This window comes from Mesocricetus auratus, unplaced genomic scaffold (assembly GCF_017639785.1).
Source record: "Mesocricetus auratus isolate SY011 unplaced genomic scaffold, BCM_Maur_2.0 Super-Scaffold_100006, whole genome shotgun sequence".
NCBI lineage: Eukaryota > Metazoa > Chordata > Mammalia > Rodentia > Cricetidae > Mesocricetus > Mesocricetus auratus.
This window is the reverse complement of record NW_024429190.1, coordinates 52,233,965-52,378,143: the sequence shown is the minus strand read 5'-3', so window position 1 is coordinate 52,378,143 and position 144,179 is coordinate 52,233,965. Positions and strand designations below refer to the sequence as shown.

General features: G+C 44.5%; 1 protein-coding gene, 1 long non-coding RNA gene and 1 other non-coding gene across 4 annotated transcripts; 1 reads left to right on the top strand and 2 right to left on the bottom strand.

Moving 5' to 3' along the window:
- Positions 1 to 35,123: 35,123 nt before the first annotated feature.
- Positions 35,124 to 36,768, bottom strand: LOC106022005. Its single transcript, XR_001197107.3, has 3 exons — positions 36,413 to 36,768; positions 36,125 to 36,187; positions 35,124 to 35,735 (listed from the first exon to the last, which is right to left on the bottom strand). It is a non-coding gene; the product is annotated as an uncharacterized LOC106022005 (long non-coding RNA).
- LOC121141033 lies at positions 35,892 to 36,011 on the bottom strand. Its single transcript, XR_005877982.1, has one exon. It is a non-coding gene; the product is annotated as a small nucleolar RNA SNORA26 (small nucleolar RNA).
- A 16,056-nt stretch (positions 36,769 to 52,824) lies between the features above and the next one.
- Positions 52,825 to 121,451, top strand: Usp46 (ubiquitin specific peptidase 46). 2 transcript variants are annotated; one of them, XM_005080785.4, is made up of 9 exons: positions 52,825 to 52,995; positions 80,904 to 80,984; positions 86,225 to 86,438; positions 89,071 to 89,300; positions 101,524 to 101,600; positions 111,832 to 111,915; positions 114,167 to 114,364; positions 117,305 to 117,383; positions 118,109 to 121,451. In XM_005080785.4, the coding sequence occupies exons 1-9, from the start codon at positions 52,960 to 52,962 to the stop codon at positions 118,208 to 118,210; spliced, it is 1,101 nt and encodes a 366-aa protein (XP_005080842.1). In that variant the 5' UTR covers positions 52,825 to 52,959; the 3' UTR covers positions 118,211 to 121,451. The 2 variants fall into 2 exon arrangements, with proteins under 2 accessions (XP_005080842.1, XP_040603138.1); XM_040747204.1 differs by lacking the exon at positions 52,825 to 52,995 and adding an exon at positions 55,372 to 55,476.
- The last annotated feature ends 22,728 nt before the right edge of the window (positions 121,452 to 144,179 follow it).

The following is a 144,179-nucleotide window of genomic DNA, read 5'->3' as shown; positions in this document are numbered from 1 at the left end:
AGATTGTCTCAAGATTAATAGTATATCCACCGTCCACTTACTGTGTAACTGTGCTTCACCTTAATAAGAATAATGAGAATATTATTATCCTTTTGCTTTTATGAAGATCCTTGAGCGGATGAAGTGTGCTTGAAGGCACACAGTCAATCAATGCCAAAGTCGGATTCAAAGTTGAGCCCATGCACTCCCAAACCCCAGGCTTAACTGTGCTCCCACTCCAGCCCAAGGCAAGTGCTTTTCTTGGCAGCAGGATGCATGCATTTACAGTCTTTTACCAGATGATATGAATGATTATGATCCAGAGCTAGCTTCCGTCCAGGAGTCCCACCGGCATTTCAAAGTCACAACTAAGCGTTAACTAATTGTGTTCTCCTTAACAAATCTCCCAGCTAATCACTAAATGATGGTGCATGCTGCATGTGTGAATTGCCTTTACCCCTCGGCTGGGAACAGGAGTTGCAGGAATACATCAAAGTTTGGAGGGTGACAAAGAAGCACCTCTGATCTTCACTTCAAAGCCACCCAAACAAAAACACCTTCCCAGTCATAGTTTGGAATTAATGTCAATCAGACTTTTTCCTCAACCTGTCTAAACAGGTGTGTGCTTTGTGATGTTGAAAACCTGTGGAGAAACCACAAGCCTTCTCTAAAGTGGCATAAAAACATTTGCAGCACAGACACCTGCCATTTCTGTCCTGGTGCGGTACAAGAAATTTTAGCTGATGAATATCCTCCTGCTTTCTGCTTCCCCCAACCAGGTTTCTTCCGACTGCGACTCCTCCACTGCAATCTAGTTAAGGGCATAAGGAAATGCCTTAAAATGGTTTGCCAAGCTGGTGTGGTATGCACACCTCTAATTCCAGCACTCAGGAGGCAGTGGCAGGGGTATCTCTGTGAGTTCAAGGCCAGCCTGGTCTACATAAAGAATTCCAGCCCAGTCAAGGCTACACAGTGAGATCCTACCTCAAAAAAATATTAAAAGTTAAAAAATTATTATTTGTATTTAAATTTGAATTTAATAATTTAGAGTTAACAAATATTAATTTCGTTTCAAACAGTAAAAATACTACACTTTTCTATTCACCCTGACTCTTAAAATGCTACCATCCGGAAAGCAGAAGAAACCTGAAACAAGAGACCCATGAGTCTGAGGGTAGACTGGCCCACAGAGGAGGGAATCTGTCTTTAAAAAGTATGGGAGGCCTTTCTTAGAAGAGAAAGTGGGAGGTACCCTTCAGGAGACCACTTCCTGAACATAACACCAGTATCACAGACAGTGAGATCGACAATTAATAAATGGGACCTCCTGAAACTGAAAAGCTTCTGTAAGGCAAAGGACACAGTCAACAAGACAAAAGGCAGTCCACAGGTTGGGAAAAGATATTCACTAACCCCACATCTGACACATTTTGGCTGATCTCCAAAATTTACAAAGAACTCAAGAAGCAAGTCTCCAAAACACCAAAGGATCCAATTAAAAAGTGGGCTACAGAACTAAATAGAGAATTCTCAATAGAGGAGTCTAAAATGGCTGAGAGGCACTTAAGAAAGTGTTCAATATCCCTAGTAATCAGGGAAATGCAAATCAAAGCAACTCTGAGATATCATCTTACTCCTGTCAGAATAGCTAAAACCAAAAACACCAATGACAGTTTATGCTGGAGAGGATGTGGAGAAAGGGGAACACTCCTCCACTGCTGGTGGGAGTGCCAATTCGTACAGCCTCTTTGGAAATCAGTATGGAGATTCCTCAGGAAAATGGGAATCAGCCTACCACAAGACCCAGCAATTCCACTCTTAGGCATATACCCAAAAGATGCATATTCATACAATTCTGTTCTACTATATTCATAGCAGCATCATTTGTAATAGCCGGGACCTGGAAGCAACCTAGATGCCTCAACTGAAGAGTAGATAGAGAAAATGTGGTACAATTACACAATGAAGTACTATTTAGTAGAAAAAAACCAATGGAATCTTGAAATTTGCAAGCAAATGGATGGCACTAGAAGAAACCATCCTGAGTGAGGTAACCCAGTCACAAAAAGACAAACATTGTATGTACTCACTCATATATGGATTTTAGACATTGATCAGGGGAGTGCCAGCCTACAATCCCACTGCAAGAGAATCTGGGAAACAGAACCTTCAACCAATGACTGATGGAAGCAGAGGCAAACACCCACAGCTAAATACTGATTTGAACTCAAGGAACCCAGTGACAGAGAGGGAGGACTGATGAGCATAGGGGTCAAGACCGGGCTTTTTTAACCCACAGAAACAGCTGAACTGAATGAGGGTCAGCTTGAACCCCAGACTGATGGCTGGGAATCCAGCATGGAACTGATCCAGACCCCCTGAATGTGGGTGTCAGTGAGGAGGCCTAGGCAATCTATCGGGCCTTGGGTAGTAGATCAGTAAGTATTTATCCCTGGCATACAAATGGACTTTGGGTGCCCATCCCACAATGAGGGACGCTCTCTCAGCCTGGACTCTTGGGGGAGGGCCTAGGCCCTGCCCTGGATGAAATGACAGAGTATGGACAGCCCCCATGGAGGGCCTCACCCTCCCTGGGGAAAGGAGTGGGGGTAGGGGGAGGGGGAATGGGGACATTGGTGGGAGGGTCTGAGAGGAGGGGAGGAAGAGGGAGCTGGGATTGACATGTGAAGCAAACTTGTTTCAAGCCAGCCTGGTCTACAAAGAGAATTCTAGGTCAGCCAGGACTACACAGAGAAACCCTATCTCAAAGCAAAGGAAAACAAAAAACTCCTCCTCTTTCTCCTCCTCCTCCTCCTCCTCCTCCTCCTCCTCCTCCTCCTCCTCCTCCTCCTTCTCCTCCTCCTCCTCCTCCTCCTCCTACTAATAATAATAACAACATCATCATCATCATGGGAGAATGTAAGCTAGAGCAAAAGACAGATATTTGTTTTTCTAATGTCATCTGAATTCTAGCATACAAAAAAAGGGTGATTTCCCTTCTGTGTTAGTAAATAAGTATGTTGATATGAGGAACTATGTGATTGGAGATTACCCTCATTCTTTTTAAAAGTTTATTTTGATGTATGTGCATGTTTTGCCTGCATGTGTGTGCTGTATATGCACTATGTGCATTTTTAGTGCTCTTGAAGGTCAGTGGAGGTCATGAGATACCCTGGAACTGGAATTATGCATAATTGTGAGCCACCGAGTGGGTGCTGGGAAATAAAGCCAGGTCTTTTGTAGGAGTAATGAGTGCAGTTAGCCATTGAGCCATCTCTACAGCCCCCATCTTCATTCCTTATAAACCTCATCCCAGAGTCCAAATAATGAATGCTAACCACATGGTGGCCAGGGCATCAAGCTGGGGCACGTGAAGGCACTTTTTGATTCAGAGAACAGTTCACACTCGATTACAGGTAAGCAGTTTCAGAAACAGGAAAGAGGCTGTCTCCTGTTCTGTTCCTTCTTCAGACTCCTGAGTGAAGCGTTCCTTTCCTTAGGAAAGAATCTGGAAGAGTGCAGAGGCAGACTTGTTACCTACCAGAAACCCCTCTTGAAATCCACAGATTTGCAGAAAGTGGCACTACCCACTTACCACCTCAAATTCTTTTTTGTTGTTGTTTTTGTTTTGTTTTCTGACACAGGGTTTCTCTGTGTAACACCTTTGGCTGCTCTGGAACCTGCTTCGTAGACCAGGCTGGCCTCAAACTCACAGAAATCCACCTGCCTCTGCCTCCTGAGTGCTGGGATTAAAGGAGTGTGCCACCACTGCCTGGCTACCATCTCAAATTGTTAAAATTTCATCTTTAGACTTGCTTATTTTACTTGATGTGTGTGAGTGTTTTGCCTGCTTGTACGCACGTGTATCATGTACGTGGCTAGATCCCCTGGAACCACAGCTATGGATAGTTTTGATCCACCATGTAGGTACTGGGAACAGAACCCAGATCCTCGGCAAGAGCAACAAGTGCTCTTAACCACTGCCCCATCTCTTCAGTCCTGCAACTCAATATTTTAAAGTACTTGATGTCACCCATTTTGATCCTGACATAAACTTACTATTTGTGTCACACAGGTGACATAAAGGTGGAGCTCTCCTCGACAAGGTGGCCTGTCAATCACTTAGAATGGCTTTGGCTTGAGCTCTGTCATACTCCTGTGGAACATAGACTCCCAGTTGATGATACTCTTTGGGTAGTCTGGTTAGGGGCAAAACTCTCATGAACGGATTAAAGTCTTTATTGAGAGACTGAGTTAGAGACAGCTGTGATGGGGCACACCTTTAATCCCAGCACCCTGAAGGCACAGGCAAATGGATTTCTGGGAGTTTGAGGCCAGCTTGGTCTATGTAGCAAGTTCCAAGCCAGGAAGGGCTACAGGGAATAAAGGAAGAGGTACTCTGGAGGCTGGAGAGAAGGCTCAGGGGTTGAGGATGTCCTGCTCATGTCAGGCAGTTCACTGTGAACCGCAGCTCCAGGGAGGCATCTGATTCCCTCTTCTTACCTCTGGGGGAACAGACGTGTGACATGCATTCCCACAGACACACATACACATAAGTAAAAGCAATAAAAACTTTAATGAGAGAGGCACAGGGAGGCAGAGGCAGGTGGATCTCTGTGCATTTGAGGCCGGCCTGATCTACATAGCCAGTTACAGACTAGAGCTATGTAGAGAGACCCTGTCTCTCTCTCTCTCTCTCTCTCTCTCTCTCTCTCTCTCTCTCTCTCTCTCTCTCTCTCTCTCTCTCTCTCTCACACACACACACACACACACACACACACACACAGCAATAACAAAATAGCAAACTGCCCAGGGGTTGAGAGGCACTCCACGAAAGAATGAGGCATATCTGAGAATGGGTAGGATCTTCTCAAGGAAGGTGGCCATTTTGTTGTTATTTTGCTGAAGTGGTCTCACTCTGTAGTCTAAGATAGACTGGAAATCACTCTAGAGCTCAGACTAGCTCAGAACTCTTGGTGATCCTCCTGCCACAGCCTCCAGGAACTGAGATTGTAGTCACCATTACCCACTTCAGGATTAAGATTAAGGAAGAGCTCTCAGAGGGATCAAGCCAGCCTAAAGCACATTGCCAGTGACTTCTCAGATAGTTTACTTTGTGATACAGGGTCTCTCTATTAGTGCTGGCTGGCCTGGAACTCACTAAGTAGACCAAGGTGACCTTGAACTCACAGAGATCTGCCTGCCCCTGCCTCCCAAGAGCTGGGACTAACTTCCAAACTTCCCGACTATATTCCCACAGATACAGAAATTCACCTTGACATTGTTTTCTTCAAACAAGGCAGTCTCATTTGACTTAAGACTTAATAATGTATTTCAGATGCTCTCACTCGTCTAACCAAAAATAGAATTTGTTCCCCAAACAAGCTGACCCCAAGTTAGAAGGCATCCTTTTACTTCCCTCTTAGTCTCATTACTTGAAAGATATATTTATCTTCTTCTTATTCAAATTTGGAAAGTGGAATTTTAAAGAGCAGCTGGTCTAGATTTTAAAGATTAAGCTTTGTATTAACTTGTCCTACCCCCCCCATGAGATGATTTTCATTTCTCGTGAAATTACAGCAATAAAGATGCATTTGCAGTTACAAAACAGGTCAAGGTCATTCGTGGTGCTCATTTATCCTGCTTCTCCAGGAAAAAGGCTAAAAGCATTGCCTATGCTTTGCAGATGGAAAAGCACTATCAGGTTCCATCTTGCTCTGGGTCTAACAGCAAAATCTGTGGTTGAGCCAGAAATAGAACCCCGGGGGATTTGTGTTCCTTGTTTGATGTAGAACAGCTCTCAACTCAAGCAGCCTCATTAAATCATGCTGTAGAGGAGTCAGAACTCTCCTGTCACTCAGTTTTCTTTAATAGAATTAAGTAGTTTGGCCAGGTGTGATGATGCATGATCCCAGCACTTGTTGGAAGAAGGAAGATTGGGAGTTCAAGGCCATCCTTAGCTGCATAGTGAGCTCCAGGTCTAGCTGGATATGAGACCCCCAATCTCAAAACAATAACAGAAAAATTGGCTTATTTCAAATCAAATAGCTATATTATGCTAATTAGTCTAACTGACCAGGCAATAGTACTTATAATATCATTGACACAAAGCATAATGGATAATCTGTAATAATTTTAAGGAAAGTCTTCAAAAGCATAAACAAGATTTAAATACAATATAGCTGAACACTGTAAGAGAGGACGTTGTGTGATGTAAGTCCGTCTGGTCAACAGGCAACCTCTAACATGACTGCCCTCTTAGAATTCTGAATTTTAGGGGATTCTAATTTCTGTTTACATTCACCTTTAGGAAAAGCACCTTCAATGATGCGGTGACTTGAATGAGATGCTCTAACCATAAGTGTTAGGCATTTAAATATTTGGCTCCCAGTTGATGGCTGTTTGGGGGGGGACGGGAGGGGTTGTGTGCTTAGGAGGAGTGTCCTTGCTAAAGGAAGTGTGTCACTGAGGAACAGGCTTTGAAGTTTCAAAAGACTCATGCTTGTAGTTCAAGATATGAGCTCTCAGCTTCTATCCCAGCCACCATGCCTGCTACTTCCACTTTTCATCATGGACTCTACCTTCTGGATCTATGAGCCCCAGAAAAACTCCATCTTCTATAAGTTGCCTTGGTCATTGCAACAAGTCTTTCTCTGTCCTGCCAGCCAGCTCCCAAATAACAGCACAGAGACTTCTTATTAACTATGAATGGTCAGCCTTAGCTCAGGCTTGTTTCTAACTAGCTACGTAACTTAAATTGACCCATTTCTATTAATCTACGTGCTGCCATGTAGTTTGTGGCCTTTGCCTCTCCTCCTACACGTCCTGCTTCCTCTGTGTCCAGCTGGTGACTCCTCCTTTCTTCTTCCCAGAGCTCTCTCTATCCAGAAGTCCAACCCATACCTCCTACCTAGCTATTGTCCACTTAACTTTTTATTAAATCAATCATGGTGATATATGTTTATACAGTGTAATCAAATTGTCTTGCAACAAGTCATGGTGTTTGATCACACCCCCAGAAAAGTAATGGTATATACCAATGCAGAAGGTATAAGAATGGAAATTTCCATGTTGTCTGTCTTACAACTTCTTGTCCATCTCCTTGCTGCTGCAGAACTCCCAACTTCATGTTTGTGGACATGAGTGTGCAAGTGTGTAAGCTGGAGCTTGAGTGGTCAGCTGCTTCATTGATTGTGTGTGTTTAGAATCCCTAATGTGTTCATGTCACCTACTAAACCAAATAGTCAACCAGCTTTCCCAAAATATTAGCAATAGATGGGTCCTCGGGTTAAAATGCATCCAATCATCCTCCTGGGAAGAGGAATTGGTGGAATAAACGGGATCAATGCTGGATTTTTGCTTTTGTTTTGACTTTTGTTTTAAGACAAGGTCTCTTGTAACACAGGCAGGCCTCAGACTCACTCTGTGGTAGGAGATGGCTGAATTCCAGCCCCTGCTTCCATCTATCAGGTGTTACCATTACAGCATGTGCATTACACCTGACTTATTTTTGTTGTTGATCGAGACAAATTTTCATCAAGGAGCCCAGAGTGGCCTAGGACCTCCATTCTCCTAATTCAGTCTTTTAAGTGTTAGGATGACTGACATTTGACACCAGGCCCAGCTCAGTAATCTGCAGAGAACAGCTAAAGAGAGTGTAATAACTACGGACTAAAGGTCAGCTCCTGCTATCTAGCATACGCTGATTATGTAAATACTGATGTCTTGTTGATCTGCATCTATGCCACATGCTCTCCCTGAGCATCACTTAAGGGCATTTTGTTGTTTTGTTTGAAGCAGAGTCTCTGTATACAGCCTGGCTGGCCTGAACTTGCATTAGTCCTACTGCCTCAGCCTCTCAAGGGATGGGATTACATGTAGGGGGTTCTGCTATGCCCGGCTTTGTTTCTGAAGATTTTTTAAATATGCTTAACCCCATCGAGTGTGGTCTAACAGCCCCAGCATCTCCAGCAGCACCCACCCCTGCCCCCGCTGATGTCCTCACGACATCACACCTGTTGGCTGTTTGTGCACAAGTTCCAGCAGCTATCCCACATTCCCATGAACGCACAGAGTTCCTTCCTGGACCATGCTCTGTGTTGGTCTTCCCTCTACAGGAAATGAGACACACACAGACAGACACACACACACACACACACACACACACACACACACACACACACACACACCGGCCAGGTGCCTCTCCTTTGCATCATAGACTCATCTTCAGTTTTTTACTTCACCAGCCCTTCCTCAGCCTCATGGGTGGCATTGACTCTCGCCATGACACCTCTTAAAATATACGTATCGCATGTGTATGAGTGTCTTGCCTGCATGCACATCTGTGTACTACGTGAGTGCCTAGTGCCTGAGGAAGCCAGTAGAGAGCACCAGTTCCCCAGACTAGAGTTACTGATGGTTGTGAGCTGCCATGTGGGTGCCGGGAAATGATCCGTGTTCTCTGATAGGGCAATCCAGTGCTCCTAACCACTGAGTCATCTCTCCATTCCCCCATAATACCTCTTACGTGATAGTTTTACATGCTCAGAATGGTTCTTATACTTATGTCTGTCCACTAAGCAGTTCCACAGTCCAGGGTCAATGTGCTGGACTTCAGTTTCACTGTTTACTCTCAGGTTGACTGGCCTTGAGTGTTTCCACAAGCTCTCTGATTGCATAATGGATGGACATCCCAACATAATGCTGTCTCTTCTACAGAAAGTGCATTTCCCTCCTTTATTTCATAATCGCGTGCTTCTCATCTCTGGCCCTACATCATCATCATCATCATTATTGACTGATATGTGTGCATGTTCACATGTGTGTGGGCTCACATATACACGTGTGTACAGAAGCCAAAGGTTGATACTGGGTATCTTCTTTGATAATACTCTTACACATTGTGATAGGAGACTGCTCAGTTATTAAAGCTGGGTTTACAAACAAAAAGACAGGTGGCAGCATCTCTCATATGAACTCAAGGCCCACTGATTCAGATAGTCCAGCCAGCCAGGTTGCCCTAGATCCTGTCTCTGCCTCCCTCCCAAGCACCAGGATTATGGGTGGGTTGCCATGCCTGCCTGGTGTTTATGAGAATGCTGGAATCAATTTACTCACCAAACTATGCTTCCTTTTTCTTCTCCTCCGTCCCTCCGTCCCTCCCTCCATTCCTCCCTATCCTGAGGCTAAGTAGTCAAAGACAACCTTGAATCCAGGATCTCCCTACCTCTGCCCACTGAAAGCTGGCTTTACAGGCCTGCACCACTACTACTAGTTTATGTGATGTTGGGGATGGAGACCAGAGCTTTGTGGTTTGAAAAACAGTCACTTTGGAAGCCAGGAGGCCGGGACTCAAAGCCTCCCCCTGCGCACAGAGGTACAGACAGAACAATCGAGAAGACCCACCAAGAGCGCCAGACATATCAGCACCAAGGCCAGGTGGGAGCCGGACAAATCCGGTTTGCTGGCCTGCAACCAGAGAAGGGTATTCTACAGAATCCCAGACTTCCCCTCTAGATCCAGGACCGGAAGGGGTGGGGCGGGCTGAACATCTCCGGCAACCAATGGTCAGGCCGGGTACTGGCTATAACATGCGCAGTCTTCGCTGGGATTGGCTGGCTGCTCGCTGAGCTCTACTTTCGATTGGCTACCTGGTTATGGCCCCGCCCACCAAACGCTGCCAGGTTTGGGGTGTTTTCGTTTGGGATGACAGGCTTGGCGGTGAGTGCCCCACACGTAAGACACCAGGGCAGCTTCCCCATGTGCTCTCGATCTTTGCTCGTCCTGAGCTCCCGGCGACCAGAACGGAGGGGTAGCATCCCCTGGCCCCCTGACGACAGCGCTTCCTCAGGGCGGATCAACCAGGGTATCCCCAAAGCCACAGCAGGCTCCAAACAGCAAGTGAATTCCTGACCTGGAGCGAATGGAATGGCTCAGGCCATGAGTACGTGGACACTGGGATATCTTGAGTGTTCCCGAACACTTCCGCTGCAGCTGCCAGAGCTGACATTCGCTTTAAAAGAAACACAAGTAAAACACCTCCAGCAGAGAGGTGGTGGCACACACCTTTTTTTTTCCATCCCCCCTTTTTATTTTATATGCATTGGTGTTTTGCTTTCATGTATGTCTGTGTGAGGGTGTTAGATCTTGGAGTTACAGACATCGGTGAGCTGCCACGTAGGTGCTGGGAACAGTGCTCTCAACCACTGAGCCATCTCTCCAGCCCCCATCTTCCCCTTCTTCTTCTTCTTCTTTTTTTTTTTTGTAAAGATTTATTTATTTGTGCATACGTTGTTCTGCCTGCAAGTATTATGCCTGCAGGCTAGAGGAGGGCACCAGATCTCATTACAGATGGTTGTGAGCCACCATGTGGATGCTGGGAATTGAACTCAGGACCTCTGGAAAACCAGTCAGTGCTCTTAACCGCTGAACCATCTCTCCAGCCAGCACTTGGGAGGCAGAGGCTGGTGGATCTCTGTGAGTTTGAGGCCAGCCTTGTCAGGACTTGTTTCAGGACAGTCAGGTTCTACACAGGGAAACCCTGTCGTGAAAATCCAAAAACAGAAAAAACACCCCAAATCGTCCTTTCCAGTGCCTTTTCAGGCTGACACAGAAACCAATAAGACCATTGCAAAAGTCTTCGAAAGAAGTCACAGCTGAACCAGAAGAAATTTCATTCTTGTGAAGTTATTTTTGAAGTCATAGCACAAGAAATGAATTCACACTTACCCTGCCCAACCACCAGAATCACATAGAAAATACCTTTTTACACTCTGGACAGAGGCTAAGGCACTGACTGACTGAGACAGTGGGTATGCATAGCTCTTCCCTACCTAGGGTGTAAAATAGCTCAGGGTATTCTTGCCCTCAGAATGCCTTTCTCCAAGAACAAAAGATTGTACAAATTTATAGCCAATGGCTTCCCCATCTTAACCCTTCCAGTAACAGCTATGGAAGCCTCCTAATCCTTTTGCTTTACCTGTCCAGTGCTGAGATTATGGGCATACACTGCCACACCCAGCAGAGCACAGCCTTTTAAAGTAGGCTTTGAAAGCCAAGAGTGGTGGTACATACTTGTAATCCCAGCACTGGGGAAACTCAGACAGGAGATTGCTGAAAACTTGAGACTGACCTTAGTTTCATAGTGAGTTCAAGACTACCTTGGGCTACATATGGTAATGTGAGCAAACAGTGCCATATGATAGCTTGTTATATGCAGGGATTGTGCCTAGAATGTGGCTCAGTGGCAGAGCACTCACTTAACCTGTATAAACTATCCCTAAGTTTGGCCCCCAGCCCTGGAAAAACAAAGTCATAAAGAGCTGTTGTACAGCCGGGCAGTGGTGACACATACCTTTAATCCCAGCACTCGGGAGACAGAAGCAGGCAGATCTCTGTGAGTTCAAGGCCAGCCTGGTCTACAGAGCGAGTTCCAGGACAGCCTCCAAAACAATATGGAGAAACCCTTTCTTGAGAGAGAGAGAGAGAGAGAGAGAGAGAGAGAGAGAGAGAGAGACAGAGTTATTATACTTGGAACATATCACCAATGTGTAGTATGTGTAGTCTTCACTGACCATCCCTGCCATCTGTTTCATCCAAATGCTCAAGTATCCATCACTGTTTGGAAAAACATACATTGTCACCTACAAGGTAGGACTCTTACAAGGTACTGCTAATCGCCTACACTCCCATCAAAATGAAATCCCTGAACTCAGGGCAGACAAGCTAGATCTGGTCATCGTATGATAATCAGAAGGTACTCCCTGTGGTTTACCTCAACTAAAACATTCTAGAACCTTCCCACAGACCCCAGTAGTAAAGTACATCATGAAATAATCTTTATCTTGGACCAAGAACTTCATCTCCATATATTTGAAGCAACTTCCTTCCCTGAGCTTGACATTTTTGATACCTTTTTCTATAGCTATGTCTTAGTTAGGGTTTCTATTGCTGTGAAGAGACACCATACCAAGGCAATTACAATAAAGAAAAACATTTCATTGGGGCAGGCTTACAGTTCAGAGATTTAGTTCATTCATTATCTTCATGGTGAGTGCCATGTAGGTAGACATGGTGCGGGAGCTGAGAGCTATGCACCTTGATCCTCAAGTGCAGGAAGTGAACTGAGTGCCACGCTGTGTGTAGTTTGAGCATAGGGAACCTCAAGGCTTACCCTGTAGTGATATATTACTTATGGTTTTTTAAAACTTGCCTGAGGATTCAGAAAAGCAAAGTCAGCTTCAAGCTAGAGATCAGGCAGTAGTGATAGACACATTTAATCCCAGCAGCCGGAAGCTAGGAGGTGGTGGCACACACCTTTAATCCTAGGACTCAGGATTAAGAGGTAGATGGATCTCTGTGAATCCAAGGCCACTCAGATCTACACAAGATTGAATCAGTCTAAAAGAAAATTACACTTTTAATCCCAGCACTCGAAGGGCATAAAAGACAGGAGCAGATTCAGTAAAGGCATTCATTCTCTAGCTATGCTGAGGAGAGGTTGCAGTCTTGAGGCTTGGTGAGAGCTCCTGGAGACAGGATCAGCCCATTCAGCCTAAAATAGAGGTAAGAAACTAGTGGACAGCTGCTTTGTTTTTCTGATCTTCAGCTTTAAGTTTGGACCCCAATATCAGTGTCTGAATAATTCTTTTTCATGTTACACCACCCCCACAGTCACATATTTCCTCCAACTCCTACTCCAACAAAGCCACACCTCCTAATAGTGTCACCCCAAGCTGTCACTCTGAAATGTAAGGCTTGTTGTACTGTTAGGTTTTTTTGTCAACTTGAGAAAAATGCCTCCATCAGATTGCCTGTGGACAAGTCTGTGAGGCATTTTCTTGAGTAATGATTGATGTAGGAGGGCCCATTCCACTGTGGGTGGTGCTATCCCTAGGCAAGTGGCCCCAGGTTGTCTTAGTTACTTTTCTATTGCTGTCAAGAGACACTATAACCAAAGCAACTTCTCAAGAGTTTATTACAGTTGCTTACAGTTTCAGAGCGTTAGCTCACAATTATCATGCCAGGGAGCATGGCAGTAGGCAGGCAGACATGATGCTGAGGCAGTAGCTAAGAACTTTCATCCTGATCTTCAAGTTAGAGGGAGGGGAGAGGGAGGGAGGGAACACTAACTTAAAGGCCCCTCCCAGTGACACACCTCCTCCAACAAGCCACACCTCCTAATCCTTCTCAAACTGTTGCATCAACTTTGGATCAGGCATTCAAACATTTGAGCATCTAGAGGCTATTCTTAGTCAAACCACTATTGTTGTGCTTATAAAATCATAATTATAGAAAAAAATAATAATGATGATAAAAAGCAAACCGATTGAGTCATGGGAAACAATCAGTAATCAGTATTCTTTTTTTTTTTTTTTTTTGGTTTTTTGAGACAGGGTTTCTCTGTATTGTTTTGAAGGCTGTCGGTCCAGCCTGGCCTCGAACTCACAGAGATCCGCCTGCCTCTGCCTCCCGAGTGCTGGGATTAAAGGCGTGCGCCACCACCACTGCCCGGCCAGTAATCAGTATTCTACCATTGTCTCTGTTTTTGTTCTTGCCTCTCCAGATCCATGCCTTTGATGAGTTCACACTTCCCTCTGTGGTGGACTATCATAAGGATACGTAAGCCAAATCAACCTTTTTCTCCCCAAGTTGCTTTTGGCCATGGTCTTTATCACAGTAGCAGCAAACCAGGACAGCCATCTTTACCATGTATTTTGCCTATTTTTGGTCTTAGAGCCCAACAAAGGCACATGGAAAATAGAGATGTGTAAGGCCCAACATACCTAGTAATAAAGGTCACAGAGGCATCAGATTCTAACCTGTGAGTCACAGGTACCACTCTGTCTGAAAATGGCCTTTGTAATTTAAGTATAAAAAGTTATATAAAGATCTCAAGTGATCAAGATAATGTGGACTTGGCTATCTGTCACCTTCCTAGCAGCTGTCCCTGTAAGGGAAATGCCTATCTGGCACACTGCACTTCTAAGTAAGGAACATGGCACACCATGCTCCTGAGTTTTCCCAGAAGTGAGAACACTGAATTCTGAAGAAGTGAATAGCCAGTAGCGGCTGTGCGTGAGTCTGCACCCCCCCCATGTCTCCTTGTATGTACTTCTTCTGCATAGAGACGCTGGTGGTGTGGGTGTTCACTGTCCAATCCAAGGTAACGAGCCACTGAATCACAGATAATAGGCTTTCTCTATATAAATAGCTGTTGATGCATAATAAATACTCCAGAGTGGTTCATCCATGCCTTTTACTAACTCACAAGCAGTCTTGTCAGGGGGCGCCCTGGTTGTGGGAGCCCATAAGTGACTCAGTTTCAATCTGGAGTCTATTCTGACTTATAAGTCACTAGAGTTCAGGCTTACTTGTTTCTGTCTCCTTGAGAGCCGTGAGAAAGTTCTGATGAAGCCCACAGGAAAGAGCACACATTACCTAACTAACCAGCTTCTGATGCCAGCCAAAAGGCACACACATAGAGATAGGAAATGAAGCTGCTTGCTGCTAGCAGGACCCACATGATAGATAGGGAGCCTGGATTCAAGGACAATGCAGGGAGCTGGCTAACTGACTGTGCTGCTCTTTGTTCTGCTTTGTCTCTAGTCTGTATGTAAGCAGGTCTAAATTAAACTCGGGGCTATCTGGTGTGCTGAAATGCATGGCCTAGGCAGTCCTCCCAAATCTATCCTGTGTTTCTGTCTCCGTTTCTTTTATCTGCCTTTTCTCAATCATCACAGCCCTACTCAGGTAACCCAGCTGACTGGTTGGAGCAGGCTCTGACACCTGGTAATGATGGAAAAGGCATATCCCACCTTAGCTGGGAAGCAGATTGCTTCATGAACAGCTTGGGGCCTGCTGTGGCATTGGGGACCATTTAGATGCAACCAATGACTCACAGACAGTCTGCCCACATACCACAAACTCATTGAGCAATGTGGACCCTTTTTCCAAGTTTGATAACTTACCATCTAGAAAAAGCAGATCTGAATATTTCCCTGGGGCAACACTCCCTGCTATTATGCAGTACCATTTCTGTACTCCCAGACTGCGTCCTACACACGGAGCAGACCGCTGTTGGCAAGCAGCAATGCCTCTATGTAAATAAGAAGTAACGTCTCATCTACAGTGTAGACATGAACAGGTCAATGCCCAACATCAAATAAAGGCCGTGCTGTTGTTTAATTGGACTGACCTGCTTCCAGGAGTGAGAGCCCGCTTTAGTGGAACATGGGGCTGTACAGGTTTTCTTTGATCTTGTGAGCTTTTTTCCAACCTTGTTCTAATCTGTGTTCTTGCCTTCTGTGGAGCTCTAACTCCTGACCTCTCACCTAAGTCTTGCCTGCAGTAATCCAGCCAGCTGTTTGCCAGCAAAACTTCATGTCAGTTTTCCAGTGGACCCCGGAAGGGCCTGACAGCCATCAGGATGGCCTAAAAACTACTGAGTTGGAACATCTGAGCACCTGCAGGGAAAAGCCTCATGCAAACTGCCCTTTGATGAGTAGAGCAGACCTTTCTGCAGATTCAGCTGTCACAACCCCTGCAAGGGAATGTCCTGAAAGCAAGGAGATTGAGCACTAGGGACCCCCAAGGAACTGAGTGGCATAGACAGTCCTTATTGGTCCTTTACTCTGAAGCCTTACAACACACACACACACACACACACACACACACACACACACACACACACACACACACACCACTCTTAGCTTGACCCGGCTTTTAAAAGTGTCTTGTAGAATGTGCTCTTGCAATCCAATGGAACATAAAAGAACAAGACCTGTATCTGAAGGATATAGCATGCCATGTGAAGCACAGTCAGTCTCTTACATTGAAGAGAATTAAACAAAGATGCAACTTTTAGTGCTGGTGCTAATGATATATATTTAAGCAGTGTCACAATGTCAAAGTCTAAACTCACAGAAGAGCCCTGAAATGGGAATGCTATCATTGGAATGTTAAAAATGTCCATTGTGAGGGAAATGGGAAATGCTCATCAAGTATCCCAAGCGGACTTTTTAGACAGAGGAAGCCTCAGGGTGCTGGGTCTATTGTTTCTCCATTTGTATGGCTTTGCCAGCTGTGGAAAATAGTTCCAGAATCACTAAAGATGGCGTAAAACTCACTTTTAAATTTTAAAACTTTACTTTTGAAACATTTTAACCTATAAAAGAGAGATCCTATTTTTATATGTATTAAAGTGCTCCATGGGCATGCAGTGTCCACAGAAGTCAGAAGAAGGCACTGGATTCCTGGAACGGGAGTGACAGACAGATCCTCCTGAACCACCGCTGAGCTGCCTCTCCAGTCCCAGCACTCAGCTTTCATGGTGGGCAGGGGCTCTCTTAACACCTCTGCTTCAGAAGAAATACAAGGTGAGCTGGTGACAAGTGTGCTAGCCAGTGCACAGTCACAGGGACTTCAGCTTCTGCTTCCATCCACATAGGGAAGCTACATTAATCAGAATGGACTCGTGGAAGGGTACATGCATGTGTGTGTGTGTGTGTATGTGTGTGTGTGTGTGTGTGTGTGTGTGTGTCTTCCAGGTTTAAAGTTTATCCCTTGGTACTTCTGGCATCATGGCTTTGACCTTCTTGGGCTTGTTTTTGGGAGTTCAGCACACGTTTTCTAGTACTCCCAGGCTAATCTTGTATTCCTCCTGCCCATCACCTCACCCCCAAGGAAAGCATGGTCCTTACTCTTAAAAAATGGTTTTAAAAACCAAGATCTGGTCATGGGATGCACTCAGCATTTGCACTAGCTGCACATCTGTGCATCCATGCATTGCCTTCCTCAGGCACAGAGCTGGGCCTCAGATGTACATATATTAATCCTTGTATACACAAATACTGCATGATTTAAGTTAGGACATTCATATTGGTTTCCCCAATGCTCAAGTCAGCACAGTAACCTGCTTTCTCGTCCCTTCACTGTTTGTAGCTTCATTTCTGTGACTGTCAGCCTGGTTCCTATCACTTGAAATTTATTAACTTCCATTCAGCTGTGCTTAGAATTCTATGAGGCACAGATTGCTAAGCCTTGTCCCTATGAGAAATGAATCCCCATCTCTAATACAGAATTTACCTTTCTCATCAGCTTAGCAGTATCTAGTCTAAGCACTGTTCTCAAAAGTTAAGGCTGAGGGAACACTGTTATGGATTCTAGGCCCATCAGGTCTACAGAGTGAGACTGGGTCTCAAAAGGCAAAAACAAAAGTTAGATCAGGGGCTGAAACTCTTTTGTGGCAGTGCGAGCCTGTAATCTTCGCTGCTTGAGAGGCCACGGCAGGAGAATGCCGAGTTCAAAGCCTGCCTGTAAAGAGTCAGCTCCAGGGCAGCCTGTGCAATTTGGTGAGACTTTTGTCTGGAGGAGAGCTTGCATGTTTGGATCTATGCCTAACACCACAAAAGAATAAGAGTCAAGTCTGCTCTCAGATTTATAGACGTGCACACAATAGTCGCTTCTTTTAAAGATGATTCATTACTATTGGAATTCAGATGATCTAGGTACAAAGCAGAAGCAAAGAAACAAAAAAAAACTATTCGCTTTGAGATAGTTTCCTCCTTTCTTTTCTTTCTTATTTATTTATTTATTTATTTATTTTGTTTTTTGTTTTTTTTCGAGACAGGGTTTCTCTGTGGCTTTGGAGGCTGTCCTGGAACTCACTTGGTAGTCCAGGCTGGTCTCGAACTTACAGAGATCTGCCTGCCTCTGCCTCCCGAGTGCTGGGATTAAAGACGTGCGCCACCAATGCCCGGCTATTTATTTATTTATTTATTTATTTATTTATTTATTTATTTATTTTTACGTGCATGAGTGTTTGGCCTGCATGTGTATCTGTGTGCAATGTGTGTGCTCAGTGCCCAGGATGGCCAGAAGAGGGTGCCAAATCCATTGAGACTGAGGTTACAGCCAGTGGCTGCTATGCGAGAACTGGGTATTAAACCTGAGCCCTCTGGAAGAGCAGCTACTACTTTTGTTTTTGTTTTTGTTTTTTTCCTTTTTAATCACTGAGCCATTTCTCCAGCCCCTCTCTTTGCTCAGCTTTAATGCTACATAGATGGACTGCCAGAGAATAGGTAATTTTGACTTTTCTGGTTACTTTCTTTCAACTTCGTAAAATAATACTTGAATGTAGCAATCTTAACCAAGTGTCAGAGAGAGCAGTTTCATTGTTTCCTGGTAACAACTCTAACTCCTGATTTACTGTCAACTCCTTGAGATCTGGAAAGTAAAAGGTGAAGGAAGTCAGCGCCTGACAAAAACAATAGTGGTTTACATTGTTACAACTGAAGAATTGCAAACTGAAGTAATTGTCTCAGGAAACTGGAGGTGACATTTTATATCTTCCCAAACAAATGCTGTGGGATGTGGGATAAACTGATCCACTTTTTTGAGATCTTTGTAAGGACCTGGATTCTGTATCAATTCACTGATTATGTGTATCCATGTATGACAAAATGGCTTGAGACCATGGGACGTTGGTGCCATGTCCAGTGTCAGTTTCCTGATTTTGAAGTCACATTTTGGTATAGGCAATCTGGATGAGGGTTTCATGGAACCTCTATACTGCTTTTGCAAGTTTCCATGAAACTATAGTACACAATAAAAAGTTTTTAAAGTGACATTTAAAGTTTCCAATTAAAATTAAATGTGTCTTTTTCTGTATTATGGTCATATTAAATCCTCAAGCAAGATCACATTAGATATTCCATGTGAGATAGGACATTTAAAACCCTCTCTCTTTGGCTGGGAGTTTTATTGAAAGGGCATTTGTTTTTCTTTTTGGTTTTTTGAGACAGGGTTTCTCTATAGCTTTGGAACTCGTCCTGGAACTTGCTCTGTTGACCAGACTGCCTCTGCCTCCTGAGTGCTGGGATTAAAGGCATTCACCATCACCACCCATTCTTGAAATACATCTTAACGAAACATTCTGCTCTCTCATGCCTTCCTGATGATAGAGAAGTCTCTTCCCGTTTGTCTTCCCAGTGAAGAGTCTCTACAAGGATATCCAAAGAATCTGGACTTATTCTTATAGAAATATACATTGCTAATTATTTCTATATCCCCCCTCCACTGTATTTACCTGACTAAGGGCAGCTCTGATTGGCTTTCAGCAGCTAGCTACACCTGACCTGCACCTGAGCATGGCATGGAATTTCATGCCTAAATGTGGAATCAGACTCATTTTCAAGTTCAGGACCATAAATCCAAGATAGATTTCTCCTGTCTGCCCCACAATTCCAGTTTGTGCTCTGCAAAGTCATGGTCATAGTCATGCATGGTGGCACATATCTATAAACTCAGCACACACAAGGTGGCAGCCAAAGGATCAGGGGTACGAAAGGATCAGGGGTATGAGGTCATCCTTGGTTATAAAGCAAATTTGAGGCCAGCATGGGCTCCATGAGACCTGGCCTCAAAATCTCAAAAGAAGCAAGCATACAAAACCCCCAAGTCACTGTCATGCCTCGTGGTTTTTCTTGGAATATTCTTAGCCCCCTCCTCTACGTTCTCATCGGATGAACTGCAATAGTTTATCTGTTTCTCTCCAACCTACCCAGGTCAGTATCCACACAGTCACCCTCTTTCCATGAAGCATCCTTGCATATATCAGTATCCTCACCTCCTATTCACCCTCAGCATCTTCATCTAAGTGTCTGTTAATGGAATTGCTCATCAAAACTTCCATGACTGCCATCTTGCCAATCAATAAACTTACTGAGATTTTTTTCCAGATTTGTTTTTATTTATGTGTATGTATCTGTGTGCTGCATATTTGTGGGTTCCCACAGAGGCCAGGAGAGTGTTTCAGATCTCCTGGGCTGGAGTTAAAGGTAGTTGTTAGCCACCTGACATGGGAGCTGGGACGTGAACTCAGGTTCCCTGCAAGAGAAGCGAGTGTTCTTAAACACCGAGCCATTCAGAACCCTACAAAGTTCTTAGATGAACCCGCAGCTCCATTCTGCACAGTTGACCACTCTTCCAGTTGCCAGGCCGATTCACGCTGACGGTCTGCTATGTGTCCATTTGACTAGGTTTGGGGCTACCCAGGAAATGGCTCAAGCATTGTGGTTGTTCCTATAAGGACAGTTTTCAACTGAGATTAACATTTAAATCTATAGACACAGTTAAAGCAGGTTTCCTTCTGGTATGGGTAGACCTCAGCCAATCTGCTGAAGGTCGGAATAGAAGAAAGACATTCACGGAGTCCTTAGGGTATGCTACACATATTCTAAGTCCTAGACATACACAGCAACCAAAACACCGTCTTTTATTCTGTCAAGAAGGATGATTCTCAAACAAATAGCATCTTGTAATACATTAGAGTGAAAATCAGCAGTTCGTGTGATTGGGGCTGCTAACAAGCTTCCTTGCAAACAGCAGGACAGAAAATTCAGTGACAGCTCTGTTACTACACTTTCTTGCTGCCTGCTGGAGTTTTCACCTAGTTCTTGGGATTCAGGTAACTTGTTAAAGATGACTATGATAGTAATAGACCCTTGTCTCCCTGGGTTCTGAAAATGTGTACTGAATATCAAGTGTCGGTGGCTGCCATACAGAAGAATACTGAGTATCTCTTTCTTATTTAAATGAGAATCTTGAATATGGCTCCTACAAGAAAGAACCATTTAAGCTGGGAGTTAGTGGTGGCACACGCCTTTAATCCCAGCACTCGGGAGGCAGAGGCAGGCAGATCTTTGTGAGTTTGAGGCCAGCCTGGTCTACAGAGCGAGTTCCAGGACAGCCTCCAAAACAACACAGAGAAACCCTGTCTGGAAAAGAAAGAAAGAAAGAACCATTTAAGCTGAGATCTAATGTGAAAAGGATCCGGTCTTGTGAAATGGGTTGAGGATGACTATTGCAGGCAGAGGGACCAGCAGGTCCAAAGAGTGATGCTGGCTCTGGGGAGGTGAGTGGTCACATGGGGGCCTCATTGACCTGCCTAGAGATTTGGATTTTATTTAAGTGGATGCAATAGTAATATGGAGGGTGGCATGGTGAGAGTTGTCCCAGTCTCATTAAGATCCCTAAAAGGGCTGGGCGGTGGTGGCGCACGCCATTAATCCCAGCACTCGGGAGGCAGAGGCAGGCGGATCTCTGTGAGTTCGAGGCCGGGCTGGACCGATAGCCTCCAAAACAATACAGAGAAACTCTGTCTCGTAAAAACCAAAACCAAAACAAACAAAAAAAAAAGATCCCTAAAAGGATCTCAGCATAGCAGGCTGGAAGATGGGCTTTCAGGTGAGCAAGAGAGTGAGCAGAGGCCTGGTTAGAAGGGGTGGCAGGGCCTTTAATCCCAGCACTCGAGAGGCAGAGGCAGGCGGATCTCTGTGAGTTCGAGACCAGCCTGGACTACCAAGCGAGTTCCAGGACAGCCTCCAAAGCCACAAAGAAACCCTGTCTCGAAAAACCAAAAAAAAAAAAAAAAGAAGGGGTGGCAGGTTAGGAAGTTTGGAGACCCTGCCAGGATATTTGGGGGGGTTTGCTTATTTGTTTATTTTGGAGGAGGTGTTTTGGGTTTTGCTTTGGTGTATGTGAATGTGCTTGCCTGTGTGTGGTGTGGTGTGAGGTGTGGTGAATGTAAGAGGAAGTCTTCAGATGCCCTGCTCTTAGTACCTTGAAACAGGAGACGCTGGCTGTACCCTGCACTGGCCATTTTGTGTTGTAATTTAGTGAGGGTGGCCACCAGCAAGTCCCAGGGGTTCCCACTCCCCTCCCAGTACTGGGGTTATGGAAGCATATAGCTATTCCGGGTTTGAGGTAGTGGGGATTAGAACTCAGGTTCTTACATGGGTGTGGCAAGTGCCCTGAACCTAAATCATCTCCTAGACCTTATCTTGCTTTTTAAAACATCATATGCTCTTTAAGAGTTGTTTTAATTACATTTATTTGTGTGTGTGTGTGTGTGTGTGTGTGTGTGTGTGTGTGTGCTCGTGCATGTGGTGAGATCAGAGGACGAATGAAGGGCTCAGTTTTCTCCTTTTACCTTGTGAGCACTGGGGGTCAAACTCAGGTCTTCAGGTGGGAAGGCGAGTGCCTTCAGCTGAGCCACCTCCACACCCCCTCCTATGTCCTTCTTGGTTACTTTGTTTCCGTTTACTGATAATTAAAATCGTAAGGCACCTACTCAGCTCCTCCAGTATCTTTATATTAAGATTCCTCAGTGAGGATAGAAAATTACTGTCTTCCAGCTGTGTTATAAATATTGTTTCAGCTAGGCATGTGGTGCACACCTTTAATCCCATCACTCCAGGCAGGGGCAGTCAGGTCTCTGAGTTCCAGGCCAGCCAGGAAACTGACTCAAGACAAACAAGCAAGCAAACAACCTTACAGTCATCTTTCCCTAATAATTTCCACTAATTTAAACTTTGTTTTACTCTCTTTTAAAGGTTGGAACAATACAACAGTGTGTGTTTCTGTCTTTTAATTCACTGTAGTAAAATTTTATGAAACCACTGAAATTCTCTAATTGCTGCATAATTGACTCTAAAATTGCTAATAGCCCTGCTTTTTCATATATTCTTTTATATTTAAATTCACTTATTTTTATGTGGGCATATTTTTCCTCCACAATGCTGTAGTGCAGACGGAGAAGCTATCATGCACTATGTAAGCCTCAAACTAACTTCATATCCCACCCCTCCTTGTGAATTTTTATAAACATCTTCTCTATATTTTACATTTAGCAGTCATTGTAGGAACACACCAATTTTATATGCGTTCGTGTAATTATAAGTTAAACAGGCATATAAAGTACTTAGTCTTGGGCTTCAGAACTTCGTATGTATCCAGCCATTCAATGTCTCTCTCCCTTCATCTTTTGTGTGACAGCCTCAACCATGCTAAGAACACGATCTTCGCAGGGCGGTGGTGGCGCACACCTTTAATCCCAGCACTCGGGAGGCAGAGGCAGGCGGATCTCTGTGAGTTCAAGGCCGGGCTGGACCGATAGCCTTCGAAACAATACAGAGAAACCCTGTCTCGTAAAAACCAAAAAAAAAAAAAAAAAAAAAAAAAAAAAAGAACACGATCTTCATATACTCACACTAGACCTTAGACAAAAGCAATGCCCCATATCTACAATTCCCTCTCAGTGACTCCCATTAATGAATCTAAAAGCTGTCACTGAAATGGCTTTTGCTGTATGGCAAAAACTGTTCTGAATACTTTACATATTCGAAAGCAGTAGTAAGTCCTAGTTGTGTTTGAATTAACTTTTTTAGTCCTGAAATGAACATGTCTAGTGTCTCATTACTGAAGTTTGTTCCCCACATCTCAACATACAGGATCCATCACCCCTCTGGTAGCACCACCATCTTCATCATCGTGAGCACCAGGCTGCTCGGAGACTTGCTACTTGGTTCTTCTTTGCTGTGGGTTTTACCAGACATCGTCTTACTGTGTACCCCAGGCTGATCTTGGACTCATGACCATCCTGCCACAGCCTCTCCAGTGCTGGGATGCAGGCATGTACCACCAGATCAACTTTTCTGATCTTAAATTGTAAGTGTCAAGTCCTTTGGTTGCAGGGTCTTAAAAGTAGGAAAGTAAATTCGATTTGACTAAATTGAATCGAAAGGTCTGGGAGTTGTCAGTATGCTGTGGGTATTTAGGTAAAGAGAACAAGAGCACCAGGTGAAACCGGATCGTGTTGCTCCTGCATTTCAGCGACCGAAATACCCAGGAGGACCACCTAAAGAGGAAAGGCTTATTTAGCTCACAGACTCAGAAGATTCAGTCTAGGCTGAGATCCATGCACTTGGACAGAATGACCTATTTAGGCTGAGCTCCATGCACTTGGAGTTCATGACAGAAGAGCATCTTTATCTCTTGGCTGACAGGAAGGGAGGGAAAGGGAAGGAGAGAGACAGGAAGGGAAGGAGGGAGAGGGGAGAGAAGAGTCATGGATAAGGTTCCCCCAGAGCCACCCCGGTGGCCTGCTTTATCTAGCCCTCACCACTTGATATATTAAGAACTGTCTATAATATCACCAACAGCTGCAGACCAAGCATTCAGCGAATGAGCCTGGGGGGCATTTTGTATCTCAACCATAACAAGTGTTCGCTAATTAATTTTTCAGGGCTATAATTCTCAAACATGGCTGCACATTTTAATCACTTAGTAAGTTTTACAACTGAGTAAGTTTTACAACTGACACTAATGCCTGAGTCCCATTTCCAAGGACTTTAACATAATTGGTCTGGAGTGTGGAATGAAAATTTTAAAACTCTTTTTTTTTTCTATTCAAAGGTATGGCCAGGTTTTATAACCAGTAACTTAAAGGAGTCTTAAAGCTATTTCCTTCCAGGTGTGGTGGTACACGCCTTTAATCCCAGCACTTGGGATGCATTAGCAGGCAGATCTCAGTGAGTTCAAGACCAGCCTCATATATACAGTGAGTTCCAGGATAGCCAGTGCAACATAGCAAGATCATGTCTCAAAGAAGAATAAGGAAACAAACACAAACACAAAAATCAACCTGTGCTGGGTGTTGGTGGCACACACCTTTAATCCCAGCATTTGGGAGGCAGAGACAGGTGGATCTCCGTGAGTTCGAGGTCAGACTAGTTTACAGATCGAGTTGCAGGACAGCCTCCAAAACAATACAGAGAAACCCAGAAAAAGAAAGGAAGGAAGGAAGGAAGGAAGGAAGGAAGGAAGGAAGGAAGGAAGGACAGAAAGAAAATCAACCTGTTGCCTGTATTATACAAATTCCAGATTAGAGGTATGTGTTACCTACAGTAAACAAGAATGCGTTGCATAAGTGCATATAAACAATATTCATCACAACACCATTCAATAGCCAAAGGAGGAAACCCCAATATCCATCAATAAATAGGTGGGTAGACAAAATGTGGTATGTACAATACAGGGAGATATTATCTAACCTTAAAAAGGAAGAGAATTCTGACACATGTCACAATATGGGTAAACCTTGGTTGAGTGAAATAAGGTCAACAAGAAGAAAATGTATGGTCCCATTTGTAGGAGTGAACACAGTCAAATTCTTGGGGACAGGAAGTATACTAGCTGGGTTAAGGGGACCTTGAAGAGTTTTTGTTTAATAGGTACAGAGTTTTCTATTTGGAATGTTAAAAACCTTCTAGAAATGGGTAGTGATTGTATGACATTGCATATTTAATGCCATAGAATTGTATGCTTATAAATAGTTCTTTAAAAAGATACATTTTATGTCCCATATTACTTACTTGTTTGAGACAGAGTTTCTTGAAACCCAGGCTAGCCTCAAACTCCCTAGGTAGTCAACAATGTGCTTGAACCTCTGCTCCTCCATCTTCCACTTCCAAAGTGCCAGGATTTTAACAACACACACACACACACACACACACACACACACACACACACACGGGAGGGGGGGAGTCATTGTCATCATGTCTGGGAGCATGGAGGCACACAGGCAGACATCGTGCTGGAGAAGGAACTGGATCTATAGGACCCCAAAGCCTATGCCCAGGGTCCTACTTCCTCCAGTAAGGCCACACCTACTGCAGCAAGGCCACACCTCTTAATCCCTATCAAGAGTGCCACTCCCTAATGACCAAGCATTGAAATATATGAGCCTACGGGGCCATTCCTATTCAAACCATCACAAATGTACTTGCATTTTTTAAAAATTTTATTTAAGTGTGTGTGTTGGGGGGGCGTGATATGGGTATAAGTGCCTGTGATGGACAGAAGAGGCCATCAAATCTTCTGAAGCTATAGTTAGAAGTGGTTATAAACTGCCTAACATGGGTATTGGGCACCAAACTCAGATCCACTGGAAGAACAGCCAGTGATGTCAACTGTTAAGCCATTTCGCCAGTCCCTACTTACATTTTAACAATTAATTTGTTTGTATATTTGTTTGCTTGTGTCTTTTAAGGATAAGATCTCACTATGTATCCTAGACTGACCTTGAACTCATTGTGTAGCCCAGGCTGGCCTCAGACCTATAGCAATCATCCTTTCTCAACCATCTGAGTGCTCGGATTAAAGTGCACACCACCACGCCCAGTTCCTCATTCCATTCCAAGGGAAGCTAAAAGCTGTCAGCGCCCTTACATCCTCACACGTGTGTGGACATGTAGGGCTGTAGAGCTCTGCTGTGAAGACTGCTGTGTGTGGAGCCTTTTGAAGACAAGATTAAAAGTGTCTCAGTCACCCTCACACCTTTGATGCAGGCCTGCCTGGAATGCACATGGATGTAAACAAAGCTGAGATATCCCTCCACTATTCCTTTCCTGTTCTGGATGTCCAGTGAGATTTAATGGGCAGCAGCTGCTTGAATTCTACACTGAGGGGAGGCCAGGAAAAGGAATGGCTTGTTATTATCTCTGAGTCACTATTTCTTAAGTGACATAAGTTATCAAGAGAAGTGTGATCTGCATCTGACTTGATGTTTTTAGTGTTCCAAAGAGAAAGAAGAATTGAACTGGAGGAAAAAAATGGGGTCATTTACGTGTGGTCTTGACTGATGAAAAAGCAATTGATGACATTGTCAAGGGAACCCTTCAGGGACTGTTGTCCTGGGGTTCTGCTATAGCAGATGTTGTTAGCAACCTTTCCAGGCATGATTGTCTTTCACAGAAGATAAACTGATGTTGAACCCATGTAGGTGTGTCTGCACTGGAAAACATAGTTCATTAGACCTGCCACATATGCTTTCTACTGTTGGCAAGAGGAAGACTAGAACCTCACTGATTCGAGGTAATCCAAACCAGTGTGCCTGCTGTGGTAGGCTGTATCAATTCCCATGACTGCTCTAACATGTATGTGCCTTGAAGCAGTATGTATGTATTTATATAGTTCTGGAGGCCTGGAGACCAGGAATCAGAAATCAGTTTCACCAAGCCAACATCTAGGTGTCAGCTGGGCCACACTCCCTGGAGGCACTGGGCAACTATGTTTCTTTATCTGCCCCAGCTTCAAGAGCTGTGGTCTTTGCATTTCTTGGTTAGGGTCCCCTTCTTTCAGTTTCAAAGCCAGCAGCATAGCCCATAGTGTCCTCCCCACTTTAGTGGCTGCATGGTGCTACCTTCAGGCCTGTCGTCAGATCTTCTTCAGCCCTCCTTACAGATGTCTGAAGACAACTGTCCCATCTAGAGCTCCTGAGTTGAAATGCATCTGCAAAGTCCCTTGTGCCGTATAAGGCTCCAAGATTAGGAATCTTTTTATGATTTGAAGCTACATATTTCATCCTGTCTGATCAAAGAAACCCATTTTATATTTTCATTTCCAAAAGTACAAATGCAAAAAGAACTTGGTGTCTTATTTATCTACTCAGAGCTGTAAAATAATACATACACTACTTCCAGACACACAAATTACTTGAGATGTGTAGCATTACTACTGTTGGGGCAGGAGCCACATTGGCATGGCACACCTCCAACCCGTGCATTCTAGAATCTTCTGCTTGCCAAGAAACTGTGTTCTGAGTTTCTTGTAAAAAAGGTTTCACATAAATATTTTGATATTTTAAAATCTGTTTATTTCATGATATGACTGCTTTGCCTACATGTATATATGTGTACTAAGCACGTGTGTGGTGCCCATGGAAGTCAGAGAAGGGGGTTGGATCCCCTGAAACTAGAGTTACAGATAGTTGTGAGCCACCATGTGGGTTCTATGAACCAAAACCGTGTCCTCCGGAAGAGCACCAGGTGCTCTTAACTGCTGAGCCATCTCCCCAGCCCCTACACAGATAAATATTTTGAATAATAACCCACCACTAGGCTCAGGAGCATGAAATAAAGCCCCTAAATTGGCTTCACAACAAAATGTAAGTGTTAAGATGGACAGAGGAGAGGTTGAAAATATCATAAAGTCAGTTTTACAGAGTATTAGCAACAGAATCTATATGGTATGTTTAAGGGATTTTATTTTGTAAAATTATTTAAAATTTGTTGAATACTCAAGATGCTTTAGAGTCAAATGCCAGGAAGATGCAAAACATTCAGCAAAAAAATGGAGGCACGCGCACCACACACACACACACACACACACACACACACACACACACACACACACACACACAACCATTAGCAGATGCTTCACAACGTTATTTCTTAGCAGCTAATCATCAGATGAAAAAGTGCTCAAGGGGCCAGCATGGTAGTGAATGTCTGTACAGAGAAGGAATCACATTCTTCAAGGCCAAGATCATTCCCAGCATGTGGGTGGGTAGCTGGCTCAGCAGAAAAGACCCTTGCCTGAATTCCTTCCCACAACCTATAGGTTAGAAGAATAGAGCCAACCCCCTGAGGTTGACTTCTGACCTCTACATGTGCACCATGGCACAACTTTTCCCCCATCCTCTGCCCCATAAGAAAGTGTTTTCTTAAAAAAAGTTATCCTCGGGGGCTGGAGAGATGGCTCAGAGTTTATGAGCACTGCATGTTCTTCCAGAGGTCCTGAGTTCAATTCCTAGCAACCACATGGTGGCTCACAACCATCTATAAAGAGGTCTGATGCCTTCTCCTGGGGTACAAGCATGTACACAGATAAAAACTATGCATAATAAATAAATAAGCTGGGCGTTGATGGCACACGCCTTTAATCCCAGCACTCGGGAGGCAGAGGCAGGCGGATCTCTGTGAGTTCGAGGCCAGCCTGGTCTACAAAGTGAGTTCCAGGACAGCTTCCAAAGCCACAGAGAAACCCTGTCTCGAAGAACCAAATAAATAAATAAATAAATAATTTTTTAAAAAGTCAGTCTCAGCTACAGGATGCATTCCAGGCCAGCCTGGGCTACATCAGACTTTGTCTCAGAATAAAAATGAAAGTGCTCTATTTAATTATCGCAGAGATGCAAATTAAAAACATAGACAACTCAATTATCACCCACCAAAATGGAAAAAATAAAGTGTTGATGGAAATGTTGACCTTCAACTCCTATATGTTGCTGATGGGAGTGCAAATTAACACAAACACTTCAGAAAACTAAAAATATCCAGTAAATCTGAACATGGCCATAACCTGGATGCAAGACTTCTGTTGGTTGGCATATGACCAAGAGATACACTTAGCATATCTCTTGCTTCAAAAGATGTCATCACTGTGACCACAGAAGCAATGTTTTAATAGTTTCAAAATGTAGACGACTCCAATCAGCATTTGTCTGGATACATTTTATTGCATTCACTCTATGAAATGGAATGCATCCTCATGAACAAACTACAAAAACTAGGGATGAACCTCACAATGGCAAGTTAAAGAGACCAGAAACAAAATACATGTTGACACGTGTAAACACAAATCTCTACCAGAAGGCAGGGTATGGTCCCCAGGGTGGAGGAGAGTGGTTAAGTGTCTGAGGGGAAATATTTCAGGATGTTCAGCCTGAATGTGATTTGTTTGTGAAATCTCGACAAATTGCATTAATTTCCTGTGCATAAATTACCCGTCATCTGCTATAGTGGAATAAAAAGAGTCTGCCAGAACCTATAAGCAACACGGGATCATAGGATTTGACATTTGAGGGACTCAGGTCGGATTTGAGAGACATGATCAGATTTGCATTAGGCAGAGATAAGCAGAGGATAGGCAGGAGAGAGCCCTTACCAGGCTGCTTGCAGGAGTAATCCAGACTGGGTATAAAGCAAGCGCGACAGGAAAGAAAAGGAAGACTACCGTGAATGGAGAGACAGCAGACATGATGGGACTTGTCTTACAGTTTCCGAGTTCTTTGTTGAAAAATGAGAAGAGCTATCTGTTGGATGCTGCTTTGATGATTTAATGTTTAGTTCTAATTGCCATATTCCTCCCGCCCACGAGATCAGTGCCCCTTGTGTATAACTACACAGAACAAGATAAAGTATAGAGCTAAGAAGACTCCAAGAGAAATCGGTTGACAAGGTTTAGGAGATCCATCTTTCCCCAAGCACAGGTAAGACCACCACCTGCTTGGGAGTGGGTGACAGTAGTACCCGCGACAGGAGGCCGACGGTAGGAAGGAGACAACAGGACCCTCCAGATCGGCACGAACTGGGTCTAAGGTACCAGGTCTCTGTACCCTGAATTCCAAAGGTCACTTCCTTCTCCGGGGCGGGGATTCAGGCAGAAGGGGTGGAGTTGGGGCTTGGGTTTAACCTATTACATGCACCCAGAGCCAATCACCCACCAGTGATTGGCAGGCGTGTCCCGCGAACCCAGGAGCTTGGAGTTGTTTTACTTCTGAGTCACTCCTGTAGACCAACCGCTCCCAGCTCGGGTACCTAAGGGTACCCTGCAGTGAGAAGGGGGCTTCTTTGGTCTTAAAGGAGCATTCAGTAGTGCCTGAGGCAGGGTTTGGTACCCTGGGTACGGGAATTGACTACTCCTGGTGTTCCCACTCGCTCTTTAGCTCATGTTTTGTTTTTCTTAAGTGGATAAGGCGACATTATACTTTTTAGTTCCTTTCCTGTGAAAACACTTTTTGCAGTCCTTATCCCATCCCTCAAAAGTAATTCGACCCTTCCTGTTAGGGACTGTAGGGACTGTCAATGTAGATCAAATTCCTTCTTAGCAAGTAACTTCAAATTATCTTTTTTTTTGTTTTGTTTTTGTTTTTTGTTTTTTGTTTTCCGAGACAGGGTTTCTCTGTATTGTTTTGGAGGCTGTCCTGGAACTCTCACTCAGTAGATCAGGCTGGCCTTGAACTCACAGAGATCCAATTGCCTCTGCCTCCCAAGTGCTGGGATTAAAGTGGTGTGCCACCTCCGCCCGGCTCAAATTATCTTATACTTAATATTATAAACCTTGAGTGAGAAGGTTCATAAAACATGCAAAGTGTTTCAAAAAAGCTTATGCATTCCTGGTGATAAGGTGGGGTAGCTGCTGTGGAGAAAATTGGATGACTTCCTGGAAATTAGAAGTAGAAATATCAGGTAATCCAGCAATTACTTCTCAGTAAATACATAGAAGTAAAGATTCAAACAGATACTTGCACATGAATGTGTAGTTTAACATTCACAGTAGTCAAAAGGAGGAATTTGTCCAAATGTTCATCAACAGATGAACATAACTTCAAATAATATTCATTGGTTGTTTGTGTATACAATAAAACATTATTCATTCTTTGGACATTACTACCTTATCAATGAGTTGTAAAAACATGCTCTTGAGGACTTGTCCTCAGTTGACAAAGGGCCTAGAATGCAAGAAGCCCTTGATTTGATTCCATGCACCCTGTAAAAGACTAGGAGATAGGTAAGAAGATCAGAAGTTCAAAGTCACCCTCAGTGACATAGTGAGTTCAAGGCCCACCAGGATGGCATGAAATTGTCTCAGAAAAAAACAGACAAAAACCAAACAACCAAACAACAAAGGTGTGGGGGCTGGAGATAGGTTGACGGCTGTGTTTGTTGCTGTCAAAGAGAACACCACTTGGGTTGTTACAGCAGGCACATGTCAGCCTACAACTATTGAGATCCGGGAGACCCAGTGCCCTCAGGCAAACTCGGAGCACACTTATAGGCAGAGAAAACACTCAAAACAATACAAATATCTCTACAGACTCTGACCTGAAAACTAAGCAAAACGTTCTAAGCTTACAAAATGTTCTTTTTTAGTGTGTCACATTTAACTCCAAATGATGTAGCATTTGCAGTGTTAGTTCCAAAAACAGGAATTCTAGCTACCCAGTCACACATAGTGATTCAGACTGGAGACATCAGCATGTACTTTGCTATATACTTGCTTCAAACTAACTCATTCTTTTGTTTTCTTCTTTTCTTTTTTTTTTAAGACAGGGTTTCTCCTGTAACAGCTCTGACTGTCCTAGAACTCACCTTGTAGATCAGGCTGACCTTGAACTCAGGAGATCTGCCTACCTCTGCCTCCCAGGTGCTAAGATTAAAGTTGTGAACCACCGTATCTAGCTCAAACTAGCTAAAATATACAGACCAAGGGCGGTTTTAAGGACACATTTTTTTTTTCATTAGATTCTGTGTGGAAGTGTGTGGTGCAGTCTGCCGTAATGTGACACCTCAAGTATCACTCCTGTTTACTGATAGTTGGGGAAACATAAACTTAAAAGGTGGAGAAAGGAAGGCTGAGGTGGTATAGTCTAAGTCTTCAATTCCCCACAGGATATTTGCATTTTTCCTCAATACTTCATGAGTAGCTTATGAAATTAACCATAGTAGCTGTTGCTGGCACTGATTGGGTCATCTAACACAGGTTCTCAACCTGTAGGTTTTGACCCCTTTCGGTAGGGGTGTCTCTCATAGAAGATATTTACATGACAATTCATAAAATAGCTATAAAGTAAAAACAAAAAAAATTATGGTTAGCAGTCACAGCATTAGGAAGGTTGAGAACCACCAATGGGGCTAAGTGACCCAACAACTGTTAAATCTGATACCTTATCCAGTCACTCACAGAATTCATAAAATGACTGAGGGCCAGAAATCTGAGGTGTACCAGCAACCAATTAATTACGAGAAAAGTAGCTGCAAAGATAACTCTCTGAAAGAAAATTTTCACATAAACAGACGTTCTGGACTGATGTTCTCATTGCTACCTTTGTTGACCTTGCAGAGGTCATAGCAAATAGAACAAGAGCCTGTAAGTCGGGTATACATTCAGGGTACAGATGTTTTTCGTTGGTCTTGGGGAAATGTCTTAACATCTCTAAACATCTTTCATTGCCTTCTGGGTGCATGGTGTAGCCTGTAAACTGGGAGTGGTAATGCATGGAGCTGTTAATCCAGAGCCTAGCAAACTAGCTCAGGGTGAGGAACTAAGCCTGAGAGCACATGGGCCTCACATCTTCAAGGTGAGCTCGAACACTCAGATACCTGCAAGCTAATACAAAGCTAGATTCTACTAATGTGATTCTATATGGAAATATCTGGGAAGGAAAGAGTGTTCTGGCAGGCAAGAACACTCAGACTGACAATAAAGAAATTCCTTTTGGAGTCTTCATTTTTTGAGACAGGGTTTCTCAATGTAGCCTTGGCCAGGCTGTCCTCAAACTCAGAGATCTGCCTGCCTCTGCCTCCCAAGTACTGGGATTAAAGGCGTGCACTACCACAGCAGGAAACAGAAGGGCCAGGCTAGCTGGTGCACACCTTTAATCCAAGGCAGAGTTGGGTCTCTGAGTTTGAGGCCAGTCAGCATGGTCTACACAGAATTCCAGCACAACCAGGACTACAGAGACTCCCAACAAATAAGAGAGGGTGGAGGTTAAGGAATATTAGGCAGTTTTAATCACTTTCTTTATATATATCCTCAATCCTCGTTAAAAAAATTGTAACTTATATAAACCTATATTTCCATTTTAAGTGGACTCAACAAGTACATACTCAGAAACCAACAAGTCTACACGTTTCCTTCCTCATCTTGTGTTGTCTATTTGTGACATAGCAACCTAAACACAGAAATAGAAAGCCTACATGAGATGCCCTGGGTATACTTTTTAATTTACAGATTATTTTGCTCACATACACACTGTGAATCAGAACTTGCCTGGTACCCCATGCTCAACCCCTAGAACTGGAATTGACTGAGCTTTCACATGGGTGCTGGGAACCAAACCCAGATCCTTTGCAATGTGAGCCAGTTCTCCAGCCTGCTTTGCTATACTTTCAAAAATGTTCAGAGCTGCCCAGGATTGCAGTTTAAACTGGTGTTAAAGACAACCAAACAAAACCCACCAAATTACCTAATTTTGCTTTGAGACAGGTGAAACTATGTGGCCTATATTTTGAGGGCAAATATATTCTCCCTGCTAAATTTCATTAAATTTTTGTAAATTATACTTTTTTGAATCTGTATTGTTTTGGAGGCTGTCCTGGAACTCTGTAGACCAGGCTGACCTCGAACTCAGAGATCCATGCACCACCAATGCCCGGCAAATTATACCTTTCAACTAAAGCATTTTCTGGATAGGGCATGTGCCTTCCTACTGATTCTAGAAGCTACTTGGCAACCCTATTTTTAGCCTCATGCTCATCTAGATTAGTCAGTTTCCCTGAGTCAATTCAAGAACAGGGTAATGTTCCCCTCCAGCTTCCTGACTCCTGTCTTCTGCTTCATACAGGGTCTTTGGGATACTGAGGACACACTAGGACTCTAGTCGACATAAACAGGCCAGGAGAGGGCACCAGACCTCATTAAAGATGGTTCTGAGCAATCATGTGGTTGCTGAGAATTGAACTCAGGACTTCTGGAGCAGCAACCAATGCTCTTAACTGCTGAGCCATCATCTCTCCAGCTCCAGGAGCTGGCTTTCCATTCCAATCTTATTCCTCTACAAAGGACTGTCTACAGGTTGTCTTTTTCAAAAAGAAAGTTAAGGATATGGCCTTTACAACAGCACCACCAATAACCTATAAAAGTGGAAATCTGTACTGTGCTGCCCCGGGGCACAGGGACTACTGAGCACCTGGCAGTGTGGCCAATGATTGCAGTCAACTGTGCTGAGTTTTGTCTGGTTTGGTCACAGAAGCGTTTATTAAACATAAAGACTACTGAATAAACAGGAACATTTGATATAAGATACTGATAATTTTACCCGTACAGACAACTTTTGTATCCTCCATGCCGGTTTCCTCTACAACCTAGCTTGAAAACTAAAAAGCAGATAAAGTGCCATGCAGACTAATGACAAGTCAGACCCCTGGAACCATGTAAAAGTTGAGTGTGATGTCACGTCTGTCCGCACAGACCCTGCCCAGGAAATGGAAATGGGCTCAATATTCAGCACTAAAACCCTGAACAAAACGCTGAGCAGACCTGACTCCCAGCACACCTCAGTCCCTGTTAGAGGATATGGCTGGCATATTCCACCCACTACCCGGTCTACAGCCCAGGGGCTGGGCTGACCTCCCGAGGCTCTTCCCCATAAAATCCAGACCCACCCTTTGGCTTCTAGGCTGGTTCCCCTCTCCCCACATGGCCTCTTCTGGTTATGTTCACTCTGGACTTGGCCAGCTGACTCCACCTCTATCCACATTAAATGGTCTCCACCATACCTAGGAGCAGCCATACTCTTTCATTTTTCTCATTCAACATAGAAGAGATGATGTTTAAGGCCAAAACAACCCCACAGCTAAAGGTACAAGGCACCAAGCCTGACATGTCAGCGCAAGGTTGATCAAAGGGATCTACATGTTAGAACAGACTGTTCCAAATAGTAAAGAAACAGACACAGATTCTAAAATAGCTTTTATTTAAGATTCTGGAAAATCAGCGGTAAAGCAATATATAGATGACTAGGCAGTAGCAAAGAACTTGTTCTAGCATCCAGGGGAATACAAGCACCACTTCCCATACCAACACAGCCAAATGACCTAGACCTAGCAAGTCATTTAACCCCCCCCCTTTTGCTATACGTAAGTCCCTTACAATGTCATAGCTAGGTGTGGTGGCACAGGCCTCTAATTCCAGCATTCAGGGGCAGAGGCAAGCTAATCTAAGTTCTAGGGCAGCCAGGCATGGAGAAACCTCCTTCAGTGCAATTACAAGGCTATTCAGGGATACTCTCACATGATACTCTAGCTTTTGTAGACCAGGATGATCTGAACTCAGAGATCCACTGCCTCTGCCTCGAGTGCTGGAATTAAAGGCGTGGGCAGCCACCGCCCGGACTTACTCTTATCTGTAAAATGGGATTACAGCACCCATCTCAGTAGCAAAGTGGGTGGCAATGAATCTGCTTCCACAGCCCTAGTCCTAAGGAGACACGGGTGAGCCTACTTCACCTTGGATGCATTACACCCCCCTGGAACACACTTCAAGGCTTTCAGTTTCTTGTAGCTTTCAACCTATAAAAAAAATGAATAAAAATTGCTTCAGGTAAGTGGAAAAGTATATTCATTTCTAGGTAAGTAAATGTACTCCTCGTCAAATTAAATAGCTCAGTTCTTATATTCTAAGTCACTACTTCATAATCGCCAGACGCAATGCAATTCTTCTGGCTGACCTGTGACTCCAGACAGGATCCCAGGAGGAGGAGCAGTCTCCTCCAGGGGTTTTATGGAGAATTCCTTTACCCTTCTGTGTTAGCCTCTTAAAGTACCGCGACAACCTTAAAAGGGCACAGGAAAGGGCGATGTGGAAAGGCCTACGCAGCGCAACAAACACGGGCCGGGAACACTCGGTCGTCTGGGCCACGTGGCCCGGGCCAGCCTTCGATCAATGCCAGAGGACGTACCTGCACTTGGATCCGAGGCAGTCGCACGACTGCGGGTTGGGGACCTGGCTGCGGAGGTTCGGCCTGCAGAGAAAAAGGGCGGTGGTGAGGGCGCCCGGGCCGGACAGCGTAGGGGATACTTGTGTCTCGAGCGGCCCCGGACTGGGCACGGCCGCCCGCCCTGCGGGCCACCGAGAGCTACTCTACCCCTCCGTTCTGGCCGCCGGGAGCAGCTGAGCTCGGGGCGGGCAAAGCTCGAGGGGACGTGTGACGATCCTCCCGCAGGACACCCTCCCAGAGGACACTCACCTCCAAGCCGGAGACAGAAAGACCGAGGCCGTGCTCGATGCGCTGATACTAGCGCCAGGGAGGGGGCGGGGCTGACCAGAAAGCCGCAGCCAATCAGCGGGCCGTTCGGAGGGGGCAGGACAGGAAGAAGGAAGCCGCCAATCCTCAGAAAGACTGTGGGCGGGGCAGGAGGGCAGTCAATCGCCCGGACGTCTCGGGTCGGGCAGGCTTGGCTGCCCTAGGCAGGTTCCCCCATCACTGTGTTTCCTAGCGACCCTGTGCGAGGCGTCGTCCTCCTCACGGGGGATCTGGGGGGGTCTCAGGGGCGGTCCCAAGTTCTTCGAGGCTGCCCCAGGTCAAGATCATTCCTTTCCACGCCGGTGCTCGATGCGTTCCGACTTAGATCCGGTCTTGTTCAGCTAGTTCACGCCCTGGGCTGCTTCTCCTGACCCTCTAAGGACCTCCCCTTTTCCGTGTTCATTTTCTGTGTTCGTGGAGAATAATCGTCAAGAAGGAGGCTTGGGGGGGGGGGGAGAAATGAGATGGACCATCATCAGTGTAGTCAAGGTGACAGACTTGAACTTGGCAAACAGTAGGTGGAACGGAGTAAAATTGGCCTATAGCTAAAAAGGTAATTTTCCACATGCTTTCTGATCTGTTTGCAAGTTAATTCCTCAAAATGTCTTTTTTTTCCCCCATCAACCTTAAGGTGTAGATGGGCAAGGGTGCATGTTGAGCGACTTACTGGGGCCAGAGAGCAGTTTAGCAAGGGTGATTCTGCGATTTGAACCCAGATCATCTGTCTGAACGCAGAACGAGTTGGGCAGGAAGAGGGAAATGAACACCCTCTGTTTGATTGGAGCTATATAGTTAGAAAGAACAGCTTGCTCTGGGCCCAGAGGTGGAAAAGGAAAGAGCTTGCCCACTTGAGGGCCCCGAATTGTAAATGGAACGGAAAGATGCTGGGGTAGTGTGGCTTGAGACGAAGGTGCTTGTGGTGAACGCATTCGGAGGCCCTGCTAACTTTATTTTGTACCAAGAATAAAAAGCTGTACCAGTGTCTCTGAACAGGAGAATGGGGTGGGATCTGGTGTCAGGCAAATTTTAGGAATAAGTATTAGCAGTCAGCCACTACCGTATTGAAATGACAGGACAACAGTTTCTTTGGATAATAGAGAGACATTGCTTTTGTTTCACTGTAGCAATTGTAGCCCAACTACAAAGGAAGAGTCTTGGAACTGAAAAATAAACCTAATTCAGTCATTCGTTGGCAATCTGGAATGATTCTGACCAACTGGAGCCTACCCTCGGTGCTTTACCCCTCCCAAATCCTCTTTTATTACTTTGAAACAGCATCTGACTAAGTTACCCAGGCTGACCTTGAACTCACTGTAGTGCAGGCAAGCCTGGAACTTTCTGTCCTTTTGCCTCAGCCTCCTGAGTAGAAGGGACTACAGCCCTGCACCCCCATGCCTGGCTATATGTTTAACTTTGAAGAAAATTTCCAGGGTGTGAGATGACTTTATTTGCAAGGTTTTTTTTGTTTGTTTGTTTGTTTTTTTAATTTTGGAAGAAGGAAAATTTCCAAACATGCATAAAAAAAAATTCAAGGAGCCACACCTGTGTATTCTCCCAGGAAACAATCGTTCACCACAGGCCACTTACTTTGTATACTCGTTGTAGCTATCTTTTTTGATTTGTTAAAGTATTTTAAAACAACTCTGAACCCTCATTTATTTCACCTCTAAGTACTTCAGTATCTATTTAGAAAGAAAAGACACAATCATGCTTGAGGACAATGCCAATGTAATTGCTAAAACAAACAATGACTCCAAGTTCACACCCAGATTCTCTATTGTCATACAATGTTACTTTACAGAATCTTCCTTTCAATAACGACTCAAAGTTCATTCATTATGTTTATTTGTGTTTCTTTTAAGCCTCATGTAGTCTAGAAAAACAATGACCTGCTTTGTAATACCTCTGACTTTTTATTTTTTATTTATTTATTTATTTATTTATTTATGGTTTTACGAGACAGGGTTTCTCTGTTTTGTTTTGGAGGCTGTCGGTCCAGCCCGGCCTCGAACTCACAGAGATCAGCCTGCCTCTGCCTCCCGAGTGCTGGGATTAAAGGAGGGCGCCACCAATGCCCGGTTTATCTCTGACTTTTTAAGATAACTTTTTGAGATTAAATGCAAGTGTTATGTCACCCTTTTAAGTGAACAAATCAATATTTTAAATATTCCTCTAGATTTTATAATCACTACTATTGTCTACTCCCAGATCATTTGCACAGTCAGTGTTTTATTTATTATTATTATTATTTATTTTATTTTTTTTTTTTTTTGGTTTTTTCAAGACAGGGTTTCTCTGTATTGTTTTGGAGGCTGTCCTGGAGCTTGCTCTGTAGACCAGGCTGGCCTCGAACTCACAGAGATCTGCCTGCCTGTACCTCCCAAGTGCTGGGATTAAAGGTGTGCACCACCAGTGCCCGGCCAGTCAGTGTTTTGTTAAGCAAACAAGCCCCATAGGGCTGGAGAGATGACTCAGCAGTTAAGAGCACTTGTTCTTGCCAAAAATCAGAGTTCAGTTCCTAGCACCCACTTCAGGTGAGTTACAACTGCCTGTAACTAGGTCTAGAGGATCTGAAGTCCTCCTCTAACTTCTTGACAGTTCACACACAGATTCACATGTATGCAGATTAAAAATAAATAAATACATTTTTAAAAAACTTCCCCAATCCATAGAAAGCATTCTCTATGGATTTTTTTTTCTACGTTTTCATATAAATGGAATCACATAGGTGGCCTTTTTAAAACCAGGCTTCCTTCATTGATAGTCATTTTCACCAAGTTATATCACAAACCACACATCAGTTTATTTTATGGTTGAGCAATAACTGCCTTATAAGGAGCAGCATTTTGTGTAGCCATTCATCAGGTTTTGTGTAGTTTCTTTCCTGCACCCTGCAGTCCTAGAAAACTTTGAATTCCTTGTATGTAGCCACAACTAGCCTTGACCTCCTTCCTGATCTTGCTTCCAGGGATTACAGAAGGCATGGGTCACCACACTTTACTAGTTTTTACCTCTAGAGACCAGGCCACTGTCCTGAAGCTTGCTGCTTGTAAGGTTTGACTGATTGTTTATTTCTGATGTTTTTGTTTCTGTTTTTCTCATAAACTTGAGAGAAATTTCATGTTCTTTATGGTTTGATTGTCAAACTTCAGTGTATGAAATAAACCCCCTGGTCTGCTTGCTAGAGGTACAGAATACCAGACTGTATTACCAGAGAGTAATTAAAAAATTAGATTTATTGATTTTTATTTTATGTGTGTAGGCTTTTTGTCTGCATGTATGTCTGTGTATGGTGAGTTTGCCTGATGGCCAAGGAGATCAGAAAGGGTATCAGATTGCCATATGGGTGCTGCACGGAGCTTTGGAAGAGCAGTCAGTACTAAACTGGTAAGCCATTTCCCCAGTCCCAGAGAATGATTTTAAATGTTCTCTGGGGAGCCTGGGACTCGGTATATTTAACACATCAGTTGTTCTGTTCTCAGACACTGAACACAATTTGAACACATGTATGTAAGAACTATATAAAAAAAATTCCTAGGTGTCCTTAAATCTTGACTTTAGCAACACGTAGCATTACACAGGAAATGCCATAAAACCCCTGTCAGGTTCCCTAATACGTTTAAAACATAAATTTGCAAATATCGCTTTTAGAATGACTAAAAAGGGCCTAAGGTCTGAGGTGAAGCGGGACATTTGCCAGAACGATGGCCGTGAGAATTACGTGTGGTGTTTATTAACCTCCTCACCCTGAGCCAAGTTTAGCTTTATAGGTGATGAAAGCCAGGTGCCTCTAATAACTCATCTATGGTACAGGTCTTTACAGTATTGACCTCCAGATTTGCAAATGCACTCTTATTAATTAGCTAGGGGAAATTGATTTGAGAGAGAGAGAGAGAGAGAGAGAGAGAGAGAGAGAGAGAGAGAGAGAGAGAGAGAGAGACCTGTGGAGGTCAGAATGCGGCAACACAAACATTTGCTTCTCTTCTTCCATTTGGGGATCCAGGGAATCCACTCAGGTCATCAGGCTGTCGACAAGAGCATTTACCTGCTAAGCCTTCTCTCCAGCCCAAATGTGGGGAAACCAAAATTATGAACCCAATACCACTTTCTTATATTTTGAGTTGTGAGCCTAGCCCTTAACAGCTGAGCCATCTCGCCAGCCCCCAATACCACTTCTTTTTTTTTTTTTTTTTTTGGTTTTTCGAGCAGGGTTTCTCTGTGGCTTTGGAGGCTGTCCTGGAACTCGCTTGGTAGTCCAGGCTGGTCTCGAACTCACAGAGATTCGCCTGCCTCTGCCTCCCGCGTGCTGCGATTAAAGGCATGTGCCACCAACGCCCAGCTCCAATACCACTTTCTTAAGTTGACTGAGGACAAATCAAATTATGACTGTTGTAATATGGCTGTCATTTTACCCTAGAAGTAGGCCATAACAAAGGCCAAACATTACTGCTTTCACCTATTGTCACTATGTAAACAATGCATTTTACAACAACAAAGCTCCCAAATATGAAGAATTGTTTTCTCTCAAGTTCCTGGAAATGCGTTTATAGTCCCTTACTAGATAAGTAGTGCATTTTCAGGTGTTTTAGCCCCTCTCCAAACTGTATATGAAGTTCCATTTACTGTGATCTCATAAACTGTTAAAGAAATGGTAGTTAAGACTTGCAGGGCAGTGGTGGCACACGCCTTTAATCCCAGCACTCAGGAGGAAGAGGCAGCTGGATGTCTGTGAGTTTGAGGCCAGCCTGGTCTACAGAGCAAGTTCTAGGACAGCCAAGGCTACACAGAGAAACCCTGTCTGGAAAAAACAAAAAAGGAAGGAAGGAAGGAAGGAAGGAAGGAAGGAAGGAAGGAAGGGAGGGAGGGAGGGAGGGAGGGAGGGAGGGAGGGAGGGAGGGAGGGAGGGAGGGAGGGAGGAGGGAAGAAGGAAGGAAGGAAGGAAGGGAGGAAGGAAGGAAGGAATGAAGGAAGGAAGGGAGGGAGGGAGGAGGGAAGAAGGAAGGAAGGAATGAAGGAAGGAAGGGAGGAGGAAGGAAGGGAGGAGGGAGGAAGGAAGGGAGGGAGGGAAGAGGGAGGAAGGGAGGGAGGGAGGAGGGAGGGAGGAAGGGAGGGAGGGAGGGAGGGAGGGAGGAGGGAGGAAGGAAGGGCAAGACAGCAGAGGGAAACTATTGGTACTTTGGGGCTGTGTGGTTTGAATGAGAATGGTCCCCACAGGCTCATGTGTGTGAATACTTGGTCCCCTGGTGGTGGAACTGTTTGGGAAGGATTAGACAGTGTGGCTTTGCTGGAGGAGGCGTGTCGCTGAGGGCTTTGAGGCTTTGAGGTTCCAGAAGCCCAGAGAATTCCCTTTGACTCTCAGCCCTGTGGTTGTTGTCTCAACATGTAAGCTTTCTGTTATCTCTCCAGTGTCATGCCCCCCTAATGGCTGCCAAACTGCTCTCTATGATGGCCATGGATTCTAGCTCCCGGGAACTATGAGCCCCCAAATTAAATGCTTTCTTTTAGAAATTGCCTTGGTCATGGTGTCTGGTTACAGCAATAGAAAAGTAACTAAAGCAGGGACTTTGAGAGGGAAAAAAAAAGACATGGATTCCAGGAAAAGTAAATGATGGCTTACTGACAGGGGTTTCTGAAATGGTTCTTGCACGCACAGCTTGATGGGATGATCCACCAAACACTGACAGTAAAGGATGAGGGGTGAGCAGAACCCTCTGTGATTACTCTTAATAGGTTTACATGACAATCAAGAAGGCAGCGTAAACAGCTTAATTCTTCTGGCAGGGCCCAGGAGACAAGACCAGGGCCGTTAGTCCCGGTTTCCTTAAAGGGCAGAGCCTTGATTGGGTTTCAACTGTACAGCATTCTTAGAACTGTAGGGACTACCTGCCCTCCTGACATCAGATCCTCTGTAGTTAGGTTCTACACACCAAAGAACTAATTTCCCTTGTGGATCATCAGGAGCGCAGTGTGGCAGCATCTACCTCCTCACATCCTGCACTGTTCTTCCTCTGCCCCAGAGGCCCCCCACCTTTCTTGGTGTATGTCATCTCACCAAGTAACACATGTCTTCTTGCATTTGTGTCTGAAATGTGAACTAATGCTGTTGTCACCCACTCTAGTCCTGAATTGCTCACCTCCCCCAGGGAGCATATTTTCCATATTTTACTTAAGTCTTCTAATGCTTGACATTTTGAACAAAATATGTATTTAGTTGGTTTTCCATAAAAGATGTCCCATTTTGGGGCTGGAGAGATGGCTCAGAGGTTAAGAGCACTGATTGCTTTTACAGAGGTCCTGAGTTCAATTCCCAGCAACCACATGGTGGCTCACAACCATCCGTAATGAGATCTGGTGCCCTCTTCTGGCCTGCAGATACACATGGAGGCAGGATGTTGTATTCACAATAAATAAATCTTAAAAAAAAAGATGTCCCATTTTTATAGCTTCATTTGCCTTTAGTTATTGGATTGTAAAGAGCATTGTTGAATGCATTGACTCACAGAGATAAAATGTGATACTTAAAAAAAAAAAAAAAACTTCCGATGTAGAGATCTCCTTGTCAATTGTGTTTCCTGCTCAGGAGAGAAAGATGGATCACAACTTCCAGCAATTTTCTCAGAATGTGCTTCAGAAGAAGGATGTGGAATAGGTTCCTGGGGATGAAGAAATCCTGGTATTCTCCAATGGGCACAGTCCCTGTGTGTGTGCCAGAGAAGTCCTGCCAACATCCAGCACACAGAAAGGGCAGCAACAAAAGGCTTGGGCACTCTACCAGGGCCTTGCAGGGAGCACAATTATAACTGTCCTGTTTGAGAGTCTTCAGTTGCTGCCAGTGTCTTGACATTGTTGTGTTCAGGCAGAAACCTGGCCTTAGGAGAACTGGCTGAGGTCAGGGTTTGGAAACTCTAATGCCTATTGTTGCCAAGAAGGTTGCATAAAAGGTGAGGAGGCCTGGATAAAAGATTGTGGTGAGTCAGGGAGACATGCCACCCTTGAAAGAGGCCACTCAACTCAGCTACTTCTGGCCACAATCAGGGATGTGAATCTTGAATGGCTAAAGCTTTGATAGCTCAAAGATATGGATAATGTGATTTTTGTTGTTGTTTCTTTATTGTGTATATGTGTGTATGCACACATTTGTGTCGATGCATGTGAGCAAGTGAACATGGGAGTCATGAGTCAACCTCTGCTGTCATCCTCAGCACTGCCTACCTTGTATTTTGAGGCTGTCTGTCTTTGGTCTGGAGCTCACTGAGTAGCTGAGGCTGGCTGCTAGGGAGTCCCGAGGACATTCCTGTCAGATTGTCTAGTACTAGGGTAACAGGGGCTTGCCACCATGCCAGGCTTTGTTAAAGTGTGTTCTGGGGATTGAACTCAGATCCTCATGCTTGCAGGATGTGGTAGTTTGAATGTAATTGGTCCCCATAAGCTTATAGGGATGGCACTATTAGGAGGTGTGGCTTTGTTGGAGTTGGTAGGGCCTTATTAGAGGAAGTGTGCCAACAGAGGGGTGGCTTTTGAGGCTTCCTATGCTCAGGATACCACCCAGGGTTTCAGTTGACTTCTGGTTACCTGCAAGATGTACAACTCTCGGCTACTTCTCCAGCACCATGTCTACCTGCAGGCGGCCATGCTCCCCGCCATGATGATAATGGACTGAACTCTGAAACTGTAAGCCAGCCACTCCAGCTACATATTCTCATTTATAAGAGTTGTTGTGGTTATTGTGTCTCTTCATAGCAATAAAAACCCTAACTAAGACACAGGACAAACACTTTACTGACTGAACTGTCTTCCTTAGTCTCAATAATCTGAGTTTTTGATGGTTTCTTTTCTGTTTAAATATATCATGTTGCCCAGGCTATCCTCAAGCTCATTGTGTAGTTAAGGCTGGCAGTAAACTACCGGATTCTCTTGTCTCCACATCTCAAGTGTTGGGATTATAGGTGTGCACCATCAGGCTTGGCCATGATAATCTGCAGTTGCATGTGAATCTACTACATTTGAGACTATTGGCATTGATTTAAATGGATCTTAAACACAGCAACAGTTAAACTAGAACTGTCTATGGGCCATCAATTTAGAACTTTGGACATAAATACTTTGAATTAAAGCCAAAAACTAATAGGAGAGAATAAGATTAGAGATGAGTAAAACTTGCATTATAGCAGATTTGTCAAAGCCATTATCAGAGACTCAAACACTGACCTTGTAGGGACAAGTTAAATGTGCTATAGCTAGGAACTGGAGGCCAGACTTTTGTGGATGGGAGCCATTATCATGTGGCCATTCAGGATAAAATGGATCCCTCAAGCCCAGTCCCTCAAAGCTCACATGCTGGTGTTATGGTCCTTCTGTGGGAAGGCTGTCCTGTTACAAGGTTCATACTCATCAAATGGAAAGAGGGTGGTGTATACAGGGCCTGCTTTATAAGACTCTAGGTGCTTCTCAATATGTGGATTGTAACCCCGTGGGGATGTCAAATGACCCTTTCACAGGGGTCACATATCAGTTATCTTGCATATCAGGTATTTACATTACAATCCATGACAGTAGCAAAATTATAGTTATGAATTAGCTATAGCTATGGTTGTGGGGTAAAAGGGGTGTCACCACAACATGAGGGGGAACTGTATTAAAGGGTCCCAACATTAGGAAGGTTGAGAAGCACTGCTCTAAGCCTTGACTTGCAGTTGGAGAAAGCAGTAGGAGGAATTTAGACAGACTGCTCTTGTCTTCCTGAAGAATGATAGGCAGATACTATGTTCTGCTGGAATTGGATTTCAGCACAGAGTTGTCTGCTAATTACCTAGGGAGGGAAAGCATGACTATACAATTACAGCACACAGAGTGACCAGTCTTCCTCATGGTTAGCTGAGTACATTTTAAGAAGGAACCTGTAGGGAGAGACTACAATTTACTTTTGTTTCAAGTCTAAATCTTTTCTTTAGACTAAAAGGGGAATTGTAGGGTGAGACCTAGGTACCTGTGCCACTGACCATACTTGTTTTGGGCGTGGCTACAGGTGTGTACGGGTGTGGGGAATAAAGGGCTGAGGAGAGAAGCACTCAGTCTCTTTTCGGGGCTCCTGTCGGGTCTTGGAGTGCGGCTGAGACTGGATTTCTTGGAGCGCCAATCTGGTTATCGGTTTCCCTTGTGAGGGTTTTCTTTAATAAATTGACCATCAATATTCATAACCAGTGTAAGGGTATCCTTCCTCATCAGGAACCTAAACTTTAACACTAGACTCAAGTAAAGTCATATCTGGGAGTAATTCTGGGAGGCTGTGGTATAGAAGGCAAACATCTAAGTCTGGCTCACCTGCTGCTGCTGAAGTTCCATGCTTTTGGTTCTAACTTGGCTGAGTCAGGTGAATCTCGATGCCATGCTTAGTTATTCTAGTTTATTCTTTATTTTTAAATCTAAAATTATTTTTATTTTATGTGTATGGGTGTTTTGCCTGTATGTATGTAAGTGTACTACTTTTGTCCCTGGTACATACAAAAGCCAGAAGAGGGTGTTAGATCCTCCAAGACTGGAGCTAGAGATGTTGTGAACCATCATGTGGGTGCTGGGAATCGAACCCAGCTCCTCTGGAAGAGCAGTCAGTGCTCTTAACTGCTGACCCATCTATTTCTCTTTATATTTGAGTTTTTAAAAATTGGTTGTTTCCGTGTTGCTGTTTACAGTTGCTGATTTAATTTGTCTGACCTCTATTTTATTTTTCCAGTTTTCAGTGCTGGTAATTTGTAGGCTAAACGGACGCTGTAACGATACGCGACACACAATTACTGACAGTAAAGCTAAGTATTTAATGTAGAAAATTACTCACAAGATATCAAACCCAGAGGAGCCAAACAGTTCTCAGCTAGCGGCCGGACCGGAAGCCGAACTCCTGGAAAAGAGACCGAGACTTCCTGTGTGCTGTCTTTTATGCCTTCCCCCATAACGCCCCTAGCCATGCCCAAAAGTGGGCCTGGCTAGTGACGTAGTTCCGCCTACGTACGTATACGTCTTTACGTCCAGCCGTATACGTCTTTAGTCCTGCCTAAAGTGGGTGTGGTTAGCGGTGTGGTAAACCGCCCTTTTATTACCTCATCTGTATGCGCCTCTAATAAGTCACATGTTTAATGGCGGCATCAGACTTCCTCCTACAGTAATTGAACCCACAGCCTTGAGGCAGTTGTCTGCCATTCAGCTACAGCCCTACCTGCCCATCTCATTTAGTTCCAAAGAGATGTTAGACGAATACTTTGGCTCACTAGTGGCTTCATGTCTGTGTTGGTGCTTTTGTATTGAGACCAGGATGAGAGGGAATAGGATGCTATGGGGCCATTGCCAATGGTCCAAGCTGGCCTGGAACTCAAAATCCACCAGCCTTGGTGTGTACTGACCAAAAATACATTCAGAAGCATTATGAAGTTATCTATGGTTCACCCTATTGTGCTATAAGCAAAACCACAATCGCTTTATTAAAATACAGTGTTTAAAACAAATTACAGAGTGAATATAACTGTATTGCAATTCACTAAAATTCATTATTAAGCCATTATCTAAGTCCTTGGAGACTGTGGACCAGAGAATGCTGATATTCTGCTGGTGGTAAGTTAAAGGGATCACCCAAACTCCAGTTTAATATTGTCTCCAAAAATTCATTCTCATAAGGTTGATGGCAAGCAGATCCGTGCACATGTATATTGAAGGACATAACAAAGTTCCAGGAACATGTCTGGTGATGAGGTCACATAGAAAAAAAGAATACAAAACACCCAAATCTATTGTAAGTGCATTAGGAGAGTTTCATATAATAGACTAGAATACTATGGAGCCTTGGAAACAAACTAATTACAGCTTTTGTTTTTTAATGCTAAGATGAAACTCTAGGCCTTGCAACATCATAGGCAAGCACGTTACCACTGTGGCCCAGCCCACCATGGCCTTTCTGAGCAACATGGATGAATCTCAAAGCACAAATACATAGTTTTGTAATGTGAACGTATGAACAAAAATACTCAGACAGCCAAACTATGGTTTGGAAAGGAGGACTGGGTTTCCTGGGGAAACGAAGAACAATCAGAAGGGGAGGTCTCCCTAGCTCGCTCTGATTCCTAATTGGCTTCACCTGGAGCATCTTTGCTGCCCTTCAACTTTCCTTCACCTAGGGTAGCCATCAGAGCAATGCTTTTTCAGTTACAATGTATTATCAAATAACAAAAATCTAACCATGCTCCAATCTATCTCAAAAGTCCTTCAGTGGCCATTGAAACAGGCTGATTATTCTGAGGATTTGCAAAACTGCAGCCCCAGGAAATACATGAATGGAACTACAACACAATGCTAGATGCAGTTACTCCGTTAGAGCAGTGCTTCTCAACCCTCCTGATGCTGCAACCCTTCAGCACAGTGCCTCCTCAGGTGTGGTTGTTAGTATTCAGGCATCTGTGCTGGCCTGCCCTCGCCTTCAGCACAGTGCCTCCTCAGGTTGTGGTTCTTAGTATTCAGGCATCTGTACTGGCCTGTCCTTGGGGTTCTGACAAGATACACCCTCAACTGCAGCCACTAAGAGCACCACCTGTGCACACTCACTACATTTCCTTTTAAGAGGGTCCTGATCACCTCCTATCTTCTCTCTCTCTCTCTCTCTCTCTCTCTCTCTCTCTCTCTCTCTCTCTCTCTCTCTCTCTCTCTCTCTCTGCTTCTCTCCGTCTCTATGTCTCTCCCCCCCTACTTCTCTCGCTCCTCTTCTGCAGCTCCTGCCCTGTCCCCAAAGGCTGGTCTCCCCTTTCCCCTCCCCCTTCTCCCAATTTAAAAAAAAACAACTCTCCATCTAAGCTCTGCTGCATGGTGTCTTTCTCTCACATTCCATCTTTTAAAATTACAACAGTGGTGACTCCCAACCATAAAATCATCATTATTTTCATTGCTACTTAATTATTGTAGTTTTGCTACTGTTATGAATCATAATGTAAATATCTGTGTTTTCTATTGGTCTTAGGCAGTCCATGTGAAAGGGTCATTCATCCCCCGAAGGGATCTCGACCCACAGCTTGAGAACCACTGCACTTCTGATGTGATGCTTATTCCAAAGCTTTCCTAAATGGCTGCCAGGAATGCTGCTAGAACCGGAACAGCTCCAGCGCTTTTGTCTTGGCTTGTCCCAAGCCACCAGTGTTGCTCCCAGGCTGTAGCGCAGACAGTGTCCAGTGTTTGTTGGATGCATGGTGATTCAGGGATAGTGGTTCCCACGGGCAAAGCATTGGTTCCTCCAGTGTAACATGTGTACAAAACAGACTGCTGCTGCCTGTCTAATGAGGGTGAGGACAGCAGCAGATATGGGAGGAACCACCTAGGAGGCAGACTTTGAGCTGTCTGGTTAGAGGGCAGAGAACAGCAGACACAGGAATATGGCTTCAGAGTGAGCTTGCTGAGTTCCCAGAGCCGGAAGACACTGATGGAGTTAGGATTCCTTCGGTCCTTCATGGCAGGTGCTCAAGTTGAACTGGTCAGGGAGAAGAATGAGTTCACTGGTTTGTGTTACTGGAAAGTCTGGGATTTAGGATTTAGATCTGGCAGCAGTAGAACAAAAGATGATATGATCTCTCCTCCATGCCTCAGGACCATTTTCCTATGTTGGCTTCCCATTCCATCAACCTTGCAGCACCAGGAATGGGGACCTGTATTGCTAATAGTGAGGCCCTGTCTTCAGAAATAAGATAGACGAATCTGGGGGACATTACCCAGTAGGAAAAATGCTTGAAATGGAAGCATGAGGACCCGAGTTTGGACCACAGGTACCCAGGTGCCAAGATGAGCATTTTAGCATACATCTATAACACCAGCACCAAGGAAGCAAAGGCAGGGACTCACTGGCTAACTAGATTAGTGATCCTTGGTCTCAGTGAGATGCCCTGTCTCAAAAAATAAGGTGGAGAATGATGACTCCTTACTGAACAAACCCGTGTTGAGCCTAGCCACGAGGCTTTCCTCTGACTCTAGTACAAGGTAGGATGCACCTGAGCCCTTGGGTCTAAACGTGGTAGAGGCGAAGTTCCCCGTAGGTCCAGAAGTGGCTGGAGAATGATGCCAGGGCAGGTACACTGTGAATTCCAGAACGGTGGTTGGCTGAGGCAGGGTTTGACACGACTCACCACATCCTAGCAGATGCCCCTGCTGGTCCGTGGATCATACTTTACAGCAAGGAGCCCAGCACCCAGAGCGGCCGCCTCTCTCTGATCCACTTAGGCTGATGCTGGCCTAGAGGCCTTCTTTCTATTTACTATTCCTTTCTCACTGTATATCTCACAGACGCTGCCCTCTAGATGTAGAACACTCTCCCTCAAAATTCCCCCATCATCTAGGCATCATTTTTCAAGATTTTTATCTCCTCCCACCTGAGAGTAATATTTCCTCACTGAATGAAGCTAAGGTTACCATTCTCCTGCAGCCCAAGCCTTTTGTAATTGAGACTTGTGAATATCAACCTTGTCCAATTGTATAACACATTTAATCATTCATGAGTTGGATAAACTCTGCTGTCTTCAAGTGATTTGCTGGCAAACCCACAGATGGAGTTTCAACTCCCCCTCCCCCTCCAGAGGTAGAAGTTGAGACAGGGTCTTGCCACCGAGCTCTGGCTGGCCTGGTAATCACTACGTAGACCAGATGGGCTTTGGATGTGTAGGAGCCCTCCTGACCCAGCCTCTCAAGTGCTGGATTGTACGACACCACATTCAGGTTTCAGCTTGGGTGTCTGCATTGTGTACTTAGTTTCAGGTGGTTAGAAGGCACGCAAATAATCTTTGTTCTTGTTGGCACAGTACCCAGGAGCCAGGCGCTGGTCAGTTTTCACTGTGTCAATGATGTTTTGTTTTGTTTTTGTTTTTTCGGGACAGGGTTTCTCTGTATTGTTTTGGAGCCTGTCCTGGAACTTGCTCAGTGGACCAGGCTTGGTCTCGAACTCATAGAGATCCACCTGCCTCTGCCTCCCGAGTGCTGGGACTAAAGGCGTGCGCCACCACCGCCCAGCCGTCAATGATGTTTTTGTGTGTAAGTGTGTATATGCTCATGTGTGAGTACATGTGTGGGCCAAGACCTAGGCTTGATATTGGGTGTGTTTCTCAGTCCCCTTCCACCTTAATTTTTGTTTGAAGATCTATTTTTAGCTATGGATATGTTTGTAAGTGGTATGCACGCACATATGATGCAGGTTTCATGGATACCAGAAACCAGGGAGACAAAGTTACAAGTATGAAGTTACAGGTTTGTGAGCCACCCTACATGGGTAATGGGAATTGAACTCAAGTCCTCTGGAGGAGCAGTTTGCACTCTTAACCATCCAGCCATCTCTCTAGACCATACACTTTACTTTCTGAGACAGACAGGGTCTGACCCTGAACCTGTAGCTTGCGATTTGACTCATTAGCCCGAAAACACAAGCCTCGGGTATTCTGTCTCTATGCCTTCAGCACTGGGATATTTATACACTGTGATCATGTTCCTTTTTTTTGTGGGGGTGGGTTATGGGGGATTGAACTTAGGGACCCATCCTTGTGTACCAAGCACTTCTTTTTTCTTTAGTTTTTTCGGGACAGGGTTTCTCTGTGTAACAGCCCCAGCTGTCTTGGAACTAGTTTGGTAGACCAGACTGGCCTCAACCTCACAGAGATCCGCCTGCCTCTGCCTGGAGAGTGCTGCGATTAAAGGCCTATGCCACTGCTGCCTGCCTTCACTAAGCACTTTCTGACAGAGCCATCTTTCCAGCTGTCAATTGTGTTTTAAATCCAGGAGGTTTTGCAATCAGTGCACCCATATTGGAAGAAATGAACTTCATCACCAGGAAACCTTCCATATTTAAAGCTTTGGACAAACCACTTGTGAAACCGAGGCCTTCAGCTTCCAACATTTCTCAAATCTTTAAGCTTTTCTGGGTCTCAGTGTACTGGCCAGTTATAGTTTGGGTGTTTTACCAATGTCTTTTCCCAAAATGGTGCCCAGTTGAGGTTAGCACACTTGCATCTGTGCCATTTGGGTAGCAGAAACTGGGTAGGATACCTGATCTCTAAACCTTATGAGCTAATTGTGTCCATTACTCATAGTCTTGGTAGAAGTTGAAGGCCTCGTAAAATATATCATAACTGGCAGCAGTAAAAAAATTAAAAATAAAATTTAGGTAGGATGACTAAGTGTGCGGAGGAATATTAGTTCTTCTACACACTGAAAAATACAGTATCCACTTGATCCCCCAAAGCTTCAGTCAGTAGTGTTTGTCTTTTTTTTTTTTTCATTCCAGGTCCTAGAATTACCAATGGACATCCCTCACATGTTATGTGTGTAAACCTATTTCCCCCCAGTAAGTTACTCTTGGCTAGATAAAGCTGTCTTCAATTATATTAATTTCTCTCCTAATTTAATTTGTCACAAAACACATTGGCTCAGGAATTTATCACGTTTCACACACAGTTTCCCTGCGGGAAGCACGGAATTGTAACCTGGTCTGCACAATTGTTCCCCACGTTTGAGATGGATTCTTTCAGTTCTCATGAACTTATCCTTCAAGTAGGGTATGCATTTGCACCCTGAGGTCTCTGCCTCTGCAGGACATACAAAAACTTAAACAGCGTCCATTTCACAAAGCCGAGGTCAGGATCTCCGCGGGTGGGGGATACGGAAGTTTTGTTCTGATCTTCCTGGACAGCCTCTAATACCTGCTAATGTGACAAATCTCCCGATAGTATCTGCCTAGATCCGGAATTCTTTCCTTTCTGGGAGACCTTTTCCCAAGCTGCTGGGTTCCTGCTGGCTAGGGCTTTCTGGCCACGCCCATGTCCTGGTAGTTTTTACTTTTCGGGTTCCGGCGGATGCCATCTGGCTAGAGCCCTGGCGAGAAACTTTAAAGTTGGACTACAGTCACCCCTACTCCTCATATCCTCCTCTAACCAACACCTAAAGCCCAAGGCTTGCTGGAGACCAGCAGGATCAGACAGAGGGAAATCGGGAACCGAGAGCTCCCGTGTTCCCGCGGTGTGGGTCCCCGGCCGGCGATCGGCCAGCGTCCAGTGCCCGGTGCGGTCCTGGGTCAGGCGGGAAGGCCGCGGTGCTGGGTTTATCTAGGGACCGGGCTCTCGGTGCAACCTGAGCGGAGCGGGACCCTGGGGGCAGCGGAGCAAGAACGGCCGGCTTCCAGCGGGGCTGGGCGAGCGAGCCCGGGCGGACGAGCGGGCGGGCGGCGTGAGTCCAGCGTCCCCGGCTCAGCGCCTCCCGACTCCGGGCTCCTCCTCCCGCCGGCCGCGGCCCCGGCTGCGTCGCTCCGCCACTCCCCGCCCCGCGCCGCCGCCCCGCCCTCGCCGCCGCCCGGCCTCTCTCGCCCAACCCCACTGCAAGCCGGCCCCAGGCCGCCTCGCCGCCGCCCGGCCTCGCTGCGCGCCACCATGGACAGTCCCGTTTTCCCCTGGTAAAGATGGCGGTGCGCGATCGCTGCAACCTTTAGACTAATGACTGTCCGAAACATCGCCTCCATCTGTAATATGGTGAGTGGCCGCCGAGCCTCCGGGGGTCGCGCCCGCGGCGAGCCAGGCAAAGAAAGGGAACCCAGGGCTGGAGCTGCACGCGCGCCGTGGTGGCCGTAGGGGCCGTGCGGCCAGAAGTTCCCGGCCCCGGGGCTGGGCCGGCTGACCGCAGTCCCTAGCCTCTGTCCCAGCTGGGGACCTAGTAGATCCCGGGGATCCCCAGATCGGCCCCATGCTCCCGCCCTCTAGCTGCGGTGTGGGCGGTGGGTGGGGGCGAAGGACTTGAGGTGGCCGTACACCGATGTCCCGGGGAAGGACCGTGAGGGTACGAGCCCGGAGAGGGAGGACTCAGATCCTCCTGGTGCAGTAAATAAACCCTCGCTGGACTCCCTGACTGTCCTCTGAGTTCAGCCTCGATTGCATTTAAGATTCACTTTGCAACAGCAGTGCTCTTACCAGGAGAAATTGGATAGGCATAAAAGCTGTGGAAAAAAATTCAAGTGCAGAATCTGGTTAGAGAGGTGAAGTGCTTTCCGGGTATCGGAAAGCACGGAGGCGGATTTGTTCTGGAGGCCTCAGTTTCCCCCACCTGCGGGAGAGATTGTGTGGCAGTAACATTTGCAGGCCCCGGGGTAGTGAGGCGGCTGTGGGTGTGAGAAAGTCTGCAGGGGTCATCCTGCCCCGCCTCCTCTCCACTTAGCTTGGGCACTGCGCGGCATGTCACTGTTCTGATGGGCTCGGGGGGGGTGGGGCATGGCCCAGCGGTCACTTCAGTTTGGATTTTCCCCATTACTTTGCTGCCCTGTTTAGTTTCCTTGAGACCTGTTTCCAGCCTTGGGGTCTCCCGGCACCCCCACTTGTGAGAGCCTTAGGGAGGTCAGTTTGGGGGTAAGGCACTGTGTGGGGCTTCAGGCTATGTGCTCCGCCTACACTCTCTGGATCCTCTCCTCTCTGAGCCTCTTGAAGCTCCCACACTGGTGTTTTTGCCATTTTGGGGACCCCCGATAGATAGTAATACTAGCCCCTAAAGGGAATCTGAGGAGGCCTGATTAAGAAGGCTTTAGGTAAGGTGATCTGGCTGCCCTTCCCCCATCACACAGCCTTTTAAATCTTCTGTCCCACATTCTGTTGCAAGATCAACACATGGCACAGAGCATTAAGGAGCCATGTGTTAGCTCAGGTGGAGTTGAGACCTGCTGAGGCTGGCTCCGGCTTTCGGCACTGGCAGCCAAGGCCATGCCAGCAAGGCAAATGCAGGAGCTCCCAGAGCGATGGCTGCCAGCTTGGTGGTAAGGTCTCCTCAGACGATGGCAGTGGCTCCTGCAGCCTTGACATTTCCCCTTTCTGCTTGAAGACACAGGCTCCTGTCCAGTGGCGTTAATGTCACTGGATGCCCCAGGAAGACAATGTATTTCTTCTCAGTGTCTTTGCTGTAACCCAGCTCCTGGGGAGAACTGTGACTTCAATGCTGTTTTTCCTGCCTGTGGGGGTGGCCTCAGGCCTCCAGGCTCCTGAGACTCAGTGCCTGCTTGTGATGCTGTTCTTGTCCAGTTTGTATTCAGTGACACTTCTCAGTGTTGAAGCAGGCTGGAAACTCGAGAGCTAGCCTGTCCCGGAGGACGTCTGCCGCTGGCTTGTTCTTGCCCTCGCTATAGCTAGGACTTGTTGGCACACCTGGACTTAATGTCACAACCTGTTTTCAGTGAAACTCAGCCAGAGACACAAGCTTCTGGGAAGGCATGAAAGGAATGGGCCAGTATTGTGCCAATAGAATCAATGCTTCCTCTGGTGACCTAAAAGGTACCAAGTTAATGCCCATTACCACCCCCCACCATAGTGAAGTAAACCCAATATCTTCCTGTTCAGACATGGAGAGACCTCTGCCTTCTGAGGTAAGGCTCTAGGTTCAATCCTGCTGGTGTACTCATCTGTGGCTCGGGTTTTTGAGACAGAGTCTCGCTAGCCCAGGTAGACCGCCAGCTTGAGCTTGCCTTAAACCCTGGATGACAGGTGTGTTCTTCACCCAGCTTTCAAGCCCTGTTTGCAGCAGCTTTGTTTCTGTGAGCGCAGTGCTCTTTGCTTTGCTGCTGACTTGATAATGGTTGTGTTGTGTGTGGTTGTGTGATAAGTTCCCGGGGCTCAGGGCCCCCACCACAAAGTGAGTTCTCAGCCAGTGAGTTCCAGCCTCCCTGCTCAGTACCTTCTTTCTCCCTGTGAGGCCACCTTCCAGTCATTTTAGGGGCCGTGGAAATCATGTCTTCTCCCACCTGAATAGAAACAAACCATAGGGCCACTTATGCAAAGCAGGCCTGAATGACACTATAGGGAAGCTGGGGGTGGGAACTGGAAACCCCGCCCCTTATAAAAAGCTGCTCTGGTTGGTTCTGCCCCTCCCATTCTTGTTTCCCAGTGGAAAAGAGTGGTGATGAGGAGACTGGTGTCTCTGTCCCCGCGGTGAGATACAAGCTCTCTCCATCTCACTTAACGATGAATTGTTTCCAGGTAGGTCTGCCCTGGGTCTCACTTGTCCCTGTGTTTCTTACCGGGCCTCTTATTTGATCCTTCCTACTTTCTCCTTTTGATCCCAGCTTGTTTGAGGAGTTATAGGGCAGGCAGGGGTTGCTTGTTTTGTTTTGTTTTGAATTTATATTTATTATTTGGTACTGAGTGGCTCAAAAGAGACCCTTGCACATGCTAGACAAGTAGTCTACCACAGAACAACAATCAGGCTGCTTTATGAAAAAGAAGGTATTTGGTGTGTTTTAAACCTTTTCTGTTTGTGTTCTGGGTGTTTAAAGTTGCTGTCTTCTTAGGGGAGATAAATAGGTGAAGATCTAGCTCTGAGACTGCGCTTTCCTCCATTGGAGCTTGAACAAGCCTGGCAGCAAGTCCTTCCTTGGATGGGAGCTGAGCGGCATCCCCTTCCTTCTTCCTCTTGCCCAACCCACTGAGCTTCCCTTGTCCTTTTGGAGCTGCTTCCCATTTACTTCTTGTGAATGCCTCCCATAGTGATGCCTGATCAGCTAGCCCTCTTAGGCAAGTCAGCCTGACCACATGGCAGTGTGTGGTTGGAGATAGTAAAGCTTGTTTGGCTGGTGTGTTGTAATTTTGAGAATGCTTCAGCTGCTACCAAGCACAAGGAAATGTCCCCTGTTGATAATCCTCTGTTGTTCTGAGCAATGGATTTCACTCCCCGTGTGTTCCATGGCCCTTAATGGAAGATATCATTTGTGGTTATGTTTTGTTTCCTGCTTGAATTGAGGAATTTTCTAAAAAAAAAAAAAAAAGGAACCAAATGTGACTTGTACTGGTGTAAACTGGCCTGAATCATCTCTTCTTCATTTCATTTGTTAGTAATGCTGGTAAGATGTGTTTTGCAGGGAATGCCTATATCAAGCAGTAGACTTGGGGGTGGGGGGTGGAACATGTAGTTTAGGGGTAGGGTGCCTTGCTTAGCCTGTGTGAGTCTTGGGTTTTGTCTCCAGCAGAGTGAGTGTGTGTGTGAGTGTGAGTGTGTGTGTGTGTGTGTAACACATTTTGTACCTGTGAGTGACATCTGTTAAGGGCCAGCCAAGTTAATGTTGTCACATGCTGTATGCAGGTTTTTAGTAAGTGAAGATGAGAGTCCACAGTCCCAAGGAGCTAAGTCGTTCCGATGGTGGAAAAGATGAGACAATTTCAGCACAGTGTGATAGCCACACAGATGGGGTGAGCAGAATCTTAGAGGTATGGAAGTGGCTAGACTGATGGACACCACAGGACACTTCCGTCATGTTCTCACACTTTCTGCTTGAGGTTTTTACTTTTCATGACGACTTGATCGTAGGTGACACCACTCAGAACTGAAGCTGTGTCATTCCAGTACAGTGTTAACTTGTGCATAACCAGTACAGTGTTTGCAGCCTTTGATAAATTATGCTACTGGGGAACCTTAGTCTTTCTCCTCTTGTAAAACTGTTTAATATATTCTTGGTCAGGAGATGTTTCTTAGTTATTTGTATTTCTTAAAGTCTTTCATCTCTTAATTGACTCAGTCACTTCAGTTGGTACCTACCTTGTTTCAAACCTTTTTGAGCTTACCAGACATAGGTGGTTTAAAATGCACCACGCCAGGATGTTTTCTGAGGCCCATTTGTGTGCCAGATTTGAGCTCTTTTATGTAGATGAAATCATCTTCAAATGAAGGAAAAGTAAAACCAGTAAACATTTGCAGCAAAACCGAGAATTTGATTTTACATATGTGAGTGTTCACCTGCTTATATGTCTGTGCACTGTGGGCCTCATGCCCACAGAGGCCAGAAGAGCGTGTTGCATCCTAGAACCATAGATACATGTAGTTGTGAGCTGCCCTGGGGTGCTGGGAACTGAACCCAAGTCCTCCGTAAGAGCAGTTGCTGAGTCATCTTTTCAGTCCCCAAACTGAGGATTTTTATAAAAAGATTAATATAAAAAGGTTTTTTAATCTTAACAAATAACTTACCTAAAGCAAGTAGTATGAGACTAATCAGAATTTCATGTATCTATATATCTATGTATGTATGTTTGTTTGTATGTATGTATGTATGTATGTATGTATGTATGTATGTATCTATCTATCTATCTATCTATCTACCTACCTATCTTACCTATTTTTGAGATATAGTTTCTCTGTGTAGCCCTGGCTGTTCTGGAACTCACTCTGTAGACCATTTGGCCTGGAACTCACAGAGATCCGCTTGCCTCTACCTCCCGAGTGCTGGGATTAAAGGGTGCACTAGCACTGCTTTAGAATTTATTTTAATAATAAAAAAGGCAGTCTCACCATATGCATGAAGAGATAACTTATTACTGTGACTCATGCGTTCTGTTTGTAATGATAACAGGCAACTGGACATGAAGTTTACCATATCAGCTGGGAGAGGTTACAGTTATGAACGGGGGACCATTCTGGGTACTTGTTAGGTGTTTAACAAACGCAGCCTGAGGTGAGCTGGGTTGAAGAAGAAAAAAATATTTGCTCTCTTGGCCTTCCAGGTCTAATATGTTGGAGTTTATTTTTGGTCAGAACCTGATAATTCAGTTTGTAGAATTTTCTCTTTTCCTTGGACTCCTAGGGGAAGACAAATTGGAACCCCAATATTTAGCTGGAATTGAAGATTAGGATCCATTCTCTGAGTTAGAAGCCCTAGGTCCTGCTCATTCCTGATCACTAGTGTGGGACCATCAGGGTTAGGGTTAAAATCCCAAGTAATTTTGAACTCCTTTGCCTTCGCAGCTAAGAGAACCTTGTCTAGTTAGGTGTGGGTCTCCTTCCTTCTTGCCCACTAGATATCTGAACCAGGTCTTTGCAGTTGGTTGAGGTTTTCGGGTGGTATTAAGCTTGGTGACATCATCAGAAAGACACCCCTTTGCTGGTTTGAGCTCTAGTCTCCCCATGAAGCCAATCCAAAGCAGGGTGACTGGAGGAGTTATGAAGGGTGTTTGGCTGTTTTTAAAAATCTGGTTAATTTGGATGTCTAAATACTTTCTTACAAGTTGTTAACAATCTACTGGCATTTGTGATGATACCAATGCTTGTCTAGGGCTTTGAAAGGCCTCAATGGGCTTTGGAGAGAAAATACCCCCAAATGAACCAGCACAAAATTTCTTGAGATAAATACGTTCAGTATTATTTGCCATCACTGGTGCTATAGATTTGTTGCACCTTTGCTGTTCTGGGATTATGGGTTAATTAAGGGACATTATAAATTCCAGATTCACCATGGTGGTGAGTGTGATTATTTGCTGTGGATCCCTTATGAAGATCACAGGCAGGAGACCAGTGGCTCCCAGTGCCTTCTTGGCCATTCATTGGTCCAGCCCCCTCCAGCTACTTTCAGAATGCACAGAGTGAATAAACTCAGTCCTGGGTTCCTTCTTAGGGTGGACTTGAGGCATCCAGAAAGGTGTGTGGAATAGTAGAGCCAGCAGCCAGCCAGCCCTCCCCACCCAGGAAGACATGAACTATGACAAACACAGTTGAAACCTCATCACTCCTCTCCCTAGACACAGTGCCCGTTATTCCACATGTGGATTTGCCATGTGTTTCATACTTTTACTTGATAAACCAAATATGGTACATTGATAAACCAGACATGGTGCTGATTCTTGTATTTTAGACAAACTCTGTAAATATGAACTCATACCAATTCTCTAGATTAATTAAATAATCATGAGGTTATTCGATAAAATGTCCATAATTCTACTTTATTTTATCGGCTCTATAATGTTCCCTCAAAATGAATGTGCTACCATTTATTCGATTTTAATAATCATGGGGACTTATAATTTGTTTTGTCAGTGTATTTCAGTGTTCTAAACAGTTTTAAATTTGTCTTCCTGCATAAGTGCTTATGGTTTCTCTGCGGTAGATGTCCAGAAGGAAATTGCTGGGCCAAAGGAAATGGGCATCTTCTACTGTAATGTATTGACAGATTGCTCTCCGAAGCGGCTGTACCGATTTGCATTCTAGCCAGCATGGTTGGGGGAGGGGGTCTAGTGTTTCCACACGCTTGCTGACACTTGATATTGTTAGATTTGGCATTTTGCCAATCTGATGGGTGTGAAATTGCATCTCTGTGGTTTAAACTTGCACTTTATTCTTTGCTGGTGAGGTTGAACATTTCTCATGTGTACATCATGCTGCGATGTTTCTAGCCCAGGATCAGTGTTAGATTTGTCTGAACACAGGATGTGGGATGATGCAGAGGAAAATCAGGGAGACCAAAGCAAAAGTCAGGGAAAGTGGCAAGACATCAAAAGACACAGTGGCAGGGATGATGCCAACATGTTCTCGGGGGGGTTGGGGGGTGGGGTGGGGGGTGACGCTGGCAGCATGGAGGTGACGCACACCGTGGGGACACCCCTGACTGTGGCAGGTGCATTCTGGGTCTGCTCTTGTGTTAACTAGGTTCATTTCAAGTCCCGTTTGAGCTCAAGTCCATGCTTTGTTCGAATGAAATTGGCATTGGTGAAAATCATGTCAGGCCTCTTCTGGCACACACAGCTGCAGGGCTGGACTTGGGGAGTTTCCTTTTGACCCAGTTGCTGCTTGAAGATCTTCTAGACGCTGGTCATATTCTGAAAGTGCGTTTCTTTGTCCTTTGGGTTTGGTTCTGTGTGCAGAAAGCCCGGTCCATGTTCATCAGGTTTGGCTTGAATGCCCTGGTGCAAATGCTGTGTTTAGTATCAGCCGCCATGTGAGTGTCACCACACTGAGCACAGGAGGTGCTAAATGCCTTGTAACTTAGTGGTTCTTTGTGTATCAAAGAATGGAGCACAGTTGTGTGTTCTCTTGTTAAGAATTTAATCTCAGCACTCAGAGGCAGGCAGATCTCAGTGAGTTCGAGACTAACCTGGTCTACAAAGAGGTTTCCAGGACAGCCAGAGCTGTTACACGGAGAAACTTTATCAAACAAACAAATAAACAAACACACCAACCAATCAACAAGCAAAGGAAGCCAGACTCAGGGAGTCTGCCCCCAGAGATTTTGAGTAACTAGCTCTCAGGTGGGGCCCTGGAGCCTGCATTTTAAAATGACTAATTCTTCTTACTTCTACTCCACATACACTCTGAGGATAAGATTTGAGAAATACTGAGTTCCTGGGTAATAGCAGCAATCTTTAAAAAATATTGTTTAGAGAAATTACCTGCCACAAGAGAGGTTTTCAAAAATCAATGTAAAATTATTTAAGGTAGTGATTTAACTTCAAAAGCCAGAGATTGTTGCCATTCTCTAGTTGTATTTCTTGACGTTAAACAACTAGGTTTTTATTACTTTCTTCTTTTCGCAACAGAGGTTCTGAGTCTGGCCATGTATCACCTGTGAAGCCTTTAAAAGAAACTTAAAAAAATTAAACTGTAAAGCACCAACACAAACATGAAAAACACAATATATGTCATATACCTAAATATCTACTTTTCAGACATTAAACTGTAGCCTTATAGGGTTAAGTTGTTTTTCAGACTTTATGCTTAGAAACCAACATCCAACACTCTCTCTTTCCTTTCCCTCTCCTCCTAGAACAGACCATTTCTGGGGTTGATATGGTGTTTACCATGCATGGCTTTTATTTGTGATTCTCTAGGCAGCCTGGCAATGTTTGTGTGTAAGACGTGCTGGACGGCCTTTTTGCAACTCTCTGGCTTTGCTCAACAGTTACGCTGAGACTATGTTGACTCAGAAATCCAGTTTGCTCATTGTGATTGCTTTCTGACTGGGGCATTTCAACTTGGCTGGGGTTCCGTGATTCATTCTCTTCTTCAGGGGCAGGTTCGATAGCTTCTAAAATACTCTGAAAATAGGGCTGCAGCGGATGTCCCTGCTGTCTTAGCATACGTGTGCCAGCTGCAGCTTTATGAGGTGCTATGTTTTGGATACAGGTCTAGGGTGTCTGTTGAGGGTGTTGGAAGCTTGGTTCTCCAATAGGATGGTGGGGCCTTTAAGAGGTGGGTCCTAAAGGGAGACACTAGGTCATCAGGGCATGCCCTAGGAAAAGACTGATGTTGTGTCTCTGGGATTCCACTGGGCTCTTTCATGAGTTGCCATGAGGAGGCCTTGATGGAGCAAGCCCTTCCCTGGGCTCTCTGGCTTCCTGCATCATGTGCTCCTGTCATTGTGACCCACACATGTGAGGTTTCCACCAGAGCCCTCGCCCTATGCTGTTTTGACTTTCAGCCTCTAACACTGTTAGCTTGGGGCCAGAGAGATGGCTCAGCAGGTGAAGGCCTTTGCTGCTTCAGTTGGATCTCTGGGACCCATATGGTAGAGGGAGTAAACCAGTCTCACAAATTGCCCTCTGATTCCACAGGCTTCCTGTAGCTCTTTGACTCCATACACATGCATGATCACATGTGTACATAAACACACACACACACACACACACAATGTATAATATAATGTAACATATAAAGTATAAGGTAAATAACCTCCCTCCCCCCTCCCTCCCTCCCTCCCTCCCTCCCTCCCTCCCTCCCTCCCTCCCTCCCTCCCTCCCTCTCTTGTTTTTGGTTTTTGAGACAGTTTCTCTGTGTAGTCCTGGCTGCTCTGGAACTTGTTTTGCAGATCAGGCTGGCCCGGAACCTAGACATCCACCTGTTTCTGCCTTCTGAGTGCTGGGATTAAAGGTGTGCACCTCTATGCCTGGCTTTTGTTTCTTTATGAGACCCAGTCTTGGGATATTTTGCTATAAGCAGTGGAAAATGGAGTAAATATGTTAGGTATTGTCAGTGTTCTGCAAGTGTTTCTGACAGTGGGAATTTGATACTCAGCTGCTAAAGGGCCTTACACCCAGAGTTTCTGACTGCATGTAGTCTGGGTTTGTCGTGTGTGTGTGTGTGTGTGTGTGTGTGTGTGTGTGTGTGTGTGTGTGTTAAGTGCCATGGTTAATTCTGATGAGTCGCTGAGGTTGTTAAACCACCATATTTTGCAAAATGAAAATGTTCCGTTTGAAGGGATGTGTGTGCATATATGGGAACACCTTTCAGTTCTTGATTCTCTCCCCGATGTGGGATCCAGGGATCAAACTCATGTCATCAGTCTTGTGCAGCAAGTACTTGACCCACTGAGCCGCCTCAGTGGCCTTAAACCATGTGTTTGATAACCCATCAGGGCAAGAGCGAGGCTTATCTCTTGGTGATTTCCCATCTGTCAGCTTGGTGCCTGGCATATTTAGGTGATAGATGTTCAATAAATAATTCTTGATGAATGTGTAAAGAGATCTAGCTTGGTAGCTTGGAAAAATTACTTTGTAGCCAGGTATAGTGGTGTCTACTTGTAACTGTAGCACTTGCAGGGAGGAGAATAGAAGATTAGGGGGTTTAGAGTTCAAAGCCAACTTGGCCTAAACAGAACAAAACAAAACAAAGTGAAACAAAACAATACTAAACAAAACAAAACTAACCCAACTCCCCAAACTTTTTCATAAATCAGTGCTCCTCAGGGTATAGAATGCAAAGAGTTTTGTGAAAGCATTGGTTCTGATTGGCAGGTCTGGACTTAGATGGAGATTCAACATGTAGCCCCTTTCAGGGGAAGAGGGTGTTTCTGGTGGGACACAGAAGGGTGGCTTCCTTGTAGTTGCAAGGCTATGGGTGTGGCATTGGAATCCTTCTTGGTAAATCTCAGAGCCTGTATCCTTAAGCATTTATAAGAAAAGCAAACGGCCAAGAGCCCTCCTTCCCGCTTTCTCGGGCATCAAAGGGACTCCCCTGTGGAAGCACTTGGCAGGCTGGGCTGGCCTAGTGCATGTTGCTTTTATAATTATCTCCCTCTGGTAGTGAGCTAGTATCTCCCTTCAGTTTGCTGAAAGCATAAGGCTCTAGTTTCTCAAGGCCCAAGAAGCCTCTGCTTTCCTTTTGATTTACAACCTGTGGTTAGTGGGGCACTTACTTCATCTGGCTTTGGGAACAGTGACATTGGGGCACAGAGGTGAAATCTACTGCTTGTTGAAATTTCGTGGGTGCAGCATCCCTGTCCTGTCTGTAAGACACTATCTAGCGGCAGGTGTCCTGGTAAGTCAGTGACAATGCCCGTTGACTTGCTAGTGTGGCTAGTGGAAATTTCATGAGGCCTCACCCCTAAATGAAGAGCTACAGGCAGTCAATGGCTGCTGAGAGGACAACAGTCTTAGCTCCCTGAAAGGTTATCCCATCCCAAGCAGTCATCCCTAAGCACATGTACGTAAGAGGAACACTAAATGGACTAATTAGGTTTGTGTGTGTGTGTGTGCAACAATAATTTAAAAAGAGGTCATGAACTTGAAAATGAGTGGAAGAGACATGAGAGGAGTTGAAGAGGGAGTGGAGGGGTAGAAATTATGTAAAATTCTAAAAAAATTAATAAATAAAACAAATCCATTCCTGGCCTGCACTCTAGCTGTGGGTGCTTCAGAGGCGAAGGGGGCCCTGTCTGGCTGATTCTGTGCTGTCAGAGAATACAGCTAGACAGTTAGAGAGAAGCCCACAGTAGCTCCTAATCAGCCTTGCACTGTAATAGGAGACTAATCTATTCCCCAAATCTGACCTCTGAAAGCGAAAGGAATGCTGAAGATGACTATAAGGCACTGTGCCTGAAATCTGAGCTGTTCAGGGAGATACCCCGAGAGTGAGCCACTACAGGACACTGTCATTTAAATGCCAGGTTTCAGGGCACTTTGATAAGTAGAGGGGACTCCGTCTCCTTGGTCCAGGAGAAGGCATGTGGCATGGAGAAATGAGGGCAAATAGAAAGGTTAAGTACAGAGGCATTCAGAGACGTGTGTGTGTGTGTGTGTGTGTGTGTGTGTGTGTGTGTGTGCTCGCACACACGCACTGGGGGTGAGGTACCTTCTTATTTCCAATTCTTTCTCCTCTAGAAAAAATGATAGAGTACATTTTAATTTTTATCTTATATGAATAGGTGCTTTGACCGCATGGATGTCTGCATACAATTGTGGTCTGTGGACACCAGACAAGGGTTTCAGGTTCCCTGTAATTGGAGTTACAGGAGTTATGGATGACTGTGGGCTGCTGTGCGGTTGCTGGGAATTGAACTCAGATCCTCTGGAAGAGCAACCAGTGCTCTTAACTGCTAGGCCATTTCCCCAATCCTGGTCAGTGACTCTTAATGCTGATTTTCACCTAAACTTATGTAATAGTTTTCCTTTAATCTGTAGATTTCATTCTAGTTGAACGTCAGAGAGCTTCCTGAGGGCAGACAGCCTGTGACTAAGATCTGGTTTGAGTTTCTCCATGCTGTTGGGTGGGTGTGAGAGCTCAGGGTTCCCACCTTTCACAGGCTCCCTTCTCATCCATGTCACATGGCTGAGGGATGAAATTACCTCCCTGGTTTATTGTTGGGCTCAGAAGGAATCAGCTGTGTCTAGGGCTTCATATGGTGCCCATACATTTTGTGACACTCATTGAGTGTCCCACCTTTTCCTGTTAGTGGAGGAGTCCAGACTGTGGAGGTGGTGAGCCTTGAGCTAAGCGCATTGCGTTGCAGGACCCAGCCTCTTTCTAGTTCAGCAATGTCAGGTATGTCAGGTAGGTCTCTTTGACCTGTTCGGGCCTACGCAGTAAGCTCCTTGGTTATGGGAATGGCTTGTTGGAACCTAGTGTTGGCTTTAGTCAGGGGAGGCAAAAGGAGGAAGGGTCTGTGACTTAAGACTGAAATGTCATCAGGGTACCCAGGCTGATAGTGTGTGGCCAAGCTTTGGAATCATCAGTTAGGATTACTGTTTTCCCCTTCCCTGATAATGAGGGCACACGGCTATTTAGTATCCAAGGAGTGCATGCCACCCCTTTTGAGTTATTTGGTATGCATGGTTAGGTGTTCCTAACTGGGAAATATATACAGTACAAAGTACAGTCCCTTTAAGTTTTTGAATAAGCCTTTGAAGAGGTGACTTATGTTCATGTGGCAAAATTTCAAGGTGTGTGAGTGAAAAGCATTAAAAAAAAATACAAGTACACTTCAGTTCCTGCCTGTGATGTCTACTATGTTTATAGCCTGTGTCTTTTCATGACACATATTATGTAGGTACAGGCAAATGTGTTTATAATTCTGGTTTTAATTTTTATTTTATTTAAAATTGTTATTTTATTTATTTGGTCTCCTTTTATCTCATTTATGCACGTATGTATGTGTACTGTGAGCATGCCTGGTGCCTTTGGAGGTCAGAAAAGGTCATCACTTTCCCTGGAACTGGAGTTAAGGGTAGTTGTGAACCACCATGTGGGTGCTGGGAACTGAACCCAGGTCCTCTGCAAGAGCAACAGGTGCTCTTAACTGCTGAACCATCTCTCTGGCCTCCTCTTCCTACTTTTTAGAACCCCAGTCTGTTTATCACACACAGCTGGCCTTGATGTGCCTCTTGTTTTTGTGTCTGGACTCTGTAAAAAGCACCCCCATTCTTCTCCCATTACTGCAGAATATTCAGTTGCTTGGGACGTATTGGATTCCCTGAGCCAGGTCTCTCCAGTGACCAACAGTTTCTCAGCTTTGGTTTTTACTGACAAAAATGTAGGGATCAGCTTGTTCATATATCATATTGTCAGCGGAAAAGCGTATTTGTGAACCGACTTCGTAGAAACGGTTTTTTTGTATTGGTAACGCTGAGAGATTTTGTCAAACTGCCCTCCACGAGCCACGTGGGCTGCTTGTGTGACCACAGGCTTGCCGTAACTAGCATCACCCAGAGGCCTTTTGTGCTTGGCCAGGCAGGGGACAAATGGCATCCAGGTGTATTATTTTGCTTTGCATCTCTTTTACTAGAAGTGTTCGTGAGCAGCTGTTCACACTTTTAAGAGAACAACTCAATTTCATTTTAGCGTTTGCTGTTGGCAGTGATTTTCAGAGTTTGTAGGGAGGGATATGCTTTATTTTTATTTTCAATCTGTCTCAGACCTGTATTTTTTTTTTGTATTTTACAAAAAAAAAAAAGGATCACTAGCAAAATGGAATAAAAACCCAAGGATAAATAACACAGAAGCCTCATTTTTAATCAATCTATCTATCTATCTATCTATCTATCTATCTATCTATCTATCTATCTATCTATCTATCTATCTTATGACTCAGCCTGACAAATTGCTGTGGCCGCTTGTTGTGGTTCTCCGTTTGCGCTTTCTGAGCCTGGCTGGGGGCTGGTGCTAATGCTTTCAAGTAATATGTTGAAGTGCTGCTCACTCCTTTTCCCCCTTCTCCCTCCACCACGCTCTTTGGCACCGGGGGAGACAATGCAGAGTTTTATATGTCTGCCTTCACAACCCGCACATGGCCCATGATTCCATCATACTAATGCGTCTCTAACAGTACCACGCTGATCTGGAAGGATGTGGCTCCTAAAGGTGGTGAGGCAGCTGATTCTCCAGCGTGCCGACTCCTCCGTTCTGCCCATGCTGGGAGGAGGGTGCCTGGTCCATGGTTTTTTCACCGGAAACCTTGAGCACGGAGACAGGGGTGGCAGGCCTGGGGAGTGGAAGGATGAACCCGGGGCTGACATTTTCCAGAGCTGGATTCTAGCGTGAGGCCTTGCCAGAATGCCACCCCTACCACCGTTCTTTGGAAAGTGACAAGAAGAGAACATAAGGCGAGTCAGAATCAAAGGGGCATCATCCCTGAGGGGGCATAGCCGACTCCCTGCTGGAGCTCCGAGAGGTGCCAGGGAAAGGCTCTCCAACCTGGAGCCGGCCGGGGTCGTCGAGTTTGGCCCCCACTGACTTGTGCCTAAGCTGAGACCTGATCTTGGCAAGTTATTTCAGCTTCTTCAGCATGGTCATCCACACCTCTTCTTTGCCTGTGAGGTCGGGGTGGGTGGCGCCCATTGGTGATTTATTGGCAGGGAGAGTTAGGTTCAGTGCTGCTTAGTGGCACAGCAACTCATTGGGGATGCTTTGCTAGCTCCTAACCAGGACGGCCATTCCTAACACTCAGGGATGCGCCCAGCCAGTAGCCAGGAAACTACTTCTGGATCTCTGCCTGTTCCCTCCACTGGCAGCGAAGGAATTGCTGACCATGTGAATGAAGCATTATCTGGCCTGACTCACAGTCAGCAGTGGATTCTGGAGACGGATGTTGCGGGTTTGGGTCCCTGGCTCTGCCCTCACTGGCTCAGTGAACTTGGCAGCTCTCCCTCAACGTTTCCATGTGCAGGATGGGAGGCCTCTACCTTGGGTTTGTGAGGGACATTACATGAGCACACAGATGTACACCTTGGAGAAACTGAGTACATGCCGTTCACCAGCCTTCCTCATTTTCCCAAGTATGTTCAGTGAGCAGATGTGGCAAGTTCTTACTATGGCCAATACTGCCAGGTGTTGGCACATGAGTCAGACATAATCACTTCCGGAGGAGACTCTGGACTGATGGGTCTAGTGTAGAGCTGGTGGGCTTTTCTGTAGAGGGCTAGATTGTAAATAGTTTAGATTTTGTGGGTCGTCGTATCTCCGCCACAACTCCATGACCCCACTGTTGTCTCCTGAACGTAGTTGCAACGAGTGTATGAATGGTCACGGCTGTGTTCCAGTAAAACTTTATAAAAGCAGTTGACTGCTCAGAGGAGGTCTGTGAGGAACAGGGGTCAGGGAATAAGTGACATTGAAGCCACATGGTGAGGTGGAGACAGCTGGAAAGGGAAAGTATGCCCAACAAGGCGTGGCTCTGAGGAATGAAGCCATGGCCTAGATAGTTCTGGGGTCTCGCATCCCGATCTGCTTTTGTATGTTTTGAAGGTGTGGTAGATGTGCTTCAGCTTGCTGTGGATACAATATACATTTGAATAAAATATATGTCTAAATAATCCAAGTCCAGTTTTCTCTTCCTTTTCTTTCTTCCCCCATAGCTTTGTTAGGAGATATGAGCTGTGTGGATAGACTGAGACAATTTTGTTCCTCGTACTCTAGTAATTACCGATACCCTGTGCGTTCCCATATGAGCTGTGTTGATGGACTGAGACACTTTTGTTCCGCGTACTCTAGTAATTACGGATACCCTGTGTGTTCCCTCGCTTTGTTACATTGTTTGCAGCGTCTGTGCAGGAATTTTAAGTTGGAGGGTTAAGATTGCACCTGATTTTATTATTTGATGTTAACTGGTTTACTCCTTAGAATTCAGTTCTCTTTTTGCCTTTTAAAATTTAACATAATTTTATCAGTTGGGTAAAGGCTTTGAAACAATGATGGAAAACCCTTTTCCCCCCCTTGACAACATGTCATGTCGTGTTTCTGCCAGCCCCACTCCTTCAAGCAGGTTGTAGTGTCCTATGCTTGTATTGTTTATTTTGTTTTACTCTTGTGTATGGTTGTGTGCTAGCTTGTACTTCTGCACCATGTTTGTGCCAGACTCCCAAGGAGTTGGATCTCCCAGGATTGGAGTGACAGAAAGCTGTGAGCCTCTCTGTGGGTGCTGGGAATCAAACCCTGGTCCTCTGATAGAGCAACCAGAGCTCTCAACCACTAAGACATCTCTCCATCCCCTGATGAAGATTTTGTTTGAGAACTGGGATGTTTCCTATTTCAAGGAATGCCTCTGACATAGGGGTGCTCCTGTACCACACTAATGTCTAGCCTGATGGATGAGCTCAGATTCAGTGAGAGGACTGGTCTCAAAAGATACGGTGGAGAGTGAGTGATTGAGATAGACATCATCCTTACTTCCACATGAATACGCACTCATGACTTCTCTCTCCCTTTCCCTTTCTCTCTCTGTCTCCCCCCTCCCTCTCTCTTTTTCTCTCCTACTGGGAAGAATAACTGTACTCACCTCATTGGATTTTTGGAAAGATTAAAATGAATAAAATGTGCACAAAGCCCTTGGAGAAGTGACTACACAGTAAATACTGCTTTCCACTTATCTGTTGTCATTATTGAGTACATATGAGGCACCAGGTCCCTTATTCCCCCTGAACCTTAATGCTGGCTCTTGACTCATGCCACAAACTCGGGCTGCATCCTGTCCCTGGGCTGTGTGATGACCTTTGCCACTGGAAGTCCAGGAATATGGTCCTTTTGAATGTTCCCTAACCCTGTGGACATCTAATTGATAGAGGAGCTTTTAGAACATAAATCTAGAGCTCTACCAGCGACATTCACCACCCCGTCATCTGGTTTAATTCACTCTCTATAATCAATGCCTTCTTCTGTATGAATTTAGATATAATCATTGGCTCTCCCTGGGTCTCCTCTCTGCTTTGTACAAAATTGAAAGAGAGGCGACACGTCCTGGGATGCAGATAAATGAGCTAGCTGCCTTTGGGATATCTAGGGCAAGGCCATTTATTCTCTGGCATTGATCTTTACCCCCGTTGTGTGGTCTAGCTCACTTCCAAGGACCCTTGTGGCCTCTGCATTTTTGTTTTTGGCTCTTGCATATTGCAGCAATGTGCTCACCATTTCATATAGACCTTGACCTTATCGTGATGTTGTTCTAATTATCGCTTTCTCTCAGCCAGCCTCCCTCCCTGAAGGAATTCTAACTTGTTTTCCTTATAAATTGCCTTTAAAAATTGTCTTAAAGAAGAAGTTCCTTTCTGTGCCATCCTATGCATTCATGATTTTATCTTTCAGGAGTTGTTTGTTGTGTGTATTGGAAGCACCCTTGGCAGCCTCTAGAGGTGCTTTGAAAAGCTAACATTGCAGGCTTGTTGGAACTTGTCCCAGCTCAGATTCTATTTTTAATAAAATTCTTTCTATTGTTTTTCAAAAGGTTCCCCCACTTTCTTTTCACTGAAGTAAGAACTTGGTTTCTTATACTTCTCATCCTGTGGTTTTCCCACAAGGATTGTTTGGGTTTTTTTTTTTTTTTTGCTCAGAATCTGGTCATAAAGCATTTATGTTTTCAGGGCCTCCAGTTGCCATTTGTGCCATTATGCTGGGCTCCCCCAGTAGGAGGGTAATGCACTTCACGACAGGTATGGTACCCACAGTCTTCACCTCTCTGCTGTCCTTTGGGATAGGCAGGCTCCACATCAGCACCAGAATCTCTGAGCTCCAAAGAGATGTGAAGGGTCAGAGCTCAAAAGAAATACTGGCAAGAAAAGGCAGACAGCAGTGAGGGATGTACACACTTAGCTCGATCGTGTAGAGGATTAGTTTACTAATTAATTAAACATATTAAATGTGAATTCCAATATAATATATCTTTGTAGTAAAAAGTTAAGAGTTAAAGGGATAGAAAGGAAAGCCTTGGTACTGGAGAGATGGCTCAGTGGTTAAGAGCAGTTATTACTCTTGGAGAGGACCCAGGTTTCCAGCACTCATATGGTGATTTTCAAGCATCTGTAACTTCAGTCCCAGGGGATTTGATGTCCTCCTTTGACCTTTGTGGGCACTAGGTAGGCACACAAGTAGTGCACATCCACATATGTAAGTAAAACACGCATACATATAAAATAAATAAATCTTAAAGAAGAAGACAAGCCCCTGTTATCTTCTCACCCCTTAGCCCTACTCTCTGGTAGTGTTATTGATATTTTCCCAAGTGTTAGCCAGGTACAATGCTGTGCTCTCATAACCTCAGCTACTCTGGAGGCGGAGGCAGGAGGATGACTTGAGCCCAGGAGTTGAGCTTTACCTGGGACAATGTAGGAAGAACCTGTCTCAAAAACAAAAACAAACAAACAAACAACAAAAAAGCACCCCAAAACAATGAAACAAAATGAAAACAAACCCTCAAGTTAAAAGCAAGTAATTTTCCAAGTATTCTGGAAATGTTTCACTAAAACGTACACGTTGAATACAGTGGCTTGCATGGCTTTTTTTTTTTTTTTTAATGTATTTTGGTTTTTCGAGACAGGGTTTCTCTGTGTAACTTTGGAGGCTGTCCTGGCACTCACCCTTGTAGACCAGGTGGCCTTGAACTCACAGAGATCAGTCTGCCTCTGCCTCCCGAGTGCTGGGATTAAAGGCGTGCGCCACGAATGCCTGGCTTGCATGGCTTTTTACATCTCATTCCTCAGATGCAGAAGAGTGTGACGTACATAGCAGGCACAAACAGGGTCAGTTGTGTGTTGCCTGAATACTTGACTTTTCTAGGGTTGTCCTGTGTACACTGCCACCATGTTGTGATTTGCTTATCATTTGTCTTGTGTAGCACGACCTAAATTTTTTTTACTTTCAATATTACCTATGGCATAGGAATGTAGGAGGCCATGCATTTAATTCCTTTACCACAAAAATAAAAATACTGACATGGTAGTCTGTTATTTAGACTTATATAGATTACCGTAATTATTTAATCAGCTTGTGGTACTTCTCGTTTCTTCTGGGACAACTGTTGCTGCAAGGACTATTTGAGACACTGCCGACTGGACTGTCCCTTCTGAATCTACTTTCTATGTCTAGTGTAAGAGGGATTTTTAACTGGTCATGAATGCTTAGGTAATGACCACTTATGCCGGATTCCCTTGCAGCTATGTGGCAATAAGACTGGGATTTTTGGCCAGAGGGTTTATAAGCAAAAGTATCTGTTGTACCTCTTAAGAGCCTCCTTGCAGAGGGAGCCATCCCTCCATTTTCCTCCTTTGCTGTGACAGAAGTTATTTGGTGGCAGGAGCTAGAATAACCATCTTGGTTCCAACAGCTGCAAACTGACTCACACTCACAACAAAGTGACAAGATCTGAGGACCCTGTGTCCACAGCACTGCAAGGCAGCTGCAACTGACAGGTGCTGCATGTGCTTGAACATATATGTGAAAGAGACAGATGAATTTTCATTTTGTGAAGTCACAATATGAGTTGGGTCATTGTTACATTCTCTGCATCTGCCTGCATGAGTGTATCTATATAATAAAAAGGAGAATTACAGGATTGAGGGACATGGTCATTTAAATTCTTAATTAATACCACCTAATTAGCCTTTAAGTACTCATCATCATTACTATCACTGTGTGGTGAGGTAGCTGTCATGTCTGTATCATGGATGCCTTTACATTTTATGGATATAACCCCCAAATCTGTTGAAGATTTACAAAGATTCATATTACTGAAGGAAAATGCTAGGATGTAAAAGCAAGAGCTTAGTTCCAAATGTCAATATCTGTTATATTCTGTATCCATGGAAACCAATTCCTGTGTGTCTATAAAGGGAACGGGAGAATGGGGGAAGTGTTGGAGGGTACTACTCATGCTTCATTGAACAGTACATCGGCAGGATATACAGATCTGTGTCCAAATTATCATGCACACAGTTGCATCACAGACATCACTAACCACCCCTGTCTGTGCTCATCCACCTGACAATTCATTTAGCCTACAGATGCTGTGGGCCTACTATGTGCTCATCGTTGAGAATATGTTATTGGGAAGGTCATATGGTCTTTGCTGCCACATCATAGAGATTTTAGGGACCAAATGTTAACAAGTATATAAGTAGTAATGTTGTCATGTGGGGGAGACAGTGTGCATGGAGAGATGTGGAAGAGGTGTTAGTTTCTTCTTCCTGCTATAAAAAAATTACCCTAGTGGCTAGAGAGATAGCTTAGTAGGCAAGCTGTGCATTCTTATCCTAGCATCAAAGTAAAAAGACAAGTGTGGTAGCTTGCATTTGTAATTCCAATGCTGGGGGATGAGGCAGGGCTAGGAGTTCCATTAAGGTTTACGAGCCACCAGCTTTAGGTTCAGGGAGAGACCCTGCTTCAAGGGAGTAAGGGTGATAAAGTATGACACCAATGTCCTTCTCTGGCTTCCATATGCTTGCACAGAAGTATGTGCACCTGCACACACAGGTCTCTCTCTCTCTGTCTGTCTGTCTCTCTCTCTGTCTCTGTCTCTCTCTCTGTTTCTCTCTCTCTGTGTCTCTCTCTCTGTCTCTGTGTCTCTGTCTGTCTCTCTCTGTCTCTGTCTGTCTCTCTCTGTCTCTGTCTCTCTCTGTCTTTCTCTTTCTCTCTCTCTGTCTCTGTCTCTCTGTCTCTGTCTCTGTCTCTGACTCTCTTTCTCTCTCTCTCTGTCTCTCTGTCTCTCTCTGTCTCTCTGTCTGTCTGTCTCTGTCTCTGTCTCTCTCTCTCCTTAAACTAGTAGCTCAAAAAGAGTAGCCTTGTTTTTTTATAGTATGTGGCCAGATCGCTCACTCTCCTGAGGTTCTAGGGTTCATCTGCTTCCTGGCGTTTGAGATTTCTGCAAGCTGCCTGTCTTCCTTGACTCATGGGCTCTTCTGTCTCCGAAGCCAAAAGTGCAGTGGTTCCAGTGTCTCTGAGCTCTGACTTCACTCACTCTGACCTGTGGGGACACTGACCATTCTGCCAAGTCCATCTACCACCTAGAGAAACCAGAACAAACATTCTTTATTGAGATACTGCACTTAGTCATGTCTGCAAAGTCCCCTTTGCCATGCATGGTGACATCATGATGGAATCCAGGGATAGGGAGGGAAGTCATTCTGCCAGCCACAGCACTGGTTTTGCAGAGAGGGGCTGCCCTGTGAAGAATTCCCCGAGGAGCTGGCCGTGAAATTAGGCTTGTAAGGTATAGGCGTGGGGAAAGTGAGTAGTTAAGAACTTGGGTGACTGGAGACTGGAAGGCAGCCATTGGTCTAGGCAGGGCGTGCAGGAGAATGAATGACAAGTGAAGTTAGTGACAGCAGTGAAGGCCACTAGTGGGATTCCAAAAACAGTGTTTAGAAAGAACACTACTCCTGCATGGTTGGGGTGGCCAAGGAGGATGGTGGAGGCTGTATAGGAGCTGGTAGTGATGTGGGTGAGAAATCCCGCAGCCATGTCTAGCTGCAGCTGAAAAAGAAGTGCGTGGAGAGACGGAAGAGTTTGTCAGTAGAGCACAGAGATGGATGGGGGCGATGCAGCAGCCCATGCCGTGTGTGACCTGAGGGCTCCAGCCCGAGTCCTGATGAGGGCAGGGCCATTCACTGAGTGGGAAAACACCAGAGAAGTGAGATGCCCCATTGGAGCAGATAGATGGATGTTGAGGGCGGGCAGACAGGCACATGGGAAATGCCTGTACTAGTGCAGCATGGGGTTCGAAGGGACGCTTGCAGGGTGCAGACGGAGTTAGACGTGGTTGGCTTGCAGCTGCTGACTGGAGCCCTGCAGTAACTTCTGCTGGGACCCTGGAGAGAGAGGCAGGGGTCCACCTCTGGTACCTTTGGGAAAGGCCGGCTGTCTACAAGTGTCCCTTCTGGGGGAGCTTACTCTGTTTGTAGCTTCTCTGGGAGATGTGGGGGTGAAATCCAGATTTATTTTTGTTTTGAGTTCTGGGGTTGAGTCTAAGGTCCTTGCAGGTGCTAGGTGCTATATGGAGATGAGGAAGTACAGACAGTCCTTAAAGATGGGAATCATTAAACACAGTGTTAGTTTCCTAGGCTGTTGTAGCCGGTTATATTATCTTGTGGCTTAAACAATCCGTTTACTATTTTTAAAAACGCTAGTTTACTTAGCAGTGGTTGATTTGTTATTGTTGTGTGTGTGAGGAGCATGTGTGGCACAGTGAATGGGTGGAAGCCCGAGGACAGTGTCTCTGAAGTTGGTTCTCTACTTTCATCTCTACATGGGTCCTGGGGATCAAACTCAGGTCAGCAACCTTGCAAGTCAAGTGCTTTACCTGCTGAGTCATTTAGATGGCCCCACATCGACTTTATTATAGTTTTTAAATCCAAAGCGGAGTGCATTCCTCCTCCTCCTCCTCCTCCTCCTCCTCCTCCTCCTCCTCCTCTTCATCTTGTCTTCTTCACCTTCTACGTCTTCTTCGTCATTGTCGTCGTCGTCCTCCTCCTTTTTCTGAGACAGGGTCCTTTGTGTAACCCTGGTTGACCTGGAAGGATGTTCTCGAAGGATCTGCCTGTTTCCCTGGTGCTGGGATTAAAAGCATGCGCCACCATCACTCAGCTGGAGGGTTGCATTCTTGTTGCATGAGCTGCAGGGCTGCATTCCTGTTGGAGGCTTCAGAGGAGACTCCTCAAGCATTTCCATGGCAGAGGCAGGAGCATGCCTGGACTTTGTCCCTTCCGCCAGCAGCTTCTGAAGCTGTCACACAGCATCGCTGTGCAGTGCCTTGATCGTGCTCCCGTTTCAAAGGACAGTTGTGGACATTCTGAGCCCATGGGATAATTCAGAGTAAGCCCTATTCAATTTTTATGAAGATTTTATTTACTTATTTTAAGAGTGCTCCATCTGCATGTATGCCTTTATGGCGGAAGAGGGCATCAGATTCCACTCTGGATGGTGTGAGTCACCATGTGGTTGCTGGGCATCGAACTCAGGTCCTCTGGAAGAGCAGCCTCTTAACTGCTGAGCCATTTCTCCAGCTCACCCCCACCCCATGTGTGAATTAATACCATCTCAGTTTTCCTTTGCCATGTGAGATAATGTATTCGCTAGTTTGGGGGATTAGAACAAGGGTGGTCCTTGCTGGGCTGTTATTCCACCTATATACACATCCAAGTGCTGCTGAATAATGTTTTGGTAAATGCTGGGCCACATTTACCACACTGATTCTATACGAGTATAATGAAGATAAAACTTTACTGCCTAGTGTTGTATGTGAGAGATTCCCCCCCCCGGGAGGCATAATTCTCTCTCTCTGTCTCTCTGTTTCTCTTTCTCTCCACATACACACACACACACACACACACACACACACACACACACACACACGTGTATGTATGTATGTATGTATATATGTGTATGTTTTTCTTTTTTCCTCAGAAAAGAAACCAGGACAGACCAAAATAATGACTATATAAAAGTCTAACTTGGGGACCCAATGAGTTTCTAGTCCTCATTGTGACATGCTCCGCATCTTTGTGATGACATGTAGAAACAAATCTCTTGCTGATTGTATGAAAGAACGGCACACACTATTATGCAGGGGACAGCACACTTGGTAATGATAGTAAAAGCTAAGTAGCTGCACTGTGTATTTGTTTTACTGTGCTTTGGGCTATTTCTGCATGCACTCCATTTACAAAGTTCCCCATTGCACATTACGTGTGCAACGTAATGTCAGAGGCAGCATCATATGGCTCCTGCTTCTGTCTCCTAAACTTTGTTTATTTTTATGTGTATGCATATGTGCTTGAGTGGGTTTATGTGCTCCATGTGGATGCAGGAGCCTGTGGAGGCCAGAAAAAAGCATTAGATCCCTGGGACTGGAGTTGTAGATGATTGTGAGCTACTGTGTGGGTGCTGGGAACTGAACCTGGGTCCTCTGCAAGAGCAGTAGTTGCTTATAACCAGTGAGCCATTGCTGCAGCTGTATTATGTGCCTTCTGGATCTCACCATTTTCTCTTGCACTTGATTTGATCCTCCGTTTCCTTTGTCAAGCCCCAAGAAGCAATAAGTCATTCCATACATATGTACATATATGTAATGCACCCTTCATATAGCATAGGTAGGTGGTGGGTTGTACTGTTCAGGCTGGTGTGTGTATTCTGATAAAAGTGGTCTAAGTAACACATTTCTCAGAACATGTCCTCGTGGTTAAGAGATGCATGACTGACTGTAGCTGTAAAAGTATACATAGAATAGTTCAGTGAACCCACCACTCAGTCAGTTAAGGGAGTCCTGGACTGCTGGTATAAAAACGCTTCATTCCTCCCTCCCTCCCTCCCTTCCTCCCTCCCTCCCTCCCTCCCCCTCCCTCCTTCCTTTTCCTGTTTAGCTAGAGAGGGGTAGGTAAAGGGGATGCTCAAGAAAAGTAGGAAATAGCAGCTGCATTCTATGATGTTGGAATTCAGTTTCTTTCTTTCTTTCTTTCTTTCTTTCTTTCTTTCTTTCTTTCTTTCTTTCTTTCTTTCTTTCTTTCTTTCTGTGTTTTTCAGACAGGGTTTCTCTGAGTAGCCCCAGCTGCTGTCCTGGAACACGCTTTGTAGACCAGACTGGTCTTGAACTCAGTGATCCATCTTCCTCTGCCTCCTGAGTGCTGGCACTAAAGGTTTGTGTCACCACGCTCAGTGCGAATGCAGTATGTTTGTGAGGCCTCCAGAACTGGGTGAATTTGGGTGAATCTAGTCAGTGTGGTTGTTGGACCTTTCTTTCCCTCTAGTACAGCATGTTTGTCTGGGTGTATATTCAGAAAAAGATCGAGAATTTGGTTCATAATGAGTTCCTACTTTGCACGAGTGGATAGTATGACACCTCAGGGTCTCTCTGTTCTCAACTCAAATCTTCACCCTCACTTCCAGGCTCCCTTTTCACAAACGGCAAAATGAGTGCTTAGACAGTCAAGACATAACTAGCAAAAAATCATGTATTAACTTCTCTATGTTGCCTTTTTTCATAAAGAAAGAGCTAATGAGATCTTGTTCTAACTGCTGTGTTTCATATCTTACATTTATCCTGATCTCCCTATCATATAATCTAATTTTTCTGGAAAACATGCATATAGATCTGTTTAATACCCATCATTTACATTAACTTGTAATTTAGAAATAACTTCATTAAAAATGTTAGTTTTTTTCTGTACTGTAAAATCCTGCTATAATTTGATCTGTTACTTCAAAGGTTCATCTGTAGAATGAAGCCATGTTATTATGGAGACAGTGGCTCTTTCACTCACAACACTGAGGAAACCGTACTGAAACCGGCCCATGTTTGAGCATTGCGTCCTCTCTAAGATGGAGGCTAAAGGAGTCTAGAATGGTGGCATAGCACAGAGAGATGGGCATCACATGCATAGCACAGAGAGATGGCATCACATGCATAGCACAGAGAGATGGCATCACATGGAATTAAGACTGGAGTAAGAATGGGCCATACTTCTACTCATTTGGCTCAGGTTCCAGTGATTTTCTATTTACAGTGTGCTTTGGCAAGTGACCATTTTGATTGGTTCTCAGTCTACTCCATGGTCTTTCTGCAGGAGGAGATGGAGGCTAAAGAGATAGTTTAATGGTTACAAGCACTTGTTGCTCTTGTAGAGGATCTAGGTTTGGCCCAGCACCAACATGGTGGCTCATACCATCTTTAACTCCAGTCCTAGGTGAGCTGACACCTTCTTCTGGCACCAGACACACACATAGTGCACTTACACATGTGCAGGTAAAGCATTCGGACACATAAGAAATAAATAAAAGAACATACAGCATTAGAAATTGTTTAGAGATTCATTCTGTTACTTATGTGTATCTGTCTGTGTGTGTGTGTGTCTGTATGTGTGTGTGCAGGTGTGTATGGAATCCAGAATAGAGCCTCAGATCTTCTGGAGTTGGAGTTACAAGTGGTTGTGAGCCATCTGATTTAGGTGTGAGGTCCTCTACAAGAGCAGTAGACACTCTTCATTAATGAATCATCTCTCCAGGCCCAGGAGCATTACTTTGTAAAAATAAAAAACTTAACTTTCTGTTTTCTGTTTCCCAAATTCTTGTGTTCTGTGAGCTATGAGTCTTCCATGAGAAGACGAAGGCTGTAGATGATGAGGAAACATCCATCAGCTAGAGACTCTGATCCTACCCACTGCTCCTTCTCCATGTATGGGCTCTGAACTCATAGACAAGTCAAATGCCGACGGGAGGCATTTACCCATCTCACTGATCACTCAAACTGTCTTTATTTCCTAAACAATTCAGTGTACCAACAGTTTATATGGTATTTATATGATACCAGGTGTTATAAGTACTGCAGGAAAGAAGACACACAGGAGGACATACACAAGTTATAAGCAACTACTATACTAGTGGTTCTCAGCCTGTGGGTCACAACTCCTTCACCAGGGGTCGCATATCAGATGTTTACGTTATGATTCACAACAGTTATGAAGTAGTCCACAATAATTTTATTGTTGGGGGGGTCACCACAACACGAGGAACTGTATTAAAGGGATGGAGCATTAGGTAGGTTGAGAACCACTGACCATTTACATAAAGGAACCGAGTGTCTTTTGAGGGGACCTGGAACCTGTTCTCAGTGGCCAATGATGACTGTACCTGACGGGAGTGAGCTTTTCTTACTTACAGCCAGCCCACTCAATCTTAGGGAGAAATGACCATCCGTCACCAATGGCTAGCCCCAGATCAGGGGGCTTCATCACTGTTTTGATGGATAGGCTCTGATAACGCTTGGATGAGATTGAACCTGACTCCTCAGTTCAGCCTTTGGGACATTTATTAGAGTCTGGCAGGCACAGCTAGTCTAGCAATGGCTGTCTACCAATGCAAGGCCCAAGAATCATGTAGTTGCTCAGTCCACGAAGCTGGATGTCTCAGCCGGTCTTCAGTACAGGCTGGAATCCCAAAGAAGTAGCTCTAATGCCAATGAAGGAATGGACTGGCCAGTGAGGGCAAGAGCAAGCAGACAAAGAGAACAGGCTTCCTTTTTCCATGTCCTTTACGTAGGCTGCCAGGAGAAGGTGTGGTCCAGATGAAAGGCGGATCTTCCCACCTCAGAAGATCCAGATTAAAGGTGGATTTTCCTACTGCAAATGACGTAATTAAGAAAAAAAAAATCCTGCACAGATGTACCCAAACTTTTTTTTTTTTTTTTTAGTTTTTACGAGACAGGGTTTCTCTGTATTGTTTTGGAGGCTGTCGGTCCAGCCTGGCCTCGAACTCAGAGATCCGCTTGCCTCTGCCTCCCGAGTGCTGGGATTAAAGGCTTGCACCACCACCTCCCGGCGTCATTCTTTTGGGTTTTAAGTTAATTCTAGATGTAGGCAAATAAAAATGGTCATTTCCCATAGTTCTTAGTTAATGTGAGCTTTGTGAGGATAAACTGTGTGGTCCCCAGCACGGAGGACACAGGAGCTGCTACTCTTGCCATGCCCGAGTATCACCGGGTTTAGCAATTGTGTGCATGTCAGGTTTCACACTGGATCCTTTCATTGTCTGTGACATCCTCTGGACATAGTGCCTTCTCAGTAGGACCTGCCCTGACTATTCTAGTTAAAGGTACAGTTGGGCAGCCTGTACAACTCTCATTCCCCTCAGCCCCACCCAGCATCCCAACTGACCCTAGGCCATTTCATAGCTTATTTTTCTCCATTGTACTCAATCACCTCCTAGTGTATTGTCTAATAGATTTGCTTCATGATTCAGGCTGTCTTCAGGTATGAAAATGGGAACTCAATGAGAGCAGGCATGTATGTCTGTTTTGTCACCATTCTTGTTAATGCCTGGACTTAGTGACTGGCTCAACAGGTGTGCAGTCTAGCCTTATTAGAATAAAGAAATTGACTTTGAAAGTGGTCCTGTCTTCCAGGCACCCAGTTTCTGAAAGTTGCTGCAGCTGTCTGCAATGTTTTATTCAGAAGATCATTTTCTCATTTGCATATCTATCTCAAACCACACAGTGCAGGACTGGGGCGACATATAAGTTGGGTGAGAAGAACAGTGATGGCGTGGGTAGCAAATCTGTTTACTTCCAGCATCCCACATCCCTCTGAATGTTGTTGACAATGGATGCTTGTTGCAGGAGTGGTCCAGCTCTCATCACCTCATTTCCTCGTCTGTTTTCATGCCACAAAACTCTTGTTATGTTTTCTTGTAGGGCACCAATGCCTCTGCTCTGGAAAAAGACATTGGTCCAGAGCAGTTTCCGATCAATGAACACTACTTCGGATTGGTCAATGTAAGTATTTTTTTTTGGTTTCCAATATTTTAGGGTATTTGATGTAATGTGCTGGCTGACTTTTGTTTTTGCTTTGTGAGACACAATCTTGCTTTGTATCTCTGTTGGTCCTGAACTCGTTATGGAGACCTGGCTGGCCTTGAGCTTTCCGTGATCCTCCCGCCTCTGCCTGTGACTCTAGGCTTATGGACCAAAGCCCAAGTCCCTGCTGCCATTACCATCATTACTCACATTTAAATAGCTGTGGGCTTTAGTTAGTAGTAGAAGCAAATACTGGAGACAGGTATTTTAATCTACTATTTAAAATGTACTAACAGTTGTCCCCAGCAAAGGACCTAATTACTACATTATTAATTGAATCCACAACCCCTTTGCTGCAAGCCTGAGGGATTCCCTTTGTATATATCACTTTTAGTGATTTCATTAGCATTCATGGCCAAAACTGCTTTGAGTTATTTGTCCTCCCTTTCTCACAGGGTGAACTTCTCAGTCTTTGTTGTAGTGTGGGCCATTACAGCTTGACCTGTACTAGAGATACGTAATAACATAAGTAGGATCTCCACTTGAGGTAGGGGGTGAGACCAAGAGTCATTTATCCCAGAATTACTTAGCCCCATTGTTGTGTGACAAAACTTTTCCCGAGAGATACAACACACATCTACTCACCCCAGATAGGGAGCTCACAACAGACCAAATTGCAGATACCATCCAAGTCCATTTTGGTGACCCAATGAGTTTTATTGGGGCTACTTACAGGAATATGGGTGAGGGGTTACTTAGAGGAGCAGAAATGAGTCAAAGGCAGCTGCATCACCAAGGCCCACCCCAGCATGTGTGACAGACACTAAAGTTGGGAAAACTGGAGAACACTGCACAGCCTGCAGGCAACACAACAGGGTGGACAGTGCCCTCTCTGGGTGCCTCTGTTCCAAACCTCCTCCAGGCAGCTCAGCTGGTTTCTGCTTTTTCCAGGCAGCTGTGTAGTCTCAGAGTCTTCTCTGCAGCTTTTGTTCTTCTGATAAACTCCTTTGTAGTTCAGCTCTGCTCACTCCGGCAGGGAGGGGCCTAGTAGATCCAGTCAGTTTCAGGGACTTCCTGAAACTATTCTGAGTTGGTTGCTTTCCTACTTATGGAGCGTCCCTGTGGGATGTGGTGTTTCAATCTTGGAGGAAACTTTCACAGCACTGGTTTCCTTTAGGCTAGGCAGTAGCACCTAGTACCTGGCTCTCCTTATGCTCCTTGGTAAGGTGTGTGTCAGGTGTTAAGGTGGTATTACCTGGGTGTTAAGGTGGTATTTCCCATCACCCCTGTGGGCTTTCTACTTTTTTGTTGTTGTTGTTTAGTTTTTTGAGACAGGGTTTCTCTGTATTGTTTTGGAGGCTGTCCTAGAACTGGCTCGGTACACCAGGCTGGTCTGGAACTCACTGAGATCCGCCTGCCTCTGCCTCCCGTGTGCTGGGATTAAAGGCGTGTACCATACTGTATCCTCTTCATAGAAGTTCTAGGTGATAAGGGTGTTAGATCACAGATACGATTTCTGGAGCAGCCGCTCTGCCAGTCTCCCAGTTTCCTGCTGTGAAGCGTGCCTGGAGACGCTGGACACATTCTTTGCAAGTAAATACTGTCTTGGATACAAAGGAAAGACCTCCATTTTTATTCTCATGTACTGTTAACTGGGGTGTGAGCTGCCACAAGGAACTTGGCCTTTCTGGCCCCCATTTCGACATTAATAGTGCTTGCAATGGTTTCTCCTTCTTGAGCCCGAGTGGATGAATGAGAGGCCTTGAGAGAGGCCCTGGTGGAGGCTTGGGTGTGTTATCGACATTTGGAAAACGCTCCTTTCATTTCCCCAGAGTTGATCACTAGTTCAGGCCAGTTGTGACTCAAGAGTGTCTGGGTAAAAGACACTGAGAAGCAGAGAGAAGGCTGGAGAGGGAATGCTATGCAAGGTCCTGGGAATACAGGTTCTTGTATTGGCAAAACCCAGTCTTCTAATTTTCATATAGTTTATTTTAGCCACTGTGCAGGGGCCTCCACTTAGCTGGAGAAAGTTATTCAGTCCGTGGGAATTTTTCCTTGACTAAGGAAAAAAAAATGCAGACAATGGAGAATTGCAGATCTTGCCTAGCTAGTAGAAGAGTTACAAAGTTGTATCTATTAATAGCTTCATTTAAGATTCCTTGGTTGCTAATTTATGGAGATGCCAGCCTGTGTGTGAACGTTTGTCACCTGTTACATGGTTCTGACAAGGAGCATTCAAGCATACAGGAACCTAAGATGTTTGCACCCAGAGGCCGCTTAGAGAAGATGCCCCTGCATGGGGCATTTGGCCTTCTATGGCACTTGGGGATTTGGGCTATGAATCTTGTTATTTCTTTGGAATTTCTTCCTGCTCATTTGGTGAGTGGGATAGCTGTAAAGTACAGGTCTCAGCTGGGTCCTCCCACAGAGTTAGGCATCCAGCCACTTAGAAGCCAGTGAGATAATGATTTTTGCCTCCGCAGTCAAAATCTCAGTGTCTGTGACCTGAAGAGGGAGAGACTATTGCTGTGTGGGCCCTGATCTGATTATAGGGGGACCAGGAACTTGTGTGATACCATATTGGGACAATTGCCACCTTGGAAGAAACACAAGGCAGGGTAATTTAGGAGGTAAGAGCTAGGAAGTTGGGAGGGTGACCTGTGGAGACACTTTTTGCTCCACTGCGTTGGAGTGAGACTTTGCACTCTGGGGCAGCGGCCACAGCAGTCCTGACAGAAAACAAGCTCTGTTCCCTAAAGGCTTCCGTTGAGCTGGTGCTTCTTAACTCCTTGAGTAATTCTCCCCACTGTTGTGTGTGTATATGTATATATGTATCACACATTTATACATACACATATGTGCATATATACACACCTATATACATACATCACACATATATACATGCAAATATGTGCATATATACATATATCACACACATATACATACATCACACACATATATACACATGTGCATATATACACACATACATATGTACACACATATAAACATACATCACGCCGGGCGGTGGTGGCACACGCCTTTAATCCCAGCACTTGGGAGGCAGAGGCAGGCGGATCTCTGTGAGTTCGAGGCCGGGCTGGACCGACAGCCTCCAAAACAATACAGAGAAACCCTGTCTCGTAAAACCAAAATAAATAAATAAACAAACAAACAAACATACATCACACAATATATACATACGCCTATGTACACATATACATATATTGCACACACACATATATATACATTATACATGCATGTATACATACACATATGTGCATATATACATATATCACACACATATACACATATACACATACATCACACACGCCCATATATACATACACACATATATCACACACACACACACACACACACACACACACAAACATACACACCTCCCACTGAGCTACATCCCCAGTCACCTCAGGTTTTTCTTTTTTTTTAATTTTTATTTTCACAGTCATTGGAGATTTTCGTTTTGTTTTGTTTTGTTTTGAGACAGGATCTCCCTCTATAGCTCAAGCTGGCCTCGAACTCATTGTGTAGTACAGGCTGGCTTCTATTGCAATGATCCTCGGGCCTCAGCTTCCCAAGAGCTGGGGTCTAATGTGCTTCACCATGCCTGCGCTGTGCCTTTTCCTTAACCAGTGCTTTTCTGAGTCCCCAAGCTATGCAAGTTTTTTTTTCTTGTCTATTTATTTTTTATTTTTTTGAGACAGGGTTTCTTTGTGTAAAAGCCCTAGCTGTCCTGGAACTTGCTCTGTAGACCAGAGTGATCTTGAACTCGCAGACATCCTCCTGCCTCTGCCTCTTGAGTACTGGGATTAAAGGTGTGCACCACCACCACCCAGTTTCTTGTCTCTTTTTTTTTTTTTTCTTTTTTTTGTTTTTTGAGACAGGGTTTCTCTGCATTGCTTTGGAGGCTGTCCTGGAGCTCACTCTGTAGACCAGGCTGGCCTTGAACTCACTTGGGAGGCCTGCCTCTGCCTCCCAAGTGCTGGGATTAAAGGCATGCACCACCAACACCTGGCTCCTGACTCTTTTTCTAAGTACCAGATATCATTAGATTCCTAGTCAGAGTGCTTATTATAAGTTAGACTTTGATGGATCAGAAAAGCACTGGAATTAGTAGTCTTCTCTTATCTGTGCATTCCAGAATCCACAAGGGATGCCTAAAACTGGATAGTACCAAACTCTATATAGAATGTGTTTTTCCTATGCATATTCTCTGGTGATAAAGTTTAATCTTTATGCTAGGCACAAGAGATTAAATAATGTTCTAATAAAATAGAACAGTTACAGTAAACCATCAGTATTAGTTTGTTTCTGGATACTAGGTTGGGGCCATTGTTGAGTAATACAAAGGCTACTTGTGGTACCCAAGATGTCTGCTAAGTGGTCAGTGGGCAGGTACCATACATTGTGACGCCACTAGACTAAGGGGATGATTCACACCCAGGGCAGGGTGGTGTAGGATGGTGCGAGATTCCATGTCACTGCTCAGAATGGTGCACAATAGAAAATTTATAATTTATTTCTGTAATTTTCCATGTAATGTTCACAGACTGTGGTTGACTCTGCATAACTGAAAGCTTGGCAAGCAAAACTGCAGTTAAGGGGGGATGACTTTGTGTCACAATGGTTTTCAACCTGTGTTGCTCTCTGGAGTCAAACAACCCTTTCCCAGGGGTCACCCAAGGCCACCGGAGGGCACAGATTTTTACATTACGATTCATAACAGGAGCAAAATTACAGTTATGAAGTAGCAACGAAAATGATTTTACGGTTGGGGTCACCACAACTTGAGGAGCTGCACTGAAGAGTCGAAGCATTAGGGAGGGTGAGAACCCCTGTTGTTTCCCTTTGTCCCTGCCCCTCTTTTTTTTTTTTTTTTTTGGTTTTTCGAGACAGGGTTTCTCTATGGCTTTGGAGGCTGTCCTGGAACTAGCTCTTGTAGACCAGGCTGGCCTCGAACTCACAGAGATCCGCCTGCCTCTGCCTCCCAAGTGCTGGGATTAAAGGTGTGCGCCACCAACACCCGGCGTCCCTGCCCCTCTTGATCAGATCCACTGTTATCTAATTTGGCCTGTTGGAATCTGAAATGGGAACGTGGGGACTGGCAGGGTCCTGGATCCTGGCATCTCCCTCCCCTCCCCTGCTCAGAGGTGGCTTGTCCCCAGACAATGATTCCAGCCACCTCTCTTGTGCTTTGGCAGTTTGGAAACACGTGCTACTGTAACTCCGTGCTTCAGGCATTGTACTTCTGCCGGCCCTTCCGGGAGAATGTGTTGGCATACAAGGCCCAGCAGAAAAAGAAGGAAAACCTGCTCACATGCCTGGCGGACCTTTTCCACAGCATTGCCACGCAGAAGAAGAAGGTTGGCGTCATCCCACCAAAGAAGTTCATTTCGAGGCTGAGGAAAGAGAATGGTGAGTGGTGTGGCCATCGGGGTTAAGGCTCTCAAGGAAGGGAAGGCAGCGATCCCGGGCAGCCTCCAAATGCAAGGCTCATGTTAGTTCCCTACAGGGAAAGTGAGTGTGGTTAACTGTAGTGGCTTCAGGGACTGGAGAGATGGCTCAGTGGTTAAGAGCGAGCATTTTAAAGAGTGCACGCTCCTCTTTCAGAGGACTTGGGTTTGGTTCCCAGGGCCACCTGTAACTCCCGTTCCTAGGGATCTGATACCTTACACATTACATACACTTATACAGACCCTCCTCCCCCCACATAAATAACAGTGGGGGGAAATCTAAGAGAGACAGAGAGATAGCACGAACACAGGTGTGGTAGTAACTTTAATTCTAACACTCAGGAGACAGAGACAGGCAGACCACCATGATTTCTAGGTCACCTGGAGTTACACAGTTAGATCCTGTTGCAAAAAAAAATGAATTAAAATTATTACTTAAATTAGAAAGGGAAGAGGAAAAAGAAAAGAAAGACAGGGTTTCTCTTTATAGCCCTAGCTGTTGTGGAATTCACGCTGTAGACCAGGATGGCCTTGAACTCACAGAGATCTACCTTCCTTTGCCTCCCGAGTGCTGGGATTAAAGGTGTGTGCCACCATGCCCATCAGAAGATATTTCTTCTTTTCCCTTTTATACAAGAAACAGAAAATATAATAGAAATTTAAAAATTGAGATTTGATATCCCATTTAGAATGATTTCTTTCTCCTCCGTCCCTCCTTCCCTCCCTCTCTCCCTCCCTCTTTCCTTCCTTTTTTTTTTTTTTTTAACATGTGGCATTCTAGGAAGGAACATTGTGAGAGAAAAAAATTGGCCAAGGCAGACTTTCTAGTGCTCCATTCCCAGGGTTAAATATGTTGATGTAGTCACTGAGCAGAACAGTACTATCTTATGAACTGTGACTAAAGCAAGCACACATTACCTAATCAGAGGCTCTGGTGTGTTAAAAATAACATGAGTGTTGTAGTTTGAATGACATGTGCCCTGTAGTCTCGTGTGTGTGTGTGTGTGTGTGTGTGTGTGTGTGTGTGTGTGTGTGTGTGTGTGTGTTTGTTCAGTCTGTGATTGTTGATCTTTAGCTTGTGGTGTTACTTGGGGGAGGTCATGGAAATTTTAGGAGCTGAGCCTCAGCTATGAAGTCGATCACAGGGGTGTGCTTTTGAAGGTGACACCTGGGTCCTAGTCCCTCCCACACACTGTGGGGTAGCCGGCTTCTGCCATCCTCCATTGCTGGTGTGATACTCTGCCCAGTGTCTGGGACTGAGCAATCAAGGGCGGAACCCTCTGAAACTGTGAGACCAAACAACATCCCTCTTCCTCTTAGTGTATTTGGTTATAGGGGTTTTGTCACGGTCATGAGGTGAGTAATACGAAAGTCAGTGACAAGATTTCCAGTCGACATCTTTTTTTCTTTTTTTTGAGGGGAAATGGTGATAAAAATCTGTTGTCTGTTCCAGAAGTTCTACATTGTTAATTTTTCTGACTATGGGAATATTTAATGTGGCAACTTGTATCTGCCCCAGATGCCACCTCATTCCAATGCATTGACACAGTTAGCCTGTGTTTGGTTTTTACAAAGTCTTGTTTAATTTGATAGCTAGCTTTAGAAGTTGTAATATTTTATGTATGCTAGAATAAAAGTGACTTGAATAGAAAAGGAAGTCACCTTCCCAGTGTCGTTGTGAGCATGACTAGTAATAGGGGCTTCCAGCTGCTTGCTTCTTCTGACAAGCTTAGGGGTACTTGAGTTTGTTTTAGGAACACTGTGGGAAAGATAGATGTTCCCATATTCTCCACATTTCTCTTTCATCTTTCTTCTAAGGTTCTTCCAGGCTGGACTTAGGGTCACTATAACTCTCAGGAAGAGAATCCAGTTGCTATAGCAAAGTGTCTCAATGACTAATAGTCACTGGTGGTCACATCATATTCAGAATTGATACTCAGGGGTTCAGTAGAGAAAGTACTTGTCTAGCAAGTGACAGGACTGGGGTCCAGATCCCCAGAACTCACATGAAAAGCTGGGCAGGTGTGGTAGCCAGCCTGTAATCTCAGTAGATAGGATGTGGAGGGTGGAGATTGGGGATGGTTAGAGCAAACTGGGTAGCCAGACGAGCCAAATGAGGGAGTGGCAGAGTTAGCCAGAGACCCTTTCCTAATAGAGAAAGTGGAACATGACTCACAAGGATGCTAGTGTTAGCCTTGGCCCTCTTCATACCAGTATACACACAAGTGTGCACCTGCTTACATGTGTGCTCCCATCCCCAGCATGTATACTGCATGCATACATGAAAACAATAGATATTTTATCAGGGTTTTTGCCTAGTAATTTTGGTTCTTTTCTAGAATGATTAAGCGTTGATTCATTATTCCAGGTGACTGTAAGGAGATGGGAGATGCTGGTGTTTGGTGGGTGGCAGGAAATAGGAATAATTCTTCAGAAAGTTACTCACTGGAATTACATAGTAGAGTTGAAATATATTTATGTGCCACACCAGTCCATTCTTTCGATATAACTATTGAAGCATGGCATGGAAAGCTAACCCTGTCTGTCCACTCTCCAGGATACAGAGTGTGCAATCATGGCCTTCTCCTTTCCAGATCTCTTTGACAACTACATGCAGCAGGATGCTCACGAGTTTTTAAATTATTTGCTAAACACTATTGCGGACATCCTGCAGGAAGAGAAGAAACAGGAAAAACAAAACGGGAAATTAAAAAATGGCAACATGAACGAACCTGCAGAGAGTAATAAACCAGAACTCACCTGGGTCCACGAGATTTTTCAGGGAACACTCACCAACGAAACCCGATGCTTGAACTGTGAAACTGTGAGTCCTTGGTTGGGGGTAGGGGGTGATGGTGTTTATCTTTTTGTACGTGTGTGTTGGGATATCACATGCTTACCGTTGCCTCCAGTACATGCGGGCCATCCTGTCTATTATGCTTCTGAAACTCAAGTGCAAACTCTTGGAAGCCTGGGTTCATCATGATGTCTCAGCTGGGAAAAGAAAAAGATATCTCTGCTGGTAGGAGGAGAGTGATGAGTTACGTTGTCCTTAAATGTTGGGTCTTTTACTTCATGACCAGATTATAGGACTGAACATTGAGGTATTGACATAGACTGTGACCCACTTAATGAGAAGAGGTGAGAGGTCATCATGAAGAGGTCAGGGGTGATGTAGGGCCCATTGGCCTGACTTCTAGGAGTGGTGCAGCCCAGTGGTAGAGGAAGATGGACTTTTGTTGTTGTTGTTGTTTTTTCTTTTTTGGAGTTGGTTGCATCTGGCACATGGAGGGCCCTTAAGTGACTTGGATTTAAGGACATCCTTTCTAGAGAGTGACATATTTAACTTAGACTTTGAGCGTGCCTTCATGTTTTGCTAGTGAAGAGCCCAGCCGCCTGAGTTTCCATGCTGGCCCCGACTCGCCATCCATCGCGTTGTTGCTTTCTTCTCTGTCTTCTCCATCCTCATCTGTAAAACAGGGTTGATGTACACATTATCCCATTGGTGGCTGGAAAGAGTGGCTTTGATGATGTCTGTTAAACAGAGTCGTACTTGACACACAGCGGAGTGTGTAAAGAATGTCCTCTGCCTTTATTCTAATGTCGCCTGCCGTTTATTCTAACTGCTACACCCACAGAAAGTCTGTGACTCTTTAGAGCTCCCAGAGTTTCTTGATTCCGACAGATCTGTCTGAATATGCATTTTTCTGGGGAGGACAGATAAGTAGCTTTTAACAGAATCTGCTAAGGGCTCCTTGACATGGTCTGTCCAGCTGCCATTAACAGTGTCATTTATCATGGGTGATTTAAACCAGGGCTTCTTACCTTTTTTCTACTTGTGACCTCTTTTAACCCAAGAAATTTTTATGTGACTGGTTTATACAGTAGGCATATAAACCAAACATTTATAATAATCATAAACATATTTTACAACAGTTCTTTGGGGGTCCAAATAATTTTACCATTTATTAAAGGTGAAAGCGTATTTGCATTCTAATGAGATGGACTTATTTATTTTCACACAAAGAATTTAGTAGTGGCTGATTCTTTGATGCTGTGGGATGCAGAACATCTTCACTGTTTTTCAGAGGTGATCAATATTTTGATTTTCTAATCATCAGTGCTGAGAACACTGCTTCATATAAACACAAAGGAAAACAAAATGACAGAAGTATGTTTAGAACCATTTCATAAATTGTTGGGAATTCTATCCCAATCCCAAGACAAAATTAATTTAGCATTTTTTTTACTTTTGCTTTTGAAAGATACGTTTATTTTTATGTGTATGTGTGTATGCCTGTATGAGTTTATGTGCACCACATTCGTGTGGATGCTCTTGGAGGACAGAATGGGCGTTGGATCCCCAGGGACTGGAGTTATAGGCGATTGTGAGCTGTCCGATGTAGGTGTTGGGACACAAATCCAGGTCCTGGACAAGAGTGGTGTGTGTTCAGGGCACACAGAACTCTTAGCCTCAGAGCCATCTCTCCAGTTCCTGTTTAACAATATTAAAAGAAGCTCAAGTCAGCAACTCTAACAACAATGTTTAAAATCAAACGTTCTAACACACTCCAAACATATACTAACTTAGTACTTACATCCTGAGGAATGATCGCAGGAAACTAAAAAAAAAAAGACTTTGTTTTTTGTAATTCAATCACTGTTTTTATAAGAGCAGTTCATACAATACGATAGGCTCAGGTCTGAGCCCACATGTTTTGGCCAATACCATTTTTATATCTAAAAATAATTTAACCATTATTCACTCAGTGTTGAAGTGTGCCTGATTATGTCCTGTTCTTTTTTTATTTTTCCATTTTCACGTGTGTGTTGCATGTGTGGGTATGTGTGTTGGAGGGGTGAGTGCGTGTGAGTGCACATGCCTGCGGAGGCATGAGCAATGCTGGAATAATCTTTCATCACTCTTCCACCTTATTCACTGAGGAAGGGTCTCTTAGTCAAGCCCAGGGCTCACTGAGAACAGCTGATCTCTGGAGCCAGCTTGCTTTGGGGAATCCCCTTTCTCTTGTTTTCAAGGCAGGAGTTATAAGTGGGTTACCATGCCACTCAGCATTTAAGTGGGTTCTGGGAATCCAAAGTCTGAGTCCTCCTGCTCACATAGCAGGTGATCAACCACTGAGCCATCTCCCCAGTCCAAAAGTTGGTTAGTTTGCGATCCATATAGCAGTATGTGTGTTAATCTATAATTTATCCCCGCCCTCCTTCCCCTCTTATGATTTTTTTTTTTGAGAAATCAGGTTATTTGTCCTGTAGTATTTCCTACATTTTGAAAACATCTTTGTGGTGTTATTTACCTAATTAAACATTTTTAAATGTTTTAAATTCCGTGTGTGTGTGTGTGTGTGTGTGTGTGTGTGTGTGTGTGTGTGTGTGTACTTTTCTAGGGTATCCCCTCAGGCATGGAATTGCTGGTCATAGGACATGCACCTCTTCAGGTGTGCTAGGTAAAGTTGATTGTTTCTAACAAGGTGGGAGTGAGCTTAGTAGATTTACTCACGTGGAACCCTGCTTCGTGTTTTCATAGTTTGCTCCTTGTGTCTTTCATAATTCTCAGACTTGGAAATGTAACAGTTTGTTTAACATTTTGCCACTAGTTTTTAGTGAAATTGACTTGAACTTTTTCTTTCCTGTAGTGTGCTTGCCTGTTTTGGGAATCAACATTATTTGCAAAATCGATTTTCTGTGGAGGAGTTTGAATTCATTCTGATCTGTTTCTCCTCTGCATGTCTGCCAGGACTTCTCTCTGCATTCTTAAGGTTCATGGTTGAGGGTGTCTTGTTGTTGCTGTTTATATGAATGGCCGTGTAGCCTTTTGTTCTTGATTCCTTTGGTTAGTATTAGCCCTGGTGAAATTTACTGCATCATTGCATGATACTCTTGTTTATTATCACTGCCATGTGGTGACTCGGTGCATGAATGTCAACATCTATTAACCTACTTTATGGTTGATGACTATGTGATCATTTTTACTTTGGGGCAACTGTGAACAATGCTGTCATGGATCTTACAATACATTAAATCTAGCCTCAGAACCCAGATGTCTCTAGGAAATCATACTATGTCTCATGAAAGTAGATTTATGGGATACGATTATGATATGTTTATCATTGATACCATTAGCATGTATCCAGTTCCCAAGCATTATACCAGTTTACACCGTGTGTGAGCATTCTATTTCTTTCTTTTTTGTATGGTGTTTATGTGTATGCACACATGTGTATGCACACAGGCATGTGTGTGCAGAGGATGTCAGGGTATTCCTCTATTGCTCTCTGTCTTTGTCCCTTAACAAAGAGTCTCTTACTGCGACAAGAGCTTGTTGTTTCTCCTCTAGGCTGGCAGTGGTCACTTAATACTGGGATTGTGGGCACTTACGGCCGGCAGTGCCTGCTTTTTATGTCGGTGCTAGAGTTCTGAACAGAGGTCCTTGTGCTTGCAAGCCAGTGCTGTTACCCACTGAGGCATCTCCTCCGCACACGTGAGAGCACTCTTCCATCCCCTCCTCTGACATCGCCTTTGCTGTCTAGTGGCTGTGTCAGTGATCTTACACTAGCCAATGTCTTTCCAACACACACTGCCTGCTAAAGCTAAGCCCCGGGATACAGCGCCTACTCTGTATTTCTGCCATGGAACCAGATCAGAAGGCCAAGACAGATAATCTGTTCTAGAATTACAGACACTGAACCCTGTGAAGGAAGCACAGGCTATTCCATGGGCTTAGGAGGCAGGAAGCAAGAGTGTGTGGCATTGTGCTCTGTGCCGGCAGCTGGGAAGCCTGTTCCATGTCTACAACCTGGCTCCTCCTTTGAGGGTGTAATTTAACACTGTTAGTAAATCCAGCCTGGCAGTATTCAGTGTGGATTTTCAGTATGACTCTGATAATAGGCTCAGTTATTCTTATAGTTTAAAAAAATCTATGACTAGAACAAATGACCCCTCAAATGCAAATATGGCATTAAGTACTCACTCTGTGGAAGTTACTATGGAGCCTTATTTCCCAAAAGCCCAGACAGGAACCACCCCAGTTCTTTAATTATATGGAAGCTTTTGTATAATGGGATTCTAATTGTTTGTATTTTATAGGGTGCAAGTGTGTCTTTCTGGAGGATAGAAACAATCTATTAAAATTGGTTTTACACATTCATATTGGGGCTAGAGAGATGCTCAGTTGCTAAGGACATCAGCTGCTCTGGCAGAGGACCCAGGTTTGGTTCCAGCATCCACGTGGCTGCTCACACCCATCTGTAGCTCCAGGTCTAGGGGAATCTAACGCCCTCTTCTGTCCTCTTTGGGTACTGTATGCACATGGTATACTTACATGCATGTAGGCAAAACACTCAAAATAAAAATAAACAAGGTCTGCCGAGACAGCTTGGAGATTAAGAGAACTAACTACTCTTTCCAAGGTCCTGGGTTTGCATCCAGGCACCTCACTTACATGGTGATTCAGGACCATTGTAACTCAGTGGGTCTGAAGCCCTTGTCTGGTTTCTATGGGCACCAAGCATGAACGTGATGCACAGCTATACATTCTTACAAAACACCCATGCAACATGAAATAATGACAAAAGTGAACAGAAAGCTAAAAACTTTACATGTTTATTATTATTTTAAAGTGATATATATTGTTGAATAAATTGGACTACAACGTGATGCTTTGAAACTGTATACATTATATAAAGCAAGTATGGATAATTAATGTATTCACCGTTTAAAATACTTATCATTTCTTCATGGCAAAACATTGAAAATCTAGACAGAACAATCTTAAAAAAAAAGAACCCCCCCACACAAATGATAAATCATTTGAGACAAGAGTATCTATAGATTCATTTATTTTTCTTCTCTGGTTACTTGAATAGTCCCCTCTGTTTTCTTAGATCCCAGGACTGGACAGACTCCTCAGAAACATCTAATACTTGTTTTACCAGTGTCCAGTATCTTCTGTGATGTCCCAGCCAATGTGTCACTATCATCCAATGGACTCTGGCCAGAGGCCAGGAACCCAATCTCCCAAGGATGCATTCCATGTTTAGCCAGCCCTAATTGTTAGAAAGCCTTGGACTTTCTAAGATAGTGAATGGCCTGTGGGCTTTTCCTGCTGTCGAAGTGCAGGACTAGTTTCTTAGAGCATCTAGCGAGCCCTAAGGATCTGACTTTCCTTTGGGAATCCCCTTAGAGGACAGGCTGTGCACTCACTTCAGTCAGAATTGTGAAATCTCACAGTGGATTAAGCTGCCCTAGACTCTGAGTAGCAAATTAGCCCTGGGGGCACCTTTGTTCCTGCCTCAGCCTCTTGTTCCTCCAATTGTGGAAAACCTTTGTGCCAGTCTTCAAGTTCCGAAACAATGACTGATTTTCTTCCGGGTCTCTCTTGCTAAAGCATTGCCTGTGATTGCAGAGCAAATGTCAGACGAAGGAGTTATGGAGACAAATGGTCTCCCCTGCTGTGGATCTGGAGGGGCTATTTTAAGGGGTAATCAGGGCTCGCTTGTCCACATAACCTTGTCAAAGGCACTTCTGAATTTGAGATTTCAGGATTTTTCCACTCAGGCCTAACTGATCCCTTGGTTGTTCCTTTGTTTGCTTCATAAGATTTATTAGGCTGGTTGGAGTTTAATCTTGCTGTTGTTTTAATTCTCCCTCTTTTTATGTAAAGCCGAGTTTTTGCTTTGCAGATTTCATGCCTTTTCTTCTCGGTGGCATCACGACACATTTATATTTGTTTCTGGAGCCAAGCTAATGTGCAAAGGACTGTTTTATTAACAATAAAAAGTCTACAGCTCTCACTGTTTAGTTTGCAGAGGTCCTTATTGCTCCGGCCTAGCTTCTGTGACCTCCACAGATAGAGGGTGGAGCTGGCTGAGACAGGAGGGAGGCCAAGCCTTCAGAGGATTAGGAGCTGCTTTCCCCAGTCCATCCAACCTTGGGTCCCAGCTGGGGTGATGTCATCATGGTAGAGATCTAAAGAGTTGTCAGTTTCCCACTAACCCAGGAAAGGAATCAGGGATGTTAAAGAGGACCTCACTTGTTCAAGATGTATGTATGTGGCAGATAGCTGATTTCTTCTATTCACTGAATTATAATTATTTAAAATTGAACACATAGTCCTCTTTCTCTTCTTATTAAAGGTGAGTTTTTTTGGGGGGTGGGGTGGGGATGGAGGGAGGACACAGGCTCAGATTTGAGGAAAAAGCGAAGCGGCTGTAGGCTGTTCATGCTGAGAGTGTTGGAATTTCTTAGTGGTGTGTTTCCTTGGAGACAAGCTGTGTTTTCCCTTAGACCAGATCCTTGTGTGGGAAGAATATGCTTTCCTGGCAGTTTGCTTGAAGAAGAGACCCTTCCCCCCGCAAAAAAAGACCCTCTAACCACACCCAACCAACCAACCAACAAAAAACTGAACAGTCTTCCTTGTCAAAATTTTAAACACCTCCACAGTGTATTTCTTGACCTCTCACTTGGACTGTGACTTCCTGGGGCGGATGGGAAGGTGTGTCGGGTTTGACCCTCCACCAAGGCTGACTTACTGAGCAGAGCTTTATCACTCTCATCCCGGGGTTCTTTGTACTCAGAATGGAGAAGATGCAGCAACTTTCCTCAGGTTCTTAATGAGATTCCCACCTTTCTCCAGCACCTGTCAAACAGAAAAAGATTCGCATCCAATCCCCCTGCCTCTTTGTACCCCATCCTGGTGGGATTCCACTTGGCCCTAATCCTTTATTTTCTCCCAGGGAAGGGCTGTTTCAGTTGACAGAATGCTTTACCAATTTAAATATAGAATATTTGTGAGCTAATGTAGAAAGAGAAATATGTGTCAAAAGATTCATATGTCTGCCTGATAGGCCACTGACTTAGCTGTCTTTCCACTTGTTCAGTTTTTCTTCAGTTGAGTAATTCATTTAGTGTATATTTATTGTGTACCTGTTGCACACTGGAAATTATGTCTAGTACTAAGGACAGCACTTATAAAAGATGGTCCCTGCCCTTCTGCCTGCTAATATTCATGTTTAAACTGTAGATCCTCCTTTAACTACAGCAGTGGCTATATTACTATATTGCTACCATCATCATCACCATCACCTCCACCACCATCATCACCTCCACCACCACCACCATCATCACCTCCACCACCACCACCATCATCACCTCCGCCACCACCACCATCATCACCTCCGCCACCACCACCATCATCACCTCCGCCACCACCACCATCATCACCTCCACCACCACCACCATCATCACCTCCACCACCACCACCACCATCATCACCTCCACCACCACCACCACCATCATCACCTCCGCCACCTCCACCTCCACCAGTACCATCATAGTCACCATCACCACCGTCACCACCACTATTACCAGGCAGACCAGTTTCTGAATTCAAGACCAGCCTTGTCTGATCTCTGATCTACAGAGCAACTTCCAGGAAAGCCAGAGCAACACAGAAACCCTGTTTAAAAAAAAAGAAAAAAGAAAAGAATTCTCTTTCTTTTGCCTCTATTTTTGAAGGGTTTATTTGTGGCATATTAGAATTCTGCATAGATAAGGTTTCTTTGGGCATATAAAAGGTCACTGTCTCCTGACCTCCATGGTTGAGGCCTCAACTACTGCTTGAATCATTCTTTTGTATGTAATGTTTCTTTTTTTCCTTCTATATACTTATAGTTTGATCTTTGTCTTTGGATCCCGACAATTGGTCTTTGATATTTCTTGATGGGCATTCTTTGCTTCTGACCTTGCTTGGTTGTTGTTGAATTTATTTGTATGTATACATTTCATCAAACCTAGGGACTGTTTAGTCATTATTTCTCAGGTAGTTTTTCTTCTTTATTCCCACTCTGTCCTCTTCTAGGGTTCTGGTCACCTGTATAGTAATGTCCCCAAAGTCCCTGAACATTTGTTAGTCCTTCTCCTTTATTCTGTGACTGCATAATGCCCCTTGCTATGTCAAATGCCCATTGCTATGTCAAACGCCCCTTGCTATGTCAAATGCCCATTGCTATGTCAAATACCCATTGCTATGTCAAATGCCCATTGCTATGTCAAATGCCCCTTGCTATGTCAAATGCCCCTTGCTATGTCAAATGCCCATTGCTATGTCAAATGCCCCTTGCTAGTCAAGCTTACTTACCTCCTCCCTTCAATCTGTTGTTTGCTGGAGATTCATCCAGTTTATTTTTCAGTTCTGTAAATTTCTGTGATTTCTGCTTGATTCTTTATTGTTTCTCTTTTCCTTCTGGTCTGCTCCCACCGCTTGTGTTTTTGAGACAGGATCTCTCTTTTATGTAGCTCTGGCTATCCTGGAACTCTCTTTGTAGACCAGGCTGACTTCAAACTCACAGAGATTTGCCTGCCTCCTGAATGCTGGGATTAGAGGTGCGTGCCAGAACACTGGCCTGACTTATTTTTTAATTTATTACAGGCATGTTTCCTTTCTTCCTTCCTTCTTCCCTCCCTTCCTCTATCCTTCCCTCCCTCCTCCCCTCCTCTTTCTCTTTGTAGCCCTGGCTACAAAGGTTCCACTGTATAACCTTGGTTGACCTGGAAAGATGTGTAGACGGTGCTGCCCTGGAATTCATAGATTCTCCTGCCTCTGCCTCCCAAGTGCCGAGTTTAAAGCATGTGGCACCGTATCCTGCCACAAGCGTATTGTCTTTTATTTTGTGGAAGATGGTTATAATAGTGTTTTTGTTTGTTTTCTTTTTCTCCTTTCTTTCCATGGTACTAGGGATTGAGTTTAGAGGGCTTCTCTTTAAAACCCTAATCTGCTCATCCTAACACTGGGTCATCCCAGGGTTGGTCTCAGTTGGTTTATCCTTATCTTAGAATGTCTTCCAGTCTCCAGTCTCCTCATGTGTTGTAAGTTGGGTCTTGTCAAGGACAGAGAACATTAAGTTGCAGAGATTCTGTTTTCTGTTATCCTTCTTCAATGAATGTTAGGTTTCCTTAGTTTTGTAGGTGTTTCATCTTGGACTGAAGCCAGAAATTCTGCTTGTTGGGTGACAGTTTGACTATTGGGTCTGCTGGGTGCATTGAGGGTCCTCCATGCATGAGGAGCTCAGTGGTCAGTCAGGTGTGGGCAAATCTGAAGAATAATCTCAGACTTGTTCCTTTCTGGTGAACATAATTTCTCATATTCTAGTCTTTCCCCATCCCTAGACCAGAAAGACTGCATTTTCCCCCACAGATACCCAGGCAAAGACAGCAACCTATGATCTCTTTCTTTCTGTCATTCTGTACAGCTCTTCCTTCACAAATGTAAGTCTGTATTCATTCTCCAACACCTTTCAATGCTCCTTCTCATGTATGGTTACCTGAGTATATAATCCTGGAGGAACTTACAGCTTTTTGGAAGCATATTAATAAACTAAGATCTTAGTTACTATCAAAGCCAACCTTCCAAGCTTAGTAAGGAAAATAGACAACATATAATGCCTGTGGTTGTATTGGTTCTCTGTTGTTTGCTGTCAGCTCTAAAGCCTGAGTGCAACTGTCAAGTGTTATTGAAACTCATGTGATATGTGTTGTCTTAGGGTCAACTGATTTAGGCTGGACTTGCCGGAAGCTGTGTGGTCAGCTGGCTTATTCCTATGTCATAGGTTGTCTGGGGGCTTTGCTTCAGATGAGTAAGAGACCGCATTCCTGGGCTCTTCCACTTTCTTTCTGAATGCAGTGTCAGCCTGGGTTTAGCTGCTTCTCCTCCTCCTCCTCCTCTTCCTCCTCCTCCTCCTCCTCCTCCTCCTCCTTCTTCTTGTTCTTGTTCTTCTTCTTGTTCTTCTTGTTCTTTTCTTCTTCTTCCTCCTCCTCCTCCTCTTCCTCCTTCTTTTCTCAAGACAGGGTTTCTCTGTGTAGTCCTAGCTGTCCTGGAATTCACTCTGTAGACCAGGCTGACCTTGAACTCATAGAAATCCACCTACCTCTGCCTCCTGAGTACTGGAACTAAAGGCATGCGCTATTAATGCCCAGCTCCTAGGTTTAGTCTTCTTGTGGCAATGGCAGAAGTACAAGAAAATAGTGTCGTGGTGCTGGGGAGATGATTGGGCAGTTATGAGCACTGGCTTTTTTTCCACCAGAGAACCCAGCATGGTAGATTACAACTGTCTATAATTCTAGTTCCAGGGACCTGACCCCCTTCACTAGTCTGTGCAGGCACCAGGAACACATGTCATGCATAGAAGTACATGTAGGCAAAATACTTATACACTTAAAATTTAAAAAGGGAAAACAGTTCCATAGGTGTTTGTCCAGCCTCTGTTTACAATGTGTCTTCTAAAGTCTCCCCTGGATGAGACAAGGTACAGAGCTGCACCCAGATTCAAGAATGGGGAAACAACTGGGTGTTCTGGTACATGAAACGTTGAGTACTGCTCTGGGTCACTTTTTTTTTTCTAAATCTGCTGTTAGAGTAGTTGTTGCTCTTGTACCTGAGTGTGATCTTCACTGTGCCATGGCTGAGGAACACTTCAGGTTTGAGTGTGATCTTCACTGTGCCATGGCTGAGGGGACACTTCAGGTTTGAGTGTGATCTTCACTGTGCCATGGCTGAGGGGACACTTCAGGTTTGAGTGTGATCTTCACTGTGCCATGGCTGAGGAACACTTCAGGTTTGAGTGTGATCTTCACTGTGCCATGGCTGAGGGAACACTTCAGGTTTGAGTGTGATCTTCACTGTGCCATGGCTGAGGGGACACTTCAGGTTTGAGTGTGATCTTCACTGTGCCATGGCTGAGGGAACACTTCAGGTTTGAGTGTGATCTTCACTGTGCCATGGCTGAGGGGACACTTCAGGTTTGAGTGTGATCTTCACTGTGCTATGGCTGAGGGGACACTTCAGGTTTGAGTGTGATCTTCACTGTGCCATGGCTGAGGGGACACTTCAGGTTTGAGTGTGATCTTCACTGTGCCATGGCTGAGGAACACTTCAGGTTTGAGTGTGATCTTCACTGTGCCATGGCTGAGGGAACAGTTCAGGTTTAGTGTGATCTTCACTGTGCCATGGCTGAGGGAACAGTTCAGGTTTGAGTGTGATCTTCACTGTGCCATGGCTGAGGAACACTTCAGGTTTGAGTGTGATCTTCACTGTGCCATGGCTGAGGAACACTTCAGGTGTGAGTGTGATCTTCACTGTGCCATGGCTGAGGGAACACTTCAGGTTTGAGTGTGATCTTCACTGTATCATGGCTGAGGAACAGTTCAGGTTTAGTGTGATCTTCACTGTGCCATGGCTGAGGGAACACTTCAGGTTTGAGTGTGATCTTCACTGTGCCATGGCTGAGGGAACAGTTCAGGTTTGAGTGTGATCTTCACTGTGCCATGGCTGAGGGAACACTTCAGGTTTGTGGCCGCATCAGCTCATTCCTTCCCCTCCACCAGCAAAACTGTAAAATCTCAGAGCTGTTGTTGAGTGACTGGGGCATAAGCAGTCACCCAGGGAGCTTTGACCAACAGGTGAGGTCCTGAGGAGCAACCAGGGCCAGTGAGCTGGTGTGACTGAGATGGGCTATGTGACCAGTTCAGGGATGACAGCACAGGACTCTGCACATGGTGACCACTTTCGAAGGACAGCTTGATGGGAATTAGCATCACAGTCCAGCTGCTTGGTCCCATAGGGCTTGACTGGGCACTGGAGGAAGGGAGTGACTTATCGGATTTAGTGAAAGGTCACCGTCTGGATGGAAGCTTCTTATCTATTGTCGTCTCTCTGTCCTCATCCTCTGTCAGCACGGGCTCCGTAGATGCTTGTCTGATATTGGTCCGAACGATGAGGAACATAGCTGGAGAGGAAGAGAAGAAACCTGCTTGAGTGTTAGTTACTAAGTTTTGAATCAGAATCATGAAAGGGATGAAGGTGAATTGGGAATCTGGGATTGGTTGGGATGTTTTGATTGGCTGGTGACTCTTCGTAGCCACGTGTGACTTTTACTGCTGGCACATGTTGGGTTACCCACAAACACTCAAAGTTTTAGCCGTGTATTTTGTGCCTAACTTCCTACTCCCTTTTTTATTTTTTATTTTTGCTTCAGGTGAGTAGCAAAGATGAAGATTTCCTTGACCTCTCTGTCGATGTGGAGCAGAACACCTCCATCACCCACTGTTTGAGGTAACCATTTGCATTTGGTTGGCGTTTGCGCTTTTGATCTGGTTGGTAAGCGCAGATGGGAAATCAAATCTCACATTTCTTCAAGATGTAATCTTGCTTTTAAACCAATACATTCTTACTATTTTATATTTCTTCTCCAAGCGATTAAAAATAAACACATGTGGTCTGGAGAAGGGTCTTATGGAGCAGAAAGGGGATCAGGTGGAAGTAATTAGTCACTGTAGTTAAAATGAAAGCCGTAAATCCTTAATGCAGATGTATGTTTCAGCTCTGTGTATGCATGTGTGTATGTGTGAGTCTGTTTGCCTCAAGCACATACTCACATAATTAAGTTAATAAATGATACAGGTCAATCATTACTCACTTTCCAAGGCAACCTCTTTATGTGCTCAGAGCACTAGTGATAGAATTGTCTTTTCTGCATTGTTTTAGTATTCTGTAGAGATCTCTCATTAGTGTTGAGAGACAGGAATGAGCCACAGTTTAACAGTGTGCACATAGGATTGCTGTAGCTAGAACATACTATCTTCTGCATTGGAAATGTGTTTGGAGAGGCTAGAGAGGTAGCTAAGTAGTTATGTGGTCACACTGTTCTCCCAGGGGACTAGAATTCAGTTCTTAGCACCCGTGTCAAGCTATTTCCAACTGCATGTAATTCTGGCTTTAGGGGGATCCAATGCCTATGACCTCCACAACCACATACAGACACTTACGCATAGCTAAATAAATCTGTTTAAAGGAAGGAAAATGTGCTTAAAATTGTTGTAAAGACAAGATTCTCCCCCACTCCCTTTCAACAAGGAAATAGGTGCTTATAATTTTCCTAGGCCTGTCCTACAGGCTGCAGACAGGAATGTCAAAAATGACCAAACTCTAAGACTTGAAGACCTGGTCACTTCCAGCCAAGTGGAACTACACAGATGACCCTCAGAGTATAGAGTGACTGAGGGTGAAGGAGCTAGTGTAGACGGAGTGGTAGGGGTGGGCTTCCCCACAGATGCCACAGCTTGTGGATGTCTTATAGTATCTTAACGAGGCTCTGTTGATTTGCCGCAGCAAGAATCAGCAGACAGGAGATTGCTGGGAGGGGTTCTTGGTTCACCTGGGATGCAGTAGGTCTGACTTGGGAGCTGATAGATTTTCCATTGCCCAGGGGCCTGAGCACTGCCCGCTCCCCATTTCTCTTCAGTCTCAGCAAGGAACAAGCCAGGAGAGTTTGCAATGTGTTTTGTAGGCTGGCCTTTCTCCAGCTTGGTTCTGTTAAGGGGCTGGCTTCTCAACATTACCTTAAAAACAGACCATCTTTGGGTCCCCCTAGAGCTTTATGACTATAGTGAATGGATGCCCGATGTACTTGGCTGGAAAAAGAGGAAGTTGTCCCAACATTGATCCTTTGGGAAAGGACATTGCCAGTTCCTTTACTTGGTAGAAATTTGGGTTTGAAGAGGTACTGCTGCTTCCTGTGCCTCGTGGGGGATTCCTGGTCTGTTTGAAGGCACGTAGCAATAGTAGACACAGCATTGAAACCAGGCAAAGTGCTGAGTGGTTAGTGCTGACTTTGGACATGTTATAGAGAACTGGAACACAGGTTTCTGTTTCTGGCAAGGGATGTGAGTGTCGGTCCAGTTTCCCCAGTAAAACCAAGGCAGAGGTGGTTGGAAATGCCAAAGCTGGCGTGGGGGAGTGGGAAGTGCCTCTTATGTCAGTTACCTTTCTCGTTACTGTGCTACAGTGCTTGGCAGATGGGAACTGAGGGGGGGATGGGCTGATTTAGGCTCACAGTTTGAGGGCACAGTCAGTGGCAGTGGGGAGGTGTGGTGACAAGATCACGGGCAGCCAGCCACACTGAGTCCACAGTTAGGAAGCAGAGAGGTGAATGTTCACGTGCAGCTCACGTGCTTTTTTTCTTTCTGTTTTTATTCACTCCTAGACCCCAGTGTATGTGACGATGCTGTCTGCATTCAGTGTGAGCCATTCGTTCCCAGTCATCTTCTCTGGAAATGCCCCCATAGCTACTCCCAGAAGCGTGTTCCTAGGTACCCCTAACCAGTCAAGTTGACAATGGAGACTAACCATGACAGTCCCAAACTGGCCTTTTAGATCCGTCACATCCCTAACTGAACGAACAGCTCAGACCAGCAAACCTGATGAGTATTCCAGAACTTTGTATCACCTCCATATTAGATCTGGCCCAGCTCACCTACACCCACCCTCGTGTCATAAAGAGAAGCCAGCTGCTGCCCTTCACCATTGAACTCTGTGATGGGGCCGCAGCTTCTGTCCCTTCTTTCAGAAGTACAGGAGACCCAGGAGTGGATAACTCCAGCAGAGCCATTAACTGGCTTTTGTTGTTGTAGTTTCCTGCCAAATAAATCTTTGTATTAAGGTGGCTGTAGTGCCTTACACCTTTAATTCTCCTACTTGGACAGTAGAGGCCAGCCGGGTGTACATAGTGACTTCCATAGTAAACAGGACTCAGATAGACAAACAAATAAGTAAATAAATAATAAAGTTTTTGGATTGAGAGAAGGAACGATGATGGCATTGGCCTCCATGACTCGATTTGGATTGTATTCATTTTATTTGCATTTCAGTTAGGAGCTCATTAACATCCCCTGTATTAACATTTTGTGATGTGATGTTTCTGTCTTTCATTTATTTTAATGACTGTTTAGGAGTTAAGCTGAAATCTTGGGATCGGAAGTAAGTGCCCAGTCATCTCCTTCCAGAAGGGCTTTGGGTGGCAGACTCGAGTATTCTCACTGAACTTTTGTTCCAGAGAATAACAATAAAATTCAGAGAACAGACCCGAGAGAAGCCACAAATCCACACTGTTATCAGACTTCAGACCTCAGAACTGTGTCCTGGGCAGGGTGAGCAGCCTGTGACTGAGGAGTCTAAGAAAAGGGGTGAGCTTCCCCCCACCATCACCCCCTCCGAAGAGCTCAGCGATGCCCTCAGGCAGACTTACTGGTGTTGGGTTTGTCCTTCCAAAGCCTTTCTGGTGTTTCCCTCTTCCCTTGAGTGCCTCTCCCTCGCCCTGCGGCTCTTCAGAGAACCCAGCCCTGGTCTCTAAGAGCTCAAGTTTAAAAGGTCGTTCTCCCTTCTTCTCCTCACTTGAAATTCTCTCTCCGCCAGGAGGTCAGCCAGGTGTCCGAGCGCCCTTTGAATCCTCTCAGAGCTCTCTCCGTGTGAAAACTGGTCTTTGGGAATCCTGTTTCTACCTGCTTTGAGAAACTCAACTTGTGTCCTGAGTTTACAGACACTGTTATCCTGCTTGTTATGGGTGTCTCTCTTCTATGTAGATGACCTTTGTTTTAGGTTTGGTCATGAGTGACATGGAATTTCCTGGGATGTGACACTCACAGATTTCTTTCTTTTTAAGACATAATTTGCTCTTACTTACTCACACTCACTGCCTTTGCCGTCTCCTACTCTCTTTGGTTCCCTTCTCTCTCTTCCTGCTTTCCTGTCACATCATCACTCCATTATCTCCCTCCCGCCTCCTTCCCTTAGAGCTGTCTTTGTAGATCTCTATCTGTTTTCTTCACACACACACACACACACACACACACACACACACACACACACACACACACCCTCCATATATAAAAAATCCGTCTTGTTGAATCTGGCTTTTCCTGATTAACACAATAATGTCCACATCCATTCATTTTCCTGCACATCAGGATTTCATTCATTGTGTGTGTGTGTGTGTGTGTGTGTGTGTGTGTGTATACCACATTTTCCTCATCTGTTCTTCTGTGAATTAGGTAGCAATCAGTATGGATGTACTAGCGTCTCTGTGGTGTTAGGCCGGTTCCGTGCATTGTGAATAGTGTAGCAATTGGCATGGATGTATGGCATGGATATCTCTGAGGTATGCGTCCAGTGGTGGTAAGCTGGGTCACTTATTTTATTTTGTTTTTGAAGAGCCTCTATACTGATTTCCATAGTGTATGTCTTTCTTCCGTCCCTCTGCCTCGCCATTCCCCTCCCTCCCTCCCTCCCTCCCTCCCTCCCTCCCTCCCTCCCTCCCTCCCTCCCTCCGTTCCTTCCTTCCTTCCTTCTTTCCTTCTTATTTATTTTGCATTCAAGTCAGTGTTTCTCAGGCTGGTGCATATAGCAGAATCACCTGAGATAACAATAATGATCGAGGCACAGAGCACATTAAGAACTTCAGTGAGTCTGGGCTTCTGTCTCGGATATATGTTCTGGTCATTCTGGTGCCACCAAACCTTGAGAATCTCAGTTCCAACTCTTTGCCATCTTACAGAGATCAGTAAACCAGCAGCACCGTTGAGCCTGCTTGGGATGTCGCTAGAAATGTAGTCTCTAGAATCAGATTCTGTATTTTGACCGGTGTCCCCAAGTGTTTCATTTGCACGCTAACATCTGGGTGGACTAGAACAGATGGTCTCCACCCTGGTAGCTCGGTGGTATTTCTGCGATGGTGAAGCACAGTCATGCTTCAGTGTTAGCTGGAGGGATCTGATGGACTTTACTGATGTTAAGAGTGGAAGGTGGATTATTAATTGAGATTACCTTTAAAAAATGGAGCACTTGGGGCTGGAGAGATGGCTCAGCAGTTAAGAGCACTGACTGCTCTTCCAGAGGTCCTGAGTTCAATTCCCAGCAACCACATGGTGGCTCACAACCATCTGTAGTGAGATCTGGTGCCCTCTTCTGGTATTTGGGCATACATACATACACACACACACACACACACACACACACACACACACACACACACACACAATCTTTAAAATATGGAGCCCTTGGGTAGGGGAGATGGCTCAATGGATAAGAGCACTAGCTGCTCTTCCAGAGGACCTCAGTTCAGTTCCCAGAATCCATTTTGGGCAGCTCATAACCATCTTTACTTCAGCTCTAGGGGATCCGAAGCATCTGGCCTCAGTGGGCACACCTGCACTCCCCACCCACCACCACAAGCACAAATACAGACAATTTAAACATCTTCAAAAAGCAGACACAGTACCAAGAGGACACAGCCGAGGTTCTGTGAAGGAACCACAGGGAGGGCAAGGCATTCAAAGTACAACTTCCTGTGTCTTTTCTTTTTGGTTTTGGCTTTCGTTTTTGAGATTTCTCTCTGACCAGCTGTGCTGGCTTGCAGGGAGCTTCAGGGATGTGCCTAATATTATCTCTCCCAAATACTGCTGCTACAGATGTGTGCTGTCCCTCCCACTGGCCCTTACGTGGCCTCTGGGGACCAAACCCAGGTCCTCAAGCTTGTAAAACAGGCTGTTTAATCACTGCGCCATCTTCTAAGCCCCAAATATCACATTGTCTAATGCTTAGCTGCTGGGATAGGGGGGTCAGCATTCTGGAAGCCTGAGCTAAGTTTCCCCAGCACTGGGGAACATGGGTTGCAGGTGTGTGTGTGTGTGTGCTGTGCATGCGCATGCAGCGCATGCACGCGCCTTGACCCTTCATCTCTGAGAGACTGGACACAGCCTGACCCTGTCATAACCCATGGCAATGGCACAGTTTACCCCAGTGTGCTCCTGCAGTGTCATGAAGATCGTCTGAGGCATTGCCTAAGGGCTCTCTTCCCAGCACTGAGCAGGGAGTACATGCGAGCTCCCATTCCTAAACAAGAAGCTATCTCTCTCCAATTGACAACCTCTTGCAAAGGAAAAATTACTTTTCTCCAGTGGAGTCTCACTGGATACATACAAACTACGCTTAAGGGTGGACAGCACAAAACGACAGGACAAATTCTGGCATTTTTGTAGTTTTATTTTTGGGGGGCTCGTGTTGCTTTGTTTGGGCAGGGTTTCTTTGTTGTTGTTGATTTTTACTTTACTGGTATTTTGCCTGTGTGTTATGGTTTCTGATGTTTTTTTTGTTTGTTTGTTTTTTTAGTGTGTATGTTTGTTTTTTTAGTCTTGTATGTATGTCTTTCTGTACTTTTTTCTTTTTCTTTTAAATTCTGATTTGTTCGTTTATTTGCCTGTTTTTTTTTTTTTTCACAGAGAGAAAGAAGGTGTAGGGTTGGTTGGGTCTAGGAGGAGATGGGGAAGGAACATTGTGGTTAGAACTGTAGCATGAATTTTCAATTAAAAAAAGAATTTTCTCTTCTAAATCAGTGTTGGTTCTACTTTATTGACTAGACTAAGGTTTTAGTTGAGGCGGTCAAGGGGGCTCAGTGGGCCGAGGGGCTGGCTGCCAAGCCCCAGGACCTGAGTTCCATCTTCAGGTTCCATGCGGTGGAGGAGGGAACTGGGTTCCTGTAGGTTGTTCTCTGACCCCACATGTGCAGGCCCACTTACATACATACACACAATGAAAGACAAATGTAATAACAAGTGTCTTAACTGAAACTGTTACAAGTCTGTGCATTACTTGGCCATGCAGCATGGGAACATCTTCCCACCCAAGAACAGTCTTCCTCCATTTACTCAGGCTGGGTTTGTCTCCATGAAGCTTTCACATTTCTTTATAAAGGCATGCATTTCTTATTAGATTTGTTCCCATGGTGAATCTTAAAATAATGTTTGATTGCTATTACGACCCTTTTTTAAAGTGACACAGAGCGTTCTGGCCTTCCCCAGCCTTCTCTGTGCATCAGAAATTTATCCTGAGTTCTGGAAAGCTTTCTCCGTTGCCTCCTGCCCATTTTAACTTGGCCTTGTAAAACTTCCCCAACATTTCTTGCTTGCTTTGTTATAATTGTGACCTTGTTGTGAGAGATACAACCTCCTTATGCATTCCGGGATGGCCTTGAACTCCTGATCCTGAGTGCTGCACTTACAGGTGTGCAGCACTGTGTTTGAAGAACGACCCCTGTGACCTCACAGAGTTGCTCTGCTGCTATTACTGCTGGGCCGACCTACCCTGTCCATTTTTCAGGCTCATTGTCAAGACAGCAATCGTGACTCGTGTTGTGGCATTGTGTATCTGACCCCCTGGGAAAGGAGAGGATGGTGGCCTTTTTACACTGGGCCTTTAAATTAATATGGATTATATAACCATTATCTAGATGCACGGGACTAGAAGTGTTTTGGATGTTGACATCAGGGATGCTCAACCAGCAAGCACTTTGGCTGTGTTTTATCCCATCTCTGCTTGCAAAGAATGTTTGGTTTTTAAGATGGAAATGTGTTGGGTTCCTTGCTCTTTGCTATGCTTTCCTTGATTGTTCTGATCAAGGAAACGATTGCAAACAAAATTTCCACAGCAGTTACTCAGTGAGGTCTTCATTCAGAAGCTGCGTTTGAGTCTGATTGCTCACTAAGGACTTGAAAGCTGAAGCGTTGTCATGATTGCCTGTCGAGGGTTTCCTTACTTCCCGGGCCCCTTCCAAGCCTTTCTCTGCAGTGCTGTTGAAGGCAGCAGTACTCAGAAATGCTGTCTGCTTTGGTCTCTCCTGTGATGAGGCCTGCTTGGGAGCCACTGAGCTGCGGGGGCCATGTGGGCTTCTTAGGAATACCCAAGGCCTCCTGCTCACTGCAACTGTGCCCCCCCACCCTCACCCCCATGTTGTTCCTTTCATCTGTGTCTCCCTTAAACGCTTCCTTCTGTGAGAACCTGACTTGGACGTTGCCTCCTAGACAAATGCCTTTCCAGTACACATTTGTTTTCTCTTTTCTCTCTGCTTTTTCCCTGGACTTAATTCTTCTGTCTTAGCTCTTTCGTTTGTTCGTTCGTTCATTCATTCATTCATTCATTCATTCATTCATTCATTCAGCAGAGTCAGGCTGTATATCTACCAGTGAGCAAAACAGACTCAATCTCTCTCTGTTCTTAGAATGCTCGCTCTGTAATACAGAGGCTCAGAGTCAGGGTCCAGCATCCATGATTTAAACCCAGGGTCCATCTTGTGCATGCAGGTAACCACAGTTCTGAGGTGCATGGAGGCTGGATGATGGTTGGATCTCAGGACTAGCTGAGAAAACATGAGCCTCAGGCTTGGGAAGAGAACCTGCCTCAGTGGAAGTGACAGAGGAAGACATCTGATACCCTCTTCTGGCCTCTGTGCATATGCATGTACTCAAGATCGCACACGCGCACACGTGTGCACACACACACACACAGGTGCACACACATACCCTTTGAAAACAAAACAAGCAAGCAAAAGAAACCCAACCCACAATGGGTCAGAACCTGGTGGGGTTCCTCATGTGGTCAGGGAATCCAGTCTGGAGAAGGGGTGCTCCTTGAGTTCTGAATAGCTAGCCTTCCCAGCCATGGAGGCCTCCGGAAAACACTCTCATTGCTGAGGAAGTAGCCCTCCCTTGGGTAGAGGGCAGCCCAAGGCCCAGGTCCCATTAGTAGGGTCTGATGCCCAGGGCCTGCCATGCGGGAGTTGGACTGTTTCTCCTGACTTTACAAGAGAGAGGATCTTGGGCAGGGATCACCTCTAGTGGTTTATGACTGACCTGCATTTATTTGCTCATTTTCACTTGTCTCTGTATGAGTACAGTTATTTTCCAAATCCTCAGGACCTAGCACCTATCTGGGCATTTAGCAAATGGATAATGGCTTCCTTTTGATGTGTTCTTTGTAAATGATAGATCATTAACACCGTTTTCTGTTTAATAAAACCTGATCATTCTACTTCTGGGAGACTGTGAAAAAGGAAGTGTAAACAGGCATTTTTGAAACTGCAGGATAGTATATTCTAGATGTTGTTTTTTAAGTCTTTTGAAGGCAGCCACAGAAATGCAGAATTTGAATCCAGAAAAGAATGAAAGGCTGTGGCATTGAGAAAATGAATTCTCTAACTAGCAGGCAGAAGCTTCTGATGGGATTATATGCAGTACAGCCACTATAGCCTTTGTTTTTAAGTCGGCAGACTAAAGTGCTTATCCTGGGGCAGGAGAGAGCAGAGGTGGGTGGGAGATCATTACTGCTTGACAGAGAGGGGGAGGGAGAGAGAGAGAGGGAGGGAGGGAGGGAAGGAGGGAGGGAGGGAGGGAGGGAGGGAGGGAGGGAGGGAGGGAGGGAGACAGAGAAACAGAGACAGTGTGTGAGAGAGAGACAGTGTGTGTGAGAGAGACAGTGTGTGTGTGTGTGTGTGTGAGCTCGAGAGAGAGACTGTGTGTGTGTGTGGGAGAGAGAGAGACAGTGTGTGTGTATGTGTGTGTGTGAGAGAGAGATTCTGTGTGAGAGACAGAGACAGAGAGAGTACCGTGTGTGAGAGAATGTGTGTGGGAGAGTGTGTGTGTGTGAGAGACAGTGTGTGTGAGAGAGTTTGTGTGTGTGTGTGTGTGTGTGTATGTGTGTGTGTGTGTGAGAGAGAGAGAGAGAGAGAGAGAGAGAGAGAGAGAGAGAGAGAGAGAGAGAGAGAGAGAGAGTATGTGTGTGTGTGTGTGTGTGTGTGTGATGTAGCCAAGGCTGGCCTCAGATTCACTCGGTGGTGGGTGACGGACCTGGAGCTCCTGACCCTCCTGCTTCCACCTCCCTAGTGTAAAGGTTGTAGGCGTGCCCCGCCTCACCCATCTTTTGCATCTCTATGGATGGAACCCAGAGCTTCTGGCGTGTGCTAGGCAAGAACTCCACCACCTGAACCCTAGACCCTTCTTAGGGTTTTCTTAGCTGGATATAAGGACAGTTGTGTATAGTTCTGATTTCAGTGTCTTTACTCTTGTGATCTTTGAAACATGGGACCTTTGAGATGCCATTTTGAGTTAGCATGGAAATATCGCTTTGGACATTATGCTTGCCTTTTTGGGACCTCACGATGTAAGAGTAGGCTTTTGCTGTGGGTGGTATTCTTTTGCCATACAAGTATTGTTATTATTACTGAATACTGGTTTTCCCCTCCTGAGTGTGTTAGAAACTGTAGTTTGTATCTGTCTGGGTCGTCTTAAATAAAATTTTGTCTATTTTGTTTGGGGGCAGGGGCTGCCTTTGAACTCACAGTGTAGCTTAGGGTGGCTGCCTTTGAACTCACAGTGTAGCTTAGGGTGGCTTTAAACTCCCCATCCTGTGCCTTAGCCTCCCCAGTCCTGAGATTAGAGGTATGTGCCAACATGCCTGGCTTAAATCAAGCTGTTTTCCAAATCTCTCGTAGTGAAGCCATAGCCCAGGCCTGTAGACATGCTCTAATGGTGTAACAGTCCCAGCCTTAAGAAGGCTCTTTTGTGATTATTGTTTTCTCCACTTGCACTTGGAAATTACCCTTCGGGTAATAGAGGGGTTTACATGTGGTGTATTAAGTATGTCTGGCTTTTTTAAAAGGTGAAAATATTTTTCTCTACAGAGACTTCAGCAACACAGAAACACTGTGTAGTGAACAAAAATATTATTGTGAGGCGTGCTGCAGTAAACAGGAGGCTCAGAAGAGGTGAGTTGGGGTGGGGTGAGGAGGGTGGGAGAGTAGGGCAGAGGGCTGGGGGTTGGCTCCAGTCAGAGCGGCTCTGTGGGTCTGGGATCTCAGCTTCACAGAGCCTGGCCTTCCTCATCAAGACAACCTCGATAGGAATGCTGTCCTTGGAGGGCCGTCGTTTGTCTGTTTCCTCATTTTTTTTTAATCCTCAACAAATAGCAAGTGTTAGTTGCTGTGCGCCAGGTCCTATGCTGGTAAACAAGTGGGGGGCAGATATCCTCAGTGCCCCCTTAGGATTAAAGATAAGCAACAAGTGGGGGTCAGATATGCTCAGTGCCCCCTTAGGATTAAAGATACATTACATAAGGGACTTTTCGTTATACATAACACACAATATACACAGCTTTGCTGCTTTTGGCTGTAGGACTTGGCCCTCTCATTTATAGCCAGAGATTTAAAAATAATCTGTTTAATAAGGACACATAAGGTGTTAAGAAAGTCAGGACAGCCAGGGATACACAAAGAAACTCAGTCTCAAAAAACCAAAAAAAGAAGGAGGAGGAAGAGGAGGAGGAGGAAAAGAAAAGAAAAGAAAGTTACCATGTTCTGACTTGGCATCTTCTCCAGGGTACCCCATCTTTTTTTTGTTGTTGTTTTTCTTTTCACCAGTACCTGTCAGTTATAGCTCTTGGATATCCTGAACTAACTAGTTGTTCCCGGTTACCTTATCCCCAGAAGGCAAGAAATCTGAAAGTTTAACTTCCTGTAAACTCCTACATGGGATAAGTTTATCTTCAAGATTTCAAGGTAGTTCATAGATATTCAGTGGTGCCCTCTGAAGCGGAGGATATAGACCTGAGGTTGCTATGATTTTTCCACGTAGCCTCCTTCACCCTCCATGCTACCCATGCACATCTTTCTCTGTGGCATCAATATGAGAAGGCCAGCCCCTGTAACGAGCAGCGGGTACTGCTAGGTTCCTGGACGTTGACTCTGCCTCCCACGCTGAGGAGCCCACTCTGCCTCAGGCAGCCTGGGTCTGCGTATGTGGCATGAGGTGTTTTGTGTTCAACCTTGGAGCTTTTGTGTTTTAAAATGACATATGTTCCTGTGAAATGTGGAGGCTTTGTATAATTATTATTTTCTACTGCTTTGTTTTTATGAGACACGGTCTGGCTGTGTGGCCCAGGCTGGTCTAGAGCCCTCCTCCTGTCTTCACTTCCTGCCAAGCATTGAGATTATAAAGCATGTGCCATCATGCCTGCCTCTAGTGATGTTTTTATTTTGTTTATTTTTGTGAAGAGGGCTTTTTACCTTAGTAGATACCTCAATAAATATTCTCTTCGACTGGGTCACTTTCAGACAATATATGCTAAAGTGTGCACAGATCCAGTCATGTTTGTGCTGAGTCAGCACCTTCATCCGTGAGGCTTGTGGCATGGGTTGGGTGAGGACAACTGGGTGCTGTTCTCGCTAGTCATGTAATCCACACGGGCTGTTACTGTGTGACCGTTTACCCAGGATGTTAATTAATGGTCAGACAGTGGAGGGGAAAATCTGTTTATGTAAGGTTGGGACCAGAACAATTCCTCCAGGGCAGTTTTTCTCAAAGCCACCGATGTACTGTTCTATGTGGAGGCTTCAAAATGGGAAGAAGCCTTGTTCACACTTGGCCATTGTCCACACCCCCAATTTACTAACGTAACCAGGACGTTGGTGTTTAGTTTGTGAAAATAGCCCTAAGGTAACCCCTGTCACTTTATAAACTCTGAGAATGAGAACCATGGTAGGGGACCCATGTGGCATGAAATCACAGGGGTGAGGAGCGGGCATAAGCCTGGCATCCGTAGTGTTTGGTGTCCAGGTATGTGCTAGAAACTTCCTTCTGCTGGTCGTTGGCGCCTGAAGTTCTGTCTGGATCATTCTGCCTGGTCTTTTTCCCAGCTGCCTCTTCATAATTCCTCAGCCCTCCTGTTCAACTCCTGGGGAGTGGACTGTCCACACACATCCCATTCTGTAGGCAGAGGCACAGCGAGAGAATTCTGCCATGACCACAAGGAGAGGTGTGGTTGTGCTTTTCTCTTACTTGTGTTAGCCAGGGGTTCAGGACGAGCTAATCTCCACAGAGGAGCACACGTTTCTGCTTGGGTAAAGTCTTGGATTCTTGCTGGGCCCCTCCTGAGGCTTCTTGTTGGTGGAGACAATAGTGTGTTTTCTCCCTCTGATGGGCTCTGACTACAAATGGTTTTCTGTTCCATGGCTTCCATAGGATGAGGGTGAAAAAGCTGCCCATGATTCTGGCCCTGCACCTAAAGAGGTTCAAGTACATGGAGCAGCTGCACAGGTACACCAAGCTGTCTTACCGGGTGGTCTTCCCGCTGGAGCTCCGGCTCTTCAACACCTCCAGCGATGCCGTGAACCTGGACCGCATGTATGACCTGGTCGCTGTCGTTGTCCACTGCGGAAGGTAAAGGTGGGCTGGGAGGAGGTAGGGCCTGTCCCTTCATCAAGAGACACCCGGCTATACCCTTACTGGACTACGGCAGTACTTCTGGAAATGCCACTCAGATCCTCACTGGTCACCCCAAAATATACAGAAATGCTTAATGTGGAGGTGTACCCTAAGAAATACAATGTTCCCTGACTTGATCATGCAGTCATCATCAAAGGCACTTAGCACAAACCAAGACTAAGTGATGTAATATGTAGCACTACTGACCCATGTACAATGTCATTAAGACAAAGCATGTCAGTATGTGGCACATGCCTGTTCATAATCATACCTGTTAGTGCGTATGAAAAAAACATGAGAACAATGATAATCCAATGATATAGATGATGAGTTGAAAGTAACATGGAAAAATAAATGCTTATGCTAGGATTTTCTTTATATATTTTTAAAAATGTATTTTCACTTTAATTATATATAGGTGTGTGTCTGCATGTGGGTATATACATGTGAGTTCAGGTGCCTGCAGGGACCAAATGTGGTGGATTCTCTGGAGCTGGGCTTATGGATGTTTGTAAGTCACTTCACATGGGTGCTGGGAACCGAACTTGGGGGTTCTTGACTACTGAGCCATTGCTACAACCCCTGATTTTATGTTTTGAAAAGCTTTGTATAGTTGTATAGGTGTTGGCAAGATAGCTCAGCAGTTAAGTGAGTGTACTGTTCTTCCAGACCCTAGTTTAATTTCAATATCATTGTCCAGTGGCTCATAATGCAGCTCCAGGAGATCTAACACTTTTCTGGCCTCAGCCCCAGGTGCACAGACACACATAGTTAAAAGTTAAACATAAAAAGCCATACATACATAATGTATGCACATGTGTGTGTATGAAAATCATGATCTGAAAACTATTTTAATATGTATGAATCAAACCAGGAAGCAGTAGATTAAATGTAATAATTTTGTGGCATTTTGGTTAATCAAAACTGTTCTTAAAAATATTTTTTATGTTAACTTTCAGCATGTCCCTAATACTTTTATTTTGAGTTTAATGTTTATTTTTTTCCTCTTCCCTTTTTTTAAATTTAAGTTAGAAACAAGTTTGCTTCACAAGTCAATCCCAGTTCCCTCTCTCCCTCCTCCCCCCCACCAGGCTCCCTAGTCCCCCACTCAATCTCCACCCTGATCCCCACGGAGGGTGAGGCCCTCCATGGAGGATCTTCAGAGTCTGTCATTTCATCCAGGACAGGGCCTAGGCCCTCCCCCAAGAGTTCAGGCTGAGAGAGCATCCCTCATTATGGGGGACAGCCAAAGTCCATTTGTATGCCAGGGGTAAATGCTACCCAGGGCCCCATAGATTACCTAGGCCTCATCACTGACACCCACATTCGGGGGTCTGGATCAGTCCCATGCTGTCCACCCAGCCATCAATCTGGGGTCCAAGAGATCCCCCTTGTTCAGGTCAGAGTACCCAAATGATGAAGACACCATATCAACCTCTGGCTTACACACATAAACACACACACACACACACACACACACACACACGCACGCACGCACGCACGCACGCACACACGCACGCACAGAAACACTCACATGTGCATCCACATACATATATGTATTCCCCACACACACATGGTAAGTGATGAGGGGAAAAGAATTTAGATTTTCAATTTTAGTAGTATGTATATTAAAAAACAATTCTAGATTTAGGATTAAAATCTCTATTTTGCTACATTTCCTTCCATTGCTTTTCATAGTGCATTGTATATAGAGAGCTGTGCATCCTAGTGCATGTAAGTATGCATTGTAACATACTTCTGAAACTTGAATCAGATTTCACCTCTGCTAGAAATGTCCTGACACCTTCCTGGTGTGCTCAGGGCAAAGACAGATCTTAGCTATTGTGATGTGGTGCAGGGAAGGTCTGTCCCTTTGACCCTCTCTCCCTGTTCTCCTCCCTTGGGTTCCTTGCCCAGCTGTTCTGACTTCTGAATTGATTGGTGTATATTTGCTTTCTCCTTGGCTGAACCGTCCATCATACAGTCACATGACTTCTCTCCCCCACCCCTGTCTCCCTCAAGGATCACACACTCTCCTTTTGTCGATGCTTCTTGACCAGCCCTCCTCCAGCATACTGCTGTACTCTTTATGGCACTTCTCCCATGTGTTTAAGTGATTGATTTGTTTATAGCCTATGGGACCCCCACCCCCACTCCAGGCACCTCTCTCAAACTCACAGAGATCCGCCTGCCTCTGCCTCCTGAGTGCTGGGATTTAAAGGCGTGCTCTACCAGCGCCCAGCCCAGGCACTGCTCTCTTTTGTACTGTTATAACAAAGCGCTCACCCAAGTTTTATATAGCATGAGTCATTTGGCTCATAGTTTTTTTTTTAGGTGGCTAAATTCAAAGTCCTGGAACTGCACCTGGATTGGGCTTTCTTGTCACATCAGGGCATGGTAGAAGACACCATATGGGACAAGAAAGGGAGAGGGGGCCCTCTCATGTGGGAGGAGGACCAAGAATTAAATGAATAAGTCATAGACTTTGAGGGTCACACTCAACCTGTAACACCAAGTCCCAAGAGAAAGGGGAGCTACTTTGTCTTGCTTACTTTTTCTGGTGTGTAGTAGGTGTACAGTAATTCCTAGTGTTAACTGATTTTGAAACCATGCTTTCCCCATTGGGCCTCTGTTACCCCTCCCCCCCCCCAGTATGGTGCCCAGCAGCCAGGTGCTCTGCGAGATTTGTGCACTCAGACAAAAACTAGTCCACAGTTCTTTTAATTTCGAAATGGCATCTCCATGGTGCCCAGGCTGGATTTGAGTTCATGCCTCAGCCTCCAATTGCCAGTGGGCTGGCAATATTTGATTGCATTAGAGGTATGCATTGATAATTGGAATACTATAAAGAAGGACATGTTGCCTAGTGACTTTCTCTCTTACATTCTTTTCCAGTGGGCCTAACCGTGGACATTACATCACCATTGTGAAAAGTCATGGCTTCTGGCTGTTGTTTGATGATGACATTGTAGAGGTACGTATACAGGTTGCTCTCCCATGGCCATAGGGTAGAGAGAGGGATTTGGGGTGGGAACAGTTGTAAATGGCACCTGAAATAGACCTGCTTCTAGTAGTAAGGAAATATTTAGATTATATCCATGTACTTTGGGTATTGATTATTTATATAAAGGAATATTGTAAATTTTATCCCAGTGGTGGAATCTGCTTTAACCCACTAAGGTAGCTGCTTTAGTAGAATAGACACTAAAGGAAATGATCTCTGATGAACAGGAAGAATTGCGGTTGTTCACAGACCCCTTGGATTACTATCATCTGAAAGATAGTGTTTTGAGGGCATCTATGTATAGTTTAGGTTAGATGAGAGGGTTGGGATTTCTTCCCCAGCATCTGTCAAATCTCTAGACTTAACCATTTGCCTTCAAAGGCTCCTATTAATGATATTCGGTGCTATATGGAAAACAATATATTTATTTACCAAAGAGAGAGAGAGAGTCGCACAAACCAGGAGTTAGAAGCGTGGCTGGCTTCCAGGAGAAAAAGGAGGTTCCTTCTCCTTTCACTTCCTTTTATATCTACCTGTGTCAGTATCCTCATGGGCGGATAGCTTTGTGGGGTTCACTCCTACAGGCTCCTAATTGCACTTTTACACCAACTCATGTTTCTTACAGTTTAGATTTTGTTTTCCCAGGAGTCTTAGGAAATAATAACATCATTTTTATTTTTTTCCCTTCATTGCAGAAAATAGATGCTCAAGCTATTGAAGAATTCTATGGTCTGACGTCAGATATATCAAAAAATTCAGAATCTGGATATATTTTATTCTATCAATCGAGAGAATAACCTAGTGGAGCGTGGAACTAACTCATGTGGGGAAATTCTCAAAGCACTATAGCCTTGTTTCTCTGCAGACCTTCCTCTCCCCCACCTGCGGCCCACCGATGTTATCACTGATGCCCACCGGTCTGGCAGTGTTAAACTTCCTCCTTTGTGTTTTTACATGCAGCACTACTCCTGGGTTTCTTCTGGTCTGAGGTAGAGTTAACTGCAGCCAGATTCTAGTCAGATTTATATAAATTAACTTGTCAATTTGAAGGTGGAGTTGAATGTGTTTGTCATGTCTGGCTAAGCTGGAGTGACATTTCCTGTAAATGTCACAGCCCATTTTGAGTGTTTGTTTGGTTTCCGGGGTCTCCTTTCCATGCATTCCTTTGACATGTCCCTGGAAGTGTTGCTACCCTTTGTTAGCGTGCCTGCCTTCTCTGATGGCAGGAGATAGGTGTTCACCCATCAAAGCTGCAACCATAGCTTTAAACTTGTGCAAGTGAAAATGTCTGAAAGTGAGTGATGTCGATGCCGAAATCATGCTCTGCCTTGGAACAGGGTGAAGCAAGGCTGTCGATGGTAGCACCCAACAGTGCTTACTTAGCTGTTTGAATCCCAGGGGCTAAGACTATGGAGCTCAGGGCAGGCAAAGCCAAGAGGAAGATGTTTTTGTGGATAGTGAAAAATAACTTATCTTTCTACCAAAAGCCAAGTGTCAGGAAAACAATGCAACACTGTTCATTTTCAGTAACACTTTTCTTCTGTCAGGCCCTGTAGTTGTATTCTTCTCGTGTCTGGCATTGCTAAGCTTTTCAAGCTGTCTTCCCAACCCTGCTGATGTTTTACAGTCTGTGGTATCAGGACTGAGATACCAGTTGGCTGCCTCTGGCACACCTCTCTCTTTAGCCAGTTGATACAAACATCCTTCCTAGAGGAGGAAGATGAATCACCTTGACGACCATCAGCAGATTGTACAGCATCATTTTTTTTTAACGTACTCAGTCTGTTTACGGGGGCACTGGTGAGTGCCAGGGCTAAAACGAAACTCTCCCTGAAGGGAATGCTGGAGTTAGTGGAGCGTGAGATGGGTCACAGAAAGTGTTAGGGGGTGGGTGGAGAGGTGAACAAGATGGTGGCTGTTTCTCTGCCTCAGATCCCTAGAATGCTTGACAAGACAGTTTCCTGGGAGAACCTCATCTCACTATTTTTCTCTTTTGTTATGTGTGTATTTATTAGAGCATTTGAATATTGGTACCTTTTATTAAAAGGGTTGATTTGATGTTTTATTGTTGAGTTAATCTTAGTTTTCCTACAAATTCTATGAGTCATAGATCTTGGTTTCCTTTGGGATGTCAGTTGACTTCCATACACTATAATATACTGTGAATGTGTTATGTTGTGACCTAATACATCGGCGAATGAACATGCAAACTCTTGGCATAATGTGAACTAAAACTAACTGAAGACGTCAGTGGCCATTTTGCAACAATGAAGAGGATAGCACTTTATCTAGGTGAAAACTGGACTTTTTATTTTTGAAATATCTTGAACTGTTTATGGTTCAGAACTTAGGCATGCCGACACTTCATTTGTTCATGCTTGAAGGGAGATGTTTCACTCTTCACTGGAGAAGACAGAACAGGGTTATTTCATTGTCTTATGCAGGTGGCGAAAATGAACCTTGCTTTGGTTGGAGGCAAATGGATATTTATAAATAATACTTTGTCTTTTTCCCCCTCCATGAAGCATATTTATTAATCACTTACCTTAGAGGTGAACCTTTATTCTTTAAAGAGAAGCACTTTCTAAATGAAAGTGATGAAATGTTTGTACCATATACAGCCCATATATTTGACTGTGGGTTACAAAAATGGTTTACTGGTTTCTAATATATTTGGAACTGATTATAGGACAAAAACTATTAAAATTACCTTTGAAACAACTCTTGAAGCTAATTTATTAGACCAAAATGTTTCAATTGGAAGCTCCAAATGCTATCATAAGGTTCAGCACATTTTCCTCTTCTTTCTTTCTTTCTTTCTTTTTTCTTTCTTCTTCTTCTTTTTTTTTTTTTTTTTGGTGAGCATGTAAAGTTTTCCCCAGTAATGTAACCAAAGGCATTGCTTTTTAATAGAAAAGGCAAGTTAAAATTCAGTATTCATGAAGAGATTTTTTTTTGGAACAGGAAGAGATAAGCATTGGAGACTATTGTACTGATTTTCAGTTGGTTGTGATGCAGGGAATAAAGATTGGGGAAGACCAAATAAGACTCTCCATCAACACGCCATCAGTTTTTAAAACGTAGGACTATCTGGTAATTATGTACCTCTTTTTCAGTAAAAACAAACTTGAGGCAGCTCTGTTCCACCCCCCCCCCCGTCATTTTTCCTTTCATAGAGAAATCATGTTATAACTTGCCGTCCCTGGTTCCTAGCGTAAAGCAGGGAATGACAGTGGCGGTGGGTCATGTGAGACCACTCTGAGGTCACAGTGATAGCACAAAGACCTAGCAACAGTCCCCTAGATGGGGTTTGTGTGTTCTTTCTCCAGCAGGAGTGAGTAAGCCTGCTGCATTGCTCTTAATTTCTCCAGTTGCTGGGTATTTAAAAAGAAATGACAGTGTCTTTAAAAAGACTTAACTTTTTTTAAAAAAATGAAATGTTTGTTTTATTGGTTACTTGCTAGCTTAACATTTAGATTATGGTACAGTATGCTAAAATCTTTTGTTTCAAAGCAAATTTTAGTAAAATGGTGACATGTATAGTGCTGTTACGTTGATGTTTTTCCATTCCAAGCCATCATCGGGTAGACTGGCTTGAAAAGAGCCAGGAATAATACAATCAGGGTGTCAGTCTGAATAGGAAGCCATTCCCATGTGGTTTAATGTCCTGGTTATATTTTGGACTTAACATAAGATGGAAAATGACAGAAATGGTCCCTGTGCATTTGTTTTCATGGGTACCCTTAATCTCATGGGCATGTCTAACTCACAAGTGTGTTCTAACTGGCGCGTAAGGCTTATTTTAGATACTGGAGTGTAGCTTTATTATGGATGGATTTTATCTTTCAAACATTTCGTCTTGATCAATTTTGTATATTCATGTGTATTAAAATATCGTGCACTAAATGTTCTCTCCTGGTTTGCTGTTACCTGGTCAAGACATTGGCCAGCACCATTGTGATTAGCTCATGCAAATGGCGTGGGCCAGAGAAAATTATTGCCTATTTTTCTGCCTAATTAAACTTCTGTTCTCTAGTATTACATTAACTTATTTTTGGCTTCTATTTCTGTAACCAAAACAGTTACTGTATGTGTGTGACACCCATTTGCTTTAAAAAAAAAGCTTGTAATTTCTATTTAAAAATAATCTGTATCTTAGTTCGCTTTTTTTCCTTAGTGTAACCAACTCAAGCAGTTTAAGTATGCTGTCAATCTTGTGAGATTTCATTCACTTTAATACTCTGCCTCTAAAAGCGTTTCCAAGAAAAATTAATAAACTAGGATTTCTCTTCCTAGAGAGCCATATCTAAGTACTGTCACACATGTGACCTTCAGGTCCTTGACATCATGAGTGAGTCAGTGGTGAGTTCCCTGTGCAGGGAATCATTCTGAGCTAAGTCTTGAAAATGTGAAGGAGATTCTGGTTATTAGTTTATGGAAAGGTAGCAGCTCAGTTGAGGCTGGTGAAACTCGTGTCCTGGATACAATGTACTTCATTTTGTGTAGCAGAAGCCAGAAACTGAGGAAACAGCACACTGTGAAAACCCAGAATGTGGGTGGCAGCTCCTTAGACTTCACAGGGAACTCCTTGTGTGGGATCTTCTTAGTCATAAGATGCCATTCCTAAAATAAGGTTGTGGCTCCCAGCTCTGGGGTCCCATCAGCACTGGTTTCCTAGGAAAATAGGGATATTTTCCTAGATCTGGACCTTCTGGCCTGATTTGTGGGGACCCTTCCCTTAAAAATCTAAGCCAGATGCAGCCCACTTCCCACCCATATACATGAGTGAGTTCAGGTCCTGCCCTCTGGTCAAGAGTGAAGCCCACAGTTGCCACTGCTTGGGCTTTTCTTCCCAGCTCATTTCAAGGGGCCTGTGTGTGGACTAGAAATTGTGAGCTGAGCCCATAGCTAGGCCTCCGTGTGGAAATACAGCCCCACAGGCCAGGAGCAGGGGCTCTGGATAGCTGTAAGTCTCCCTGTTCCTGCATCTTCAGTTACTTCCTGTGCTCCAGCCTTTCTGGGCTAAGCAGACTGTTGGGGAAGCACCTGACTTCCAGGACAACCAGAGGAATAAAGGACCTTGGGAATAAGATTTTCTTTCCTACGGATTGTTGTCTTCCTCTGTCAAATGGGCTTCAAGTGTGGCTTGTGGCTACAAGCCACTCAGGTAACTATTTCTGGAGAATGTGAAGCCTCCTTCTTCACCCAATTTTCTTCTGTTTTCATTGATGCTTAAAACAACTCTGCAGGACTGGGAGACCGCTCTGTTCGATGACTTATGCAGTAGGAACATCTGAAGAACCTGTCTTTGGGTGAGGGCCTGTGTAAGCTGCAGGCGAATAAAGGCATGGGTTCTGTCGAAGAGTCAGGGAACAAGGTTAAGACTCATTGTTGCTTAGCGTTGGGTACCCTGCCACAGTTTGGGTTTGGTGCCCTCACCTTTAAGGGACTGAGATTGCACTCAGGTCTTTTGTATCATAAGCAGTTATGTACCACTGAGCTACATCCCATCCCTGTCCTGAAAGTCAGATGGGACCCAGGGCACAGATTCTTACGGGGCACAAAACACAGCTGTAAAGTGACAAAACTGTTAATAGCTAGTTGCTCAAAAAGTTAAGCTGCAAGGCTCTGGCATGTACACACACACACACCACCCATACTGCACACGTCACACCCACATACATCAAACACACACACACCACACATACTGCACACATCACCCACACACACCATGCACACACATACTCCACACATACCGCACACATCACCCACACACACCATGTACACACATACTCCACACATACTGCACACATTACACACACACCATGCACACAATACACACCACACATACTGCACACGTCACACCCACACACACCATGCACACACATACTCCATACATACTGCACACATTACACACACACCATGCACACAATACACACCACACATACTGCACACGTCACACCCACACACACCATGCACACACATACTCCATACATACTGCACACATTACACACACACCATGCACACAATACACACCACATATACTGTACACGTCACACCCACACCCACCATGCACACACATACTCCATACATACTGCACACATTACACACACACCATGCACACAATACACACCACACATACTGCACACGTCACACCCACACCCACCATGCACACACATACTCCATACATACTGCACACATTACACACACACCATGCACACAATACACACCACACATACTCCACACGTACACCACACCATGCACACCACACACACACATGCACGCACGCACACATCCAGCACATAACATTACATGCACAAAGCACATACTGCATACACCACACACACCACAGATATAACACACACACCCCATATGTGCACCACACACACACATGCACACACCACACACACCTCACATAACACACATACACACACACCACACGTAACTTTCTTCTCTCTCTGTCTCTCTCTCTCTCTCTCCCTCTCCCCCCAGAGTCCCAGAGTAGATAAGCAGAGTAGATAAGAGTTCTGGAGATGAACTCTAGCATGCAGAGAACTACAGCATTTTCTCTTTTCTTACGAGAACTCCTAGGCATGAAGACAACACTAAAATGAGGTGAGAAGGGGAACTCTCTGCTGACAACTGGGAGCTAGCCTGGGAAGCTGCACCTCGGATGCTGTCAGGGGCTGGCCTGCTTCTCAGAGCTGGGCCATGGGGTCTTCTTGCTTGCCACAGGCAATCTCACAGAACAGCATACTTGGACAAGGTCATGCTGTGACCATGATGAAGCCAGACAAGAAACGTGTCAACTTCATAATTTTCTCTAGTCACAGGCAAGAACAAGGTCACGGTGTAAATGGTAAAATCTAGCATTGCCCCTGAGTCTGAGGGGGGGGTAAAATCTAGCATTGCTCCTGAGTCTGAGGGGGGGTAAAATCTAGCATTGCTCCTGAGTTTGAGGGGGGGTAAAATCTAGCATTGCTCCCTGAGTCTGAGGGGGGGTAAAATCTAGCATTGCTCCTGAGTCTGAGGGGGGTAAAATCTAGCATTGCTCCTGAGTCTGAGGGGGGTAAAATGTTAGCATTGCTCCTGAGTCTGAGGGGTGGGGGTAAAATCTAGCATTGCTCCCTGAGTCTGAGGGGGGTAAAATCTAGCATTGCTCCCTGAGTCTGAGGGGGGGGGGTAAAATCTAGCATTGCTCTCTGTGTCTTGGGGGGTAAAATCTAGCATTGCTCCTGAGTCTGAGGGGGGGTGTTGTTTTACCAATTCCCTCTGTATCTCCTATTGCATTTGACCCAGATAAAAGTAGCAAGATATACAAAGAATCATTCCTTCTTCCTCATGGTACCCAATCCTGAAAAACCAGGATGTTGCCCTCCTCTAGGGTCCCAGCCAAAGCCCCAGGCACTAAAGTTCTAAAGTAGATGCCCAGGGTTCTGCATGAGATACACGGTCTCTGCTGCAGCGAGCGCTGGACTTATCACACCACCATAATTGTGCGTGTAGACTGGCTGGAGGATGATGACAGGAATGGGCTAGGGAGAGAAGTAAGCCATTTCCTGTGCCTTGCTGATCTGAGAGCAGGAAAGAAAACACACTACAGAATATACTACGAATATGACGATTCTTGTCTAAGGGCTTGATTATATTGGCCCAGACACCGAGTCTTCCAACTTTGAGTAAACAATGACTTTAGTCCTCCCTACCCTATAACAGGATATCAGTAGAGCAGAGTTATGATGAATAGAAGCCTCGGGAAAGCTCATTGGTAAGAGCCTCCACACCTACTCTTGGAGTTCCTTTGGCTCAGATGTGTCTGTCTTCAGAGCCTTTGAATTTGCTGAGACACCAGAATTCCCACTGGAGGATCTGAACCCCAAGCGAGACTTGAGAGCCTTCCCTGTGAAAGGCTGGAAGGCTATTTCAGAAATCCCACCCAGCCTCAGTAGAGACAGTCCCAGTCTGTGATCTTAGGCACATTCAAAAGTTCTCTATAGCCCTATGCTTGGACTTGGATCAGGAGGTGACACAGGACACAAGTGTAGGGTCTGGTGCCCTCTAGTGAGAGTGGCCTAAAACACCCCTGAGTTTTCTTCAAAGAGCAGTCGCACAGGTTCTCACTTTTGTTCAGTCTATGGATTTTCTGCTAAGCAAAACCCCAAGCTAAAGCGTCTAACCAATGATTGCTGCTGTGAAAGTAAGCTGAGGCTGAAGTCAGGTCGCTCTCGTCTTCCCGCAGAATAAGGTGACGAGCGAGAGACCCTGGAGAAGTCAGTGGGCTCATGGAGTCCGTGTCCTGCTTGTCTCTCAAAACTTGTGTCTCGTGAGGCTGTTGAGAGAAACGCATGCATGGATGGGTGGGGTCTGAAGTTCAGTGAGCTGAGATGGCAAGGTGGGGGGGGTGCGGTCACACCACCACAAGCCCTCTGGCAAGACAGGATGTCACTACCCTGCTTTCATTTAACTTGTTAACGTTACAAAAGCAACCCCTGGTGGAGGAGGAAGAATAGGGTGGCGGGGGGGGGGGGGGGGGTACAGAGATCGGCTCTCTGATTTTAGGAAGTGTTGGGAGACAGCTCAAAGTAAGCCTGCAAAGGGAACACAGCACAACTGCAATCCTGTCCTGCCTAGTGCTGTCTGCTGTTCAGCCTTCTGATAAAATGCTCTACAGTTTATGGAACTTTACTACCAAAAATTATATGATGAGCCGGGGAGATTGTTTAGTGGGTAAGAAGTGCTTGCCTCCAAGCTTGACAACCCATGTTAGATCCCTGCGATCCGTATGATAGAAGGGAAGACCTGCTTGCTCCAAGTTGTCTTTGACCTACACACACACACACACACACACACACACACACACACACACACACACACACAGAGTACACATGCATAGGTATGTATACACAGCGTACATGCACACACACAGACAGATGAACACATGTGCATGCACACAGACAAAAATGCATGCACACATGCATGCACACAGAGCATACAGTGCATACACACACACAAACACACACACACACTTAGAGCATATAAGACTTTCCGTAATGTGGTGCAGAAGAAACTGTTTGCTGTTGTTGAATTTCTGACAAATTAGTTTGCCAGAAACTTTGGAACACTCCTGCTACATTATTTTTACCAGAGACATTTATTTGTCACTGTGTCTGTCAGTTCTAGGCCATATAATAGGACTGTGACACATGAGCCTCATAACTTGTCTCTTCTTCATGTGCAGACATGGTGGGGGAGTGAGGCATCCGACAAAAGGTCTGCAGTGACATTCTAGGAGCAGGAGCTGTGAAGAAGCGAATAGTGAAAGTGTGAGAATTTCCACCAAAGGCGTGAAAAGCTGCGCTGAAGGGAGCGGGAGAAAGGTCCTGCTATTCTTCCTAGGCCTGACTAGTTAGTGACTTCTGCCACATGAAGATTTAGAGGAAGCCGCCTCACAGAATTTATTTTAAAAACAGACTTCCAGGCAAAACATTTTACTTATAAGAAAACTTTCTTATTATAGGGAATTGAAATCCATAAAGGTAGACTAGAATACAGAATGAGTCTGAAACCACAGTTACTGAAGTTCTTGTTGGGGTCAGAGCCGGGCATCTGGAAGGCTCAACAGGCTGGGCTCAAGCAGGAGTCTCCACCATGCTAATTAAAGAGGTAATAGTGAAAAGGAAAGAAAGAAAGAAAGAAAGAAAGAAAGAAAGAAAGAAAGAAAGAAAGAAAGAAAGAAAGGAGACCTAAGCAATGTGGCCATATTGGGAAGTACAAATAAAGGTGCCCAGTGACCTCTAAGTCTCTCTTCCAGCATGGAGACTTGATATGTAGGCTTGAATTCAGGGCAGGGACATGCGTGGGTAAGATGTGGTTCTGCCCACTGTTGTCTTGCCTCTGCTAAGTGGTCAGAGTTGTGTGAAATCTCCTCTTGGGAGACAAGTCCCTCCTGGGGCTGGGACTTCAGCCTTTCCCTTTCCCCAGCATGGGGAGCCTGGGGGGATTTCAGTTCCTTGGTCCGTTTTCCTCCCCAACAGCAAAGTGCCTCTTCATTAAAATATCTTCCCTCCTGTCTGGAGGTTGCACCACCACACAGGGGCAGCAGGCAGCCAACTCTGGCCAACCTTTCTGCAGACTGGAAAAGTGATCAGAAAGGACTGGAAAGTCACCCGAGTATCAAGTGTCCATGTCTCAGACTTTCCAGCCCCACACAGAGGAACACAGGATGTGTGAATGTGGCCCAGACAGCATCTAGCTCTAGAGAATTAGCCTCTTATCTGTCATCCTCTTAATCGAAGCTGCAGTAGATGGAGTGACTACATCTCTCTGGAAAATTAAAATGAAAGTCGTTATGAATATAGCTTTATGTACATTTGTGCAAAAGGGAAAACTTACAAGGAAATCATGCCCCTCTTCTAGGGTTTTCATCTTTCCAATTGCCCATTACTTTTCTGATATTTTCCCCCAAAATAATGGGGTCACACACCAGGACAATGTGCAGAGTGAGACCTTAGAACACTCTGTCCTAAATGGGTTTTCTCTATCAAACCCTTCCCCTCAGAGCCCAGGGAGCCCTGTGGAAGAGGAGGAGGAAAGGGTGTAAGAGCCATCGGCGTTGGGGACACCAAGGAAACAGGGCCTTCCAGACACAATAGGGCTGATTCATTCTCAATGTACTTAAGTTCAGTACAATTTAAGAAAAAGAGTTTCCTGGTGTAATACAATCCCTGCTACACAAAGAGGCATAATTACTTTGAAACTCAACTCAGAGTATATGTCATTCCTCCAAAAAGATGCATTCTAGAGATAGGCTACCTGTACTAGCTTAAGGACCTAAGGGTCTGGCCTGGTCTAGATCATACAGATAGTGTATAAGTTATTTGGATTGTTAGTCACTTGCGGTCCTGGTTGTGGGAACTTGGGGGAGCCTCTGGCTATCAGGGTCATTTAGACTACGTGTGGATGTACAGATTAAGATATATGGGACGAGGATAATATAGGATAATTTTATTCGGGGAGAAATCACATGAGAAACCAATAAACCTCAAGTTCTAGCTCCGAGGATCAACGCTCAGCTGCTCTCCGCGACCCGACCGGAACCAAGAGAGCAACCAAATCCTACATGCTCACGTACGCACCACGTTTGGGCGTGGTCAGCGCCACAGGTGCGCAGTTAGATCTCTCACTACAGCTGCTACTAGCCATCAGGTTGTAAGAACTTGATATGGCCTGGCCCAGCAAACCACACAGATCACCAGGCTGTGTTATCACCTCCAATTCTCAGTTTTCTGGATAGAAGAACAGATTTTTCATCTTTCCCATTGGTAAGACAGTCCTATACGCTTAACATTCCTGGTTTCTCTGGAGATCTGTGGGCACAAGGAGCTTTGTGCTTTTCTCCCAACAATTTTGAGACAGGGTCTCTTTGAGCGTGGAGCTCATGCTTTGGTTAGACTGGCTGACCAGAAAGCCCCAGGGCTCCTGCTGTCTCTGTCTCCTGCCCTGTGCTTTGGTTACAGATCCACTGTAACCAAATTTAGTTCCAGTTGCACTCTGCTACACTAGGCTTTTCACATAGGCTCTGGGAACCTGAACTCAGGACCTCATGCTAATGCAGCAAGCTTTTACTAGCTGTCCCATTCCCCAGCCCTGTCCATTTAGTTCTGCATTGACTTCTCTCCTGGATTCTGCAAACAACACCCCAGGGAAGCATGTGGGTCTAAAGGGTCTGGGCAAGGAGGAGGAGGATGTGGTTGTAGCAGTCAAGGGGGACCCAGAATTGGAGTCATATATGTAGAGTTTCACCTCCCATATCTTCCAAATGATATAGAACTGTGTATGTGTGTGTGTACACATGTGCAAATGTGTGCTACTTTATATGTGAGTCAAAAGTGATCTTATAAAGTTGATTAATAAGAGCAACGAAGGTTTCCAATGAATGTTTGAAATCAGGGATAATTGGTGACGGGAAGATGCTTTGTGATCAGTTAATATGTGAGTTTTGTTTTGTTCACATAGGATTATGGTAATTGAAATATACACAGATGTATTATTTTTTACAGTGATTTTTTGTTATTGTTCTGTTTTTAACAGCTGCTTCGCAACATCTGGAATTCTGCTCAAAGAAGCAGGAATAGTGGGAGAGCCTTCATTTTAGGGCTCTTCACAGAAGAGAGTTAACCTGGCAGGTAACCTCAGGTCTCCCGTGAGTTAAAACTTCATTTATAGCACATTTGAGGGTGTTGCTAGGTTATTGATCCCAGATATACTTTGAAAATGAAATTATAATGAAGAGAGCTGTGGAACTCCTGGAGCAGGGTTTGATGAAACACAGTTTGAAAGCCATCAATCCGACGTTTAAAAGGGGAAGGCTTACCTTTTGTTCTTACCCGAGACATCCTTCAGCCGTTGCTCTTCCCTCACTCAGTTCATTTTCCCCGGAGAGGCAGTGCTGAACTCATTTTAACTCAGTTTCACCGAGGGCTGAAGGATTGAAGTAGCAGTGTGTTCTCCCTGGGTCCCTACATTCACACGTCACTGTCACATGTCCTTTCTTACTAGTATATCACAAGTGAGGTCTGAGGCACCATCACACAGGAGGACTTGCGGCAACCCCCTGTGGTAGGAACCTTTGCTGGGAATCCTATTAGTCTTATTTGTATGTTTTGTGACACCTGTTTTCTCCTCTAACATACACCGTGTTCCTGAGGTGCTTTACATATGTATATATGTATGTATGTATATGTACGTGTGTGTGTGTGTGTGTGTGTGTGTGTGTGTGTATGTATTTTCTGTCTTGTCTACCATAAAGTCTTCCTCATTTAGTGCCACATGACCCAGAGTGTGTCTCGGGTGACTGTCTCCAGATGAACTGATAAACTAATCTGCCTGATACATATTGACTGGTACTTTTACAGATATATGTTATTTCTATCACAGAGTCATTGAGCAATTATTTTGTGCTGCGGGGTAAGCTAAGCAATTGCGTTACTCAGACTGTCACTGTGACAAACACTTGATAGAAGGACTTATTTTGGTTGTGGTTTTATAAGCCTTAGCCCACGCTGGCTGGCTTCATTGTTTTGGGGCCTCTGTAGGGACAGAAGATCATGGCAAAGATGGTGTGATTAAAGTTGCTTGCCACACATGAAGCAGAGGTATAACAGGAAGGAGCCTGGAACAAAATGTCCCTCTCAAAGACACAGCCCCAGTAACCCACTTCCTGTAACTAAGCACCATCTTCCACAGTTTTACACCTACCAGTAATTCATTCAAAATGTATCTATCAGTAGTTTAAACCATTGATTAAGGGGTGAAGAAATGGCCCAATTGTTAAGAGCAGTCACTGCTCTTGCAGAGGATCTGGGTTCAGTTCCCAGCATCCACAAGGTGACACACAGACATCTGTAAGTCCAGTTCTAGAAATCTGAAGCCTTCTGGTCTCTGTGGGCACCAAATACATATGTGGCATTGTCTCTGGAACCTTCATAGCCACAGAGATGTGGTTTACTTGGGTGCCTCTCAATACCATGTAGGTGACAATCATGATTAGCTGTTACAGCGGTTGACATAGTTAGCTCACTGGGTTCTCATGACAGCCTGGAAAGACTAGGTAGGGAAGATTTAGATGTGAGGGAAGTGATGAATCTGCAGCTGTATCTTGGCAGATGTGTCCCCTGATTAGCTAAAGAGGGAACCACGGGCGTTGTTGCTGTATCACAACTTCCAACGGTCAGAATGCCTCTTTGTGGTTAAAGATCCTTGAAGTTGAGATTAGGCTCTCTCACCCTCTCATCAACCCAGGAGCCAACAGACATCCCAGAGTCACTCAGGGATCTCCTTCTGGACTCTTCTATGGAACTAACTATCTTTGGTTCCCCTAGTCACAGTCAGACAAATTATTAATCATTTTGTTTCCAAACACTTCACTTTCGGTTTGTTTGCTTTTTATTTGAGACACATGATCTTGGGCCAATGTGAAAAACACTGCTCTCCCTCAAACAGGATAAGAGATAGTTTATTCTGGAGCCGCGTGTGAGTGACCCCAGCCTGGGAACACGGATTTAAGTTACCTTAGATTCCATGTTCCAAGTGGCAACCATTTCATGAAGTTTTCATAGTAGCAGTACCAAGGAAGTCATAAATCAAACATTTGTGTGTGTGTGTATGTGTGTGTGTGTGTGTGTAACTGTGGGTAGGCAAACTATAAACTCTAAGGTGGGGAAATCTCAGCTTAGGCCTCAGATACTGCCTCATGTATTCTTAGCTTTTGGGCTGCTGGAAGCTCAGGTCTGTTTGGACATTCCAAAGGATTTATCTGACAGTCATAAGGAGGTTTGGTCAAGCACAGAGCCAGGCAGCAAATAGCTACTAAGGGATAAGACAGCATTAGACTCTGGGTCTCCAATCAGTGGATTCCTAAGCAACTATTCAGTGTTGTACAGTGCTTAACATAAGTATGGGCCTGTCCTGAGAACTTCAGTTAAAACTTGTGTGTAGTCCAGGCTGGCTTGGAATTCACTATGTTGTCCAGGTTGATTTCAAATTTGCAATCCTCCTGTCTCAGTCTCTTAAGTGCTGGGGTCACTGGTCTATTATTTTGAGATAGCATCTCACTAACTAAGCTGAATTCTTGAGTTCAAAGGATCCTCCTGCCTCAGTTTCCCAAGTGGTATCACTGCACACAGAAAAGACACTGGGTTTTGAAAATACAGTTGAATCAGATGATGACGTACACCTTTAATCCCAGCACACTAGAGGCAGATGGGTCTCTGAGTTCAAGGCCAGCCTGGTCTGCAGAGCAAGTTCCAGGACAGCCAGGACTACACATAGAAACCCTGCCTTGAAAAACCAAAATAAATAAATGAACAAACAAATATATAAGAGTTGACAAGAGATATAATACAAAACCATCTTAGATTTTATTTTTGCCATCAAAATGAATCAAAAACTGTAATACTACATCTGAGACTCTGAATTGCTAAGTGAACAAATGTATTTCAAGATATAAACAAGGACTGTAAAATAGTACAGGAAATAATCCCAAGAGTTGCACAAAATTTCAAAGTTTCTGATGGGGAAGGGTGGAAGTGATGTAATTATAAATTTTTAATTATAATAAAAGTAACAGGTTTTTCCCTAGAAAAAATATTTTTGCCATTGACTTAAATACATGTATTTTTAGGTAAAATTACAAAAATAAATGCCAATAGTTAAAAATTTAGACTGCCAATAAAAGAGAAAAAAATAGAAGCTAGGATCCATATATGAGAAAAAAAATTAGACTACCCAGTTAATAGAGAAAACTCAGAAATGTTCCCTTTTCTTAATCCACTTCCTTTTCTCTCCCAAATGAAAGCTTGCAGAAGGCCCTTACCAAGCTTCCTTGAACACGTGTGTCTGTGTGTGTGCCACACAAGTCAGTACTTACACTGAGTTTTAAAACTCACACCATTAAATTTTGTCCTGCAGCTCTCTTTTCTCCCCAGCTGGGTAGTTTTGAAGCTCTTTCAATCCAAAATCCACTGCACATATTTCCAAAATATGGATGGCCCATGATCTAGTTATAGATCACTTGTAACTCTTTTGTTTTGTGTTTTGTTATTATAGGCAACCTTGCAGAGAGTATCTCTGTACTTACATCTTTGAAGGAACAAGACTTGTTTTTAAAACTTGTAACTTTTCCCAACTAAGCATGAAGGATTTATACTAGCAGGCATAGAAGGGAACGTTGTATCTGTGTGTGAGTGTCAAAGTAGCTCAGAAAAATGTAATTGGAGGACCATTAAATTTTTTTGGACCAAGAGCTAACATGGAAACACAGCATCATTCGGTTTTATTGTATGCCAAGAGAGTCTTGTGTATGGTCCATGTTTGTTGATGTGCACAACCGATCACCCAAACTGAGACATACTTTTGAATTTGCTAGAAGACTGTATCATTTGCTTAACGTCTGTCTCCATCTGGTGCATGGAATTCTTTCTTCTCGAGTTTCCTAAGCCTGAGAGATGCTTGAAAATTGATAGTGTATTTTTCCACTTAGCCCTTTCAGCAGGCTCTAGAATTTCCAACAGATCCAATTGTGAAACTTGTCTTCTTGATGAAATATTCCTCTTGATTTATAGTTGTTTCATATTCGGTGCCGAAGTCACTCCACAGACATTGTAAATGAAACAAAGTTTACTTTTGCTTTTGTGTGTGCCTATTTTTGAGATAAAATGTATAAGTTTAAAAGTTGAAGAACAGGACTTGGAAAGAGGACTCAGTAGGCCACCAGTCTGCAGCTCTCAACAAGAGATGGCAGCTCACCTCGCTTTAGGTGTAAGGTCTCCTACATAATATTTTGTTTGTCTGACAATCTTTGTACCATGGCACTCTAAGGCTAGATCTGCTCTGAAACACTGAGAGGAGCCAAAGACACCATTATCAGAGTCTAGAATGCAGACCACTCCCAAGGCAGTGTGTAACTGACCTCTGTGTACCTCAGAATGGTGGGGGGCTTTCTCCACTACTCCTACCATCACCAACAGCAAACACATCATGACTATCACTACAATCACCACCAACGCCGACACTGTGTACAGCACCACCAATACCAATATTATCAACATCACCAAAAAACACTGTTAATACCATTAATACCAAAGACAACACCACCAACACCAATACCAACATCAAGAATCACTACCAACACCAAAACCACCACTACCAACAATCACCATTACCACCAACAATATCAACATAACCAATACCACTAATATCAACAACAATGCTAATACCACTACGACCTGCACCACCAGCACCAGCACCATTGACACAGCCTCACTGTCTCTCTCAACATCTTCCTGGACTACCGATGCATTTGGTCAGAGTTTTGGCATGCTCATGTTTTATTATTACAATGGCATGAGTTATTATGGAGTTAATGATGATCACAACCATGATGTGACATCTAACACTTACGTTGGTGGTGATCTCAACAATTATTATGACACCTTGGAAATCAGATGCAGTATGTTAATAGATCAATTACAGTAAACTGAGTGTAATTTTGTTGACCTGGATGAATAAAACATGGTTTTTCTTCCATTCCCAAGGCTTACTCTTCTATCTTCAAGACAAGTGTCAACAGCAGAAGCATCCACTACCAACTTTTGAGCCCAAGCCATCTTTTACTCTTTCTGGGTCTGACTGTCTTTTTTGCTCCATTCAATACATCCCTAGAATAACAGCTTAAGGGATTTCTTTTATATTTCATTTTGATAGTTCATAAACCATACCAATAATGGACAGCCAATGACCATGGATGGAAACCTCTGAAGCTATGAACTGTATTTCCTCTTTCCAAGTAGTTTCTCTCGAGTATTCATCATAGCTACAGTAACAAAACAATTACAGGCAGAGTGTGTGTACCTGGCATATGCACTGGCTAGTTTTATGACAACTTGACACAAGTTAGAGTTGTCTGAGAAGAGGGAAACTAGGATTGAGAAAAGTTCTTCCATCAGAGCGGCCTATAGGCAAGTCTGCGGGGTGTTGTCTTGATTAATGAAGGAGGTGGGATGGCACAGTGGTGACACTCCTGAGCTGTTGGTTCTAGCTCATATAAGGAAGCAGGTTGAGCAAGCCATGAGGAGTGAATCGGTAAACACTGTTTCGGCTTTCCTCAGTGACAAACTTCTAAACTGTCCAGTGAAATAGATCCTTTCCTCCCTAACTTACTTTTGGTCATGGTGTTTTATAACAGCAATAGAAACATAACTAAGACAGTACACTAACTCCCACATGACTCCAGGAGTTGCTGCTTTGTATTTTAATATATATATATATGCAGTAAGAGAATCTAAAATGTAAAATGTAGCTTTTCAAAAACTTTAAGATATTTTGTTGTTATTTGAAACATTTCTGGTCTTAGGCGCATAGAAAACAAGTGTGCTAATATTTATAAAACTAGAGAGATGGTTAAAATAATCCATTCAGGATTCTTGGTAAAATGATAAGCTACTATTGGTAACACATGCTGTAACGTCTCACTCCAGACAGAACATGCTGCTTCACAGAAGAACCCGTGTCCCTGAGGTTTCAGGAGACGGATCTGCACAGGATGCCGACAGTCAGTATGACCGCAGATTGAGTGTCTGGGGTCCTCGGTGACTCCCACCTTCTGTGTATTGTTCTCACACAGTTGGAGGGCATGAAGAAATGATCATTTTAGGGTAGAAATGCAGAAAAGTTGGCAAAGATATTGCAGAGGTCCCTTGTGTTCTTCACACAGTTTCAACTTTCAACATCCTCCAGAGACTCAGTATGCTCGTTTGTTAATGCTGAGAAGCCAATGTTGTGTCACGTCTGCTGCGCGGCCTGTGTCCGAGAACGTGCGGAGGGTGTCGGGGATTGACAACACAGAGACTCGTTTAATGATATAAAGAAAACTTTAAACAGGCTCCAAAAAGGTTCAAGAAAAACTTCCTAAGAAAGGCTCCCACCAGAGAAGTTTTTGCTCTCTCCTCTACCCTGGCTGGTTCTGCTCTGACCCCAGAGGTGGATGTGTGTGGGTTTTTGAAGGTGCGGTTAGTCTCTGGACAAGGTCGAGGTCAGGGCGGTTTCCGTGGGAAGGCCTTTCCCAGGAACTTATTGTATCATTTTTAGTAAACATGTTTTTACTAAACATTGTCTTACAGCTGCCTACTCCCAGGCAGAAGGGGAAGTGGGTCTCTGCTCAAGGTCTGGTGTTCCCACAATTCACCCCTTTTTATTTTCAAATGAGGCACTCCTGGCTTAGGTCAAGTAGGGTCACCCTCCCTTTCCCGTCTTTGGGGGACCTTGAACCCCTGTTTTAGGTGGGAGGGGTCTTCCCCATAGGTTGCCCGTCCGTCATCGGAGATATTTTTACTATAACTAAACTGCATACTTTATTCCAACTTTCCCACTAATGAGCCTTTCTATCTGGTGATGCAATCCAGGAAACGTCATTACATTTAGTGGTCATGTCTTCCTTGTCTTGCCTACACTGAGATAGTTTTGCATTTCTTCCCTTGTCTATCATGCTTTTGACAGTTTTGAGTATTATTTGGGAATTTTATGGAATGTTCTTCAGTTTGGGCCTGTCTGGTTTTTTGTTTGTTTGTTTTTGTTTTTTTCCCCTGACTGCGAATTTTGGAAATTCCACAGAGGCAAGGTGCTCTTCTCACAGCATTGAATTAGGAGGGCTTGCTATCAGCATGACATCATTGATGACTGGTTAATTCGATCTGTGGCATTAGCTGGTCTGGTGCTTGCTATATAGTCTAGGCTGGACTTGAACTCATAGAGATCTGCCTGTCTTTGCCTCCCAAGTGCTGGGATTAAAGGCACATGCCATCACACCCTACAAAAGTTTTTTTTTGTTGTTGTTGTTGGTTTTTTTGTTTTGTTTTGTTTTGTTTTCTGAGACAGAGTTTCTCTGTGGCTTTGGAGCCTGTCCTGGAACTAGGTTGACCAGGCTGGTCTCGAACTCACAGCGATCTGCCTGCCTCTGCCTCCTGAGTGCTGGGATTAAAGGTGTGCAGCATCACCGCCAGCTTGTTTTTTTTTTTTAAGTTTTTATATTTCTTATTCTACGTTCAGTTTTTGAAAATAAATCACTAAGTCTAGCCCATATGTGGGTAAGAGTGGCGATAAATGGTTTTTAGCATATGTATTTCTTTTATGATTTTTAAACTTTAGGTCTTTTTCTTTCTTTTCAATTTTTTGGGATGGAGTGGTTATATTCTTTTGGATCACATCAGTCCCAGCCTGAATCTCCTAATACTAATAGCAATTACCTTAGTGTGATGTCACATTTCCTAGCTGGGTCACAGTGGTGGCACACACCTTTAACCCCAGCATTTGTACTTGGGAGACAGAGGTAAGCGAGTCTCTGTGAGTTTGAGGCCAGCATGGTCTACAGAGCAAAGTGCCTTAGTGTGATGTCACATTTCCTAGCTGGTTCACAGTGGTAAAGGATGTGCTGGGAAACTCATTTATGTTGAAGATACTTTGGATTTGATGAAAAACAGACTATGTATTCACTTGTTTAATAAATATGTATTTACTGAGTGTGTAGCATATGCTGCACAGTGCTGGGGAATCTGTGGATTGGTGGCCTCATCTTAAAACCTTTTTAAAATGGCAGACATTGGAAGTAGGCACACTGGATTCTTGCCTCCCTTTAAGATCTAGCCTTTCTGTATAGTGGCTTCTGACCAAACAGTGTGAGTTGTTATTGCCCCAGTGTCCTCTTCTGGAATGTAGAATGATCACTGTCATAGTAGTTGTGAGGATAAAATGAGAAGATACATACAAAGTGCTCCAAGCAGTGACTGGTAAACATGAAGCGAATACTCAGTATTTATGCCATTATTATTCTCTGCTATGGAAAACAGACAGAAATAATCCACTGAAGTCGAATGTACACGCTTAGGGTTCTCAACTCTTTTACTTGTTTTGTTCCTGGAAAATTTCCAGCTCTCATTCATGTGACAGGGATAAAATTAATTCATCCACAGCTGCTCTTTAATCTGTGGCTATTTTCTGGCTCTTTGGCAAATAAATTATCAGCCTTTAAACTAAATAATTAGTACTCGCTTGAAAGAACTTGTATACATCACCAAGGCCATGAACCATGGAACAAATCCTTTGTTTCCTGTGTTTATTCATAAATTTCAGGGTAACTACTGAAAACTCTGCTTTCCTGCAGGGCTTCTTGGGAAGACAAAAAAATAAACAACTATAGCAAATTAATGTTTGGCAGCAAAGAGGAAGTGGATGTTTTTCTATGCATCCTTAAAACTTGTAAATTCTCTCTCTCTCTCTCTCTCCCTCTTTCTCTCTCTCTCTCTTGCAAATGCAATTATGCTTTCTAATAAATTATATACTAGTAGTGAGTTCAATTGCAGCCTCTGGAGCAATACTTTTAAGTCCAGATACCCATGAGTGTGACACTGTTGCAAAGAGGTAGACACAACTAAGTATAGGATCTCAAATGAGACCACCCAGAGCTTGTGGGAAGTCCTGAATCAAAAGACTAATCTCCTTAGAAACAAAAGGGAATAAACACAGAGCCACTGGGCATGAGCTAGTGGGAGGGTGGAGTGATGTGCCAGGAACCAAGAACTTGGGAGATATGGCGGCCACTGTCAGAGGTGAGGCCAGGTGAGGCCAGGTGAGGCCAGGTGAGGCCAGGTGAGGCCAGGTGAGGAGGGAAACAGTGATGAGATCCCTGAGTCTGCAGAAGGAGTCAGTCCTGGCAATGCCTTGGTCTCTGTCTTCTGCCAGGACAAAGAAGGTAAGTGTGTTCAGACTGTGGAATTTATGGTGATTTAGTATGGCTACCCTAGGACACCGATTGACCTCTCATAGTAATAAAGAGCATTCTGAATAGTTTGTATTTGAAAATGATTAAAGAAGAGGTTGGGCAAGATATTTGTATCTGTTAGTAAAATCAGCACCCTCCTTCTCTCTTACAAAGCACACCTTTTGTGTAGTTGAATTTAAACTTCAATTTTTAAAAAATATAAACTATTTTTAAAAATAAAAAAACTTCAAAGTTTTGTGGAATGAATGAATTCCTCTGTAGAGTTTAGCACTGACATGGTGTGTGTGTGTGTGTGTGTGTATGTGTGTGTGTGTGTGTGTGTGTGTGTGTGTGTTAGGCATGTGCACCAGAGGGAGACTGAACCTAAGACATTTTATTCTACCACTGAACCACATGCCCACCCCACCCCCCACGCTACTATAGGACCATGCAGGTACCACGTTGTGTGTTTTGCTGAAAGGGATGCACTGGCCATATTTAGGGTTTAGAAATTTACTGTGACATTCATGAGACCCATGGTGGGACAGAGTGTGAGGGGAAGTTGTGGGAGACAGGTGGAGGTAGTATTTGTCAGGCAGTATGCTGGAAGGAGATACGGAGCACAGCAAGCCTGTGGCCTGCCCTGCACTTTTGCTGTTGGCTATTCTGGACAGGTAAATCATCAGCATTATCAAAAGGAGGAACATCAGGAAAAGGCCAGGAAAGGACAGAAGGACAGCTACACAGTATGTCATGGCTGCAAACTTGAGAGACACCAGGCTTGAGGAGGGGGTCACTTTTCTAACTGTACTTCATGGTTGCCCTGAGAAATGAAATTATATTTATTATTTATTATCAATGCATAAAGTGTTCATTTGATCCTGACTTGGCAACTGATGTAGTTTATCACCAGGCTAAGAAAATCAAAGGCAGGATGAGAGCCAACGTTGATGGAGAACCTTTAGTGGGCCAGGTATTTTGCCAGGCTGGTCTGTACTCCTTCCTCCAGCTTGCCTTCATCTTATTTATTCATTCATTCATTCATTCATTCATTCATTAATTCATCCATCCTATTCTTTCATTTGCTTGCTCATTCATGTGTTCTCAAGCATAATGCTCAAATCTAGGAATGCATGAAGTCTTGGGCAGTCCTTGAGGAAGTCTTGTCTATTGACTAGCCAAGCTTTATGGTAGAGGAACCCATGAGTATGGAATAGGGCTGAGGAGAGGGGCACAAGCACAGGAGCCAACACAGGAGCCTAGAAATGTTGTCAGGCCTCAATGTACCTCTTCATTCTCGTCATTGTACATAACAGCGGTTCTCAACCTGTGGGTCATGACCCTAAAATGACCCTTTCATAGGGATCACTTATCAGATATCCTGCACATCAGATATTTACATTACAATTCACACAAGTAGCAAAATTACAGTCATGAAGTAGCAATGAAAATAATTTACCCATGAAAACATGAGGAACTGTACTAAATGGTCACAGCACTGGGATGGTTGAGAACTATCGCTGTAGAAGAATTTGTCTGTCCAGAGTTTTAGTTCTTCGAGAATTTTGTAGATCATATTTTGGTCATATTCACCCTTTCCCCCAAACACTTCTTATATTCACTCCCTCTTACCTCTACATCCAACCTTGTGCCTCCCCTCCCTCATCAAGACCAGCTTGTACTGCCTAAATATTCTCGGCTGTGTAACCTTCCAGTATAGTGTGGTCAGATTACCTACCAAGTCCACACTTGTAGAGAAAACCCACTTTTCCTCTCTGGGACAATTTTACCTGGTCTACTTAGAGAGTTCCAGGCCTCCAGGGGCTACTTAGTGAGACCATCTTACAAACAAACAAAAATCTTACTGTAAGACCCAAGGAGGTTGGACATAGAGAGTGGCTCTTAGCTAATAGGCTAATGGCTCTGGGGAAAGTTGTCAATCAATAACTCGAGGATGGCTACAGTATCTCTAGGAGCTGTCCAGCAGATAGCTTCAGTTACCCACAGGCTAACCTGCTCTGTAGTGCACCTTCCTCCCTTTCTCCTCTCCTTCCTAGGATGACCTCTAAAATTAACACTTGCCTGGTAGTCCTTTTCTCGTGGACCCCTGAGAAACTCCATCCCGAGAAAGGCACTTGAGTAGAGCCCTACAGGCTACTCCTCCAGATCACATACCTGAGGACTTTGTTTGCTGGACTTTAGAAGTGGACAATACTATCTTCCATGTCTCCCTCGAGAGATGTACATAGATAGGCTAAGGATGAAACGAGAAAATGTCTTCATAAATTATGGAGTCCATGGGAATGCGGTGTGGTGTTAATATAACTGTAAATTCCCTATGGTGTTAAAGGATTTGCTGTGTTAGAGTCTCCAGCTCAAAGACTGCCATATGCTGTATTTTTGAGAGTGAGTCGGTTTTTTTTTGTTTTTTTTGTTTTTTGTTTTTTTTTACAAAGTGCTCTGGGCTGTTGTCCCTTAATAGAACTTGGATTCTAATATCTGTAGTCTGTGGCATGGGCAGGTTTCTTAGTCACTTTCCTAGACCCATAATAGTCTCTAGGCTTGGGTCAAGACCCACTCCATGTAGTATTCCTACTAACTGCAAAAGAGGCTGGGAATACTTTCCCACTCTGCTCCCAGAAAGAGGACAGTTCCAGCCAAAATACTGGAAAGAACAACATAAATTGGGAAGATTGACTTCGGTTCAGGGTTTCAGCTGGTTGACTACATCTTGGTGGGGAAGGTATGCTGGACACTTTCCATCATGGCTGACAGGAAGTAGAGCCAAGGAACAGCCCAGAAATGCAGTATAACTTTCAAGGATTATCCCAGTTACCTACTTCCTCCAGTAAGACTCTGTCTCCTAAAGTTTATATAGCTTTCCAAAACACCACCACCAGCTTGGGGCCAAATATTCAAAACATGAGCCTGTGGGTGGCATTTTACACTAAACCCCAACAGAGATGACCATGGCTAGCAGCAGGCTCATGAATGCTCCGTGTACTTTCTCTCCTCTGCTGCCAAAGCAGGTGCTTCCTGGACACGCAGCATAAGCTGTAAGTTAGCAGGTCCATTAGACTGCCTTCTCAACAACCAGCAGAGCTTTCCACAAGAAAGGGAAAAAAATCAACAAGCATATTGGGGTAAGACCCTGGGATTGGGTTATTTGCCTTAATAATGAGTGTATGAGAGAGCAGGTGACTATACTTAGGTTTCTGTTTTGTTTCATTTACTTTATTATTAACGTAGATAGAGACTGGATTAGTTGGGTAGAGAATGCTAGATTTTCCTTCCTCCCTCCCTTCCTTCCTTTTCTTCTTTCTCTTTTTGGTGGACTAATGATAGCATTCTTGCTCTATGTTGTTTTAATTAAACAACAGGCCAATGAACAATTTGATGTTCTTTTAACTTCATTTCCTAACAAACTGAGATGCGGGATTTAAAGACTATGAATTCTTTGAAACTTCAGGGATACATGCTCTGGTATTAATCCTATTCCCAAATCTCATTATCCCATGGAGAAGCCCTCATAAGATTTACAGGGTCTTAAGCACTGCTGGAAAAACATTTAATGCAATCCTGTATTGGAAAGGTGGTTTTCCTGGGGCTGTGTGATTTGTGGAATGTGGTCCCAGGTAAGCCTTCTTGGCAGGGGTCTTTCGTATAATGGGGATTACTTCTCTTGATGGAGACCTTTAGAAGATCAGTCTCATCAGCTGCAAAGGGCAGCATATTCATTTTAGAAACCAGGCTCACATTTGGAGTGAAAGAAAAATTACAAAATGAACCCTATGCACTCCGTGAAAACAGGGCATTTTGTTTTGGAGGCAGGCCAGCACTCTGGGGCAGGACTCTAAATTGCTAGAGCAGGCTTGAGAAACCAGAGCAGCTTTGCAATAGCTGGGAATGTCAATGGGATGGCCATAATGTATCAGGATTGATCTGAACATCTACAACATCGTGTGGTTCACTTTACATCCCAGCTTTAAAAAGGACTCTGGGGTTTGAAGTGCTCTTTGGGTGATCCAAATGGTCGAACCCTGTGAGAATCACATTCTACCAGGCAGCCCATTAGCCTCCCAATTATAAACACTTAAACCACACATCCTCCCTCAATTTGTAAACAGAGAGGCACAGCTCTCCCTGACAGAGGGACATCCTTTTTCTGAGCTCCCAGTAGTCAGGGCCTGTTGTTTGCAAACCTCTCCTAGAAAGCCTTCTGGCTGGTGGCTAGAGAGGAACCTGTTTTCCTCCAAATTCTATCAGCGGGTGTCCTTTCTTGCTTACTATGTGATGGTAGCTGCAATGGCTTGATAGCTGGGCTCCAGCTTTGCAAGAGGCTGTGAATTTAATATGAGCAGACGGAAGAAAAAAAAACAAAGTTGGGAGAGTCTGTGGTGTGTCTATTGTAGGCATGGTCCTCAATGCATCACCATCCTGGAGGTGACACCTAGTATGAGGCCTTCAGGGCACTGGGGAGCATGCTCTTGAAGGGGGAGGCACCCTAACCCCATACACCCCTCCTCCCGCTTTTCACTTCCCAGTCCTGTTGTAAGCAGGTTTCTTTCTTTCCCTTCCCTTCCCTTCCCTTCCCTTCCCTTCCCTTCCCTTCCCTTCCCTTCCCTTCCCTTCCCTTCCCTTCCTTCCTTTCCCTTCCCCTCCCTTTGGAAGCACATTTTACTGCATTGTGAAACATTTTATAGCTGGGAAAGTGGTACAGAATATAACAGTGAGCACACCAGGCTGCCTTCCGAGTAAAGATCAGAGCTCAGCAGGACTCCTGTGAAGTTTCTATTGATCTTCTTCACCAACATCCAGAGACAACCATTCTTCAGAATTTAGTGGTTAGCATTCTCATGTGTTAAAAAAAATATACATAAACAAGTACTGTATGCATTCACAATCAGCTCTTCTGAACTTTGTGAAATTCACTCATGATGTAAAAAAATAATTTATTTGCAATAACGTGTAGAATACTATTCTATTGGACAACTGTGTGTGATTAGTTAATTCTCCTGTAGATGACATTTTGATTGCTTCTCATCCAACACCCAGCACTACTAAGAACCAATGTACAATGCACATTATTGTCTTTGCACATCTGGACAAGTACTTTAGGACATATACCCAGAGGGAGTTGCTAGATTGTAGGAATTCTTTTTTAAAAAAATAATTTTTAAAAGATGTATTTATTTTTGTGTATTTGTGTGTTTTGCCTGCATGTAGGTATGACTACTACATGCATGCAGTGCCCATGGAGGCCAGAAGAGGGCGTCGGATCTCCTAGAACTGGAGTTGCAAATGGAGACTCTGCAAGAGAGGTATGTGCTGTTTTCCACGGAGCCATAGCTCTAGCTTCCATGCCCCAAATATTAATTACTTTTAGTGTACAAAAGATGGTTTTCATTGTGTGATTTTCATATGCAAATGATATGTATGTGTATATATACGTGACA

Excerpts from the sequence above, each read along its gene's own strand:
- Usp46 (XM_005080785.4), top strand. The coding sequence starts at position 52,960 with ATGACTGTCCGAAACATCGCCTCCATCTGTAATATG. Across the intron at positions 52,996-80,903 it reads TCGCCTCCATCTGTAATATG|GGCACCAATGCCTCTGCTCT; the intron begins GTGAGTGGCCGC and ends GTTTTCTTGTAG. Across the intron at positions 117,384-118,108 it reads TTGATGATGACATTGTAGAG|AAAATAGATGCTCAAGCTAT; the intron begins GTACGTATACAG and ends CCTTCATTGCAG.